The sequence below is a fragment of the Saccostrea cucullata genome, unplaced genomic scaffold (genome assembly GCF_032062105.1).
Source record: "Saccostrea cucullata isolate Sc308-1 unplaced genomic scaffold, CSIRO_AGI_Scuc_v1 ctg486, whole genome shotgun sequence".
NCBI classification, from domain to species: Eukaryota; Metazoa; Mollusca; class Bivalvia; order Ostreida; family Ostreidae; genus Saccostrea; species Saccostrea cuccullata.
In genome coordinates, this window is record NW_026922746.1 from 66,884 (window position 1) to 203,707 (window position 136,824).

The window sequence follows — 136,824 nt, forward strand, 5'->3', positions numbered from 1 at the left end:
CTTATTTCAAGTTGAAGTCCACATTTTGTATTTCATTCAAATATACATAGACTTTTGCTTCCAAACTTTTTACATACATGTACTAGGTTCAAAAACCCCTCTACAGTACCTAGCTATTGTAAGCGTAAATTTCGATCTTGTCCATATTTATGGAACGCCAAATTCACAAAAATGAGCAAAACTTAGTTTCACAGTCGATAAACTAGGTTTATCGGTTGTAAACTATAGTTTACGGACTGTAAACTATAGTTAACAACGTTAATCTATATTTTACATCTGTAAACCATACAACCGTAAACTATACTTAACGCCGAAAACAATCATTTGCGATTGCAAAATATAGATTATCTGATAAATATAGTTTCACGATTTGTTTACTGTGGTTTACAACTCTTAACTATAATTAACGATCGTAAATTATAGTTTACAGACGTGAATCAATGTTTATCAACAAAATCTATTGTTAACGTTTTATTACAGACAGATAAACTTAGATTAGCATTCGTAAACTATAGTTAACAACCGTTAAATATAGTTTTACAGATGAAAACTATAGTTAACGAATTGTAAACTATAGTTCACGGTTTGTAAACTATAGTTTACAGTCGATAAACCAAGTTAATCAATTGTAAAACTATGTTTAGCACGCCAAATTCACAAAAATGAGGTAATTATAGTTTCACAGTCGATAAACTAGGTTTATCGGTTGTAAACTATAATTTACGGACTGTAAATTATAGAACAAGTTAATCTATATTTCATATTTGTAAACCATAGTTAACGCGATAATCTATGTTTCACAACCGTAAACTGTACTTAACACCGAAAACAATCATTTGCGATCGCAAACATAGATTCTTTGATAAATACAGTTTCCCGATTTGTAAACTATGGTTTACAACTCTTTACTATAGTTAACGATCGTAAATTATAGTTTACAGACGTGAATCTATGATTATCAACAAAATCTATTGTTAACGTTTTATTACAGACAGATAAACTTAGATTAGCATTCGTAAACTATAGCTAACAACCGTTAAATATAGTTTTACAGATGAAAACTATAATTAACGAATCGTTAACTGTAGTTAACGGTTTGTAAACTATAGTTTACAGTCGATAAACCTTGTTTTGTAATTTTGAAACTTGGTTTAGCTCATTTTTGTGAATTTGGCGTGCCATACATATTCTACTTCAGCCTCCAACTATTGTCCTACTGGACAAGTCGTTACTGGAGACGTATTGATAAGGACTTCAGCTGGCGTCATTATACCAGGAATATATTTAATTCTACGGCAGATAATGCCAAGAGAATAGTCAATTGATATTAAAATACCTCGACACTTCTTCAGAATGGATTAAAAACTGAAATTGAGGTGCATTATGAATACAATCTTTTCTGCTTTTAATTATTCAGAAGTGAAAAAAAAATTACACGATCAATATGTACTGTTCCCGGTTAACAAAGCAGTTTAACAACATTGTCTTTTAAGGCTAAATTAATTTTTTAGCTTTTGACAAAATAGATAGTTCTTCCTCTTTTTTTCAATAAAATGAGAACATGTAAACTTCCGTACATTACCATTGGTATTTTGTAAAATTATTTTATTGAAATACATTATGATTTTACTAGCAAGTACTCTGAGGTTGATAATAAAAAGATGTTTTCTGACTGACAGTATTTATGAAGTGTCTAGATACCAAGTCTTCCAACAAGAATGTATTTTATAAGAATCCACTTGAGTATCAAACAATCCTCTTATAAGCAGACCTACTTTCCTTTTTATAGGAAGCAAAATTTATTTAAGAAAGCTCTGCATAAATAGAAGGTATCTTGCTGAAATATTGGCCTTTGATTATATACGGTTAAATTACAGTTTAATTTTCTATTCTTTAAGAGAAAATTTACGTTCTGTGTTTGGTTGCAATCCAACAAACAAAACATCTTATTAATGTAACAGGTGAAGATAACGAACAGAGATCGATATAAAAAAATAATACAAATATGTGAAAAGGACATTAAAAAACGGACCCCTGGATATCCCAAGGATTGGATAAGGTGTCGAGGAGAAGTAAGCATTCCCTATTAGTCACACCCGCCATAAACCGTCTGAGTCCATAGGATTTTTTTCTGAAACGGTTTGATTTGAACATATTTTATTGTTTAGATGTTACAACAAAAGGATTGAACACAAGTTCTTAAAACTTAGAAAAAAAACGTTCTCTCCTTTGAAACCTTCTGAACCTAGAAACCTCTCCTTCTGAACTGGTTGACATACATATTCAAATGATCTTTTGAAAATTTATTTTTCAAAAGATTAAGATTATTTTCATAATAAACATGAAAAAGAAACTTTTTTCCAAACATTTCCATTATCATCGTTAAGTTCTTCTGTGGAATAGAAAAATGATTATCACAAGAAATACGAAAGTAAGTTGACAATGCGAACATCAGTCGAGATCTAGGATAGATAGAACATGCATCTGAGCAGTAAGAAACAAATTGTCCGATGATTTGATCAACTTAATCGAATACAATCATGGCATTGACCCTCAATAAAGATAAACATCTTGGGAGGCATCAATAATGAATACGCAGTAGTCCCTCTGTTTTGAAATCGATGATTTAGACCAAAAGCGCGCGAATTCAACATTTTTTAACGAAAAATTCAATAATATCATCAACTGCTACTTAATTTTTGTGCCCCGCCTGCGGATCAGAATAAAACTCAGGGAGCACTTTAACTGACATCTCACTGTCTGTCATACTATATCTCAAGAGCTTCAATGAAATATATGGAGATAACTAACAGAAATTTAAATCTCAAAAGCCCATTAAACAGTACAACTCAGGAGAAAAGCAAACAAAGAGCTCTTTTTAAAAAACATCAGATGTTGGATCAGATGCCATGGAGTAATGAACATTCCCTGGCTGCTGACCCGTCACACATTCCGTGTGCTATTTGATATGAGCGGAAAATCGAGAAAAAAATCCATCGACACATCAGTGTCGTGTCCAAAAAAGGTCTAAGAATTAGTATGCAAATGTCAACCAGCATTTAAACTAGAGGTACTGTGACCAATGAGCTCACTAAATGATACCCCCGCCTCCCATATGATTATAACTGATGACAAAGTCCATGTTTTGCTGTGCCCGGGAAACCCAAAATATGTGTCGGATCAAAAAGTAAAATAGGAGGTGCACAATGGCAATATGTAATAAAGATTCTGTGAAAGTTTCATCAAATTTCATTCAGTGGTATGAGAGGAGTTGCGGATAAGAGATGGGTACCCCAAAGCGTAACAGACGGACGGACAGACAGACGGACGGACGGACAGACGTACAGACGGACGGAATTAACGATTACTATATACCCTCCCGCTTTTCAAGCGGGGGGTATAATGATTGAATGTTGTTTAACGTCCCTCTTGAGAAATTTTCACTCATATGGAGACGCCACTACTTGCCGGTGGAGAGCTACAAATTTTGTCCTATACTCTGCACTTAGGGCCACTGAGCAGTGAGGGATCTTTTCCGTGGAAGCACCTACTGCGACACAGGACCTCGATCCCGGTTTATACGGTCGCATCCGAAAGGCTGGTCTCCACGTCCCACAGTGGGATTCGAACCCGCAACGTAAGGATTAACTCCTTACTTCGCGACGCTAGAGCAGGCGCTAGATAATCACTGCACCAAGCTGGCGACTCACCATTTGACTCAATGATAGATTGTGCTTGCTGACAAGGTCAATGTATTGATCATAGACCTTACAACTTTATTGTCAATAAATTATCTCGTTTCAGAAATTATTCACACGTCGAACATGCACTTGTGTGTGGAATCAACTGAGAGATATAAAGTAATTATGCAGGGGATGAAGGTACTACTATATTGCCGCATAAGTAAGGGAAGTTGACGCTTGAAAAGTTAAAGCCATGAGATTTATCATAAAGTTTGGTTGTTAGATTACCAAATAACGTATTTTTCTTGTAAAATATCCAAATATGAAATAGATATGTCAGACTCTAAGGTATATTTTATTTCAAGTTTCAAGGGATTTTTTGTGCTGATATGAATGGAAGTAACTATTGTTGATTGATAATACGTTGTTAAATATATCGAAAGTTGAGTTGAAGGCCACAGCAAGCATTTTCTTAATCTCATGTAAAAATTTTGAATAAATTCTGCGTCATTTGAATACAAACATCGGTCATATATAATTATATATTCATAAATATGGTATGAAAAAGACCCCTCATTCCTAAGTGGCCCTAAACGTTAGTATATATAGGTGCTCTAAACGGAGACATGTTCTCATCATAAGTTGATATTTCAAGGATTTCAAAACCCTTGTTTAAGGTGTTTTCACCCTCACAATTTTAATGGTTCAAAGTACAAAAACTGCATTCCTTTTCATTCAATATACTTTACATTTTCCAATTATTGCATCAAATGTATAGGTCACCATATTATTTAAGATGCGAAATATAAATACATGTAAACAGAAGTGTATGTCAACATAAAAAAATAGCACATTTTTTGTAAACAGTATTATGAAAAATATGTAAAAACTGGTTAAAATGCATAATTGTGATGCTGAATGTTCCTAAATACATCCTACTTATAAGATACTTTTGAATTGCGAATATCAGAGAAACTATTTTTACATTAGAAGTACAAAAAAGCAAATGCCTGAATGAAGAGACCTTAGGAGTTATTGCCCTTGTCACATTTTTAAAAGATTGAATAATTGATTAAATAAAGAAAATATGCCTTTTTAAAATTCTTTTACTTAAGAAACGAAGTTTCGGGGGTGTATAGTTTTGTCGTGTCCGTCCGTCTGTCTGTCTCTTTGTTTGTTTGTCCGCAAAAACTTTAACCTTACTCATAACTTTTGATTTTGAGGAGCTATGACTTTCATATTTCATATGTGTATTCCTTGTGACAAGACCTTTCTTTGGGTACCAACAATTTTGATATTTTGACCTTGACCTTGGAGATTAACTCACTTTTACACAAAAATTACAAATTTTTACTTTGGCCATATTTTTTGAACAGTAGATACCAGGACATTTATACTTCAAATATATTTTCTTTGTGGCTAGACCTACTAACAACCTTGACATTGGAGATTGTTATACCTATGAAAAAAACTTTATCCTTGGCCATAACTTTTGAACGGTAAGGGTTAGGGCTTTCATACTTCACATATGTAATCCTTGTGAGAAGATGCTTCATTGGATACCAAGAAATTTGACCCTTTGACTTGACTTTTGACCTAATTTTAAAATACAACCTTGACCATATTTTTGAAGGGTTGGGACTAGGGCTGTCATACGTCACATATTTAATTCTTGTGACAAGACCTTTTATTTGATATAAAGAACTTTGACCCTTTGACCTTGACCTTGGAGTTTGACCCATGTTTACACAAAAAATCCAAACTTTTACTTTGGCCTTAATTTTTAAACCGTAGATACTAGGAATTTCATATTTCAAATATCAGTTTTATGTGGCAAGACCTTTTATTTGAAAACAACAATTTTGACCTTTTTACCTTTACCTTGGAGATTTCCATACTTACGAAAAAACTAACCTTGGTCATAACTTTTGAACGGTAAGGGCTAAAGCTTTCATACTTCACATATGTAATCCTTGTGACAAAACCTTTCATTTCATATCAACAACTTTGACCCTTTGACCTTGACCTTAGACTCTGACCTACTTTATACAAACTTTAACCTTGGCCATAACTTTTGAATGGTAAGGACCTGGACTTTCATACTTCTTATATGCAAGGCCTTTCTTTAGAAACCAACAACCTTGATCCTTTGACCTTGACCCCGGAGTTTGTCCTACCTCTAAAAATGTAAACCTTGGTCATAACCTTTGAACAGGTGGTGCTAGTGTTTTATATTTCACATTTGTAATTCTTGTGAAAAGGCCTTACTTTAGGTACAATATATTTGATCTGCATTTGAGAAAGCTTAACCTTTGCTATGTTGCCATACGGGGGCATCAGTGTTTCACAAACACATCTTGTTTCTATACTAGATTTGAGTATATTATGTATCCTTGATTAATACATGGGGTCAAGTGGGTCTGATCGGTCAACAGAGAATGCCAACTCCTTCTAAGGTCCAGGTCCCACCTGGAATTTCCAGGTGTCTGTGATTTATGCTCTCTTCACATACATTTGTATTGTTTATACATTTTTTTTACAACCATTCCCCCCTGATGAATTAAAATCAGACTTTTTGCTATTATACAGACAGCTGCTTTTTCAATTAAAAATGGAACTCATAAATTCATATACTTTGTCAATGGGACTTTGCAAATTCATTTTGTTAAAAAAACATTCTGATTGCACACACCTGAATTGTATTGATATTAAAATGTAGCTTTCAAGAGTTTTTAATTGACAATATCTAAGTAGTTTTTATAGATCTTGGGCAAGAGAAGCTTAGTCCTCCTAGGCTCCTGATCCCACCTCTAGATATTCCAGGGATCCATCTTTCATGCCCTGTTTGCAGATTATTATTGATTGTTGTATTTTTTTTAGATCAATAACTGTTTGTTATCTTCAGTTTCATATGACAAAAACTCTTCATTGCATATTCTCTTGATAACATTCATAGCAGGGCAGAAAATTGTTTGGAATTTAATACATGGTTTATCTTTTTTTGGCTATCAGAATGAGAAGTCAAAACATTTATGATCAATGTTTTCAAGTGGTTGACCACAATAACAGGGTCAGATTCTATATAAGGCTTTCAAGCAAATATCCTTTGTCCTACATGTACTGTAATAATGCCAAGTAGCAACACTTTGAAGTAACTGGGTGATAGTAAATATAATATCTTGACACACATAAAATTTCTTACATCCCACTAGTGAAACATATATATGTACTAAAATAAGTTAAAATTTTCAGTAAAACAAAGATATCACATGTCAGACACATTTATTATGCAACAATAGAATCATTAACAACATACTGCAACAAACTGCATAACAACAAGTAAATGATATTTATAAATAACATAGATACTCATCTGCAGAATGTATGAAGACTATGACAATGCTTAAATTAATTTAACTAGCTTACATGCTGAACTCAGTTAGCTATTGAGAGCATTATATTAAATAGCAGCATATAATGAAACAGAAAACATGGAATGTAAAATGTTAACAGTATTGTACCTATTAGCAAGTCAAACTGCAACAGGTAACATTGGAAAATAAAACAAAAGGTGAAGCCTTACAGAGAAAAGAGGGTACTTGAATTTTTGACATTTGTGAAAAAAAGCAACATTTACTTCTCAAAATACAAAGCATCAGATGAAGCAGCATATAGTTTATCATTATTATTAAAGATATTCCTTTCATTCTAAAAACCCAGAAATCTGGGGAAAACTTCCAACTTAGAAAGCTATTTTTTGTTGATTTCAGGACTTGAACCTGAAATGAGAAAGTCAAATATTGAGGTCCGTGGAATGGCAGTGTAATTATCAACATAGTATCCTATACTGCAGGTGCTATGAGTGAGTCAAAGCTTCAATAGCCAAGCAGTTTGCTTTACCATGAGTGAGCAGTGGGGGGAGGGATTGTTTTCTACTGGTGGGTGTTTTTTTTACTCTTGAGACTGAGTGGTGGGGGTGTTTGACTAGTGAGGCTGAGCGGTGTAGGTAGTGTGTGTGTTTGGGGGGGGGGGGGGGGGGTTACAACTGATGGGTGTTTGACTAGTGGGGCTGGGTGGTGGGGTGGAGTGTAGTGGGATCCCTATAATGGTCATCAATGTCCCCCACGACCCCGCTCTCACAGCTCTCTATCAGGGAGTAGCTGCGGTACACACTGCTGTGGGGACTCATGGGACTGGCCTTCCAGCACTCGTTGGCATTGGACACTAGGTACATGGTGACCTTCGGCAGACGATTCGTCTTCAGGAGATAGAAGAGGATGACCCGGATGAAGACTTGACTGATGAGCATGAGGCAGGCAAATCCAAACAGGATGTAGCAGGTGTTAAACAGGATCTGCTGAAGAGTTACTACCAAGGGGAGCAACTCTGTATGAAGGTACTCCATAAATGTGGCATCTTGAAATTCTACAAAACAGAAAATATTACATATAAATATGGTACATAATTTTTAAATTTACATTGACGTTCAGATGGGAAAACATTTCATTTTTAGAAATATCAAATAAGATTTTTCTTACCTTGAAGATAGTGTGGATAAATTGGCATGAAGTTACAGCTCTGTAGAGATTCTAGGAGAGATAATGATGGTTGTGCTTGTTGACATGGTGAAGCATTTTCTATGGAACAAAGTTCTTGAACAAGATTTTGTACAATGGAGGTCTGAAATAAGACAATGTAATAATAAATACAGGTAAAATAAACATTTAAGTATATTCACATGGTAAGATTACCGGGTACTTGGTAGATATTAAGAGTCCTACTACCTACTGTATACTTACATGTTTCTGTACAGTGTGCCCTAATAAAGAGTTAATATCATTCACTTCCATGAATGTTTTGGTTTGGAAATCTGTCAGCATTTCATTGCTAAACACAGCAAAGTCACTCAGCAGACTGTTAGAGATCTGTATCTGCCTGTGGAGCTGAGGCAGTATGGATTTAGTATCCATCAGAAAAGTAGCTGTCTCTATGGTTACAAGGTTATTTGTTGTCATGGTAATTAGTGAAATAATTAAAATAAAAGCACCTACAAGCACTATTCTCCATAATAATGGAGAAATTAGATGTTTATACACAAATCTAGCCACTTTTTTCACCATTGTGTATGAGTCTACTTTTTCCTGCACTGTAGGCATTGTGGTTCTTTGCTTGGAACGTTTCTGGGAGTAGATCTGCTGCAACATGTGCTCCTTTCCCTTTGAAGAACCTCCCTGGAAATATTGCAGCAGGTCATTTTTCCTCTCATAAATATCTTTACTATCACTGTAACTAAAATGTCTCTCTCTGGGCTTATCTCTCTTTTCAGCATCAATGCCAGTCAAAATGAAATAAATTTTCCCAGCCACAGAATCCATGGCCACTTTTTCCTCTACGCCCATCTTAGCTTTCCTGAACATTTGTCTTAACCAGGTGAAGCGGTACAATAGAAGAAGCACATCCATGAATAGAAACACACAGATGAACACTGGGAACAGAATAGACTTCATTTTCTCTATCAGGGAAGCCGTAGAGGAATAGGAATCTCTCCTGGCCTGGTGAGAAGAGGAAATGTTATGATGGTTCAGTGTGGAAGGGTTAAAGTTCAACTCGTTCTCCAGAATATGGAAGTTGTGTGATGTCAGCTGATTAGTGAGCTCCTCTATGGAATTCACCAGTAAATCATCATCTGATACAGAAAGTTTCAGGTTGGAGTCCAGTGTTGGGAGTGAAGACGACAACCTGCAAAAGAGATTATTTTATAATCATTTTCAGAAATATCTAATTTTTTCCAATATATTTTCAATTTAATAAAACAATTGTTTCTCTTTTCAGAAAAATCCAATTTTTAAACATTAATCTTCAATAAAAATGAAACAGTAATTATTAAATAAACAATCTACATTATGTGGATTATCTCAGTCTTACGTTTTCATGATGCCGTCCGTGACATGAAGCGTCTCCTCTACTTGGTTAATCTCCAGCCACTCCATAAACCCCAGGAGGTGGGCCATGTCCTGCTTACTGTCAATCAATTCCTTCTGACCAATGAAAAGCTGTTCTGGAAATTTCAGCCAATCATTTTTCATAAGACTTTTCAGAAACTGATGGTACTTGGAGAGAACAGTTTTAAATTCACTTTGTAATGTTCTATTATATTCCTTTAAAAATTCTGATAGCTCTTCTTCCAAAATTTTGGATTTTTCTTCTAAAGTGTTGGTAAGAATATTCTCAATTGTTTTGTTTTGTATGTAGAAATGTTTTACAAATACATCTAACTGTTCTTTCATTTGCTTTACAATTTTCTTAATCTCATGCAGGTTGTGGTACGAGCATGCTCTGAGTCGATCTCGAGTCTGGTTGTACATGTGAGATATCTCAGAAATCTCAAATTCCCGCATATTATGAAACCTGAGCTCCACCGCCTGGTGAATTTTAGCACTGGTATTGGACACAATAGTTAAGTTTCCTATGAGAGGTCCTTGCACAATATAAAATACACCTAGCAAAACAGAGAATGTAAACATCAAAGCATACACAACATAGAGAGTCACAAGACAGCAGGTCACGCTGCGCGAGATAGGGGTCTTAACTGGCCTTGACCCATCGTCTTGTTTTGACCTCTCATCGTCTTTCAAGAAAGTGACTCCTGCATATTTGAAAACGTCATTGGTTGTAACTTGTCTAATTTTGGAAATGCAGAATGCAGCAATCACAAATACGGTTACTAGAATTCCAGAAAATATCAGAATGACAATGATTGGCATCCATGGAAATTGGTTAGTGACATGTTCCATGACAACGAGTTCTCTTGTGACAGGGATGTTGGTTGGGTTGATTAACATGGTCAGAAGTATTTTATGTGAGGCCTTTGTGTCGTTAACAAAGACTGCAAACACATTTGGAGTGTCACTTCTGGATCTCGGTAGAAGAAAACTGAAGGAGAACTGTGGAGATGGACATTTCACGAAAATGTCATACTTTCCGAAATAGGATTCCATGAACTGGTCATACACATCCATGGTTAGATAGCCCGGGCATTTCAGTAGTGTACCTGTATAAGAAGATTGACAATGATCAATGAATTGACAATCAAGTTTTCAATCATGTTAAGCAATGAATTTCAATTTTTTGTCTGTAAGGTCTACTGAATTTGCTTTAAATTCATTTGCTCTAAATTAAGCTAGAATCTGTAATAACAGAAAATTACACAACAGTAAGCAGAGGGTCAGTTTTCTAAAACCTTGTGGACTTTTTGCTTTAGCTATTAAGATTTGGGTCCTTCATAGTTTACCATTGACGGTGATGTTCCAACTCCTTGTATAGTGCTGCCATTCCAGACTTCCTGAGAAACTACTGGAGTTGATGACGGTTGGTCCAATGTCGTCCTCAAAACTGGCCAGGATAGACTTATCTCCTGTAAATCAAACAACACAAGATTAATTAAATAAGACAGTACATTTTATATTGTGGTATTTTGTTATCTTTCTTTATCTTACAGAAAAATCATCTTATCTGTACACCACTTGTTCCAAAGAAATTGTGTGGATTTGACAACATTCTGGTTAAGACACATTTAAAACAATTGAATTTATTGCAATCAAGGTTAACACCATATTAGGGAAAATTTTGGATCATAAAAGATCTGGATTATACAATTTTCAGTGTACTAGTATACTGGTGTGAAATTTTACCTTTAATTCCTATTCTAATCTCAGCCTGCTCCTTCAGAGAAATAGCTTGATATTCAAATTTCCCGTCCACCTTACTGATAGTGGGATCAATCACGGTTTTCTCTGCCGTGTGGAGGGGTTGCTGGGGATAAATCTGGGAGAAGTTCTTGGCATCACAGCCTCCTCTGTTCCACGTAATGGCACTATATAGAAAAGGGCGCTCAAACTGCACAGTGGTGGAGTACACATTACTCTGCCACTCTGACCGATATGGACGAACCCCAAAATTCTTTCTGGTGTTGAACTCCTCTGGTTTTTTCATGGGCTGCATGTAGAAGCGGGTGGGTGTGTTATCGTCGAAGTTAGTGCCGGTCAGGATGACCTCATCGTGGATGTTGGAGTAGGTGGAGTGTCTGGTGTGGAGGAAATCCTGGCTGGCTTCTCCACTCTGGTGGAATTCTCGGTCTTTTACCTTGGGTGAGAAGTAACGCGTCTTAAAGGTGTGCTGGATAGAGGGTAGCTTCACGGTGTAGCTGACTTTGTACAGCTTAGGGGGCTTTTTGTACTTCATGTGACAGGAGAATTTCTTTTCTAAGGATTGAAACACTGGTTCAATGCTGTACCTGTATACATCACCTACAAAATAAACACAATCAAGCTTGACGATTTGTAAAAAATAAACTATATTTCTTTTTAATCTGATATTTCTCTGAGAATGCTGGAGAATGGTTTTCTTCAAACAGACCTCTTGCACACTCTATGGGTCTCTGTGGACAGTCCTCACTGAATGCCTTTTTACAGGTTCTCTGACTGAAACACGTCACTCTACAACACGTAACGTCCTCCAGAGACGCTGTAACAAATATTTGTCACAATAAAAGACTTTTCTAAAACTCTGTACTGCAAAATAAATCAAGTTTAGTTGCAAAAAAGGTATGACTTTACAGTACAGTATTCCTTGGTAGTCCTTAAATTATGCATTATTCACTTACAAAAAGAATGTTTATCCCAAATCCTTGCATGCTTCTAATATCAAACATATTATCTTTATTTTACCATTGAATTCAATACACAGTTTGATGTGGATGTGAATCAATCACCTCATATGATATCTAATAGCCGATACAAATTCATAGTATCATACATTTAATTTTATTTTAGCACATATGCTATCTTACATGATTTTTGTTCACACTGCTGCTGGCAATCCTGACAAAGCTCCATGCTCTGTTTACACTCCTGGGTGGGGAAGTTCAGGGTCGTGACCTTTGTTCCTTCCAATCCAAATGTATTTGTCAGAAGGCTGTTAGGAAGGGAACAGTACATCATGTTGGTACTTTGAAACAACTGGGAGAAGTTGGATTCCTGTAAAAGATATCAAACTGAGTGATTTCTACTATGATTTATCAGATTTTATCTCTCTAGAATGTTTAATAAAGCAAACAAATAAATGCACATAGAAAATCTGTATTTTTTTTGCCAAAATTGCCAAGAACATTTTAAAACATAATCAGCTGTACTCTCCGCTCTACACTGACCTTTCCGTCAGAGTATGGACACTTGATGTAGAGTTTCCTGTTGAGGTAGGGGTCCCCCTCCTTCACCCCCTCGGGGCAGGGGTCAGTCTCGGTGGGCTGGCAGGTGTCCATACTGGCCACTGTGTAGTGGTCAGAGAGAATGTTCAGAATAACCTTGTAATGGTCAGGTACCACATCCCTGAAATCAAATGAATGTTTGCTCTTCATTTGCATAACTTAATATATGTACTCCCATACGTACAAATTTTAAATATGTACTTCTACCTCTTTGTAGGGCTAATTTTTCTCCCTAATCACATATGACAGCTAAAGCTCATATCTTCAAAAGTGTTTAACAAAGACCATTTAATCTCAATTCTTAATGATCAATATTTGTGTTGTTATCAATCTACAATTTGTCATTATAAAGTTATATGAAACTTAAAAACATAAATAAATGAAAAAATTTATGACTATTAAGTGTTTTTTAACTTCAGGGGTATATCAAAGATGTAAATCTGTATCATACCTGCAGTAGTTGTCCTGTATAAATGTCATTCTCTTCTTCATGTTGTAGGTACTGAACTTGTTCATGAAGAAGAAGGGGGCGTCGTCCTCGTGATCCAGGTCCACATACTCTGGAATCAGGTAGGTCTGGGAGACTTTGACATTGACCTCCAGGCCTGACCTCCGGATGATGGGGAACTCCATCTGGATCTGGTTAGAGTTGAGGGGGAGGGGGATTTCCTTGTCACGGATGTTCTCCAGGCATTCCATAAAGACGTTGTTTGAAGAGGAAATGGACACAGAAGCTGTCAATTTAGAATAATGTTCCATCCATCACATCTATAATGCTAATGTTTTATTTTTCATGCATTGCCAACAATAATAACACCAAATCTGAATGTATTATTGATAGTGCTAACACAGATAATCAAAGTAATTCTTTTTTGTATCATATTTAAAAGACATTCAGTTTTTGTTTTTATAACTGAGCGGGCTCTACGATGTATGAACAGTAAAAGTTATCTCTCTTAGACCTACTTGAATTATTGGGTTCACGAATGGTAGCTTGCCACCTTACATTGGTCATTGGAAAGTTCACATCTGAAAAACAACAGATTCACATTTAAAATAACAGCAATAATGAGAAATTAATTATAACATATTCTACAATCCATATAAACAATCAAATCACTTACCCATGCATATTGTGTCCTGTGTACTAGAACATTTAGCAGCTTCATAAGTTGAACCTTTACATTTGGTGCACTCTGAAAATACATACAATGAGGGTTTTTTCATCAAACAAATTTTACCAAAATTTATTTTGATTTGTTAAACAAAACCTCCAATTATTTGATGTTAGAAAAAGAAAATTGTACAAGACATATTGACAAACACTAGCATTTACAACTCAGGTGTTTTATTTTACTGACAAGGTCAGAGGTCAAGACCAAGGTAAACCCTAGTACAGTATTTTAGTAGTGATTAAGCAACCTCATCTTGATCTACCAGTGTGTGTGAAGTTAAAACAGACAAAATCATCTTTTAAAATAGGAATAACTTTAAAATGTAATGTCTCCAAAATTGTTGACATAAACACAGATATCGCCTATTCATAGATGGATTTTGCTCGACAATCTGGCCAAAAATTATAAATTAATTGAATTCTAAAGGATTTATTTTCCTCTGTTTAAGTTTAACAGTTAAATCTGTTATGGTGTGAGATACCTCTACAAATGAGATCCTGATGAGCAGAACACTGGTGTGTCATGTAGAAACCATCTGGGCACGATGTCGAGCAGGCTGTGACAAAAACAAAATAATGTCAGTCAATTTCTCTTTTCATTCTTATGATATAAATAACAAAGCTGACAGAATTTTCTTGTCATTTGGATAAAAACAAGTAAACTACCTGAACACTCCCTGTTTTTAACAAAGTAGCCTCTTTTGCATCGACAGTTCAAAGCGCCTTGGAGAGTGTCACAGATCGCATAGGTCTCACATCGTGTTGGGTCAGTCCTGCACATGGCTTTTACATCTAGATGAAACAAATAATCATAAATGTCACGGAATAATTCAAAAAGAAAAAAAATGCAGAACACCTGCAGTGGTTTGGAAATAGTTATGGCTAAGTATCATGAGGTGCTTTTTTTTCAATTTTTTCCTCTAGTAAAAGCCTCTCTAGCAATGATCTATTTGATGTATACATGTATTAATTGTGCAGACCACAGAATGTAAATAAGATCATACAAACCCATGATATGAACTCGGGTAACCAGTGCCATGCTATTACTGTTGATAGAAATAGCAGAAATGGAGGGGTTTTCACTATAGGATCGAATTCTACCTGCAATACAAAATACAAAAATATGTAGACAGGTATTTCCATGCAAACATTCTGGTTAAGCAACAATGCTGGGCTTTGCATAAAGACAGACATTGTGTAAATTAACAAGCCAGACACAAAGCTGAGAGAGAAGTTAGAGATGTGACTCATTAGTTTTGGACTTCTTAGATGTTTACATGAATATTGGTTAGGGCATATGTCACCCTAAAAAATACACATCATAAAATTGCTCCAACTGGGAAGAAGAAAACAAACACGTAATACACTGGTGCTCCATATAAATCAAGATTATGTTAAGCTAACCAAGACAGAGAAGAATGCCTACAGGTATGCAATATTACTGTACATGTAGCGATACATATAACAAATTATCAATGAAATATCTGTAATAGAAGAGATAGCACTGAAAAATTTTTTATATAAAAATTTATTAACAATGATTGATGCACACATCTTCAGATAAAGTTGAAAAAGTCTTTATCAACATATTTTCTGTTTAGCTTCACAACTGACGAAACACATTGATAAACAATGAGCAAATTTTTTTTAAAAAAGCACTTCTTCCCCTTTCTGTCACCATATCATATCAATGGAAACAGTAATTATTTCTGACCAACTGGAACAAAGTAAATCACTTACATGGTGACAGTGTGTGAAATAAATGGTCAGGTAGAAATATTCATTTGGATTTAAAATTATATCAATCATTTTATAAAGCATGTTGTCCTATGATCCTTTTTTACTAATACAGTGATCACACTGCATGGTACAGCAATACATGTGCGTCATTAATTAACTGTTACAGCATAATTACTGCATATAATTAATAAGGACCTGCCCCTATTCCAAATGTTCCTATTCTGCACTGAATAACATAGAAGTGTGCTCATTTCAGTTTCTTGTGTTTAGATTTCATTACGGCAGATCTTATCTTGGTGTTTTTTGTATGCAATATCAAACAAAAACCATTGATTTTTCTATTTGCATAAGTCGAAAATCTCTCCCTTTCTCTCTAAATTGTCTCATCAAAAAATATCTTTGTTTCAATTACTTCAATCAATACATTTTCCCTGCATTTTACAGAAATTAATATCTAAAATTAATAAATAATGAAATTTCTGACAATTCTGTTTAAAATTTACAGGTCATAAAATGCTTAGAGCAAGCCTTCAAATAAACTATTAGAGAAGTTGCATTCTCTTTGTAGTCTTTTTTCTGTGGTTCTTACAGATATGTTAATCTGAGCAACACTAATGTGGATATGTAAATCAAGGGGAGGGGGGGGGATTGCTTAACAGATATGTGAATTTGGTAGGGGGGCATTTGCAAATACACAAATGTAGTAGACACTTATGGATATGTTGGTTGGGGGAGGGGAGATGCTAAATAATGGATATGTGAATATTGGAGGACACTTATGGGTACATTAATGTAGGAGGAGACTTATGTGAATCTGGGGGACACTTATGGGCACATGCATGTATGTTAATCAAGGGAGACAGATATGTGAAATCTAAGGGGGGGGGGGGGGTATGAAGAACACTTATGGATATGTGAATCAGGGGGAAGCGACTGTGACTTACAGATATGTGAATCTGGTGGGAGAGACTTACAGATATGTGAATCTGGGGGCTGGGGGTGAGACTTACGGATATGTGAATCGGTGGGGGGGGGGGGAGAGAGACTTACGGATATGTGATTCTGGGGGGAAGAGACTTACGAATATGTGAACCTAGGGGAAGAGACTTACGGATATGTGAATCTGATGGGATGCGGATCCTGAGGTAGTAATTGTAGGAGAAGGAGGAGAGGGCACACACAGCTGCTGCCATTAGGACGACGCCTACACACACCATTACAGGGCTGGGTAATGGCCTCCATCGTCCCCGGCTGGACTCAGCACCAAACCAAACTCTTAACAGTTTGTCCTGAAATATCAAAGGAAAAAAATCATAATCCAAGCTAGATGAGTAATGTAATATTTTCTTTATCAGTTTCCTCTGCCAAACTGATATTGCCTTATTAATCAGATGTATTCAGGGATGCTAGATATGGTATGTGAATGTTGATTTACCATTAGAAAAATAACTAATTTTTCCTATTGCGCACTTGTACATACTATGTGAATCTTTTCCATGATTTGACAACTCACTGATGAAAACATGATTGAAGCCTCTATCTAGTTCCTTGATTAGTAATGACTGTTATTTTATGTATTATTTCCCCTGTCCTCCCTTGTGGCATGTCAAATCAATACTGCCCCAACACTGCCTTTAATTCATTTAGGATGACTTGTTGTTTGTAATCAAATCAAAATTATTACAAAATGGCATTAGAAATTACTCCAGTGATCTCTACAAACAAGATCCCTACTGCCCTGAGTATACATTAGAGGGAATTCAGTGCTAACTAAAGCCCTTGTTACTCCTGGATGAAAGAAATTTCTGCCCATTGTCAGGGAACTAGAGTAATTTACGGCATGGACTGGTGTGGAGTGATGTGGAGTCAGGGAGTGGAAACTGTAACAGTTCAGAAAGGGTAAACCTCTCCCTATAATGTCATCTTGAATTTGTATATTTGTTATAACCATTTTCACACTAACCAAGTTTTACTCTACAAATCTATATTTTTTTTTACATGCATGCATTATCAATATTTCTCTTAGCAACCTCAATTTTTTTCTTAGCAACCTAAATTTTTTTTCTTAGCAACCTTTAACAATTAAAGGTCTTTATCCCCTAGAAAAAATTTGTGTCACGTATGAATTTACTATTTTCTACATTACAGAAATATTGACAGGACATGAATTTTACAAATTTTAAACATTTTACACATTATAAACTCTTTTGTATACTAAATAGCCCATTTGGCAATGTACGTATTACTTGTATAACTGGATTACCCTTAAGGTTTGCGTCCCTGTCATGGTGGCCGGACTTTCCTCATTGTGTAGACTAGATATGTCTGGTGTCTGTGGCTGATCATGGTTTATCTGTAAAAGAGAGTAGAGTTGTCATTACCAGACCCAAACCAGCACAACTCAATTACCCTAAACAAGAAAGCTTTGATATTGACATATTGGGTGAAAAGTGAACTTAGACTCAAGATATCTTCATAATTCATATCTTCTACTGGTAACAAGTTCACAAGGTTTAATATTCTGATAAAAAAGTTTTATTTGGTTGCTTATTGCAGGTGAGAGATTATCTTTCTTTATAATGTCATAATTAAACATTCCATAGTTTTGCAGACAAATAAAAAAAGCTATAAACAGAACCGAAATTAACCCCTCTTAAATACCATCAGATATAACCACATCGTCTAACGTTTTTGAAATGCTACAAGTACGATCAACGCAATTATTCGTCAAAGATATGCTAGGTGAGTACAATATACCTCACGTACACTATCAAATAAGCAGATAATCACTTGTCATGAAACGCCCAAATATTAATGCTTTCTTTCTTAATTTTATCATAAGAAGAATTTGGAAAGGTGGCAGCTATTACGTGTAAAATCTTCCCAGGTCATCTTTTACAAATCAAACTTGAAATATTCATGCCCTAGACAGATTTTTTTCCTGTGTACCACACACCACCTGCCGGTGCTTTGCCACCATCTCTTCCTTTTTTTGGCCAGACATATAAACACATGACAAAGATCTCAACCCTGAAACGTGTCTCGTAGTCAATCAATTTATAGTCTAATAAACTATTGTACTCGAACACGTCTAACCAGTGTGGTGAAACTCTTCTGTTATAATACAATGCATTTACAAGAAAAACAACCAACAAAGATCATTGTTGCGGGCTCTTGTCTCTTATCCAATCTTTATCCCTTGGAGACACAGTTTGGCTTTTGGTGTCCAGTCTCTCAAAAATAATTCAATTTGGTTCTCGATTCACTGATTGTCCGAATGTTTTCAAAACAAATATATATAAGAACACACCTCAAATCAAACAGACACTTATCCTATTTTCTATGAAATTCTCTCGGTACATTCAAGCAAAACCATAATTTACTGAATTTTATACTGGACAGCTCATACCTTAGAAAGTAGCATAATGGCTAAACCAAAACACATATGGTACTGTACCCCTATATCTAATCAGAGAATAGAAGTACACCTACAGTTTGTAAAGTTAAATCAGCAATAACCATCACTGGGCATCCTACACTTACATATGAATTTGAGGCACAATATGCAAAAAATAATGAGAGAAACATATCATAAACATCTTATTGAAAGACAGTCAACTTCAATTTCATATTCATATTTTTATTAATAAAAATAATTCAAACATTATACTCTGATTTCTGAAAATACATTTATTGTGTCAACCTGTCCACAAAATTAACATAATATTTGGTTTATACACAATTTGATTATTTTTCAAATGCTGAAAACTTGATTTTCTAAAATTGATAAGTGATGCAAATGAGAGCATTTTAATCATGTAACTGAAATTTGTTTTCTGTTTAAATATAAAACATTCAGAAAATGTAAGTATTGTCATTGAGTTGGAATGCAAGGACACTATATTCAGATGGTTTTCCCTTTTTCTTTTGAATTGTCAAACTTCAATTCCTTCCTTTTTTAATCAATTTGCATGATTTGTTAAATTATACATTCAATGTGCCCTCAGAGTCAAAAATTTACTGCGTAAAATTAATTTTGACAGCTACACATTTCATTTCTGTCCTAGACACTATATAGTACAAATTACTAATAAAATTACAGCAGCTCTTTATTTGTTGTCTATAAATATCTATTTTGTAATCCATTTCAATAATTTATAGAGAAAATTAAGATATAAGATCTTCTGAATCCAAATATACATAATTTTATAAATTCGCAATTATCATTCAATAAAAGAAGAACTTTATCTGTCAAAGAAATTTTCAGAAATAGTAAATTTTTACCACAAATCTATTACCAGACAGAAGGAGAATTAATAACACTCTCCAGATACCACAATTCAGATAATACAGCAAAAATATAATAACCCTTTATTATCCTATTTCAAAATATGTAGATATGATCAAGATTTATTTCTATGTAGAGAAAAAAAATATCATGCAGCATTTTGTTTTAAATAGAGACTGCAACCTACTGTTGTGTATGCTGAAGAGAAACTGATTGTTGGTTTAAATATTTTCATACTATTTGATTCCCAAAGACAAACTTAAAAAAAAACAGTCATCTCACATTTTAGAATATTATATTTACTGAAAATTATCATGTATTATCATACTTTTATTCATAGTAAAACTCTTTTTATACATACAAGCTGCATGGATATAGAGAATTTTTTTGGTTAAAGCAACGATTTTGGGGATCACCCTCAAAATTCCAAACAATTTTCGCAAACTTTTAGGTTAGAACTAAAATGAAGATAAAATGAAGCGCAACTTATTTTGTATCTGATTTGTTAAGAATAATGAAATTACTCCTTCCATAGTGAATTTTTAAAGATGTTAAAATTAAAAATCTGTCTTTATATATAAATTTTTAGCTTGTCAGAAAAACTTTAAAAGTACTCCAACAAAAGGTATATGACTGAAGAAATTCATGATTGTCATACTTGATGGTATATAATGTGTATTTTATGAATTATCAATACGCTATATACTTTAACAAATTCATTATTTTATTATAATGAATTAGCGAAGTAAGTTAAACTTTAGTATAATCAATTGAGTCTTGTTATATACTTAATTTTTCAATTTTTTAATTACATACTTAAATTTTCTTTGAGTTCTTGTATTTTCATAATATTACATATAATTTTACAAAAAAGAAATCACTATAAGATCACTACTTTATAATCTTCACCCATTTAATTTTATGAATTATGAAAAATTATTTTCCTACAAATTAAAATCTCTGCAAGGTGAAAAATGTTTGGACAGCCCTGGCCTATTTTATGACATTGCAAATACAGTAAAACTCGGTTATAACGAAGTCACGGGGACCTATGAATTTACTTCGCTATATCCGTAATTCGTTATATCCATATAAGAAATACATTAAATTTATATAGTTGGGGATCCAAAACAACTTCGTTATAACCGTGAATTCGCTATATCCGTGTTCGTATTAAACGAGTTTTGCTGTATAAAGCTAGTTAAAAATCTTACCAATAGCTGTTAGCTAGCAATTATACCCAACTTTTACTACATATTTCTGTTCAATATTACACAAGCTAGAGAATAAAATTTCTTTGATCTTTAAATACTGTAAAATCTAGATGGACCAAGTAGTTCATTCTGGAAGACCATCTTTTTATGACAATCCAATAAAATTGGCAATCAAACCAACAAGTGGAAGGTTGGGTGTGAGACACTGAGGTTTCTGAAGAGGATTTTAATTTCTAGCTTGACCCCTTTACAATCAATCCAAATTTTCCAGTGCGCTGATTCAACATTCAACTAAGATTAACCAAGTAAATAATTCTTAAGCCATATATTTTCTTAATACGAAAGAAAAATTGTCATTAACAGAACTCTTCCTACTGTAACAAATTTGTACTTTAATCACCCTTTCTTGCTAATACTACCAGACCAGACAACCTACTTGAAGAAATTCAAACTACAGCCATATATATATTTTATCTGCACAAGGGATATGTAAGGCATCTGTTGTGAGGTAATCTATGGCACCATGTGCAGCAAAATACAACTTTATTTCTCCCAGAAAAGATGGAGATAATTCTGATAAACAATACTCGCAATTGATTTGCTTTCAATATGCACAACTGAGTAATCCCTTGGACCCAGAATGGCTAAATGATAATCCAGTGCTTGTTGCCTTTAGGCCACCATTTGTGTTTGTTTGCAGGAGTCTGTGCCAACATGCACTTACTAATGAAATATTACAAATCTGCAAGAAAATATTTTGAGTTTATAGTGACAGTTATCTTGACTCATTAAAAACAAAAAAGATTAAAGGTTTTAAAGATACAGTAAAAAGAATTCTTTCAAATAATTGTTTTTAATTCAGTTTTACCTGTAAACAATCACCCATTCCTGTTCAATTTATATTTATTTCATGTATATATGTTAGAAATCTGATAATAATCTGCCAGTAAAGCCATACAATGTTTCTCACACAATACTCTTTTATTGACTTGATTGAAGGAACCCATTCTTTGGCATCCAATGATGGAGTACTCATTAGATGACCTTGGCGTAACATTAGAAGACCAGTCACTGACTTGGGGAAGCTGCCATGTTTATAGTTTGGTCCATCAGGAATCTTTGTCAGGAGACCAATTGACAGGACATTGTACGGCAGAAAAACACACTGAGCACTCCCTATGGCAATAAAATGATGGCACAAACCGAAAAAATAAAACAAATGAAGACAGACTATCGAATCTTAGCCCAAAGTGATGAGGCAATTCTACCAGGACATGCCAGGAGAGAATTGGGTTTCCCTAACTATACATCACAGGGGACTTCCTGTTCCTAGAAAGGTCTATTTCTCCTGAGACTTCCTGACTTAGAAATCTTATGAAAGAATAGGTGAACAAAACCATTCTAAGCAATGGATTGGAACAATTATGCCATAGTGCTCCCTACAATACCCTATAATACTATCAGGACAGAACATGATCTATGATACCAGTTAATTATTGATTTAATTCAGGTGGATTATTTTTTTTTCTATTGAGTAAAAACAATGCTGATAGCTATTAAAGACTGAAATACAAACAGAACATGACATTGGCCTACAGTTGCCTTTGGAATGGTAAGCTGGTCCCAATTGTCCTCGCCAAAGAGGCTGCAGTTCCTATCAGAAATGGAGAGAGCTGGGTCACTTGACAATTATAGGGACCACTTAAACTCTCTTAACAAGGGAAGACTTGATAATATAGAATCAAAGAGACAATACCCTGATCCGATTATTCTACTTTACAATTTATCATATCCAATCAATTGTAAAGGTTTTAGTATCCATATCTGTGACCAACAAAGTACGCTGACTTAGTTCTGTGTATAGAATCCCCTGGGTGTCTGGACCAATCATTGTCCCAGCAGACATACGGCACAATCTACTTCTATATCTGGGCCAGGATTTCCCTCTTAAAGAGCAGTTTAGTCTGGTCAATGGATAATATTGTCCCATTCCTGCTGGGACCATAAAATTTGTTAAATCACCATGGATTTCTGAATTTTTTGCTTCTACGATTGTATACTTTGGTCACTTAGTACTTTTTTGTTCACTACTTGGTGGTGGTTCTTTAAAAAGAATTCTACAGATTTGCTATTTGATTTATAATATAAGGGGTAGCAGCTCTTTCATTAACTCTCAGTTAAAATTATCGTACTTGATGAAAGTAATAAGACAATAATTTTATGCTAATTAAAAATCTTGTTAAAAGCAAACATCTGACTTGTGGAATGTGTTTCATACTTTTATTGGACTTGCAAACTGGCAACGGAATTTTGATGGTGGTATATAAATCTATAATACACCTGCCTTAAAATACTTTGTCTGTCAATTAGCATATACTTGCTAGAATTGTTTATAAACATTATTTATTGCAAAGTTCTTCAAGATATCATAAATTCATAGAGAGGGTTCTGAACTACAGAGCTCATACTTTCAGTTGGTACATGTAAATATAATTAAACATTGGAAGATTTTTTTTTCAGCTGAAAAATCATTCATAATATTACAGAAGTCTTAACTGATATTCAATATGAGGTTTATATCTCTCAATTAGCCAATTATTTTACAAATCATGTGGTTTTACCATTTAAACCAGCCCCTTCATCAAAATAACTCCTTCTTATAGTTAAGGATTCAGACATGATTCATTTCAAGTGTCACTTCAAAAACTTCATCTGTCAATTATATCACCTGACATCATATAGTGTGGTGAAACTGGGAAAAATCAAACGGCCTCAGGCAGACAGTTTGGTTCTTCCAGGGTCCGACAAAATGCATGTTGCCCCGAACTCAGTCACTAAATGTATATTGTTGCATTTGGAATGAACTTGTCATTTTAAGTGACTCATTTGGGTTCAGATTACATAAATTTCACCCACAATGTCGAGTCCATAATAATTAGGCTTGTTCATTAAGCTTTGGATCAATATGCTTTGTTAAAACCATTAAATAACATCTTAAAAATGAATCACCTACAAATCTGAAAGCATCCTGAATCATATTTTGGCAATCACTATTTTCCATATCATAATTTCACGATATTTCATAGAAGCTACATATATTTTCTTCATTTTATCTCAGAAAAAGGTGTGTTTATCTTATGAACATATGCAAAAGTTGACTGATGTATAAAATTTTACAATGTTTACCAGAATATCTGTTACAAGTGTTCTCAAGCTCCATAAAGTTTTCATATATCCTGTTTAACAAAATATTTTTCTTGTATCATCATGTACCCTCAAGAGTATATCCTGAACAATCTGGTGAAGGCATGCAATAAATGTTTGAAAGCAAACATTGAAAGTTTGCAAAGAACTGAAAAACCAAACCAGTGACAAGGAGTGTATATGAGTTGGAACTAAATCATTTTTATTCTGTAAATATTCATTTGACATTGGTAAAATTCCAAATTACATTCTGTTTATTCATAAAAAAGCAAATAATGTAACTTTACACCTGACAAATAATATTAATTGCTCTTGAATATCATTCATATGAGTATGTTGTAAAATACATTTAGGTAAGCAAGATTTTGTAGCTGTCAATTCCGAAGCTTTGACTGCCACTTTAACCCTGTCAGGCTTATACTATTTAAGTGCTAATTATGTTCCCCAAACGAAGTTGGGGAACATATTGTTTTTACTCTGTTTCTTCTTCTTCTTATTATTATTATTATTTTTCTTCTTCCTGGGAAAATTTTGTACTCGAGTGATCTTGTAAATTACACATCTGACTAAGATAAAATGTTTTTAGGGTCAGTAGACATGTTATGTAGATTTGCCGAACGAAGGTCATTTTGCGCGCACGTGCTTGCAAGAGCATGCACGTGCAACACGTGAAATGACCGATTTAATTGATATTGGCGTAACTTTTTACATTTTTGAGGAAATGCTTTGAAACTCATAATATAAGGATATATCAGTGGCATAGACAATATGACATGGTCAAAATAGCAAGATCTCACGTGCATGCACATGCGCTTCGCTCTGATTGGCTGAAACTAAAGTCTCTATATCTTTCTTGTTTTTTGACGAAATCCTATGAAATTTTTAACATAGCCATGCATTAAGATATCCTATAACATGATATATAGCAATTATCATGAAAACATGTGCATGCACGTGTGCTTCAATCTGATTGGCTTAAACTTTAAATAGCTATACCTCCATTGGTTTTCAACCAAACTGGATGGGATTTGAAACATAGATAGATATAATGAACTTCTAGAAGAAGCTTTGGTCAACATGCACATGCATACACGTGCGTGTACGTGCGCTGCAATCTGATTGGCTGAAAATTTAAACAGCTATAACTCCCTTGGTTTTCAACCAAACGGGGTGGGATTTCAAACATAGATAGATGTAATGGACTTCTACAAGAAGATATGGTCACCATGCTCATGTATGCACCTGCGTGCACGTGAAATGAGTTAAATCAAAAATAAACTTGAATGAGCATATTTTTTAATACTTTTTGATTAAATACTTTAATATTTAGTATATTAAAATATACATGGTAGATTATGTAGACAATATGATATGGTCATTACGCACATGCATTCACATGCGCACTCGTGCAATGCTACAAATTGAATGAACTTGGCGTTTTAAAGTCTCAAATTGCATAGATTTTGTCCAATCTAATGAAGCTTACAGGGAATATGGCACCAAAACGGAGTTGGGGAGCATTTGGGGAACATCTGTAACGGTCCCCGTTACAATTAGCACTAGTTCCTATAAAGACTGTAAAGTCTACAGTTCAAAGTAGCATATGAAAGAAATATTTCTAAATTAAAGATGTTGAAATCCATGACATCTGAACTTCAATAAGCAAATGTGCACTTTCAATTATAATTTATTGTCTTCAAATTTGAGATCTTGGGCAATAAAACAAGATGTACTGTTTCTGAACCACTGATACCCATGTATGGCAGCTTATGGTGAAGGTTATGGTTCTAAAATACAAGTCACACTCAAAGTTCAAGTGAAAAATTGTGTTTTGTTACCAAAGATAGCTAGGACTTGTCTCATTTATATTATCACTTGAATATACCTGTGAAATATGAAAGCCAAAGCACCATCCATTTCCAAGATATGGTCAAGGGAAAAGTTTTTTTTAAGTGGGTTAAATGCCAAGGTCAATGCCAAATGTTTAAATTAATGGTATCCAAGGGAAGACCTTATCATAAATACATGGATGAAATATAAAATCCCTAGTGCCAACTGTTCAAATGTTATGGTCAAGGTTAATGTTTGGTAATTTTTTTGCAAAATTGGGTCAGACTCCAAGGTCAAAATCAAAAGAACAAATATGACCCAGAGAAAGGTCTTGTCACAATTAATAGATACACTTCTGAAATTTGAAATTCATAACTCGATCCACCCATTCAAAATTTATATAGGCAAGGTTATAAAGTTTTTGCAGAAAAACAGACATGCAAACATATGGACAGGGCAAAAACTCCATACACCACAGTACCCCTGAATTTTCAATTATGGTGGCAAAACACTGAATCAAGTAATATAAATTGTGTAGGCCTATACTTCAAATTTTCTATCGAATGACTCGGATGTGCATAATATAATGTTGTAGATCTATTATTACATGCTTATAATATAAAATTTTAATACACTTTAAGATTGAGTAATTGCTTGTTCTACATTTGTAACTTTGTAGATAAAGCATAATTATATATTTTTGGCTTTATTTGCTTTCATCTATCAGTACAATCTATCCTTTTGTCAAGTCCACGGCTTTTATAACAACAAAATGAATTGTAAATATTGCATAGACATTCATTAGCAAGTAATTTGCAACTCTTTTTACTGCCGTTTTTGGCAAATAAAGCAAACAAATTAGAGCAATTGGTATTTCATACTCAGCCATAGAAAAAAGAGCACTTCATCAGTGATGGGTTATTGATTGTAAGCTGTACAAACCTGGAGTTAACTAACAAAGTCTTGCTGTACATATAAGAATGTTTTCAATCGAGTAATTAATTCTTATAGTAGCTTATAAAATAAACTATAAATGCTACAAATATCCTCCTTTGAAATGATTCCACAATTCTGAGAAATAATAAAACCATTGAGTGCATGACTATCTGGCAATATATTAAAGTTAACACAATTAATGCAATAGTTATACTCATAAAAATTGAACATTTCTTTTTTTTCTGACAAGTATTACATGAAAAGGTACAATATGAAAAATTATAATTATTTTATTTACCGAGCATTCAGATGAACTTTTGTACTTAAAGTGTAGTATGATTTAATCATCTGTACTTTTACTCCACACCATCAGAAACTATGACAGGTGTGAAATCATAGCTCCAAGCACTTAGAACTTTTAAATGAACAACTAATATATGATTTGAATGCCATTTAAATTGGAGAATCACTGAAGAAAGATTCTGAAAGCACCAAAGAAAAAATCTAAACTAACCATAACAACCATTTACTTTCATCTTCAAACCTTTCACATGAACAAAAAACATGCTACAATACCACTCATTTATTTTAGGTAGGCCTCCTGTATCAATGAAAGTTGTCACATTCATTTTTTCTCCCAAATGAAGTGTCTGGTTTGAGTAAAAACAATTTAATTCTTTTTTAAAAATTATTCTTCCTCTCCATTCTAAGTGTTAAAAATATTACAAACAATCTAATCTCGTTTCTTTAATTCAAACGATTAATTGATAAGCCCAAACTGAATCAATCAAGGTTATAAATATGTCACCGAATTAAAAAAAACAAAACATAAAACAAAAGACAGTCCCGCTGCGACTGAACCTATTGTGTTAGATCTTTTGTTGGGAACCAGTCAAGAGGACTGTTATCTGGGACCAGCCAGATAGTTCAACACCTTTACAGAAAGAGTCTTCTCCAAACTGATGCCAATTTATTTGGGATGTGACTTTAATCATTTTGTGATAGAACAATTGGAGAAGACAAATATTATCTCCAATATTGGACAATAGCATTCTTCGGCCCCTGACTTATCGGCTAACACCTGATAGCTGCTCTAATTTGGGATGAGACACAAAAATCAATTCTGGGTTATCACATGCAATTAAACAACCAACAATCTTGGGATTTGTTGAGCCAATCTTTCTCCAACATGCAGTGAACTATCAAATTTCAAAGTGTTTACCTTAGAACAGATCTTTGCAAATTCTCACCTATCGTAACTCTAAGGCCTTGGCCCTTTTGCACAGATTTAAACCTTTGCATGTTTAAGTATTTGATTTATATTGGAAAATGTGCATTACACCTATTCTAAATCTCTTCATTGAAAGTTTTTAAAAATACCCCACACAGGATTTTATCTCAAGAAACTATCAAATTAATCACATCTGAAAGATCAGTAAACTTGTATAACGTTTTTGAACAAGGTCACTGCATGTTCTATGAATTACATAAAGGATACCCCCCAAAAAAAACCTTACAATCATGACCTTAGATTACTCGGAATTAAAGGATTAAAATTCTGCCACAGTGCCTTGCACTATAAGAAGGACATCAACCTTCTGAGTTCCCAATATTGGAAACCTTTCAGATGCATGTAATACGGAAACAATAGGGACAAATCTCAGAAAATTCACTCCAAACATAATGATGTCTAGCAATAAGTACAAATCTTAAATCTCCTGGATGTTTAGGTTGCTGCTTTAAACTACCAATAAAATCCTCATTTTCAGACTTTCTTAATAATTTTGATATCAATAATTAACCTTCTATGTTGCAACCCTCTCTAAAATGAAGGTCAGCATCTCAAAAAGAATGTATTCGTCATTTTCAAATAAATGTCCAAACTACCTTGTATTAGCTTGTTATTGGGTAGCTGTTTTCTGTTGCAAGTCTGGTAAACACAAGATCTTAGCTTCACATCAAAAACAAAATGGTATTCAATGTCACTGGATCAGGAATATAGAAACAACCATACAGAAATTTATCCTATATCAAGTAGGTGAATGAAAGTGTGTCTTTGATATTCTTTGCATTCTCTGTGATGTGTCTATATATAAATTTACAGCCACTGTGTTCCAAACCAGTGCATCCAAATCAACTAAATCCAACACCTCACAAACAGACAGATAGACAGATTATTCAATATCAAATATGGTCAAACTATTCATAAAATTGCCTTATAACAAAACATTTTTTTTTAAACAAATCACAACTAGATAATGAAGAGACCTTGGAAAAGATGTTTTGATTGTCTCTGAGTTTGATACATTGTGATAATGGAAGTATATTTACAGTGAGTAACAGACATCAGTTTTATGAATCAAAATTATAATAATCTCACCAACACAATCGCCAATTGTGTCATTCTTTCCAAAAACCAATTTAAGCATTTGGCAAGTGAAATTTTGATTGATGAGATAAAATCCCAATACATTACAAATTTCATGTCACCATGTTTCTTAAAGTGGTTCAACAAATGACAATTCAATTAATGTAAGTAAATTTATTATTTATTTACTTCACACAATATTATAAATATGCACATGAAAAATGATCGTCCCCGATAACCACTACTGATTGAACTAACCTGAAACTCTTAAATGTACCGGTAACATCTTTTTAAATTTTTAAAAGATAAGAAATTCAGTGTAGATTTTTATTCTTTGGCCATTAAAGAACTTTGCTGAAAATAAAATGTTTTTATTTCATCTGCAATAAGCAATGGAAGCAAAAAAGGACAGGTTCTATGGAATATTTTTCCTACATGTTGAGATAGATCCTTTGATCCCTGTGTCAGACTACCTAGAGCACACTGAGAGTAAAAGAATCATGCTAGGTGTTGGACAAAATTGTTTGGGTTTCATAAATATTCCCCAAATGAATTTAACGGATATATGAATTTGTGAAAGATTACACAGAATCTAAATAACCTTGGGTGAGTTCATCTTATTCAGCAAATTACTGAAAATGAAAAACATCTCCGTCCAAACATGGAACGCAATTTTTTGTCATTGATTTTTATATCCATATCAATACAAATTTAGTCAGTAAATTTGAATGCTTTAAGAATTTAAATATATTTACTCTTTGAGAAAATTTCCTTTACAAAAGTTACTTTTCTCTTTTTTGTTGCTTCTAAAAGATCAGAAAAGTCATAATGATCTTTCAAAACTGAATACATAAACCCTGGGCATGTATAACCTATGTCCTCAACGAAAAACAAACATGGTTTGACTAAATCAAGCAATACAAATATTTAAAATTAGTTGAAAGTAAATTTTACCCTTAAATATGAAGGAAAGTGTAAACAAATGAGAACTAAATGAGTTTTTGGAAATTGTATTTGAAAATATGATTAACATGGTAAAACATGATCATTATTTACTCTAAATCCACAATTGAAAGACTGAATAAAGAGTTCCTGTACTTTCCACACTTGTATTTTGCACCAGTATTCTTTTTACTCAGTTTAAAAAAAAATATGGTGTTTTAATACCAAAAAAAAATTTCTTTACTCAAACTTTAAGATTATAAAGTAAAATATTGAAACATTTTCAAGTTTTTTTTTTAATTTGATAAAGGTACATTAATGTACAAGTTATACTTATATACACATTGTATACATTTTAAATCCAGCAATCACATATAATTTCAAAAAAAAAAAACAAAAAACCAAGTTAAATGTTTCAAAACATTAACCTAATTCTTCTGAAATCACTACACCTCATACATTTTTAGTCAAAGTCTGCTGGACATTTTTGAAGTAACAGTGAATTATAATAATAATGTGCATTTCAGAGGAAAATTTAGATCTCATATCAAAATTGATAAAAGAAATTTTTTAAACATAACACAACATCCTTTAATTTATGAAAAAGATCTCAATTAGAATTTCATTGTGAGAATTCCTTTTAGAGGACTTACCTGTGAGTTCACATGTTCACACTGGTGTCCTCTGTTTCTTTTTATTCTCCACATGCACCTAGTAAGTCTGGTCCAATATCCCAGCACTAAAACAGAAAATCAGATATTCCATTACCCTGCCTTACGATGTAACAGGCCAGCCCACCAATGTAAAATCAGTCACTGTCGGCACACAATTCACAACTACTGATCACTTTGTTTATTTACTCCACGCCACGGAAAAGCAGACTTTATCACCACAGGTAAGGTACTGGTACAATTATCTCTTTTGATATCACTTTTGTTATTTGAATCCTTTTAACTTCCAAAATTTTTTGAGTCTGTCAGAATTATGTTTTTCTTATCATTTTGAGAAGGGCAGTTTAGCGGTATAATGCCCAGCATTTGTATTAATTAATTAGGAGGTTCCGATCAGAGAATTAAATGTCACGTAAGCTGCAATCAGTTCGTCGTCTATACACAGCTTATCCATGTCTATGAAATACATGTAAAAGTAACGTAGCCTGAAATTTATCAAAGACATGAAAAGCTGCCTAATGTTGGAGAAATTCTCTCCCAAAATACATTAATATGTCTGTCAGTTTGGGGAAACAATACAATCCATAGTGACATATTACATGCTTAATTCCCGGTGTTTGGTACCAACATTTACGCGAGTTGGAATGTATGTAATCTGTAAATAGAAGGTTAATGAAGCAGTCACAGTTTATTTTAACAATTGACTATAGCAGATTTCCACTTCTTTGACTGATAGTATAAGTGGTTATATCATACAGATCATTGAGGTGTGATTTGTGTGGTTCTCACACACTTTCATGTCAAATCATTCTCAACCTATTTCCAAACTCTCATGCAAAATTTATGATTCTATGTTAATTATCAAATATTTATTAAGGGCTTTTTTTTTTGCAATTTAACACCTGAACAGGTGATAAAAACAGCAGTTTAGTAGCAGAAGTGGCTTGTGATTTGTTGAAAAATTAATATTTCCTATTGCCCATATTTCAATTTATTCTTTCTTCATGAAATCAGTGTTAATTCTTGACTGACCCCACTTTCATGTTGAGGCCTACATCAGACAAATATAATTTTTCATCCAAAAATATCCTGACATCTTCACACCAATTTCAATGGCCAAATTGATTCTTACAAAAGATAAATTGTCATTAAAATCCTTTGGTATTTCATCAATTTGTGGCATAAGACATGATCTTAAGCCCAATTCATCAATCTTACTTCACTCTACTAAGGGGAGATAACTTTACTCTGCCGGAGTAAATCTGAATAATATTCTTATCAATATGTTATATAAACTGGGGGATCATTCATCTTGCTGCCGTAATTGACATCCGAATCTTCCAAATCACAGAAAATACATGAAAAACACACAATCTACAAGCCCTTTATCCTGGACATGTTAAGAAATGGAGGCATGAATTAGAGAGACTCCAATCTGTGATTACAAGGCAGAGAATAGGCTCCAAATTCTCTCTAAAAAAGCTTTAATTTTCACAACAACATGAAGCTGGCAGATTTTTGTCAACACAAAAGTATGGAAATTCCTCTCTTTTAAATTTGTGTTTGATTTGATAAAAACATTGAATGAATGAATCCTAATACACAATGAAGAGAAAACTGAACATTTTTGCTAAGATAGATGGTTTTTCCCACATGTTGCAAACATTAAACTGGCATGTTTTTCAAAATTCAAACTCCAAGATCTTACAAAAATCTTCAGAATGCTGAGACTCACTTCACTAAATTAACAAAAATTCTCGACAAAACTTGATTGTCTGTAATTTTTTTTATTTTCAAAGTTTGTGAATGTTTCTCCCCTCTAATGAATAAAGCTGAAATGTTAACCCTTATTGTAACAACAGGAACAAAGAATGTGTTATGTGAATTTGTGATCAGATTTAAGCAAACCAAATGATTCCATGTGAACAGAAACCTCAACAAATGGAGGGAGATGAGTTTCTAGATGTGTTTAGATGAAGTAATGCTAGCATACCGTACAAGGCATTCAGTTCTGGATTAATCAAGCTCTAAATCAAACTTAATCAATGATCCAAACTAGGCACGTAATTCACTACTTTTCTGGCTACATCTAAAGATAAAGGTCCTCTAGAAGAATTGTATCAAATTAATTCAATTTATATATAGCATAAAGATACATAATGATTAGAATTTCTTGGAATTAACAACTTCAAAGCTGTCCTTATGTTAAATATGTAAGGACCAAAAAAGAAATGTTTCGCAGAACATATATTTAATGAAATATTCACAAATATTTCAATTAACATAGCATTGCCAGATGCACTTGTAAAAATTGAGCCTTGTACAAATTGAGCATTCTAGTGAAAGAATAATTAACCTCTCATAAATATCACATGTCTCTATAAACCCGACAGTTGTAGAAAAAGCCTTCCTCTTGATGAAGCAATTTTCCACCCAACCTTCTCCAAAAATACATTTGTTTCTTTGAGCCAGATAAAACACAACATAATTATTTTGACATGATCTACAATGATTAAACTTTCATAAAGGACATTATAATTGCTTAATTGTTCATTTAAGACATGTTTCATCCATGTAACATAAACATTATGTAAATATTTATGTTATAGCATGATTGCCCCCCTAAAGTATAACCTCCCACTGTAAAGAAGTAGTCTGCCCCAAAAAATCTTGCATCCAGAAATAACATAAAAGCAATTATGCTGTAAGCAACCCAGATTCTAATAGGTAATGACTACTGAAACGAGATATGGATTCTTTGAATATATTTGAAATGTAAATACTAGAAAAAATTCTCTTCAGAGACAAGGGGCAAAGCAAAGTGTCAGATTTGTTTAACTTAACAATACATAAAACTGGAAACCTTACAAACCCAGAAAACAAATTCTTCTGCTTAGTTAAAGACAAGATTGTTGCGGGATAAAAATTAGAAGAATCTTTGCTATATAATCAGAATCTGTTCAGTGTAACAGAAGTAATGGTAAATAGTGACGCCTTCTCACCTGTTCAGCCCACCTAGTTGGGACCTCGATTCACACAGTAACCTGAGATACCTTAAAGTTTCCAGTTTTTATATCAAGACTGCTCTATCTTATATCTTGCAGTCATTCTATGTAATTCTGAAACACCTTTATGTATTGACCTTCAAAAGTGAGCAGACCGCTGCATGGGAGCCCCTTAATTCCTGTCCATAGGTTCTATTTTAATCCTATCTGCTAGTGCACAGATCTCTAACTTAATTCTAACAAAAAAAAGAAATTATCCGTGCAAAAATGACATTAAGGAAGACCTCAGTTTTGATGATATCTCGCTATTTTTAATCCCCTGAACTGCTGGAATTAGCTGAACCCCAGCATGCATCTGTACCCAGGGTGACATAGCCAGGTGTAAAGGTATGCCAAATGTGACACAAATGGACAATTAGTCCTTCATTCCCTCCCCACATTGTTTGTCTGTTTGTATGAAATAGAGATTTCCTGCAAAAGTACACAGTTTTCCTACGAAGAAGTCTGTAAGTGTCTTTGTCTGGCAAAGACAGCCCATCCTTTAATGGGGCTAATAACTTGTTAAAAGACCCTTGAAACAAATTGTATGTTTTATTTGACGGAAAGTGTAGCTCCCACTAATTTCTGATTATCCAACTGAAGTGCTTCTTTCGTGAATGGCCCAATGATGAAAGGCAACCTAGTATGTATTCAAAATAATGTAAGAACAATGTACTCTGGCCATCCGAGGCACTCGGAAAAAATATTTCTAGGAGTTTTCAAGTTAAATCTGTCAATGCTCCCTAAAGGTGCAAACTGGAAAATTAATTCAACTACACAGAAATCATTTATTTACTCTGACATTTATTGCTAATAATAAGTTAATAGAGGTTAGTACAGGTTGTTGCTTCCCCTGCAGAAACGTTTATCAATATTACATTGGAAAAACAGCTAAACATGAAGAAAATTCCTTATAACACCACATGAAAAAGCACTCTTGGCCACCAGAGAATTTCCTCACTGCTGATTTAATTTCCCCCACTGAAGAATTCAGGCAGACATACAGCGTTTAACATATCTCTCCTGGTTTTTTAACAAAAGTTAAACCACACACTGGATTTTTCAATAATCGTACACAATATTGATAAATTGATAAGAAAATCCATCAATCGATTTAGTTACGTCCAAACAGGAAGCTATAACCTTGTCAAAGTGGAGGTAGCTTCTGAGGCTATGTGGAAAAGAGATTTTTTTTATTCTGTTTCAAGGTTCAAATAAAAATAAAATCCATAAATAGTGATAAAGAACCACATTTTAAGTCACGCCTCATGGCAATTTTTTTTTTTTTTTGGCCAATTGATTATCTTGACTGATGAAATATTACCAAATTCCTGAATATTAAGAACAAGTGTAAAGAACAGCGGATTCTTATGTTTATAAGTATTAATTAATTTTTTTTTTTTTCTATTAGGGCCTTTTTTGAATTACTTCCCTTGCCAGATTGAAAGAGAATTGATCAAGGGATATAATCCTAGAAACATTCAAAATGAAAAGTTTTGTTTCGAATGGGTCAAACAATTTTTGTGTGTGTGTCTAAAGAAATACAAGTAGAATGATGAAGAATTACGAAAAATACTAAGCTTGTGAATTCAATAGAAAGAAAACATGCACTTTACAATAAGCCACATTGCTCACCTGAGCACTTTGACTAGTGAAAGAAGAAATAGGTTCATAATTGGAAAGTTTTAATACACCTACAACTGGAAGATGTGGTTTGAAGAATATAATTCTACACTTAGATTATTTTTTAAAATTCTTATTTAACTCTCTTTGAACATGTTGAAAGGGGATATATGACACTTCGATATTGAACAAACCTGAATCCCCTTCTTCATTCTGAATAATTATTGCTCTGTTCATGCACAGTTTGGTTACATTTCCTTAGTAGTTTTGGAGAAAATGGCAAAATTGTGATATTTGATTTTAAAACAGTTTTAGAATTGGTTCTTGGTTTTTTTAAATCAAATTTTGCAGCATTCATTCAACTTCAGCAATCCTGATATCAACATCTTTATGTGACTGAAAACTACTCACACAGTTGATGATGAAAATAATCTAGAGGAAAATGATGAATTTGTAGCAGAAGAGCACCTGAATGACTTGTTCTCCTGACACAATCTCATTACTGTTAGGAGTTAATCACAGCTTTAATTACAGCAACTTGATTGCTGACCGACATCGTTACCCATTGATGTGGAATATGACACATACTGCAGCCATGTTTAGACTACAGAAGACTAGAGGTTGAAGCTGTTAATGGCCCTTTAGCAAATACATTAACAGTATCAGTCTAAGACAATAGTCCTGCTTGGAGTATTCCCTGAAAATCTACAACTCTTGTCATGCAACAGGTTTCTTATTTCAGAATTATTTTGATTTGGAACTGATCCCTGGAATTATTTTGTTGGGTTCATAGTCTACAATGGATGGTCCCTACAGGGCTGGAATTACTGACTGCTCCCTTAAGGTTTCCAATATCTGAGAAAGTTTTTCATGCAGAGACCATTTAAGGGTCTCTGGGATTTATTATGATTTATGTCAAATGTTATTTGTGATGGAGTGGATGATATGATTTACATCACAGTCTGCATGCAATGAGAAAAATTTGAGGGCAAAATTGAACGTTTTATGTAATGATATGATGTTTACGTATTTTTTTATTAAATTATTATTATACAGGTACTTGGATTGACTGATATTAAATGATTTTAGCTTATAAGAAAACAATTAAATAATTGTCTTCACCAAATTACATAAAGATTTTACTATAATGACTTTTTATCTCCTCTGCCAATTTTTTTTTTTTTGAAATATGGTCTTTTTAAAATAATCTGTATTACACAAAGATTTAAACTAAAGGCCTATGTGCCACAATGCTTACCTTTTATCTCCTCTGCCAATGATTTTGTTTGAAATAAATAAATGGTCTTTTAAAATTTATAATGTTATAGAAAGATAAAAGTGTTAAGCAGTAATGCATTTTAGATTTTATCAAGCTCAACTGCGTATTTTTGTAATTTCAATTATAGGGTATTTGAAAACGTACTTTTTAGCTACAATCATTTTCTAAAAAAGGCTGCGTGTCATTTAGATTGCCGATATTATTTATGTTTACCGTATTTATTAGAGGTCCATATATCTCTTCTCTTGTCTGAAAAGTCTCACATCCACTGAATTTTCTTTTTTGTTCCAATTTTTTTTTGCTTTAAAAAATACCTTTAATCAGTTAGAGTTGAACACATCACATTTGCAATTGGTTCTTCTTCAATGATTTTTGTAGATATAGTGGTATTTTAGATTTTTTAAGGGGAACTGAATCACATGTGCTGGTAGGAACAACATTACGTGTACCAATACAACACTCTCAGAATGCTTATTTTAATAATCTCCTCCTTTTCAATGCAATTAAGATGGAAAATTTTGAAATTGATTTGTATTCAACAAAACCTACTAGAAGCTATTAAACTTCAAGAGCCTTTTAAAGAACATATATAACATTATACAGGGTTACACCTTAAAAACACATAATATGCAAAAATATAATTTCTTATCTATTTGAATTTCATGGAGAGGAATTCATTTAAATACAATTTAAGTGTTTTACATGTATTTAGAAATCATCAGACACTGTCTCTGAAGTGTCAGATTTGATCAATTTTGTCAAGACTTTACACAGGCCATATCTGCCTCTGTACTTCTCTGCTACCGTCTGAAATGTTAATATTGGTCATATCATAAATCCCAGAATTAAGCCAGGCAGAATTACCCCTATGTTTGCCCAGGCTTCAGATTTCTTTGATAGGCCATTTATAGAAAAATTTGATGAAGAAAAAACAAAAGAAATCAAGTGCACAGCACATATATCATCTCCAATCTATGTTCACTTGGATTTAGCAAACTTTATTATTTGGTCAAATCATTTTTTTCTCAGGGTGCCCTCTCAAACTGATTTCTAGAAACACTGTTAGACTCATTGGTAATACAGTGACTTCAAGTTATAATGAACTCTACAGCAAGACAAAAGTCTGCTTAGTATAATATCAATATAAAAATTAAGTTATGAAGGGAAATGTAACCTTCATAAAAATAGTACAGCTAGCTGTGATGTTGATGCAGTTTAAACATCTTTACCTGGTAACATTAAACAAAAGCTAGAATTCTCTGTATATAGCAAAATAAACATCATTCTTGAGCTAAACAAAATTTAAAAAACAGTTTTGTAGAACTCTACACATCTGTGGGTAAAAAATACTCTAATGCAAGTTCCTGCTCTTGGTTAGAATAAACACTTTTCAATATAACTAAAATTGTAGAGGTCCAAATTTGATAAAAAGTTCAACTGTTCGAGGTAAGGACTCTAAACAGACATACAGACAAAAAACCACTCTTTCATAAAGCATAGAATATGAAAAGAAAATCCTGTGAAAGGAAATTAGACCACACATATATCTTACTTCATAAAATGATGAGATACAGAAAAGACTATCATAAATATAATGGATGTGTTCCAAGACAAAACTGCTTGAGCAAACACAATAATCTTAAACTTCAATCTTTCTTGAAGCCCCCTCTTCTAAATCATAGATAATGAGCTCAGAGGATCAAATATAAATGACACTATCATTTCATCATTGGGAATGCAAATTTTTAACAAGACGTAGGAGGGCGAAGAGATACAAGAGTTACTGCCACTTGCCTGGAAGCGTATTCTGAGTATTTTGGACACTTTGACTGCGATACATATTTCATAATTATTTGACATTGTATAGATATTATATCAACCTGTCTTAATGACCTTTATGGCAAATCTAGTTCTACAGTGAAAGGGAATTAGGATTCTGAGTTCAAAATGTATGCATAAATACGTATTTAATTTCCATTTTTTAATAAAAATGAATCTTACAAAGGAATATGATTTATTTTCAGATGTTATCAGTATTATACCATAAATTGATTTAACCAAGTACGGAATGGTTTGCTGTACTTTATCAAATATAAATGGTGTTAAACTAATTTCCATTTGGAATGAAATAAATAAAGGCTGTGATCCCATCTTACAGCTTTGACATTCCATTTGCATCAGTTAAACTTTCTGGACATGCATTTTGGTATTTTAATGCTGGCGTGATAGCATTTGAAGTATTTATACACCTACTACGAAAGGCCATTCCAACTTCATGGCATCACATGAATATCTATAAATAGCCGATTTCGGTCATAGCTTAGAGTCCAGTAATTACGTAGGAGGTACAATATAAAGGAATGGCCAGCCTTAGGTGAGATGACAAACACTAGTACACAAGGAATTAACTGGCGGCTTTTTTTTCACACAATACTTTGAATAATATGATAAATACTTGTCAAAAAAAAAAAAAAAATCACAATTTAGTCCGAGTTGTCTGTAGGATTTGAGAAGGGTGCTAATGTATGCTGACAGTTCCTCTACAACTAATATCAGAAATTTATTGGATTGCAAGGAAATAGTTTCCAATTAACACTTCCATTCACTAAGGAGATATCAATTCAGTTATTACAGAAGAGAAACGAATATAGGCGAGTATTAAGACACACTTCTGACTGTGGAATGAGTTCAACCGCTGGCCAAGCAAACTGACCAAGACAGATTGTCCGAAATCTATCCTCCTTGAATTTAAACAGGTGGTCTTTCACAGAGAATAGATGGTGTCATACATTCTTTTCTTATTTAGGAAATTTATGATAAATAGCCTTAGGGAAGAAATAATAAGGGAAATCTTAGGGTATTAATTACAGTGCTTTAACAATAGATCACTGCTGCTTGAATTACAAAGAAGAAAAAATTGTGTGAAAAGGGGGATAACTCCTTAAGACTTAATCAGATTTGATGCACTCAAAAACTCTCTTTTGCTTTGATTAAACCTCTTGAAAGATTTTAACACAACAAATATGTTTAGGTGGCTAAGAGACAGAGAAAGATTACTTTTTTCAACTTGACATGCAGTCTCTGTAAACAAAAACATGGTAAGCAAAATGCATAACATGCGGGATCCAGAAATAAAATGTATACCCTAAGTCGATCAAGATATGTTACAGAGAGAAAATCCATAAAATGTTCATAAAATTCTAATAAAGTTCAATAAACAAGAATACTCTTCTAATGAAAACAAAAATATTTCATGATAAAGTCATTGTTATAACCTGACTTTTTTTTTTAATCAGATAATGTAATGTACTGTCATTAAAACCTTGACTGGTGCATATTGTTGTTTTAATACAGGTAAATGCCATATGTAACATTTTAAAATCCTGCAATATTGGAACACACACACTGGCATTCCAATGTCAAAAAAATTCAAGGAATAAAATCTCATTCCAGGCTTTTTCTTTTTTATTGCACAGGGGCATTGGGTAAGATCCCTTGAAACATACAAACTTCAATAATCTTTAAAATTAAAGACATCTACCAAATGTGATACAGAAAGAGGTTAAATTTCTCAAATTTTTTTGTCATTGGTCTAGATTCAATCAAATATGACAATATTGGGTCCTTTTATACTTTCTACAGTGGGTAATCACTTTTTTAACTTTTGACCTGTGCATAAATTTGAGAGATGTAATTTAAGTGAATTTAAAATGCTCACTAAGTAAGCTTTTACAGCTAAAATCCAATTATTTCTTAGAAATCTCAACACCCTTGCTTATAGTGCCAAAATTAAATCCTCACTAAAAATTCTGCTCATATGGTATGACCTTACTTTACATGGTTACTTTCTTGTACAATGGTCATGACTTTAGCTTAATAGATCAAGAAACAAACAGACTGAATGATAGGCATACAATACTTATACCTAATATATCTAATCTTATGAACACCAAAATTTTTTAAAGAAGGATAGCTTTCCTTTCACTGAGATTTTTTAAACTTATTTCTGGCATTTTGAAAACAGTCTTTGCATCACTTAAGGTCAGGTGAATGTGGGGTCACCTGCTTTATATTTATATGCCACTTCCTGAAGTTACACAAGGAAGAAGAGTCAGAAATTGTCAGGAACCGGTCTGTGTCAGACAGTAAATCAAAGACAGCAAAGTTTACCAGGAATCAATAACCGTCCCTTAAATGGAATAAAACAGAACCAGACTTTGGATATTAATATACTGTCACTTTATGTTATGATAATTTGTATCCTCTTTTTATCAAATAGCCTGAACAGACAAATTTCATTTTATTGGGAATTCCCCAAACAGAACATAAAAACATTCTATAAAAACTTAACTTAAAGAATTGTTACATAATTTGCTTGTCAGAAGATGGTCTTCCAGATGTGTAAATGATTGCATGGAATTGTTTTGTTTTATTGAACATCTGCAGTCTATATCTGAGTATATGAGATACTAGGTACAAATATGCACTCTAGTCAAAAAAACTAGGATCCTGTATTTCAAATTTCCATTTTCCACCTGCTTTTCAGTTTTCAGTATTTTATGACCTAAACTTTATCATGCCTTAAAATCTGTGAGTCACGTAATAAAGTAACCAAAATTACATAAAATTCCACTACTGTGTTAGAAGTTATCTCCCTTTGACCACAAAATCTTTCTGCACTGCGTGTGCACTAAAGGAATTTTTTGTGTCAGAGTTGAAGTTATCTTGTCACAGCTTATTTACTGTTCACCCATCCCTCTAATCAAAAAAACACAATCCTTAAATTGTTCTGACCTAAAAGAGCTCTGCTCTCCGACTGAATTTTATATTCTGTGTGTTTACTTGGTTCAGAGAATTTAACTATGTATTATAACATCTCTATAAACCACTCTGATCATAATTTATTATAAATAAATATCTCTCAGACATTCCCAGTCTATTTGCATTTCCTAGAATTTGATAAGGGTACATGTATATTTATGACATAATGCCCACTTATTAAATGGATTGGATAGGTAAAACTTTTTTGAAAGTCATAAACATGATAAAAGTTACAGGAGATTACAACTTCCTCTTTCCAGTGCCCTATTACAGACCTTATAATTAAGAATCAGTTGTCAATTACCTATTTATTGAGGTCACTGAGTGAATATTGAGTATGCTGGGGAATAATAAATTTCAGAATGCTGGCTATACAGTACAAACCTTTATCGTCTGTGGTTTCTGTACAGGACTGCAGCACCACCTGGTACAGACTGATGGTGGTGGCTACCAGGACAGCCACACACAGGGACCACCACACCATCACGGAACCCCAGGGCTGGGGGTCAGACTAAAAAATAAATGTTGCTGATTTCATATGCAACATTTAAACTGAAAGTTAATTTTTAAAACTACACTCTTGCATATATACATTATCCAACAATTAATCAAAACACTGGCAAATTATTGATGTCTGACTACTGTAAATTACTTAATTATTATTTATGACAACTTTTTTTGTTTATTTATGCAAGACTGTATCTCAAAAATAAATGTTTTATTCTTAAGTTTATTTTTATCAGTAAATATATACCGATAAACTACAATAAACAGAATTCATGAAAATTGTGTCTGGCTTATAAATACCAAATACCCATCTCATGAAAATAAGGTGTCAGGAATTTTTGGTGATCTGTATCATGTCTTAGATTATTCATTTTTTTATTCAGTACAAGAATCAAATGGCACTTTCTTTAGTTATCAAATGTTCATTTAGGGAAAAGATACTGTACTTAAGCTAGGCAATCTTAAGGCAAGACTACAATTTCATATTTATTTCATACTGCAAAAAGACAAAGGAAAGTGCACTATCTGCGTCACCATTAAGGTCCTGTTATTCAAATGTGACCATTTATGTGTCATAAGCTGTTTTTGGTAAAAAACAGAACCCTTCTGAGCCAGCACTCCTTGTTTTCATTCACCAGTTTCTCCTGAAATAGTGCTTATGAGAAATTTATGTAAATTATGATATTTCTCTCAAGGTGTGTAGTACTAAACTAATACAATTTTTCAGGAAATTATCAACTTTATTTAGACACCAATGACCTTTTAGCCATAATAAATGAATTATTCAAAAGTTGTAAACCGAAATGAGGTTTTTAGAATGAATTTCCTACAAATGGTCATTTATAATGCATGCCACATTGCCACACATCAGAAATTCATTCAAAGTTTTCCATATGAATTCACTAGAGCTCAAAACATCTACATACTATAAATTACTAAGCCAACTACCCATCCACCTCCTTTCCCTTTTTATAAATGTACTCTACAATTTAATTGATTTCTTGGCATTCTTTTTCTCTATCTTGCAAAAATATGGTGTTGCAAATATTTGGTGATCTCCAAAAAGCCATTTTCTTGCTTAAATGACAAATTTGAAGGTCAAGGGTCAAGGACATGGTCACTTACAATAGTAGTATTTAAAACATCTAAACCTAATGTGTTAATTTGAGATGTGTGACAGATTTCAGTTTATCCTCTATAGCCATTAACATCAAGGCAGAGGTCACTGATGGTTGTATTTGAAGGATCTAATGTAAGATGCAAAGATGACAGAAGATTGTAAATTCACACACCAGGTCTTCTTTGCTATCATCAACTTAATAACCCTTACTCTCTGTTGCTGTATCAAACCTACAGTAACAGTCAATGTATTAAACGTACCAGATGTACAGTAACATTCAGTGTATCAAGCCTACCAGATGTATTATAAGTAACATTCAGTATATCAAACCTACCAGATGTACAGTGATGTTCAGCGTATCAAACCTACCAGATGTACAGAAACATTCAGCGTATCAAACCTACCAGATGTACAGAAACATTCAGCGTATCAAACCTACCAGATGTACAGTAACTTTCAGTGTATCAAACCTACCAGATTCAGTGTATCAAACCTACCAGATGTACAGTAACCTTCAGTGTATCAAACCTACCAGATGTACAGTAACCTTCAGTGTATCAAACCTACCAGATGTACAGTAACCTTCAGTGTATCAAACCTACCAAATGTATTATAAGTAACGTTCAGCATATCAAACCTACCAGATGGACAGTAACCTTCAGTATATCAAACCTACCAGATGGACAGTAACCTTCAGCATATCAAACCTACCAGATGGACAGTAACCTTCAGTATATCAAACCTACCAGATGTATAGGAACATTAAGGGTATCAAACCTACCAGATGTACAGCAACATTAAGGGTATCAAACTTACCAGATGTACAGTAACATTAAGGGTATCCCTGCCGTGGAAGCTACTGGTGTGATACAGTGACAGTGAACCAGTCTGTGGTAACTTAAACTGGTTCTCTTCTGACTCCACAGAAAAAGAGAGAGGGTCACCTGGTTCCCCATCCTCCAAAATAATGGAAACCTACAAAATCAATCAGGACTGAATGTTAAAACTGTATTGCAAAAATTAACAGTTAGTAAAAGCATAGGCATTATTTCCATAGATAAAAGTGTGGCACTGGGGTGGGATGGGGTGGAATTTTTGAGGGAGGGGTGATAGAGGGTAGTTTGTGCTACAATGCATTCAAATGAAGAACATCAAAGGTTTGTGAATTGACCTCTTGTAGTTGAGATCAAACACCAGTAAGTTTTTGTACACATTATTTATAGTAGATTCAGTACTGTAAATTTCTGAAAGGCAAATTTCTTGCAATTACCGGTAATACATCTGAACTGAAAAAGGGATTGAGGGGTCTCCAATTGTGTTTTCTGTCACAACCTAGGTAATTATTTCATCTTTGAACAAAGATTTTTTTTTCTTTAAAAAAGTACACTCTATTACATTGAATACAGAAATGTCCCATATCCAGGACAAATAAACGCAAAGCAAAAGATGTTTACTTGACCTCAATCTACCTGTGACATTCTATAAATAAACAAAAATAGTGACAGGAGAGTAAAGAAACCCCCATTAAGAGGAGACACCAAAGCTGTTCCTGCCCCTGACAACAGTGTTGTAACTCGTCTTTAAGGGTCTTTAATCAAGTCTGTCATTACTGGTATAATAGACAACACTTGGCACACTTTATTATGGACACATTAACTTATCTACCATGCATGTATACCATGTAGATCTATTATCTACATGTCCATGAATTAATATAATGTGTAATTATTAATACAGCTTCCTTTGATGATGCATGCATGACAATCAAACAATTTTTCAATCTAGCTGGTTTTGTTTTTCCTTATTGAGTCAGTTGAATGAGTTTAGAGGAAATCCTTCCCATCCCCTGTCCACCAAACACTGTGACCCCCCCCCTCCCCCCAGAAAAAATGCTCTAGTTTTGAAGGGATCACAGCACAAATGCAAAAAGAATATGTATAAAAACAAAATAAAAATAGGGTAGATTTGACATCATCAAAATGAAATGATCAGGGTTAAGCTTCAGAGATTACTGTAAACGTATTACATTTAGTGGTGTATTCTATTTAGTGATTTTGGTGGAAAGCAGAGTCCGCTAATTCAAGAACATCGCTAAGGCCATAATAAATAAATTGCTAATTCGAATTTTTTTAAAAAGAACTTTTATTTTATATTTTTCAATTTTGCTAAATGTCTTGTACATTAACTTTCATATCTAGCAAATTCAGACAGTGCTAAATCAAATCTATGCTAACTTGTTGAAAATTGAATCTCCACCAAATATCGTACATGCTAAATATGATACATTTACAGTATCATATCTCTAATTAATTCCATAGAATGATATTTAGCTCAGACAAATCTGTAAACATTACCAGTAGATGTATAAAATGTACTCTAGATGGGCCAGTTACTAAATCTAACATTTTTATTCTAATAGCTTCTGGGCAAGATTATCACAATTACTTACATCTTGAGCAAAAGGCTTTAAATGTAAATCAGAAATAAAATAGATATCCTAGTCCTCTACAAACACTTCAAAGAATTTGTGCTGCTGTTTATACAGACACATTGTACTTTTATGATAATTATTTCTTCAACAGATGGTATTTTTACCATTCATATTAAAGAATAGATCAGATCTAGTAATAATATAGACTATACTAGATCCTTATAACCATTGGGGTGCTATATGAATAATAATGACAAGACAATTTTCAACTTGATCATCCTGTTTTTCCTTGAAGTCCCAAAATTATGAGAAAAACCTTTGGCAAAAATAAAAATGGTCCCAGTCAGAACTATGAAACATGAATCAAGTAAAGGGCTTATTTATCAACAGCTTGCTAAGGGGTGGCAAGCCAGGGGTGGCAAGGGCGGGATACATATTTGATGTTTTCCATAGCAAACTAGGACACAGCAATTCTTTCTATAATACTGGTGGTACCCATTTCTTATCCACAACTCCTCCTAAACCATTGAATAAAATTTTATGAGACTTAATTTCATTGAATCTTTATTATGTAGTGCCATTGTGCTTCTCCTATTTGACATTTTGATCTGGTCGATATTTCGGGTTACCCATAGCGAAAACATGGACTGTGTCATAATAGCCGATATAGAGGGTACCCATTTTGATAATGGACTCCTTCCAGACCCCTAAATGAAATTAAAATTCAATCTTTAACAGATTGAGTCTCTTTTTGCGTACAGCCAATTGAAGAATGCACCTCACCATTATACTCATATGGGAGAGAAAAGTTTTTATCCTTTTGACTACACATGTTTTCATTAAACTCTGACATAAGTCTTATACAATAATATTGAAAAGGTTTTAGACAGGATTTTGATTTTCTTAAAATGACTGTTAATTGTTTAAAAGTAATGAGAGATCCATGCTGACTGGGAACTTTTTCTAGCTGCTGTCATGAATAGAAAACTTTTATGTAAACTTGGCAGACAGTCTTCAAAATCTTACAAATGTTCTGTCAGATTTCTATCTGTCAAGTTGTCTTTTTATGAACATAATGGATGCCATCTAACTGTTCTACAAAATGACATCCTGTATGAAATAGTGTAAGGACGCGCATGATACAAATTCATTTCTGATACTACAGGTGTAGAGGACACAAAAACAGCAATAATTATCTCATAGAGAGCTTCTTTTATAAAATCCTGACTTGATAAAAAACCAGGAGCCAAATTTCAATTGATTTTTAATGCATTCAGGTATTGGTACTGTTATATGATTTTTAAATAAAAACTGTGTCTCTGTAAGTTGGATACCATTGCACTTTACTTGTTTTATGATTGCAATGAATGAATCCAAGATAGACCAGAAAAAGTCTCTTGAAATTGAACACTGATACATTATGAATCTTCCTTTGCCAAAAAGAAGCACAGATCTACAGAATGAGAAGCAAAAAGCTTATCGATAATAACATCATGTATTACCAATTCAGCCAACAGCAATCACTGCTTGGGTCGATCTGTAGTATTCTATTAGCCAGAATGTATAAGTTCTACAGCTATTTCTGATCTAAAACAATTTGCTTACAGATTCTGAACATGTAACATCCAATAAAACAAATTAAGATAAGTTCGATAACACAACTTCTAATTCCAACTCCAGCATCTGACTGTTGTTTTTCTTACAGGCCTTTATATTCCTAGGTATTTTTAAAGAGTATGTACATCTCATGATCAAAATATTTTAATACAGTGTATTAGTTGTCAATAAAACCATATCTCCTATTTAGACTGGCAATATACAGTGAAAAATAGGATGGACACAAAACCTTAGTAACTGCTTGTGACAATGCCCCCCCCCCAACTTTTATACTAGCTTTTTTGCAAGTCTCTTTTTTTTTTGGCTTTTTATAATTACCCCTCCCCCTCCTTGGACTCCCTTTGAAAAAAGAAATCAGTATGTCCCTGTACATATAGATGTACAATTGTACATACATATATGGTGAATAAGTCACCAACAGTGTTAGATTACTCTCAGTATGATAAGATATGTCACAACCACACATCCATTCTTGATATTGGAATCCCTAAAAATTAATGCACATTCAGATTGTCTATGGTAAGTACGAAATAAGTAAGTACCGGGTACATGTAATTTCAAAGAAAAAAACCCTTATCATATGAATGAAGAAATTTGAATACAAATGTATGTGCTAAATAGCTTTTTTCTTTACAATTTGCATAATATCAGATGACACCAGACCAGATGGGTCTTTAGTAAAATAATTTTTTTTAAAAAGTTGAAAAATACCTACATGTTATTTCAATTGTGTATCTTTAAAATTAATTTAAGACACCACTTTTACAAAATTGTTAAACACATGTTAAAAGGCAAGTCTCATAAAATTTATTACAATTTGATTTTTTAGCAACTACCATGGATGCTTCTAAGGGTCTATATATTTACATTGCACAGTGCTCAAAAAGTTATATTTAATTTTTTAAAAATGCCTGATTGTTTATATACCATAGCAAGTACTTACAAAGGATCATTATTAATTTATATTCTTTTTAGCAGATTGGAAAAGCTAGAATATATATTTATTAAAGTTTTACAATAAATATTGCCTGATAAATTGAAAACACAATATAAATGGATTAACTTTTGTTAAATGTTGGTTTGTATTAAATGCTTCACATAAATCAACAAAGTGCAGAAATCCTGTGTATAAAATTGTTGTGTGAACAAACCCTGATTAATGAAAGCTTGGATTAATCTCACTGTTGCCCTGTCAGGATTTAACTTTCTTTGCTTTTCATTCATAAGATTATGTTAATTCTCTTACAAAGTATTATAAATATAAATCATAAAACATATTCACACATCGTATTACCACTAAATTAATAAATAGATTTAAATTTTGTTGTTTTTCCATTTCTTAAATATTGAATCTAAATTATGCTCAAGTGCACACAAGACTAGGTTTATTTTCGAGCTCTTTACTTTTATTTATGTGTACATGTATCACCCATGTCAAAACCCAGAAGCCGATATGGTATATATCCATTTAACCAATTATTAATCTGAATAAAAGATTTAGCCTTTGTTGTTCACCATTATAACTTTCAGCATCACTGGCATCAAATTGGGAATAATTGTATTTTTTTCAGTTTTTAAATATCAAAGTCATTAAAATAATTGTAGCTAGCACAATAAGTCGTAGATCAGGTTTTGATAATTTGATCTACTCCATTACCAAAGTAATTTCTTCACCACAGAGAGGAAATTCTATATACTTTACTGATATACCTTTAAATTTACACTTTACACAGATTTTAAACTTTAAACTAAAATTTTCAATACATATATGAGTCTATATTAACTAGGTAATTCATAAAATATCTTTCTGTTACAATTGTTTCCACAATACTTTCTTGAAAATTTTATATTGCTATGATATTCTTTTTTTTAAAATTCTTCATCATCAAAATTCTATTAGCTTGACTCAAAGGGAATTATAACTTAAAGTTTACCCCCCAAAAAATTAAAAACATGATAAAATGTCAATTTATTTCATCGTGTTCATATAAAAAAAGAGGTTAGTTTGCAATCTGCAGGATGCAATGAATACTCTTGATTGTCCCTCTACCTTTTTTTAACTTCAGTGATATACCACCCAGATAAGAAATAAAACTCGTGCAGGAGATGCACGCAGATAGTCTGTCCTGTTTCTATAGCCAGACATTTTCTGTTGGTGGTGTAATTTTTTACCCTTTGGTGTGACCTAATAGAAACATTTGATGCCATAACTGTGTTCCCCCATCCACATAAACCAACAAGAAGCCTACAGACGTAGCTATTTTATGGTCTTTTACCTTTATGGGGATAAAGTGTTTTATACGGAATGATAGGATCTAGTGATATTAATAATGCCCCTAACCACATAATGAGAAGATTGTCTATGACCCCTGGGTTCACAGTCTGACTTTTCACATAACAGCTACATATTACTGCATGCTTTGACTATCTGTACTGAATTTACCCCTTCAATTTGAATTTGAAACCCTCTTTTTTTTTCCTCTCTCTCTCTCACTCATGTTCGTACCAATAAATGAATCTCAGCTCAAAGTACAGGGGTATACATGTATATGATTAGGTATCTTGCCATATACTGGTAAACTTACTAATACAAATGTATCATTTACTTTATTTAGTGTATTAAAATGTCAACTGAAGACTGTATAAAAAAAAAATTTAACTGCCTCAAGTTTTACAGATACAGCTCATAATGGGAAAAGAATCAGAGGGCACATACAATTAACAAAATTAAATCATTTTAAGTTCCCTTAACATGACTATCTTTTATATCTAGTCCTTTGTATATAACATAGCATTCACGTTGGTAACTTGAACAGTAATTTATAAGCCAGCACTGCATACCTACTTAATTACGCATTCAAAAAATGAATGGTTTTTAAGACAGCTCAATTCATTCAAGTTTTATACTGAATTCATTAGTCGTGGGGCAGAGTTACTCAACAAAACTGATAAATTATGTACATACACTTATCAGAAAGCAAACATTTAAGATTTTGCACATTTAATTCATGTGCATGTGTCATACGGATATATATCTAAATACCCACAGAGAAAGAAATATCTGAATCATTTAGAGCCGGTCTTGTCGTAAAAGTTTTGAAATCCAAAAAAAATAGTGTGGACACACCTGAGATAGAGATTAAAACTTGATAGTATGTGCATAAATTAAAATACAAAATTTCAAGTGTCACCATTGCTCTTTCACTGGAGTGCCGAGAGGCCTAGCAGGATGTGTAAGAATCGTCAACAAAAGTTTGATAAAATAAAAATCTTTAGACCACAAAAACAACAAAACACAACGCCAAGTCATTGACTGTTGTTTGGGCTGTTTATAGAGTCGTAGACCAAAAAAAATCAAGTGTATTTCAAATCCTAGTTGACAGATGTGACCTTTCAAAATAAAATTTAAAAGGAGACCTATCTTATCATTTTTTTTATGACTAAATGCGTCCAATTTCAGTCTCGTGTCACTAGGAGAGTAGTCAATAAATTAACATGTCTTCCATCCCTCTCAACTTTCACAATTTTTACCAACATTTAACTTGCTCAAAGCTTCTGATGATAAAATGAGGTTCCGTCTTACACAACACACATCCAATGCTAGATAAGGGCAAGCCATATGTACCAATTACCAATCATCCCCTAATAAGAAACACAGTGGCTGGTCAAGTCCACAAATTGATTTGGGTTTCAGATTTAAAACATTTCTTAAATTAAACTTAGTTTTTACAAGTTTTATTAAGTCCCAAAACTGCACACTAAAATAAAACAAATGTCTTTGTAAAAGTCATCATTTTTCTTCATTGGTAAAGTTTATGGATTTAAATTTAAAAAATAAAGTTACATGTATCTTTAGAGGCCAAGGAGACCGCAAATTTTGCCAAAATCTTTAAAGCTGTACACTGTACATAAGAAAAATTTCACTATATTTAAGATTGTATGATGAAAAGTGGGGTTTGGAACTGAGAAAACCGTGTACTTATTTTTGTTTATCATGCTAGTTATGTCTGTCACCCTTGGTTAAAATAGACAGGACCACTGAGTTTCCCATCAAAAGCATCTGCTTTGCGTGTTATTCAGATCAGCTAGACAAGAGGAAGCGTTCCGATCTTTTTTTATTTTCTCTCTCCGTAATTCCAATTCAATAGGTGCATTTAAAACCATGTTAGCATGATCTATGTGCTTCACTGGGTATATAGACACTGAAATATTATATGTGGATAGAAGATGTTCACCACTGTCTCTCTGCCATGTCTTAAATCACAGCTATATAGTATATTGAACAGAAAAACCACAGCTATATATTCAACAGAAAAACTACAGTTCAATTACTCTGTATTGAATAGGAGTAGAGACCTAGTGCACACAAAAGATGTTCAATTTATATACTGGTACTAAAAAACTTTACTGAAAATCAAGCCTAATCTTTGATATACCCATTTAGGTGTTTTCTGTTAAAATATTTTCCTACTTTAAGGAGCCAGTGTGTTACTGATATGAATGATTCAACTACATAGCAGGTCAAAATATACCCAGTACTCATAAACAGGTACTTTCTACAATAGGATTGTATTAAATGATGAAGGTTATATGGAACAATGGAACACAGGTTATATTATATAAATATTGCATGTAGTTGAGTGTACACTCAACTACATGCAATATTTATTATATTATACTGAATGTTTTATACAAACACATATGAACCGTGGGCGCATAAATTCTGCGCAGTCCCTATTTTTTTTTAATATCACCCATCGTCAAGCAATGTTGACTGTTGCTAGGCTGGAGGGCGTGGCTTCATTATTCAGCAGGTAATAGTGTTTTATAACAAGTGTTTCTCGACCAATCAGATTCAACTAATTTACACGAAAGTATAATACTGAGGTTTAGATTCAATCAATGTACATGTATGTGGTAAAGACTATACATGTGACATTGTAGTCATAATGGCTAATCACCAATAGTTAGTGACCAATATAAGAAATAATATTAAATTTCAGTTTTGTAAATTTAAGGTTATCTAAAAATCTAAAGTATTTACAGTACAAAGAGGACTAAGCATGATTAGTAAACATCGTAATGCTGCCGTTGATGTTCAATAAAAAATCAAGCAACTGATGATGAAATCTCCCTTGAAATAAGGGAATTACAAGCAGTTGGTAGAGAATTTATTCTAGTTGTGGAGTAAGGAGTTGACCCTTATATCGCTGGTTCAAATCCCACAGAAGGACGTGGAGATTGGTCTTTCAGATGAAATGATGTAAACTGACTCAGAGGTTCTTTGTCAACATAGTTACTGGCACGAAAAAGATCCCTCACTGCTTAAAGACTTTAAGTGCCGAGTACAAGACTAAATTTGCCGTCTTCCACCTGCCAGCAAGTGGTGGCATCTCAATGTGGATGAAAAGTTCTCAAAAGGGATATGTTAAACAAACAAAACAAATAAGGGATAATCAATAAGTATACTCTTTAATGATAAGCAAAAAAAAGTTTGTTTTTTTTTAAATTATATTTCGTCTACTAACTTTATACATCTGAGAAGACTGAGATAGACCTCTGACTATAGATTTAAACACTTTCTCTTCTCTATGTGAAATCAAAGAGAACACTCCACTTCATTTAAAAAATCAAAATGATGCTATGTCATCATGAGTTAACTTCTTACCTTAAAATGGTGATAAATGCAAGCTGGAAATTTATCAAACATATCAAAGGGGGGTATTCATCTTGAAATAATCCTTTTAAAAGAAGCAAAAGAAGAATAAAATGACCATTATGGTGTACACATAGTATGTGTAGAAATAGAAGGCAAGTAGGACCAAAACTCTATCCCTTAGCACTCTCAGTGGGCCAAATTTTTCACACCCTACATTTTGGACCTATGGGTGTGTTAACTTTCCTAAGTCAGTCCTGAAAAAATCAAACAATTAGTGTATTTACACCACCTAAATTTCTTGATTAATAAAAGCTGTAGCCTGGCATTAGACATTCATTCCATCCTGTAACCTTGACATTTTCCCCAAATGACCTTGATGACAGTTCTCAGACAACCTTTTTACATGAACTATAAAGTAAATGCTTCTACACTGCTTTAGTTTACATTACTAATCATGCTGATCTCTGCTGCATGGGAAGGAATCAAAGATAGACAGACACACAGACATATTTCAGGTCCTGTGACCTTGACCTTCTATAGATCATTTCATCCTTAACATGTCGGAGTCCTAACTGAGTTAACTTACTCCTCAATGGCATCACATTGTTTCATGAGCCCGGGCTACAAAATGTGAGGATGAACTTGATTTTTCTCTATTAAGTAGAAATGGGCAGTTCTTTTTTAAAGTGAACAAGTCTCTCGTTATTCTTTTTCACAGTATCTTTTTCATGAAAAGAAATTCAAACTTTTCTTTTTTTTATAGTGAATGTTTTTATTTATTTATTCATTCCTTTTTCACAGCTTGCCACTTCTTTTTTTTATTAAAAACAGACTCAGGAGCTCCTTGAATTTCAGATTTTGCGTGCCTATAATTAATAATCGTGGGAAAGTGAAACTTTACACACATACAAAAAAATATTGGCCAATTTGCAGCAAGCTCCAAGACATTAACCAGAATGACAACCTTATCATTACACGTGCAGCCCTATCGAAATGTCAAGAATTTTCACTGACTAAGTCTACATTGCACAGTCAAAATAGCCCTTTCTTACGTTGCTACCTTACTGCTTACCACAACCAATTTATTTTGTAAGTGTACAGGTACATTAATTTCTAAATGTAGAGCTTAATAATCAGAGTCAGCGGTTTACCTTCAAGTTTTACAAAGAAATTGTCATTTTTTCCCCTCCTATTTCTTTAAATATTTGATTTTTTTCTATGTTTAACATGTTTAATATTGCCAGAATGTTGTATGAGGGATGGGTTTCTAAAAACTTAGTTACTTTGTAATAAGTGAAAAAATGGAAATTTTATGTATAATTCCCAGCAAATTTGAAAAAGTAGAACAAATAACAACATAGTGACACGATGTGCACAGCAAGTGCATTTGACAATCTCCACACACCTACAAAGTTCAGTTCATGTCTAAATTACTAAATGTTGCCAATGTAGGGACATGCATTTTTAGCTACCACTAGAGTTTTACGCAAGTGAGTTAAGGCTAAATATGGGTTTTTCTATGCAAATGAGCTAATAAAAATGCATTAAAATTTTTGAAGAAAGTTCAAATTGATTTTCTTATACATACTTAGTACTCAAAATAACAACATAGTGTTCTTTTCCATTCAATGTATTTAAACACATCAACAAAACACCGTCGGCGCAAGGGCATATATCCTATTTAATTTAAAATAAATAAAGTGTAATATTAAGGAGAATATTCCAAATATTAATGCAATTGCTGCACAAATTCGATAAAAATTTTACTAAACACACACCTACAAAGTTAAACAATTGCAGTCGACAGCAATATCTAAATTATTCCTTGTTTCTGTAAAACAAAGTATGGTAGCTGCCCTTGCGCCGAAGCGATTTTGTTGATGTTTCTTATATACTTGTGTAGTAAAGGTTGATGACGTCATAATACGACGTCATAATATGTACTGGCAATCAAATATCGTGGGTACCAAGAATGTATTAGAAAACAAGTCTTAACATTTTCTTTGCGGTATGTATAGCAATTATGAGTCTTAATTAATTATTTTGCATAGAAACCTCCATACGTAGCCTTAACTTACTTGCGTAACCTTTTATTTTCTCAAAGCTGAAAGGGTTATTCTTTCACAACCATATTGCTTGTTGCCTCTTCCATGCTACTCATGCAGGTTTCTGATAGATTTTGTCCCCATCAACTGAACTCTGATGACTTAACAATATAGCTTCTTGATTAAAATAATTTAGACTGGGTTACATTGGTTTTATTGCAATATAGGCAATCTTCATGAAAATCACAAAGTGTTTTGCTTTAGACATTTATAAAAAAGGGAATGATAGGGGGGATGATAGTTTGGGGGGGGGGGGATTATTACGTACTGTTATTGATCATGATGGTAGCTACATTCTGTGTGCATTTTGAACTTAATTCTGTAACTCTGCTTAGCAGCTACACTGATGATTTCACATTGCTAATCTATCAAGGTCCTTATGCTGAGAAATGCTAATGTTTGTCTGTGCACAATGAACAGCACTATCTGTTAGAGTACCTGGCTGTTTTCAGGCAAAGTTCACAATATTTAAAGGTTAACAATCGGATGTATCAATATTTATGTCACCCCTCCGATGGTGGTTTTGCACTGCTTTTGATATTCAAAATCACTTTTTTTAAATGATGGACTACCTATACACACATATATAGGTCTTTAACAATATTTGTACTTACCTGGGAATTAAAAATTAAATCAAGATTAACTAGTCTGTCGTAATGGGGCACTAGAAGGGTTTCTCCAAGACTTTTAAGCCTTTTTCGTTGGTCATCTTCAATATTTCCTTGGTCGTCCTCATTTGAAGCAACAGGTATCTGTCCCAGGTGTCCTGGTAAACGTGTGCCGTATTGGTCGCTGCTCAAGTCACTTTTCAAACAAGCACACACTGTCGCTAAAATTATGATCAAGAGTAAATTCCAAAACTTGACAACTTTTAAAAGCACCATCGTCATCTGGATTCTAGATCAACATTTGTTGATCAGTGGTCCAAAAAGCAAAATTATCTACAAACTTCACTAACTACGGCAGATTGTATTTTCTAAACGGCCCGTGTGTATAGCCATTCACTGCATGTTTAACCAGTGTGAAAAGCGTGTCGTTGACCCAGAGGCTCTATTTTGGCAATGCTGTGCTCAGGATTAACTCCCTCGTCATTATTCAACTTAGGTATAAAGAATTTGAATTTTTTGCCATATTTAAGAAATACCAGTGAAATTAGACTATGAGAAGATAAGAAACAACAAAATTAAAATTTGTTGGTTCATTTTCATGTTATTATTATTTTCAACGGACGCGGCGAAAACAATTTTTAATTTTTTTAAACCGAGGGGAGGTATTCTAAGACAGTGGTAAACACAACAGCCAAAAGTTTTGGAAAAATATGAACAGTGACACATTTTTAAGAAGTTAGAACGAACTTCGAAGACAACATAGATTTGAGAAATGGACAGTCTTTGTGAATCAAAATGAGGATGACATTATGATCGGTGATAAAGGTGAGAGAAAGGTGCAATACTGTTATGTTGTTAACAGGTGCGTGTTTGGGACATTAAAAATACTGTGTTGGGACCTTTAGTGTCAACTTCTGTCGCGTGCTGTGACATCGCAGTTTGAGAGAACCGCGTGTTTTGTTTGATATGATTTGTTTAAGTAAAATACTAATATCTCAAAAAAGCGGTATATATCTCTAGTACTTCGTACTACTGCGGGAATTTAATGCACATGGCGATTTACCGTAATTCTCCTAATGATCGCGCGCGCCTCCTATCTTGCGCTGTGTACATCAGTGTTGTTTTATGTTTTGCGTACCTAAACGGTTGGGTTAGTCTGTCTGTCTGTTCGTTTGTCAAAAAACTTCGTCACAGTTTTTCTGAATATCACAGGTGTAAGGTTATACTTGCTTGGTCAAATTGTCTCTACTTTAATATAAATAAATAAATGTTCTAATATTAAAAAAAATCACTGAGTTCAGTATCTACATTTCTTTTCTCAATCACTTTGATTTGTCACACTACTGTTTTACTACTGGGATAAGAAGAAGGACTGTAATGATTTTAAGGGTCAAGGTCATGATTTCAAAAACTTTGTTCTTACAATAGGAGCATAGACTGGCATATCAAGTAGTTCTTTTTGAGTACAATATACATCTGAATCATGTTAGGGGTTAATTGTTCCAACGACCGAAGGGCCAGGAAATTTCTCTACCATTTATGACATAATTCCCCAGTTATTCTGGTATTCCGTCTCAACCTCCTGTTTGGGAAAGAACCCCCAAAGCCCGGCCTCCTACTTGTGATTGTCCCTTACTAAACATCCAAGAAAACATTAATTCAAGACATTGTCCAAATTTAACATAAGAAAAAATAAGTTGAAATCATTTGCACAAAACTTACATTGTTCATGCATCTAGGGATGTTAGTAGGAGCTGCCATACCCCAATACCTTGGGTTAGTGAATATTTGGGGTGGGCATTTTCATGCCCCCCACCCCCTATGTGTACATGATGGAAGAGGCCAAGGCATATAATCAATGTTGTTATGTCCATCTTCCATCCTTTTGCTCTTATGTCACTCTTTGCATTTAGCTGAGTTTCAAAGATTTCAAGATATATACATATTGGGTATATACATATTGATGAATGCTATTCAAACTGCATCAAAATTTTTTACCTTTCTTTTGACCTTGACCTAACTTTTCTTGAATTAGTGTTTAGATCAGTTTAAGAGAAACCATTCAAGAAATGTGTCACCAAACCTCATTTATTTGAACAAATGTTATGTTGCATTACTATATACTGAACCCTGGATGGAATATTCATGTTCAATGAACATATTTCTTGTTTTTATTTACAACTTGCTCAAAGGCAAGTGACTTTTTTAAATAGGGGGGGGCTGGACCCCCCCCCCCTCCTTAGAATTAGCAGAGTTATTAATTATACATACTATAGCAAACAAAAAGTGACTCTAGAACAACCCACTCCTGATCCCCATCTACAGTGTTGAGATTGAAGTATATTAGTCATATCATTGTTTTGTTCTTCTTTCTGTTAACAAATATCATTTTTACTAACCATATAAGATATTCATCAACTTAAACTTGGAGGCAAAACATGTTTATAAACTTCAACTTAAAATTTTCTTAAAGATAAAACATTTTAGTTTCATATCATGCCACTTTTTTATGAGAACTACTTATTTCATCTTACTATCTGAAGAAAAAAAATAGCTGCAGTGGTAAAGCCAGCCCAAGAATGCCTTGATATAGATTTTTTATGTGCTCTAACAAGTGGTGGTTTGTGAGTGGTGCTATCAGTTAGGTGTGGTGATGTAAGAAAACACCTGGATGATAAGATGGAGGCTAAAGATCACACATGATTACACACAGCTTCTGTGTACTTTGTTTATTTCTGTAGCAAAATGACCCAATGCCCAATAAAATTTGAGTTTTTTTCCCTGCAGCGATGGAAATTTTTATTGACAGTCCACAAAATCATGAATGAAATGAAATTCTTGAAAGTAAATTTAGCATAAACTGAAGTGGCAATATATGTAACACACCAATGGTATTAAAGATGAACTTTTACAAAATCTTTCTGACCATCTCAATTTCATAAACTAATACATATTTGCATAATGCAATTCCATGCTTTGGATAACCCTGCCATATATGGAATATGTAACAATAGTGCATGCTCTATCCTCCCAAATATTGGTGGTTATACCTGTTAAACTGGGGCCCCTTATATTGTGTGGAACTTTCTAATAGAGGAGATTGAGGATACTCTGCACAACACATCGGAAAATATAAAATTACCAAAACAAAATTCAAAAATTTATCAAAAAAATGTTTTGGGGGAAAAATTGATTGGCCCTTAGAGTCTAAACCTTTTCTTTTCTGAATCTCTTAAATATTTACACAAGAACAAGAGTTGGAAGTCATGTTGGTGCCATAAGGGACTGTAAACTTAGGGGCAGGAGGGATGATACCCAAATGTCAATTTGTTGCATATTTTTTGAGTAATATGCATCATAAGCAAAGGGTACAGCATTAAAATCCATAGCTGCATTTATCTAAAAATTATGATTTTTTTTTTTATTTTCTGAGTTTATGCAGAATCTCTGCCTTCTCTGGTCTTTATGTGCTCTATGGAGGGACACCTGTCCTTGACCTTACTGATAAAGTCTGAGTGAATCATTCTCCTTAGTTCACCTGGCCACTGCAGTGAGTGGCATAATGATGAAATTAAGTCATCAATCACCGAGCGTCACAAATACTTATGTACACAGGTAGATTACTGCGGCCACCCTTATCTGGGGTAAAGACAATATTTGTGGTCTGACCCACTGTGTTCCCCCTCTCCCTATGTGTTAAGTGGTGATTATTCCCCGCTTTCAATCTACGGGCCACCTAAGCCTGAGGTTTGAGCCAACATGACAGGTTCACTACATGTAAAGTAGAAATACTATGTATTTTGAGATGGAGTAGATTAGGGGGTTTTCTGTCTTATTATAGTTATTGTAAATGCCCAAGCTGGTATAACACTGACTGGAATTTAAGGCCAAGCAACAGTCTGCTTTGTTTGGACTGCATACAATATAAATATGATTCAGAAATACAGTAAAAAACTAGATTAATTGATGACTTGAAAATGGTTTCTGATCTGATAGGTAGGTAGAACTATATGAAAATGTTTGAAAAAGTAGAAAATTAGCAGGACCATTTAGCAGAGTCTTGGTATCTTCAACTATCTTGTATTCTTTTAAGATCAGAAGTACTGTAGATTCCTTCTTTTTCGCGAGTAGTTATTATCGCGAATGGGCTTTTCAACATCAAATTGCGAGAATAATATTTCGCGAATGGACGTTTGGTGAAGAGATTTTACATAGATTTCAGCACCATAAAAATAAAGGCGAATAATTTTATTTCGTGTGTTGTGCTTCTCGCATTAATTCCACGCGTATATTTAGGAATCTACAGTATCAAGTATGAAGCAAACTGTTATGTTCCCTGCTTGAAACACTGTTGTATGGAGTAGATGTTACCGGCCAGGGGGCCATTGTGAGGACTTCCTTAGTCAGTCTAGGTGGGGTAGAATCAGGTTAAGTCGGGGTACGTGTTTGCTGGCAGTAAAAGTTGAAGCTGGGCTCTGTGGCTTGTCAGTGAAGGATTGAAAGGCTCGTTATCAGACTGGTGGGGGTAAATCCTTCCTAAACACACTGTACACATTGCAGGGACCCTCAGGATCAATCAGGAATTATTTCTCTGCATATACGCATGTAATATGTAAAGCAGCACTTCTGTGTTAAATTGGGAGAAAAGACAGACTGAATTTGCTTTGTTTTGTTCTTTATCATTGATATCCGCACAGCTTATAATCTCATAGTAATTCACAGTCTTAATAGATGGCAACTAGAAAAAAAATTAGGAACTTTTTTACACAGATATTTTGTTACATTTTAATTTGAAAAAAAAATATCTTCTTTTTGTTTTTAGCCTGAAAATCATGCTTAAAACATGAAGTTAGTCAGCACTGTGTTGCTATGGCATGTGATGTGTTGCTATGGAGATGGTATGCAGCACCTTGTGTTACTGGACAACCTTCCTGCTGCCTTCCAGGGGAATGTTACACCCGACCTTATTGTCACCACTAATTTCAGCGTATGTATTAAATTCTAGGAAAAATTTAAAGACTAACAGTAACTGTAAAGTTCTATTGTTGATACTGAGTGATTGAAACCTGTAATAATGCAACAAAAAATGAACAGTCTCAAAGTTGATGGGACTGAGAAAAACTGAGAGATATCTGAGGTTTACATCTTACTGAGATTAAAATTAATGAAGAATTGATATATGAGATATTGATCATAGTTCATATGTAAATGTTGTGAGGGTTTATTATTTGGACAAATAAGGTACTGATATTAATACAGTTAACAGAACAGTAATAGGATTACATGGTTAATTTTCTATTTAGGCTATACTGTACGGTTTCAATCATGCTTATAATAATGTTGTTTGTTTTCAATAAATTGATTTGTGACATAAACTCTCAATTCCAGTAATTATTTGGTTGTTATCACATACAGATCAAAAGATTTATTGGATTGCAAATGTTTAGTGTAATCATAATGAGCAAAGTAATCATTAAAATGATTTTGTAAATCTGCCAGTTATTTACATGCAAGCACTATGACATGGGACCTTGCTAGCTCTGTCAATTTGTCCTCACTTCAGCAAATCATCAACCTACATGTATATGGTGCAATGATGCACACACATATCATCATACATCAACATTGTCCCTTATTTATTCTACCACAGGGCGAGACATAAACAGTGATCAAAGCACGTCTACATAAGTAGGACACAATTTGTGTGGCATAGACACAGATAAGTAATAAGATGTGTGTGTACATTCACACAAAATAAGTCTTCTGTTTAGGGGCATTTTCTTACAAATGACCAATGATTTTAGGGAGAAACCTCCAGCATTTGGTTTGACATCCTCATCAATAAAGATTATGCTTTATAGTAAGAAACTGAATAAGGCTTTAGCACATATATTTCCTGAAATCTTTAAAGCCATATAGCTTGGGCCCGTGGATCACATGAATGCAAAATCTCTCAACAATTTAAAGTTATTCATAAATAATAATATTAAAAAATTAATTTAATAATAATCATCAACTACCGCCATGTTGATTACGAAAATGCTTCGATTTTCAAAACTAAAATGTTGTTTAACTTAGTTACACCATATGTTTTAAAGAAAAACCTTGTAAAGCAAGTTTAACAGCACTGTAAAAAAAATTCTTAAGGAATTCGGAATGAACTTTGGTAGTAATGAAGATTGTTTATTTTTGAATAGATATGGATAGAAAGTAAAATCATTTGTAAAAGAATAATTTAATACTTTCTTGGGTTAAGGGGGTAAGAAACTGAATAAGGCTTTAGCACTTCCATCTTTAAAGCCATATAGGGGATAGAATGCAAAAACTCTCACAGTATTCATAAATAATAATATTAATCCTAATAATAACTTGAATTTCCTCATAAGCTAGTTCTTTTTAACCAAGTTTAACAGCACTGAATTCTTGTCCTAGATCATGTAGATAATTTAGTACTTTCTTGGGTTAAGGGGGATGGGGTTACTGTAAACCAACTATTATTCACGTTATCTTTAATTCGCAAATCGTCAGTTTGAAATCAGTCCGCGGCAATTCATTTTCGCGACCAGGGAAACAGTCTCTACAAATACTTATTAAAATTATTGGTTCATGGCGATTAATATTTGAGAACGAAAGTGAGTCGCTGAACTCGCAAATATTTCTTGCATGGGAATAAAAGTTGGTTTACAGTAATTGATAGCTACCTCCTTTCACACAATTTATGTGAAAAAAAGCAAAATAAAAATTCCCTTCCATTGGGTATTCCAAAAGTTACAGCTCTGGTTCATTTATTTGCATCATATTTAGTACTAAGAGCTACTGCACTAGTAGAAGGAGGTTACAAAAAGTAAATATGGGTTGAGAGGGTTGTTCACAATTTTTTGCTCCATTTTTTTTCTTCCAAGTTGTTTCACAGGTCTACCGGTACCTAACAGGCAAAGTTCTATACATAATATCTTGGACCTTTGGTGGAGTATCTAGCTTTGCTGCATGGGTACATGTTGAAGTGGTCAATAGTTTTATCTTTTAAGATGCTTTTTTCCTGTTGACAATACTGTGAAAGTATTCGAACATCGTAACATGTCTACAGTGTATGAAGACTACCCTGTCACCGAATGTTAATCCTTGAGGAACATCTGTATATGCTAAGACTTACCTTGGGTGGTATATTTTGTCAATATGTGGAATTACGGATTATCATGTAAAACAGACATGTAGATCTTTTTAAAAATGTTAAAAATTCATTAGTTCCTTGAAAGGTATTTATGTGCCAAACTTTAACACTATTGTATGTGTCGATAGAAAAAGAAAACTAGTCTTAGACCAATATTAAGGACCAAGACCAGCACATAACTTTCTTCATATCATTATGCTGATGTTTTATAAGTTTAATTATACACCAATGTCACCTTAGGGTACCTCATGGGAGGGGTGATTTATAATAAAAACAATTTTGTGTTCATGAAATTCATCAAAAAATGGAGAGAGAGAAACAAGTATTTTATTATTAAAATAAAATAGAATGTTCTGTATTTTTTAATATAGATATAAACTTAGAATATTGCTTTATTCAAATATTTGGCAAAAGACATCCATTACAGATTGATTAAGGGAGGGGGAAATTCTGCTTTCATAATGTTTATAAGGATTTTGGTCAGCTTTTTTAATTAAGTGGACTTTGAACAAATTGGTTTACCTAGAAAACACCTGAGTGATTTAGTGTACAAAACCGCAAACGTAAGAAGCTCTTTACTTAAACAAGAACTTGTGTTGACTTAACCGGGCACAATAGATAACTTCAGTCAATATTGGTAGTTCTCCAATGTAAAAGGTGAAATAAATCTGGAAGGCAGTGATATAAAAACCGTTTGTTATTGTAAGTTTACTCATTGCAGGCCCCATGAGAGCGCTTGAAGGACATGTATTAAGAAACAAGACTGTAGATATAAGAGGGGGATTTTTGTGTGTGCATTGTAATAAAATCTGAAAATCAAAAATGAACAGAAAAAAAAAGATTCAGAACATGCCAAGACTTGACAGCAATGCAGTATTAAGAAAGAACAGGTTTATTTTAAAAGCTTCAGTAAATGTAATCGTTTTCTTTGGTACTATTTTATTTTGAACTTCAAAGCACATGCACTACACATAAAAATTTTTGATTGTTTAAAACTAGTTTACTAATAATTTTTTTTAATTTTCCTGAAACTGTGTGTAGGATCAGAGTGTGTACGTGGGTATAGACATGTTATCATGTTGGATGAGCAGTCTATCATTTCACTTCAAATCAATGCTATTGAGGTATTCATAGAATTCTAGGTAAAAATACATTGAATTGAATTCAATCAATTAAAAAATGCAAAGAAATATGAATTTATTTGTAAGTATTTAATATCCACAATGTCCTCCCATGCTATTTATAAAGTATATTATGAATGGACAACATTTTCAGTTGACCTCCTTAAAAGTATTTATTGTTTGAACAGATGGATGTGTGGATATTGATCGGCTATATAATCCCTAAACCTTGGAAAAAACATATCATCATTATGTTTTACCAGCATCTCAAGATGGGTTGGTTTATTTGCTCAAACTGTGAAAATGTTCTTCTCAAATGATAAAACATTGACCATACATGTATTAAAAGTCGATCAGTACAGACCTGCAACTTTAACCTTTGGACAATCCCTAAAAAAAATGAAAATTTCAAATTGGACTTTAATTATTTAAAGAATTATAGTAGGACTGACATGAGGATTGAAATAAAAAAAAAAACATAACCTTGTAAAGAGAGGTCAAGTTTATATGGTTGTTGAAGGGCAATCAAGGAAATGTCACAGGCATTGACCTTACAAGGCCAAGACCATGAATTGTGTTTCATAAGTAAATCATATATTTAAAGAAAGCATTAAATTCAATACTTGTCTTCAAATAATTGTATTTTAATTTTCTTAATTGTTTATACCTAGAGGGAGCATTGTGATTTAAACATGATTTGGTTGATGTCTTTTTAGCCATGTATTTATAATTTCAAGATGCTCATGACCACAGTGCTGGTAATAAGTACCAATTAAGAAAACACAGATTTGGTGTAAAGCAATCAGCGTTGAAAAAATATTGACATAGCAGTCTGTTGACATTAAATAGGAAAATGGAGTCAAATACTTAACAGCAAAATATCCCTGTTGCAACATGTCTGGAAGAAAAATAAGAATATTGTTTGCACTTTGTGTTAGTAGCTGTATGTCTATAAAATAATTTTACCTCTTCTTGTTATATTAGTATTCTTTGCTATTTTTATTTAACAACAACTGGTCCAAATTAAGCACATTTAGCCTTTTAGATATCTTTGTAGGGTAGGTGGGTTTACTCAGGCTGCAAAAAACTGGCAAATTAATATTTCTTAAAATCAGTTTTAGAGAATCAAGGGTTATCATATATATAGGGAAAAAGCCACTGAATTGCTTTGGGAGAAAATAATATATCTATATAGAACTACAAGAGAGTGGTATTGTGGTTTGCATCAAGTATACAGAGCTGAATTTTGCCTTATCATTTGATTTTTTTCATTTTCAAATTTTGATTTTTTTTTTCTATCTACAAATGTCTTTAAATTTTCTATTACATGTATCACCTTTCCCTGGGATTTTATATCAGATTACATTTTAATGCAAAAGTTATGACTAGAAAATCTCAAGCATTAAAGTCTTAACGGTGCATAAAATGAGGAGATATGATGAGTTTTGCTGCAGCCTGCATTAAAAGTCCATCTCTCATACAATTATGATAATATTTGGAGCATGGCTTGGTGACAGTAATATACACGCAGCATCAGGCTCACGAATCCTGAAATAAGAGCAATTTTATGCACAATCTGGTGAAAAAATTGCCCATTTAACTGACTTCATACCTTGTTGAATACGAGGGACCAACTCCCTGTAAAGGAACTGATTGTGAATCAGATAGTGTAATTGACTCGACTACTCTTCTCTACAAATGTTTGTTTGTCACACACTTACACTGTGTAACCTTAGCCATTAGACCATCTTGTCACTGCCAAAATTCAAGGGCACCTGCATAGTTACATCCTATTCTTACACAAATAAATATGCATTTATGAACCTAAAAAAAAAAAACAATATATGCACATTATGTAAACTTGGAATGAAATAATTTTCTTTACAAACTTAATTAGAATGCTTGAACACATGTATTTTTATATTTGTTTATGTTATGTTTTCCTTTTGCAACATTGATATTATACAAAATTAGTTAGAGAATACAGTTTTCTGTAGATACATGTAACAATAATGTACAGATTACAGAAAATAAATATGTAGATATATGAACATGATTGTGATAGAGATTACAATACCGTATATCCCTATTAACCACACCAAGTGCTTAGAAAATTGCAAAAAGGTGGGCAGTTATTTTGGTATTCTTGTAATAAAATTTAATCTCATATTCTAACTTCAAAAAATCTTTAAAAAAAAATAAATTCAGACAACCACTGTAAGATTGTCTAACTTTCCTCCAAGTTAGATAATCCACCCAAAGTAGGCTAAATGCTTCATTTTCCCATAGAGAAATTAAAGAATATAGAGATTGAAGTATTGTTTAGATATGTACATTAGATAGGGATTAATTATTAATTAATTAATTTGTGCTTGTACAGTATTCCTTTACATCTTAGAAAAGTACTTTTTTGCAAAAATTTTTTCACTAAACATATTTAAAGCAAGTCTAATCCAATAATATTAAAAATATTGTGACAGAGGACTTAGATGACATCTTTAATTCAGGTGCTTTTTTCAGCCCCTTGAGGTCCCCCATTTAATTGAATTTAAATCTCGTCAAAGTTGTAGTGTTTATCTTCAGAGCAAAGAAGGCTTCAATGGGATGTTCTAGATCCCAGAGGAAGATAAAAACATGAAAAGACCAGGATATATAATTCCCGAACCTTTTTGAATGCTATATCAGAACTATGAGGACACAGAAATACAATTAATATACGCTCGTACGTTTTGTCTTTTTAAGGAGATACAAGATCTAATCATCTTTTGTTGGGCATTGTCTGTCTGTCTGTGGCTAGCTCTGATGTCATCAGGAAATACATGTGCCTGATATATGCTGGAGTTAACAAATGACTTATAATCTTTAAGATTCAGTTTCTAAATGAAAAAATTACATTGACAGAATACTGTATCCTATGCCAAACAAATATTTTTTTTACTCTGAGTAAGGTTTAATTTAGCACGTACGTACTTTATGTATTGTATTATTTTACTAAAGTGAAGAGAAGTGTTGCATTTATATAGTACTGAAGTAAATTAATATCCAAGTTTTTTTTTTTGCTTATTTTAAGCAGTGTTTTTTTTTTAATGCAAAAAAAATCATTTGATCATGCTTCACATGTACTGCATCTTTGATTTTTTTTCCCCACTAAAAATAAATGAAATCTAAAATTATGATTTTTTTTTCCAAGAAAAAGATACAGTTTAAAAAAAAATAAAGAAAGGACAGAAACCACATTCTCGAGCTTTTATCAGATAACATTGGCAAAAAACAGAGATAAAAAATATTACTGCAATCAACCAATTTAACTTCCCTCTCAGACGGTTATCTGAACTTCTGCAAATTATGTAATCTTGTCTGCGATATTCTGTCCAAATCAAGGTTAAGGTCAAGGGTCACTGGTGTTGTTTTTCTGCTGTCACTTGTCATCTGGTGTCACACAAGCCCGTATGGTAATTGTTCTGTTGTTTTGGTTGATTTGTTTGGCAGTTGTTCAAACTGATCGTAAACTCAATATTTTAAGAGAAAAAAAATCATTCACAAGGTATCCTCTCCGTGTTCCTTACTGCATTGCATAGACAAGTACTGGTGTTTGTAAACAAATACCCCACGATGACTTAGCAGCAGTTTTGTTTCTGTGTTTGAAAGTAATACCTATACAAATAGAGATTTCTGGAGAAAAAAAAACAGAAATTGTTTGTAGAACTAATTTGTAAGCATTGAGAAGACCTGTGATCTAGTAGCGTGCAGATTTATGGCTTGGGGTAAAAAGCTGAGTGGAGTGGAGTGGAGTGGAGTCGTGGAGTCATGGAGTGGAGTCGTGGAGTGGAGTCTGTATTATAACAATACAGGAAGTTTGAGAACAAAACAATTTCTTTTGCATGCAATATCTCCCCTTCATTGTAGTTTTAGATTTGTGTTCACTGTACCAAGAATGAAACAAGAAACAAAAGAAGTCCATGCAATCAAAAACTAACGACCTTTAAATGTTAAACAGAGAATCACTTAGAAATGCTTTATATAAACACTATCTAAACTTAACAAGACTGTTTGACCTTATTGCCTATCCCAAAACAGGCAAACCTAGCAAGAGGTGTTGACAGCTTTAATATCAAACAGAGAAAGAGCACTGCACTGCAGAACTGATGACAGCAATTTAATGAGAGAGGCACATTTTTTTTTCATTTTACTATTAAAGTGCAAGATAGCCCCTTTGTTGGAATTTAAAGATCACATTTTTTTTCTGTATCTCTATCTTCTTAACACGTATCTTCCTTTTCTGGTTAAAGTAGAGGACATGCTACAGAATAGAGTGTTAAGACTCGACTGATAAATACATATCAGCCATTGGATCTGTTGAAGTTTAATAATTTACCAGGATTAATTACTAGACTTAAAATAAATATAATTACGGGAATTGAAAACAATAAAAAGTAAAATATTTATTGAAATGAGCTCAACAACTTGTGTTTTTTTTGGGTTTTTTTTTCATTTTAAAGTAGACATTGTGCATTTTAAACGATGACACACAATTAACTTTAAATAAAATTATTTTACCCTTGTTTTGTGAAAAGGGAGCTGTTTTGATTTATACCTATAATTAGTTTCACCAATATTTGATCAAGCTTGTTTTATAAATGTGACTCATAACAAAATTAATACATATGATAAATAATGTCCCCAAACTAAAACAAATGCTTTCCTTTTATTTTGCTGATCAATGTATAACATGCAGTCTATCAACCAGTATATGTATCATTTAGGCAATTATTTATTATTGATGAAAACATTTTGACAGAATTCATTGGGACTTTAAAAGAATGTTTATCCCTATAGCGATGTGATGAAATGTATTTGGTTACTTCTGATCATAAAAATGTGTTGTAAACTAAGTTATTTATATCTTATTGATTAATTTTTATATATACATGTACTGTAGTTGGAGGGGCAGATATAGTAACACATTTGTTTGTTTTAGTTTGTGTAAGTTAACAGGTGACATCATTTAGATTTTTTGCTGACAAAAGCAATATACCTTTTTCAAGCAAATTTTTATTTACAATCAACAACTGAGTAAGCATTTCAAGCGCAGTAATTAAATCTGTCAACACTTCTCGCCTGTTGGGATGGGAGTGCATATGGGTCACTTGGTCTCTGTTACTCAAAACAAAAAGTTATTCCCATTGATGTGTTGACATTTGAAGGTTATATCCCCCCATTTTCTCATTCATCTACAATATATATGAACTATTATTGTAACAGTCTCTCAATGATCACAGACAGCTATAGCTTGGGCATATAGAGTTGAAAAGGAAAGGAGGGATTGTGTTCGATTACCTGAGTAATTTTTTGAATTTCATAGCTCTACATCTACTATATAGTAACGTTCTGTAGTGTTTCCTACAATTTACCAATACCTGCTAACCTCTACGCCCAAAAGCAGAGTTGTAAATATTTACACAAAATGAGAAATAACAAACAATTAAATAAGATAGTTTTACTTTTAAAAAATAATTTAGATAGAGATTGAAAGCTACCGCATTATATAATACATTAAAATAAAATAAAATTGATTTGAATGTAATGATTTTTTGACAAATCATTGAATATTTTGTACATTGTAGCAAACCATAAAATTTTAAGAACAACACAAAGTTGACAACATCCTGCTTGAACTAGTCATCTTTTTAAAAATAAAATTGAATAACCAAATACATTTCAGCACATCGCTATTGGGATAAACTTTCTTTTAAATTCTCCATTGACTGCATGTTATATATTGACCAGCAGAATACAACGAAAGCACTATTTTTCCCCATTACTTATGATATGTATAATTTTTGTTCTGGTCACATTATAAAAATAAGCTTGATCAAATATTGGTGAAACTAATTTTGTGACTAATTGTATGTTGTTTTACATCCCTCTCTAGAATTTAAACTCATATTTAGACCCCATCACCTGCGGATGGAGATTGAGCTGTAATTTTTGTCCTATACTCGCACTATACTTGATCATTGAGCAGTGAAGGGTATTTTTCGTGCTAGTAACTACTGCGACACAGTACAATGGACATTGATGTTTGCGTTCTCATCTGAAAGACCGGTCTCTATTTAGTCCCACAGTGGAATTCAAACCCATAATGTAAGGATCAGCTCCTTACTGCGCGACTCAGAGCAGACACTCCAATCACTGTGCCACGTGGGTGACAAAACTAATTATAAGAATGAAGTATCACAAGTTCCTCTTCAAGAAACAAAGGTTAAAAATTTGAAAAATAAGTAATGCATCGTCGTTTAAAATGTGTTTCAAAAATCAGACATAGCAACACCAGTTTCTCAGCAAACATTTCAAAAAATATTATCCATTTTATGTTTCACAGCTGTATGATATGTATTTGTCAGTCGAGTCTATTAACACCTATATTCTGAAGCATGTCTCCTAAAAGGGATATATGCATGTAAATATTTAGATATATATGTTTATAAAAAAAGATAGAAATACAGAAAAAAATTGTGACCTTCAAATTCCAACAAAGAGGATATCTTTAATAGTGAAACCTATTTTTTTTTAAATATTATGTAGCTGTCATCAGTTCTGCAGTGCAGTGCTCTTTCTCTGTTTGATATTAAAGCTGTCAACACCTCTTGCTAGGTTTGCCTGTTTTGGGATAGGCGAATAAGGTCAAACAGTCTTGCTAAGTTTAGAGATAGTGTTTATATATTACGTAGTAAAGCATTTCTAGGTGATTCTCTGTTTGACATTTAAAGGTCGTTAGTTTTTGATTGCATGGACTTCTTTTGTTTCTTGTTTCATTCTTGGTACAGTGTACACAAATCCAAAACGACAATGAAGGGGAGATATTGTATGCAAAAGAAATTGTTTTGTTCTCAAACTTCCTGTATTGTTATAATACAGACTCCACTCCACGACTCCACTCCATGACTCCACGACTCCACTCCACTCCACTCCACTCAGCTTTTTACCCCAAGCCCAGATTTATTGAGTAGAGAAAAAAAATCCTTTGACAAATCAACAGATAGCCCGATATCTGTATTATGTAAGGTAGACAAAGAGACAGGGTGGGATCAGTTCCACGTTGGTGACCCCCCTGACCCCGGGAGGGATCCGTTTACCCCCTCTGTCTGGACCAGCGGTGCGTGGAATCACCGTTCTTTGGTTTGTTGACAATAGCAATGAGCAATTTGATGTAATCAGTGAGACAAGCCAAGGTTCTACGAATTCAACGTGAAATAATTCCTTGAACCTTTTTTATCCCACTTCTTGACTTCATTTAGGCTTTTTTTTAAATTCAGAGCAATTACTTCGTGAAGATGTATTCAGATTTAATTAGCTGTTTAATATAAAGGTTTTGTTAGTGGAGATAAGTTGGACGTTTAAAGCCCTTTCTCATTAAAATTTGAGGTTACCCCCCTTCCCTAATTGGCAGTAATTAACTACATGTACTGTCACCATTTTGGTGTAATTTCTGTCATGTGATAGTTTAAAATCTTTGTATTTCTCACTGTAGGGGAATAAAGCTGTTTAGTTTTTCTTTACCTGTATTTCACATGAATAAGTACAACTGAACTTTCATATGGTATGTCAAACAACGATCTCTTGAATACCATGAATATGTCAAAACTTGGATTAGAAGTCCCAAACACTTTCTCTTCATTTACATTTGTACCTCAGTATTTGAAATCCTCAGATATCTCAGACTTTTTTTGGGAGGGGGGTTACTCCTTTGAGATAATGATGTTCACATGTACCTTAATTAAATAACAATCCTTGTATTTCTATGTTTCTAGGGGTCAGTGAGTTTTAAGGAGTCCAGTGATTTCAAGGTTCTGCTGAACATCTCGTCCCCCAGTATAGATGATGCTTATTCCGTTAAATCAGCCATAGAAGACAGCAAGGGCAGGCTACTCATACAAGTGGTAAATGATTAATGAAATCAAAGGAGAGCATATGTGTTGTGTTTTTAATGCAAATTAAAAAAATCATTTACAACAGGTTTGTTCAAAGAACTTTCGTAAAAAAAAAATAATGATTTTTCCAGGAAATACTGTAAACGTATTACATTTGGCTGTGTATTCTATTTAGGGCTTTTGGCGGAGAGAAACTTCCGCTAATTCAAGTACAACGCTAAATGTCTTTCACACACATTCATAACTAAGAATATTGAGAAATGCGCTGAATCAGATTTTTGCTAACTTGTTCAAAAACCAATATCCGCCAAATATTGTACATGCTAAATACAATACATTTACAGTAAATGATAAACTTTATATCATTTGTAAAGAAGGGAGAGGATCTATTCAATATAAAAATTTATTTGTAGTTTGAGGAGAGGATCTCAGGTTCTGTCATCACCCTACCATGGATATTCACTGCAATAGGAGTGGGGGCCTTCATTGTTGCAGGCCTGGCCATTCTGTGGGCGGCCCATTGGTACTGTACCAAACAACACCTAAAACTTCAGCAGGATAACCTGAGTTATGGCAATGTGATGAAGCGATCTCGTCACAGTATTCATCTGTCTTCTACTCACGCTGGGGAGTCTGTAGGACAGGTATGAACAGGAAACACACTGAATTCTGGGGAGATGGGACAATGTGTAATTTTAAACAATTTTAAACAGTTTAAACCAGATAAAGGAAATTTATTTTAAAAACAGTGTTTGAGTGTACAGTTTAACAGTCTGTTTACGTAATTGCAGAATTTTTAAGTAGAATCTGTAGTGTATTGATACTCCTAAAGAAAATCTTTTTAACTCCAAGAATACTGATCATTTGCTTGATAAATGAATGCATCATTATAAAGATTGTATTTCATACAAGTATCATAATGATATTTAATGATTCTTTTGCCTGTCTTACTAGGATGGAGAGGAGACGCTGATGGGGGTACCAGAGGAGCCGGAGGAAGAGGAAGCCGAGAACAGGAAGATGGCCGAGGTCAGGCTGTCCCACCATTTTGAAGACGATGATGACAATGAAGAGAAGGAATTTCTTCCAAAACAGAGGCAGGCCAGCTCTGCCAGGACACACCGTCAGTATGTCAGACAGCACGGTCACAGGAAGAGGCACCCCTCCCTGAATGACCCTCCCTCCTACAACACGGTAATGGACTACCCCAACAGTGACGATTCCGATGGGGAGGGTAACACTCATAAGAGGCAGCTGGAACCTTTGATTGAGGGTAGCCAGGCCAGCATTGACAAGAAATCAGAGAGTTCATTCACATACCAGGAGATGGATGTACGACTATACAGGGGAATCAACCAGCCAGTGCTGCCTGTGGCAAGATCTGATGGTGACATTGAAAATCGCAACTCAGCCAGGCAGAAAGGAAACTATCAGATTCCCCAGTTAGGGAAGTTATCAAGCAGCAAGGCAAGCAGTAGAAGTTCAATCAAAAGAGATGAACCAACTACACCTCAGGAGAACAGCAGAGGTTCAATAAGGAGAGATGAACTACCACCCACACCACAGGAAAACAGCCGAAGTTCACTAAGGAGACATGAACCCATCACTCCTCAGGAAGAGCGAGCTAGGACACCATTGATCGGTGCAGAAGTTTATGATAAGACATCGATGGTTGGGGACAATACTTCTGGTATTGTACAAATGGGGACAGTGAGGGGACCCCCCGTCCAGCCACCCCTGTCACCGGTAGAGCCGGGCACCCCTAAAGTAGACAGTAACCCAATGGATATTCCTCTGACGAGCTTCTCAGGGACTCTACAGAGACAGAAGTCCGGTAGAACCCGTACAACCAGTAAGTTTTTTTTAATTGCCTTACATGTGTACTTTCTATGTGTCATGGATCTCATACAAGTTGACACTTTTTAATGAAAATAAATAAATTCAGATAAAATTCTTTGAAAATGTGTGATTTGTTTCAGGTTTATTCATTGACCCTGAGGCACCAGAAGACAAAGACGTGTTTGAGGTCGAGGACGATGAAGATGATGATGATGATGACATCTTCGCACCTCGTGTTCCCGGCCCCGATGGCAGAAAACGCCATATTTCTGGTGACAGCAGAACCAGGCATCTGTCAGGGGAGAGACACCAGGGGGAGAGGATCAGACACCCATCAGGGGAGGGGATGTATCGGGTCCCCACGGGGAGTAGTCCCGCCCGAGCTCCCCTGGGTAGCAGTCCAGCCAGGAACCCCAATGATGGCAGTCCAGCAAGACAGGGAGCTAAAAGCAGTCCCTCTAGATATCCCGACAACAGATTACGGAATCCCCAGGTGGATAGACATAGACAAAAATCGGGGGATAGGAATAGATATAGTGTAACAAGTGATGGATCCATGTATGATAGCACAGAGATATTTAAAAAGAAAGGTACAGACAATAATTACGAGGATATTGACTCGGACATGGACTTTGAGATTCCTCCCTTGGAGTCAGATGCAGACGTGTTGTCTGATGTGAGTCTTCCATTGCCAAGTCCACCAGCTTTTGTTAAGCAAGCCTCCAAGGAACCCAGATCTCCACTCAGAAGTTTTGCCTATGACGAAGCTCCCACTGCTATGTCACTACCTCTCTCTCCTTTCATGGACTTTAGTATGTATCCTAAAATTTCAAACAGTGCAGATATGTTTGTAATAACAAATATTACTGTAGATTCCTTAATTTTCGCGAGTACTTAATATCGCAAATGGGCTCTTCTGCGTCAAATTGCGAGAATAATAATTCGTGAATGGATGGTTGAAATTTTACATAGATTTCAGCACCATAAAAATAAAGGCGAGAAATTTATTTCACATGTGATGCTTCTCGTGAAATTATGTGATAATTAATTCCACGCGGATATTTAGGAATCTATAGTATTGGATTCTTAGCAAAGAGCTTCTGTATGAATTATATTTTGTTGTTTTATAGGTGGAGGAACATACATCACAATAGCTGCCTCACCTTCTAGTACAGTCAGCAGGACTCAGTTTGTGTTTCCTGACTCTGAGAACCTTCCACCCCCTCCCCCAGACTCACAGCTGAACGGAGGGGAGGCTTCAGGGGAATCCTCTCTTCCTCCCCCTCCAAAGTTATTCCACCCCCCACAGAGGCCCTCCTGGCACAAGACTGTCCCATCCTCAGTCAGAAATGGTGGCCCTGATCATTCCAACTCCAGTAAGAATGGAGGTCCAGAGTATGCCAAGATACAGAGACAGGGAAGTCAGAGAGCGGAACCAGACAACGCTGGACAGAGCGGGGAACCAGCAACAGAGGCTCCAACCAGGAGTGGCAGCGTCAAAAGGAAAAACATTCCAGCAAGGTGGGGTTATTTTCCAGTGTTTTTTTCTTAACTATAGAAAACTAAAAATGCAAATGTAGTATGTAACATTTCTATTTATCGGTACCTTTTGTCTTTATTTCAGACTCCACCTGACCATCGTATGTACCTTGTGTATATTGAGTTTGATTGGAGGAGTGTACAGTAAAGTGAACTCCTCAGGAACCAAGGTCCACATCACGGTGTATGCTCCCAAACATTTCTTCACCCAGAAAATTGAAGTCTTTTTTCATCAAGACAAGCCTGCTTATGTTGTGGACAATCCATACAAAGTTCAGGCTTATGGTCAGTGTCTTTCTAGTTATCATTTTATGTTGATTTGCCTCCTAAAAATTTTTGACAGGACACCATTTATGAAGGAATTAACGGTGTTGGGAACTAGGAAAAGAGACATGTACTGCAATAAAAGTGCACTACAGGTTTTTACAAGAATCACCAGTGAAGAACATTGTATGTTAAAAATCACAAGTTAGATATTAAAAATAGAGAATTCAGTGAAGTAACTAAGTCTTTGCTGAAGTTTTTTTTTTTTTTGTCAGAAACACATGGATGTAATTGAGTGTTTTGTTTGACTTTCAGATGTTAAGGAACCTAAGCTGGAGAACTTGAACTCATCCAAGTGTTACAAATCTCTGTGTCCCCAGGGCTGTGACGAGGATACTGGGCAGTGTATCTGTAAGAAGGGGTACCGACCAGACTCACATAACAAATGTCAAGGTAAATGGGATTAACTGCAGGTCCTTGTTTTCCATTGTCAATATGACACCTATCCAAATTATGAGAGTGTTTATAAAATCATTAATATAGCCATTGAATGGTTCAAAATGAATTTTAATCCTTAAAAATCTGTTTGATGCTAGTGTATCTGTCTGTTTAAAATTTAGATTTTGAATTGTCTAATTCCATCATTGTATACTGAATTTTTATTCCTTCGCCCACAGATGTGAACGAGTGTAGAGATGGTTCCTTCCTGTGTCACGAGGATGCAGGGTGTCTCAATATGATTGGTTCTTATTACTGCATCTGTAGCCCTCCCTTCTATGGAAACGGGAAGTCTTGTGAGGGTTAGTGTCATGGCAACATTTAGCTATTGAGAAAAAAGAAACAACTAAATGTAAATTTTAAATTTTAAATCTTAATTTTCATGTATATCATCCCTTAACCAGATGGATTCCTATATCAAGAAAATTCATATAACTTTTTCTTTCAGAGTGTAATGCCCCTTGCAGACCAGGAACCTATCAGAAGGGATCTTGTGGAAACAATCAGCAAAAACAGTGTATTGGTAAAGTTCTGTTTTTACATTGCAATAGAATACATTTTAGGAAGTTTGTAGATGTATTGCAGTCCAAGTAAACTCAGAAGAGGAACTCAAATGTATGTCCATTGTTTTTGTAGAGTGCACTGATCAGTGTGAGAAAGGATTCTACATGTACAGTAAATGTGGGAAAATGGATGACGCTAGTTGCCGCAGTAAGTTACCTCAGTTTTAACATATATTAAACAATACAACAGTTTGTAAACAAAGCATTCACTCACAGAAACACTAATTCAAAACAAAGAGTTAACAATGTATTGGATAACATCCATTTGTTTTATATTCAGTGTGCCAGGGAGAGTGTTTGGATAATCAGTATGAGTACCAGAGATGTACACAGTCGCAGAACAGAGTCTGTAAAGGTAGGTATCAGAAAACTCCACCTCTGCATCTAGAGTAATCAATCTTTTAGAAATATAAATTAGTTTCAACCATTTCTGCATTACAACTATGACATACAAGTAATAGAACTTTCCTGGTATTTCTAGGCAGGGGGGATCTGAAGCCACCCATGGTCAGTGGAAATGTTATTGTGGAGGACCGAGATGATACCTATAAGAATGACATGACAACGGTCCGTCACAGAGAGAGTGCCCCCGGCCAGAATACCCAGGCCTTCATGTTCTCTAAGGGTAAGTCTCACTGGCCACTAGAGCGAGAAAGAGAGATTTCTAATGACAGAACTCTACCATTGAGCCGCCTTTCTAGTTTCAGTTCAGCTTGAATTATTTTGCTATACCATAACAGTTTTAAATTGAGATTCCCCCAACATGCTTTTAAAAGGAGTTTTATCCTTTATATGTTTAATGTATTGTACATGTTCTCTATTGTTTCAGGGTCTGGATTTTACATTGAGGTGGCCTTGAAGTACCTTCACCCTGCCCCAATGTTTTCTCCTGTCAATCACTCGCGTCAGAACGAGCTGGACAGCTTCAAAGGAGATCAATCTGTGTTGACCAGATATTGTCCTTATCCAATGCCAATAAAACATGAACTGTACTACAAAACCCATAAGGTAGCAGTTATAACCATATCATCAACAAAGAAAAATCATATGCAAATATAACTTTCTTCCTTGCTATTTCCATACTTTAGTTTTATTTCCAATTATTGCTTTTAAAATTCCAAATTTGCAAGTTTCATTGGCATGCTTTATTTATTTCTAAAAATCTTCACATTTATTCTAAGATTCATCATAATAGAACCCTGAAGCTATACATGAAATGCTTTTCATTCTCAGGGAATTTAATCATTCTCACCCTTATTTACAGAACATAACTTACAAGGAGAGACAGAGATACGGACACACCCAGATCAAGCCCTGCACCACCTACACTCAGCATGGACAGTACCCCCCTCAGGACAGCACCACCGAGGGGTCCATCATGTGCTCTGAGCCCGGTCCAGTCAGCAGTGTATTCTCTGTACTAGACTCCCAGTTCACCACCAGCACATCTACATGGGTAGAGAAGTCTGAAAGGTCAGTGTAGGAAAGAAGCTGATTAAAATATAGGGATGTGCGATTTTATCGGTATACCGGTATATCGCGATTTTTTGTTGCGTGATACATATCGTGATACGGAGACCTAAATGCATGTACCGGTCTTTAGGTACATATTATAAAGTCCAGAAATTATTCATTTAATTGTTCAATCTTTCAAATTACAATTACAGAAAGTATAAAAAATGTTGTAAAACGTGAAAAGAACGGCGTCTTACCGTCCAAACATAATTGATTTTATAAATTCAAGAAAGTAAAATTTTGTTTTTCAAGCATATTTTTTAGAAAAATAATGACTTTTCCTATAAAATCATTGTAAAAACTTCTTTTAAAAATATCATGATATTATCGTGATATTGTCGGAAAAAATTGTGATATATGGCGATACGCAAATGTTTGGCGATACCCATCCCTAATGGCCTATTAAAATAGATCTTCTTGTTGTTTAAATTAGTTATCAATTAGTTATCAATTTTGACAATGATGCTCCTTAATGTTTTTACTCTTTTGCACACTTCTTACTCAGTAATGGACTTTTTAGGTGCTTTATATGAAATTGCTATATTTGATCACACATATTCAATGTTCAAGATATCAAAGTATCACTGTTTGTCTTGCATTGTTTTTTTCAGCTGTCTGTTGAGTAATGCTGCCTGTTTGAACTGTACGCGACACTGTGCCAAACAGATGCTGTTACAGAGGGGGGAGTGCTCTATCTCCGGGGGAGATAACGGCCAGTCCCCCCGTCTCCCAGAATGCTTCACATGTTGTACCCAGAGTAACTGTAGCGATGTCTGCAAAACGTATCACGACTACATCTGTCAAACGGAAAGGTTCAGAATGCTAAATCTACCTTGTCTTTTCTACTGTACTATATGCTTATATAGAAGTAATTTTTAACTTCATAGTTTTGCATCAAAACTTTAATTTTCCAATAATAATACTGGAGTGCAATATATATGAAGAAAGGGTTGGCCTTGACACAAAACCAAGAACATGTTGACTGTAGAAGTACAAATTTCCTTAAAACTTTGTGAATGCAGTCTTGTTTAGATCTTGTCGTAATATAAAAAATTTCATGCTAATGCGAATGTTGTATTTTCTCCTTTTTTAGATGCAAACAAGGAGACCTAATTGAGTTTAAACTTAAACCTGTGTACCATCCCAAAGATGACTTTTTGTGTCACATGACACCATTACCCAATCAGAAACTTTTAGAGCTGGAGTATACAATCAAACACTACTATAACACACTAATGACTCAGAGCTTTACCATATATGGAGATGAGATGTGGCAGAAGTTTGGGAAATTGAAATCAGAGTAAGTTTGAAAGAGGTTTTATTTCATACAATTTTATTGCAAAGTTGAATCAGGGATAATCAAGTTAACTTAAGACCTGAGGCAGTGAGTATCCAAATTTTATATAGAATGAAACGAGTGAGGAATTTTTCAAAACAGAATGCAAGTTTTAACATTAAACAAAAACTACCCTTGTCGTCTATCAAGTTTGTCTAAACCAGGATTCCTTAGGATAAATAAAGGTATCCATTCTTACATAGAAATGCATGAATTAGAAAGGATTTACTTGTTTGCAAAACCTTAAGAAATGTTAAATCTTTCACAGCAAACACATTGTTAAAGTGGAGGTAGAGTCTATGTTAGACATCATTCCTGACATTATTGAGGGGTCACCGGGTCAGAGAGATGTCACCGTGGGGAAATACAAAACCTCGGGGGAAAGTGTCAGAAGTTCCTACATACAGGGATCTACAGCTCCAGTGAGGCCAACCAAACCATACATAGAGACTTCAAAGACATTCGGTAAGTTACACTGAGACATCAAGGCATATTGAACAAATCAGAGAGACATTCAATACATTTGGTAAAATATAAATCAAATATTACATTGAGACCTCACAAAGAAACCCAGTAAGAGACATCGAAAACTTTTGGTAATAGATCAGTCAAACCATATCAGGACATTAAAGACATTAGTAGTTTGAGATTATATAGAGACATTAAAGACATTGGTTAGAGATTATAGAGACAGTAAAGACATTTAGTAAGAGACAATTTTAGCCTGACATAGAGACATGTAGGGCCTTAGATATTTGCTAAGAGATTATATGAAGACATTTTATAAGAGATCAATCAAACCATAACTTATGACATTTGGTAAGAGATTATATATAGACATTTGGTTTGAGATTTACATAGAGACATCAAAGACATTTAAAAATCTAAAAATGAAGTAATAGACCAAACAAATCATACATAGAGACATCAAAGACGTTAATTCGAACTGACTTTTTACCTTTATTTATTTGATCAGGTAAGAAGCATTGTGATGATGATGCATTAGAGAACTTGATCTCCATCAACTCTGGAGAACCGTACACACATCTACAGACTCTACAGGGTCGTTACCTAGGGAACTACACCTATGTCATCACTAACAGCACCGCCCAATCACTGGTCAAGATCGGGGTCGCTAAACATGCCTCCATATTGTCCTCCTTGTATCCAGGGGCAACACTGAAAGAAGGCAGTATAAAAGGGAACATTTCCCATAATTCCACACACTGGAATCTCAATGTAACTGGAGAAGTGGTGTCATGCCCAGGTATATAAGAGGGAAAGAAAAGGGAAAAAAAATGCTATTATACATGTTGGTATCATATTTTCCTTGACTTGTTATTGATGGCACCAAAAAAGTTGAAAACCTTTATACATTTCACTATAACTACTACACTATCAAATAAAAAGAAAATTAATAACACTTTGAGAGAAGAAGCAAGAAAAACTACCAGATCCAAAGTTTGTTCTATTATAAATTCTTGTGCAGGTAAAGGCTATTTTCTACTATTGTTTTCTTTCAGGTATTCTGAATGTAAACATCACTGACCCTGATTACCCCAATCGACCTCTGTACCAGTATGACATACAGGTCAAGTGCCCCCCTCACTTCTCCCTAGTGTTTTCTGTCCCCAGCGGTGATGCCTCGAGGTTTAACAAGCAGTTCATCATCTCTGTCAAGGACAACCTTAGGAAATCACAGCTACATGTGTACAGAGCCAGTGCCAGTCAGCTCAGCTCTTGTAAGTTATAGCAACTTCTTTATTTTAATTTATCCATTAGTGTATACAAGAATAACTGAAGCATATTAGAAATGTTTATTTTTAGCTCTACTGGTCAGAGACCAGAAGAGCTTATGCGATAGTAATGCGTCCGTCGTCCGTCCGTCTGTCTGTCTGTCCGTCTGTCTGTCTGTCTGTAAACAATTTTTCAAAATGCTACTCCTCCTACAGTTTTGGTCCGATTTGGCACACAAGTAGACAACACTGAGATACATAATTTTGTGCATCGGTTTTTGATTTCGATGAACGGTGTTGCCGTGGTTACTAAAAATAGAAATTTCTGTGAAATTCTTTCAAAATGCTACTCCTCCTACAGTTTTGGTCTGATTTCAATATAACTTGGCACAAAAGTAGACTACACTAAGATACATAATTCTGTGCATCGGGTTTTGATTTCGATGAATGGTGTTGCCGTGGTTACTAAAAATAGAAATTTCTGTGAAATTCTTTCAAAATGCTACTCCTCCTACAGTTTTGGTCTGATTTCAATATTACTTGGCACACATGTAGACTACACTAAGATACATAATTCTGTGCATCGGTTTTTGATTTCGATAAACGGTGTTGCCGTGGTTACTAAAAATAGAAATTTCTTTGAAATTCTTTCAAAATGCTACTCCTCCTACAGTTTTGGTCTGATTTTGATATAACTTGGCAAATAAGTAGTCTACACTAAGATACATAATTCTGTGCATCGGTTTTTGATTTCAATGAACAATGTTGCCATGGTTACTAAAAATAGAAATTTCTGTGAAATTCTTTCAAAATGCTACTCCTCCTGCAGTTTTGGTCTGATTTCAGTATAACTTGGCACACAAGTAGACTATACTAAGATACATAATTCTGTGCATTGGTTTTTATTTTGATGAGTGGCAAGGATCATTTTTCTATTTATTGCTGATTTAAAGTCTCAAGTCCCAACTGCTACTTTTCTCTTCCTTTGTTTTAAGTATAAACCAGTAGAGCTACAGTCTCGACAGAGACTTCTGGTTTTTCAGCTCTACTGGTCAGAGACCAGAAGAGCTTATGCGATAGTAATGCGTCCGGCGTCCGTCCGTCTGTCTGTCCGTCTGTCTGTAAACAATTTTTCAAAACGCTACTCCTCCTACAGTTTTGGTCTGATTTCAATATAACTTGGCACACAAGTAGACTACACTGAGATACATAGAATAGTGCATCGGTTTTTGATTTCAATGAACGGTGTTGCCATGGTTACTAAAAATAGAATTTTCTGTGAAATTCCTTTAAAACGCTACTCCTTCTACAGTTTTGGTCTGATTTCAATATAACTTGGCACACAAGTAGACTACACTAAGGTACATGGAATAGTGCATGGGTTTTTAATTTCGATGAACGTTGTTGCCATGGTTACTAAAAATAGAATTTCTGTGAAATTCCTTTAAAATGCTACTCCTTCTACAGTTTTGGTCTGATTTCAATATAACTTGGCACACAAGTAGACTACACTAAGATACATAGAATAGTGCATCGGTTTTTGATTTCGATGAACGGTGTTGCCATGGTTACTAAAAATAGAATTTTCTGTGAAATTTCTTAAAAACGCTACTCCTTCTACAGTTTTGGTCTGATTTCAATATAACTTGGCACACAAGTAGACTACACTAAGATACATAGAATAGTGCATCGGTTTTTGATTTCGATGAACGGTGTTGCCATGGTTACTAAAAATAGAATTTTCTGTGAAATTTCTTAAAAACGCTACTCCTTCTACAGTTTTGGTCTGATTTCAATATAACTTGGCACACAAGTAGACTACACTAAGGTACATGGAATAGTGCATTGGTTTTTAATTTCGATGAACGGTGTTGCCATGGTTACTAAAAATAGAATTTTCTGTGAAATTCCTTTAAAACGCTACTCCTTCTACAGTTTTGGTCTGATTTCAATATAACTTGGCACACAAGTAGACTACACTAAGATACATAAAATAGTGCATTGGTTTTCAATTTCGATGAACAGTGTTACCATGATTACTAAAAATAGAATTTTCTGTGAAATTCCTTTAAAACGCTACTCCTTCTACAGTTTTGGTCTGATTTCAATATAACTTGGCACACAAGTAGACTACACTAAGATACATAGAATAGTGCATCGGTTTTTGATTTCGATGAACGGTGTTACCATGGTTACTAAAAATAGAATTTTCTGTGAAATTCCTTTAAAACGCTACTCCTTCTACAGTTTTAGTTTGATTTCAAAATAAGTTGGCACACAAGTCGACTACACAAAGATACATAAAATAGTGCAATGGTTTTTGATAAGTACAAACCAGTAGAGCTACAGTCTCGACAGAGACTTCTGGTTTATATCACCTGAAAAAATTATAAATAAGTTAAAATTGTAATTACTTATAACATGATTTAAATGCCACAAGAACTTGGAAATACATTTATTTTACTTTAGACCTTAGTTATTAATTTATATTTTATTATTTCTGCTCCCTGCAAGGACTTGTGTACAGTATATTAATGATATTCTGTCCTCTATTTACAGTGAGAGGTCGAGAGTCCCAGTCTGTGCACTCTACAGAAGCAGTTGTCCCCCCTCATTTCTCCGTCCCATTCATCGTATCAGTCTGTGGAGGTGTACTTCTACTTATATTTGTCTCCACTGTTGGAATCGTTGTCAAATTTGGTAAGAATATGTCGAAGTAGAAGTCCATTCTACAATTACCATTGTTAGAAAAATTGAGTTGTTTCTCGTTATTTCGGAAAGGGTATAGTGAAGAAACATGTTTCTCTTCTTTACACTACCAGACATTTGAGTCTGCTTGAATATTATCTCTGCATTTAGTTTCTTTCAATGTATAGCTCTCCCCATCTAGGAGAAATTAAAATAGATGTGCAAAAGTGTGAATTCAGTTATGTATGTATTTCCTATATGAAACTTACAGGTCAGCCATTAGGGGACGTGCTCCAGTTCCGCTGGTGTCACCTGGTCCTGATGGTGTTTTACGTGACATTCCAGTTTATATACGCTGCCTGTGTGTCCATCACAGTCTTCTATCTGATCATCATAGCCAGTAACAGGTAAACACCAAAACATTACTGTAATGTATACATAATGAGGTTAATATATTTTGCAATATTGTGTGTAATATGAATGAACAAAAGTTTTTAATATTCACAATAAATTAAATAAATTGGATCATATAATTAGGAGAGTCTAGTTTGCAATTGCAATGTTGTTGCAGATGATGAAAATTTTGAGAAAATTATCTTAAAGCTACAATCTTACTTTACAAGCAAATTAGCATGCATCTCATCGCATTCTTAATCATTTTCTAATCACCTTGCTTACTGAATGTTTTCAGTGACACTACAGCATTTCTTAAGAACTACCAACACCAGCGCTCTGTAAAGACGGCTTTCAGTAACTTGGAGCTGGACCACCTACAGCGCCATCTACAGGTGGAGCTCCAGCGACAAAGGGAGATAGCTGCTGCCTCCAAACACCAGTGTCAAGTCAAGATGAAGAGGGTCGTCAAGCAGTTTAATGATGTAAGTACACCTAATCAAATATCAGAGAACTTTGATGTTTCTTATGTATTTACCTGTGTTTTTACTTGTAGTTAAGTAAATTTTAGATTTTTAAAATGACATTTTGATTCCAGATGAACAGCTTGCTGGAGAAGGAAGTTAAGGACCGGATAATGGTAGAGAATATCAAAAATCTGTTGTCACGACACACAGAGGGCCTTATACAGGACTTCACAAGCAATCTCAACAACTACAAGTAAGTCTCGGGGCTCGCTCTTCTTGTAGGAAACCAGAATCTTTCCCCCATTTTACCAAGTATTCTGAATTGTTCCTAATCTCATTGACATTCTTGCATGACAAGCCAAGCTAAAACCTCTGAAATGAATTTATCAAATCTTCAAAAATATTTGGAAGGTATAAAATATGCATTCTCAACAAATCTTATTTTATTATAGAGCATTTTTTAGCAGCCATGTGAGCTCAAATTCAATTTTCTTATTGTCAATTATTTGTTTTTCAGACATGGCTTTTCATTTTCAAACATGACATTTATATACATGTAGGTCCATGCAATGCTGATGTGATCTAGTAAAAAAATGGGGGATTCTTTATGCTTCACATCAATTTTTCTTTAAATGCTTCAGATTGCCTTTGCATGAAGCACATTTGGTTAACAATCCTCACAATTTAATGCATTTACTAGTATTTCAGCATGTGTAAACTAAAAGAGAAGGGACTAGAGACTTCCAAACATTAAGTAGCGTAGATTTCAGTTGGTTTATATGGTGTTTTAACATTATTCAAAATTTAACATGGGTCTTGGTTTTGGGGACTTACACTTTGGTTAACATTTGAAGAGTACAGAATGATCAAAGTAGAGATGTACATGCAATAAACACTAAATTACATGTTAGAAATTATATGTTTCATTTCTTTTGACAATGTTATAATTAGCAGACATCAGATATTGTGTTGATATTAAATCTTTGATAAGCATTGACAATTAACTCTTTTCCCACTAATGCATTACATCCTTTACCCCCTGATGCCACCATTTGACGCTATGCCCCATTTCCCTGATGCCACCATTTGACACACACACACAACAACCCTAAATTAGCTCTGTGATTTCCCCTGTTTCTAAATAAATTCAGATTTCTAAATGATAGCCAGTCATGTGTATTACACATTAGGTAATGTTACTATAATTAGTGAAGTCACAGCTTGGTGTGAATTCACTTGAGATTTACCTGTGTGAAAACAATGGCACCCAGTCTGTTTACAAGAAGAAATTGGGCCTTGTCACAAGCAAAATTCAGCCTTAATATTGCATTTTATGTAACATACATTGGATTGTATTAGCATTCACAATGTTTTTACATCAGTTCTAAAGTTGAATTTAATAGAAATAAAATTTTACAATGAAAATTAGAGGAAGAACATCATAGACTTTTTAACAAGAACAACAATGGCGGCCACAGATTTCCCATGCGTTTTATGAGTACTAAATAATCTACTTTCAGCATTTTTTTCATCAGGGCATTGATTTAGATAAAAACATGTATTAATTTATTTCCCCAAGACTTTTCAAGAAGTGTCAACTAAATATATAAAATATTTATAACCATACCTGCTTGAACATGATTGTGAAGTTTAGTTGGCTCAAGTCTAAGATAATTACCTATCATTATTAATCTATCTTTTTAATATTAATTAAACAAAAAATAATGAGCCTTTTTAATTGGTTTGGTATTATATTTTAAGTTTACTGGTATATTTTATAGAAACTTTCTCTCATACAAAGGATAATATGAAGATTAGTTGTGAAAAATTCATTTTACCTGGTTTCACCTATATATTGTTAATTGTAGATTAATTATTCTTAGAAAATTATATGACAATACTAAAGTTCAATCCATTCCCCAAACATTGATATATAATATGTGACACTTTGATGATGTTTAGGTATTTAATTAGCATGTTCTAATTGTAATGGTCAGTCATTTCAAGTCAGTCAAAATGCTTCAGGGGGCAGCCAGATAAACACTCTAGGGAAATCGCAAGTGCGTCAAATGGTGGCAACAGGGGGAAAAGAGTTAAGGTATCATTGATTGTAAATTTCCAGAGAGCATTACAAGAGTTATATAAAGCATACAAAGAAGGTGTTTGCTGCCAATATTGAGGAGACGTATCGTAGCGTGGAGAGGAGTAAATGGCTGGCCGGCCCCGACTTCCTCCAGAAGGCCGTCAAGAACTTCCGAGACCTAGATAGTCTGCCTACGAAGCCGTTCATGGAGTGGTTAGGGATTCCTCAGGACCTGACACAGATCTCAGGAGGTAGAGAAAACTGATGTTGATGTGGCCATGTGTTAACTGACTTGAAAATTCTATAAATTATCAGTAAAATGTTAACTGTGTTCTTGATAAATGTATATAACTGATACTTTTTATGTACTTTTTCACAAGCCTCAGGGTTCATAAATTACCATCTCAAGCAATGCCTATTTCAAGTTATGATAACTGTCAAATGAAATGGTAGACTACTAGGTAGTTTATGTATTCATACAGATGATGTCTCCATCCCCCTTCCCCAAACTCCAAGGCTGTCTAAGGTTTTCAACTCTGGCTCCCATTCCTCTGGTCAAGCTGACACGGTTAACTTCAACAAGCCAGAGAGGACTGTCCACAAACACAACATGTGGTTCTTTGCTGATGATCCATTCAAAGCTAAAGAGAACCAGACAAGGTCACAGACAGGTCAAGGTCATGCCACAGAAAAAGAGCCGCGGTCCAGTAATTACACAGGATTCTTTTTCGTGATGGCTGTGATTGACATTATGTGGTTCCTTCACCGGATCCTCAAGTCTCTCGGGGTGGCCAAGCTGCTGTTGTATGGGTATCCTATATTTGTGGGGATCAGGGAGAAGACAAGTGAGTTCCTGAAGATAATAATCACTGGAAAAGACACCCAAGCTTTCACAAAATTAGTCAACAATAAATGGTCAAAATCTTTAGATGTTTAAATCCAACATTAAATTTCTTTCCCATTTTGCTATTTTCCATGTTTCTCTATACTGTGCAATCAGACACCCTGTCTATTCCGACACAGAATTTGTCTCCCAGTGCATGTCAGATTAGACAGATTTCATTGTACAGTGTATTTCTTTCCATTGATATTTTATGGTCAGGGTTCTTGTTGGAATACATCTGAATTATTTTTGATTTACAGATGAGAGAAACCCTGATGGTTCTGCCAGGAGACAGAGTCAAATCTTCCAGTCAGGGGCCTCCAAAACATTCAAAAAATTCTTCATTAAGGTCAGTGTAATTTATATACCAGTACACATGTATTTTACATAAGCAAAAGAAACTCAATAACTCAGTTTCCTTTAAAGATATATCTTTATTATAATTATGTACATATCAACTATATGTTTTACTGATTTTTTTTCAGACACTGTCTAGTATGTTTGTGCCAAAAGTCATTGCCACCATTTTTGTGTGTCTGTTCATCTATCTCATTTCCGTGACAACATTCCATTTCGTAAATAGGGAGACATTTAGCTACCTTGGGTATTATAACAATATGGTAAGTGTCTCAGAATTTTTTCACAGTACAAGTACAAGTTATTGTCACTTTTCTCTGAAAAAACTTCTGTTTACTGACAATAATTTTATCTTTCTCTTCATCAGGATGATCTCCTGAAGCTGAATGAGGACTTTGTGAATCGCCGGATCGAATCTCAGGCCAGCAGAATCAACACTATGGAGTACCCTACCTATCAGGAGTTAATGAATATGTATGTACAGCGCCACCTATACTTACACCGCACCATAGAGAGCCAGTGGCACCACCTACAGGAAGCCCACAGCGGCTTCTACTGCCGATACAAGCAGAGTCTGGAGCCTAACGCCAAATGTAGTGATCCTCTACAATCCAGATTTGGGGACAAGGATATAGAAGTGTGCCATTTTGAACAAATTGAACCCAATTTTTATTCAAAGTAAGGCTTTAGTATTGTCATAAGATTACCAGCTGTCTTGTTATAAATTTTGCTCTAAGAAAGATATTTGGAAATTAATCAAACTAGTTTGATAAGTGCTCATTTCATAATGGGCCTATATTGTAAAGATATTCTAGCTGGTACTCATTTCACTATATGTTGTAGCGGCCATGTCTCTGACTCCTCCGTGGCAGAAATACAAATGGATGCCTTCCTGACCAACATCAGAAAACTGATCTCAGATACCTGCTATATATTACTCATCTACATGTCTGTCATCATCATCAAAGAACTCCTCGGCACCGTCATCTGGCTCTATCTAAAGAGGTGAGTGGCCGATGACTTAAAGTCTATGTTAGTACTTGATTTATAGATTGCAGGTGTTACAAACTTTCATTTTGCAAAACCTTACAAATCACTGATGTATCATTATCAGAAGTATGTACTACATTATTAAGCTTGCAACTAGTCCTTGTGATTTTCCATCTTTAACTATTTTCATTGTAAACAGGTCAGCATTTATAAACCTGAGATTGATCTATGAAGCTGACAAACCCCCGCCCACTGCCACTGGGAGAGAGAGGTGATCTTTGGAGAGGACTTATGATAGATGACCGGAGAGGACTGGTTATAAACGTTTTACGATGACTGGTGATAGATGTTCTGAGATGAATGAGGATGTCAGTTAGATGTGATCATAATTAATGTATGGTTACTCCTTAAAGTACTGAACAATATAAGGTTTTAATTCAATTAAGAAGTAAATATCTGGAAAGAGTAGAAATTCTTTCTATTTGAATTGACTGTTACGTGCTTTTGAAGCATGCATTTTTCTAAAGATTTACATATTACACTGCAACAACATTTGTAAGAGGAGTGCATGCAGTTAGTAATCTTAGTACATATTGTGCATTTAAAGTACAGATGAGTACATTGCAGAATAAAATATGTGTGAGTGAAAGAAAAGTCATGAATAAACAATTCCTTTGTGAGTTATGACATTGATAGCTTTACTGTTTATGTTGATTTGTTTACTGTTGCTTGAGATCTCATATATTGTTTGAAAACCAGAAATGTGTACTTATTTACTTCACACTGAGGGCATAATATTTCATTAGCAGTCTTCATTTTTGTTTGTTTCCACCTTTTACACCATACCAAAATCATGAAGCAGAAGGATAAAATTTGAAGTACCAGAATTAATATTTTAAATTTTGCTTGAAAATTAAACAAAATTGTGTTGTTAATTTCTTATATGTTACCAGAAGGTGCTTGTTATGTTTCAATGTTTATAAACACCACCATAAAGTTATATGTGTCTGTGATATATAATTTTTTACAACAGGTCAGTTAAAAAGTATGTTTTAGTGGAATGTTTCAATGATAATTTTGTTTTTGTTTTTAAATTTTAAATTTGTCATATAAAAGACAATGCTTTAAAAAGATGGTAATATTAAATCTTTGGAAACATTAATGTAGCTGTAAGAAGTAAACCGTAGCAAACTGAATCAATTACTTTGTAAAAGTTTAATCTGCAATGAAATTTTTTTTTAAGATTAATGTAAATTTGTTTTTGTAAGCATGGGAGTGCATTTATTGTGTAACACAGTTCCTAATATGTATTCTTATTTTTATTTTATCACAAAATTAAACATTGGAGTTAATGTTCTTAGTACTTACAATATATTTTTTTTTATTTACCTAAAATAACTTGAAACCATTAATACCTTGCATAGTGTAAGAAATTATTAATTAATGATGCATTACATTAGCAACATAAAGTTAGGTTTGATAACCAGAACTTTTCTGTATAATGAAATAAAGAGGTATATTTTGATGTGTGATAAATTTAAATGGTATACTTAGACTTGTACTTAAAACTAGTCATAATATAAAGCCAAGGAACAAATTAAGCTATATAAGGAGGTACAGTCATACATTTGGTGCATTTTGAAACTTCCAATTTTTACAGTAGTCTAGCTTTACATACAGTGTGTTCATGATGCTATAAATTCTTTCCATAGAAATGGAAGGTGTTCACACATAAAGGTGTTTAAATATTGTTGGGTTTGACCTCATTAACTGTTGAAGGTCAGTTCAATTCACAAGATGTTTTTGAAACAATTTAAATTGACCAGTGAATTTAGAATATAATTTTATAACACTTTGATAAATTTAGTTATAGAGGCACCTTATATATTGCTCATGGAAAGCTTTAATTGCCAGATTTATAATTAGCTTTGTTACTAGTATTATAAATTTTATTCCACCAAAGTTTATTTTTTAATCTTGTAGTAGTGATCTTTTAATGCAGCTTGCCTGGATAAAGTAGAATAGCAGTTATCGTTAATTGTTATTTAGTGTGTGATCACCCACATAATGTGTTTTATTTTTATGTCACTACATCTCAACTATAGAAGCAGAGATTTAGATGATTTTTTTTAATTTTAAAAAATATTGATTTCTAGCATAGTTAGTGCTTTTAAGATATATTTTTATGCATTCAGGAAGAAGCAAATGTTTAATTTTGTTAAATTGTATGATCATTCAAATGGTTGTCCTTTTTTAAAAGATGGATGTTTTACAGATATTGCATTTGTAGTATATTTTTTGTTTTGATACATATGTAAAACGTATATCATGGTCACACTTTATTACCAATGGGTTGTAATTTTGTATCAGATCATGTATTATTATTTTAATTGATTACTGCGGTTGTGTCATGATACATTTGGGACATTTTTAGATGATACCTTGTGTTATTGCTTTATGTAACACTTGTATAACATTTATAATATTTTGCTTAGATTGTGTCCTGATACATTTGTGACATTGTAGATGATACGTTGTGTTATTGTTTTGGGTGACATTGCTGGTTGTGATCTCAGTTTCTATCGGCACAATAAACAAAGAAAATATTAATACAAAGAGTTCGAGTTTACTTTCTTTAGAAGATACATGTACAGGACTTGGTGGAATTTAGACATTTACAACAGCATATGGTATTTTGATGACTACTCAAATGTTGCCAACATAAACGAATCTGAAGCATGTACATGTACATGTATTTCACTTTTGAAGATGTCTATCCCTGGAATTAAAATGATAAGGATGACAATGACAATACAAGCAACTGTAATGGTTTCAGGGGTGAGGGATAATTGACAGGCAGAAATGTTATGAAAGAATTCTGATAAGGAAAGAAAATATGAAATTGGCCACACTCAGTAGAAAGTGCCTGTTGTGACAGAAACTTTTTTCCATGTGTTTCTATATTCACGAGTTGAAAAGTTCCTTCTTTATTTTATTATAACTGAACCACACCCCCATCGCGCGCGTTTGAAAAGTGGGAGGGTATATAGTGATATAGTCCGTCCGTTAGCGTATATCTGTAACACTTTGGGGTACCCATCTATTATCCGCAGTTCTTCTTGTATCATTGAATGAAATTAATGGGACGTTCACAGAATCTTTGTTACATAGGGTGCCATTGTGCACTTCCTATTTTACTTTTTGATCCAGCACATAATTTGAGTTACCATTGGCAAAACATGCATCAACGCTGTCAATCTTTAATATTGAAGGGAATCTTTATCCACAACTCCTTTTTTCCACTGAATAAATTTTAAATTTCACAGATTCTTTATCAAGTTGTGCCATTTAATTACTTTTTGATCTGTAACTTATATTTCGGGTCTCCCATGAGCTATATATGGACTTTGCCATAATAATCACATGGGAGGCAGGAAAGGAAGGGGGGGGGGTTCATTTAGTGAGCTCGGTGCTCACAGTGCCTCTAGTCTCGTATGAGTTGAGAAAAATTTGTATAAATGTGGTTTATACCTGTTACCAATCTCTGTAGCGTGAGTACAAATATATATATATATATATATATATATATATATATATATATATATATATATATATATATATATATATATATATATATATATATATATATATATATATATATATATATATATACTCTGAATATACATGATTCTAAATCTACTAAATCTATCATTAACAAAAAAAGAGTTAAGGAAACAAAAAGAATGCACAGTAAGTTACCACAAGGAAAGGGAAGAAGTTTAAGAAACACAAAAATATTCCTTCTATAGGGAAATTCTTCAAGTTCTTTGATCCGCCCACCCTAACATTATATTGCTTGTACTTGTATTGTTTTAAAGGGAGAAACTGATTGTTTAGAGATATGTGATATCTAGTCCTTCACATTCAGTCGCCAAACAATGAACGTAGTCTTCAGGTGTAACCGTTTTCAGTGGTTACCAGACTTTGAAGTCGCCATTAATGACATTAACAAACTGGTTCGTATGAAATTTATTTTGAATCATATACGCTCACAGAGAAAATTTTTCAGGAAATACATTATTTTAAAAAAGTGCATTTTTAAATATGTTTCCGTGATGTGGTGAAGAACGAACTTCCTGCAAAGAGCTGATACCAGGCGAATTCAATAAATTTATCAGAAAAATAGCAAGATAAACGAAAATTCTAAAATATTCTTGAGGATTTTCATTTTTATTTCTATCAACATTTTTAGAACTTTAAGAATTTTGTATATTGAAAATTTTTGGTAAATTAAACATAGTATTTTTTAATATATAGCAAATAATTTCGGCACATTTCAAATAATGGTGTCCAAACACTTTCCAGTGTACTAAATTGTTTCCTTCAAAGTGAATCGATGAAGGGGGCAAGATTAGCCTCATCCTGTTGGTCTCTCATTTTCTTTACGTTGACGTGTGGGCACACACACTGATACAGGAGAACTGGTTTTTGTTCTAATTTAGAAAGGGGGGAGGGATTTGCCTAGTTTCTCTTTAAAAAGACTTAATGTTTTAATGCATAACAAAAAAGACTTTTACCCTTTCAATGTAAATCAAAGTTCAAGGTAATTTCAAGTTGATGAGATTATCGGTATATAACATCCCCTCGTCATATCCTCATCTCAAATACCAAAATTTTAAACTTTAAAGTAAATGATAAAAAAAAAATATAGAGAAGACTCTTGTTTAATGATAAAATCAAAGTAGAGAGGTAACAAGCAAAATTCGGGGGTAGACACATGTATCAACAAGGCTTTCTTTTACTCTCCTAAACCCCTCGAACCGTATTGAAAATAAAGAGCCATTTTTTAACCACATTTATTAATGATTTCAAACTCTAGTACAGTGTACATAGAAATGGAAATATTCAAAAAATTTGTCTTTGTTCAATTTGATTACTTGCAGACGTATATAGATAGAACGCCCATGGGTAATAGCCCGTCCGTCGAGGTCTACATTACGTCAGCTGACGTTGCCAGCGGTGACGTAGTTGGGTTCTTTTGTGGACACGGAAACCAGGGTCGTCTCAAAAGTAGACCTGTGCCGAACCTTAAAGTTCCAGGCTTCAAGAAGAAAGATATCATCAAAGAGAAGGACCTGAGGAAATTCGAAGAAATAGATAACCATGCTTTACATGTAAGGGATCACTCAGGCTCTGGGTCAGGGATTAGTATACCTTCTACATCTGAATCTATAAAAAGGGATTATTTAACCCCTATGAAAATTGTCCCCCTTAGTTTTGCCAATACAGTGTATACATGTATGTGTCCTCAGTAATGCTACTAGTATTGTCTGAAGACATGAGGGATTGAGTGGGAACGTTCAGAAATCAATACGATGATGCTTTCCAGAGTCAGATTTTAAACAGACGTCTTTAAAAAAGACAAAAAATACTTTATACACTCATAAATTATAACATTGAAGTGTGTCCTTTTTGTTTCATAAATCGTACAAGTAAATTGAGATATCTTATTCATTTAGGCTCCTTCAAGTTCAACGAAATCCGTTAAAAGTCTGATAAAATATCTAGTAGCCATTGCGGAAACGGACGTAGAAAAAGTCCGAGCCTTCTATAGATGGATTACAGCAAACATCAGGTAATAAAAATCAAACAACTGTAAAGACCAATTAATTTACAATCTACACAGCTAAATGTTATATACGTACCCCTCACCTCAACTCTATCAATCTTCAATGATCAATACCTCTGTTCTATTTTTAGTTACGAGATTTCGAACACTATGGGCGGGGGAGTCACTCTCTCAGACCCCAGCACAGTATTGAGGAGAAGAAGTGCCAACTCCGAAGGTTATGCAAACCTCTTTGCAACAATGTGCAAGTATGAAAAATGATTACAATGTTCAAGTTCAAAAGCCTGTCAGTGCACGAATAAATGATAACACAGTATGTTAAAATAAAATTCAAAAGCTAACTGCAATACATGGATTTCAAGTAAACTAGATCGAATATCACGTCAATTTTTTAGCAACCCATTAACGCCATATATATATGGTTTAACACAAAAAGAAAGACCAAATAATCCTAACCAGTTTTTATTTTAAAATAAAATATATTTATGCAGGGGTGCTGGTGTTCCGGTAGTTACACTCTCAGGGTTTGCCAAACGATCTGACTACGACCCGGAAATTCCCTACACACCACGTGACAAACCCGACCATGCATGGAACGCTGTTTTCGTGGAGGATGATTGGCGATTCGTCGATTGTTGTTGGGGTGCAGGATGGGAAGACGAAGAAGGTCGATGGAATCCGAAGTTTGAGGAATTCTGGTTCTTAACAGATCCCGATAAATTCATTAATGATCACTATCCGTGGACGAGCACTGACACCAAGATTAGCAACAACTGGCAGCTGCTGAAACAACCAATCTCTCTGGACGAGTACAACAAAATGGTAAAAATGGAAGAAGTTTGTAAGGAATGGGGGATCGACTTATCTCACAAAGAACCAATCCTAATCTTCAGAAAAGAAATCCATATTACTTTGGGAGCCAGCGTACTCGTGCGCAACATCACTGCAACCATGGAAACAGTGGACCGAGTTAAGATGGACCAATATACGGTGGTGTATCGATTCGACACTCTGACCTTCAGCATACAGTGCAGACCTCCGTCCCCAGGGACGTATGTACTCAGAATATTTGGTCAGCGAGACGAAGCCATCTCACACCCTCCAAAGCTTCTTCTGAGGTACATTTTGAAATGCACGGATTCCAACAACTACGTCAAGTCCCTCCCTTACGTCTATACACATGCGCAGACGTACCAGTGTACATTGCACGAGCCGAATTCGCGAGAGCTTCCCGCCAAATCGAAGGTTAGGATTCGTTTGTCCTCACCCCATCTCAGACAGGTTAATGTTGAGAACATTCCTATGGAGTGTGACGAGAATGGTACGTGGGAGGGGACAGTCCAAACCCCCCAATCCGGAGAAACCATCGTTATTTATGGCAGTACATCTGACAACATCCAAGGACGCTTCCACTCTCTATACAAATTTTATATTGTCTGATATTCTTAAAAAAATATTTCGAGACATACAAGTACACATGTATATATATATATATCTATGGTACCGGGAGGGAAAAATTGAGTGTTATACTAGTATTTGAAATAAGAATAAGATGAAAGGAGTTAGTTGTATTATCATTTGGTACTTCTAACATAGCTGCAGAAGTGTAGCTCTCCGAAAAAAAAAAATATATTGACAGACCGGAGAGCTACAGTGCCACCCATTGAAAAAACTGTTTATTTATTGCGCACAAAAATTTGCGCTTGGTTCTGTATCAATTCTTCCAAATTCTTACCTCAATTGTTAAAAACAAAGTTAAAAAATATTTTTAACATATAGGTCACAGTCAAGGTCACAAGGTCATTGATCTTGGTGTCATTTGAAAGAACTTGATTAGCGAAGTAAGCATACCAAATATGAAGTCTCTATCTCTTATGGTTCAAAACTTATGGTGACGGTTCAAAAAGCTATTTTTAGCATATAGGACACAGTCAAAATCCCAAGGTCATTGACCTTGGTGTCATGTGAAAGGGCTTAATTAGTGGAGTAGGCATGCCAAATTTAAAGTCTCTATCTTTCTTCGTTTAAAAGTTATGGCGAGGGTTAAAATAAGCTGTATTTAGCGTATCGGTCACAGTCAAGGTCACAAGGTCATTGGTGTCATTTAAACAGCTTTATCAGTGGTGTATGCATACAAGATATGAATTCTATCTTTTATGGTTCGAAAGTTATGGCGAAGGTTAAATTTTGCAGAAAAAAACTTTTTTTTTCTCTCTCTCTCATCTTTTGGATTTATTTTATTAAATCAATGTCGAATTCTAGAGTCTTCAAAATTATTTTAAATGATCTAAACTTTTCAAATACTTAGTTGAAAAATCAGATATGATAATTAGATACATTTTATTATATTACTATTTTTAGCATATACATTGCAGGTCACAGTCAAGGTCACAAGGTCATTGACCTTGATGTCATTTAAAAGAGCTTAATTAGTGGAGTATGCATACTAAATATGAAGTCTCTTTCATTCATGGTTCAAAAGTTATGGCGAAGGTTAAAGTTTGCAGATAAACAGACAGACAAGACAAAAACAATCTACGCCTCGGATCTTTCGATCCAGGCGCATAAAAAAGATATAAAGAAGCCAATTGTAGTGCAACAAATAACTTCATTCATGGCCGTAGGAACCGGGTGGGGGTAACCGTATGTGCACATTTACGCACATGCCGTATGTGCCTAATTGTGTCGATATTATAAAATACTATTAGAAAAACATAGCTACAAAATGCTTGTGCCCCCACAATAAAAACGTCTGGTAACATTTTTTTTTTGCCTACCATTCTTTTACTATGTTCTCTGCTGTCAATCCGCCAGAAAGGATCTAGGATTTTCAAGAGAACAAATTTACCGTAACCCATACTTCGAATGCAAGATCCCTTTGCATGTATTGTATATGTCAGGATATTAGCTTGAAAATAGTCAATGTATTTTTCCTATTTTAGCATCGGACTCTTAATGTTTTGAAATTGAATGATTTTGTTTACTGTATTCTGACTGTATGCAATCGAATGTGTTGAACTTATAAAACAGGAAATATTTTAAAGTCTCACTTCTAAAACAGTTTTAAAAATGAAAATTACAGACTGAATGTCATAAAACAAACTGAAACTTGATAAATAAATAAAGTTTTGTCATGATTGTCACTTAACTCCAGATTTTATGAACAAACAAATGAAAGTAAATTTTCATTTCGTTTTCATTATCATTATAAATAATTTTCTGTATTTAGAGTTTTAGAGGGATTTTTTAGAAAGAAAGTATCAAACCACTCCCTTGAAATTGCATCAAAAAATTTTCAGATATACTTAGTATACATGTACCAGTAAGGAACATTGCGAAAACGTGACTTGTAATCTCCATCAGGTCATCACTGCATTTCAAAATACAGTAAAGAAGTTACACTCATCGGCGTGCTGAAGCAAACGAATCATTTGGTACTAATGAAAAAACAGTGTTCATCGTGAATTGCAACATCACGGCTAATGATATGAAATGCAGGCGCGGATCTAGAAATTTTTCAAATGGGGTGTTGAGGGGGGAGGTGTAGAGGAAAAGAGTCATTATAACGTATGTTTTAAATATACATGCAGTTAAACAACTCAATAGGATTTTCTAAAGTGGGAGATTGATCAACCCGAGAAAAAAAATACTTTTATGGATTACCTGAAAGTTAAAAAAAAAAAAAAAAGAAAGGAAAATAAATCTCCGTACCCGAAAATCCTAATTTGTAAAGGGATGGGGTTTCATTTTGTTTTCGCAACCGAATTTCTATATACATGTATATAACATTAGCCTTAATTTCACCGAACATTTGTTAAAGTAAAAACACATAAAAAATTGGAACTATCTTCTTTCTCTCTCTTGTTAGCAAATCCCAAGAGGGGATGCAACCCCCGTTACACCCCCCCCCCTCTGGATCCGCCACTCAAATGCATGAAAATTGCTGAAACTATACCTGTCTTATATTTAGCTGATATTAATAAGAACTAGAATACATAAACATGTCATGGCTGTATCTAACCCCCCTTCTAAAATTTTCAGTAATTACACATTCTAATGTTACGAAAAACTGATCCTGGATATCACCCCCTCCAAAAAACAAGAACGTTATTAAACATATATGGAGAATCGTATATTATAAAAAGAAAAATCTGTCCGAGAAACGCATAATATGTACCGATCTAAAGGGGTGGGTCAGGAAACTCCTTTACAGTGTACAAGTGGCCATGTTTACAAATGATCTAAAAATAGCCATCAGGGGATTTTTCTACGCAAAGAAAATTTTTAGCGTTTATTTATAAAGCTCGCTCTGTGCAGTGTAGATCAATCGCAAACTGTCATTACGATGGCAACAAATCTTGATGTGCTTCTACAGTCAGTGGGGCCTAACAAAAAAGATGAAGTTCTGAAAGTGCACGAAGAAAAAGGTTTTACAGAAGCAGTGTCATATGCATGGGAGAGCATAATATCGGTGGACCCTGCTTTACGTGACGCCGCCGAACAGGCAGTGACAGCCCACGATAAAGACAGCATCTACTATAAATTATTTATTGACGAATACAACATGAAAGAACACTTCAGCCAGGTATGTTCTCATCGCAAATTCGTGAAAAAAGCTTTCCTAAGGGTGCAAAAATATTTAAAGCACATGACACTGGAGGACGCGGAACGTCACGATTTAACCAAGTACACTATGGCCCAGAGCGTGGGCTACACTGCCAGGTGGGTACACGGGAGCGATAACGATTCTTGGAAGAAAGCTTTACAGCACCATTACGACCACGAGCCCCACCACCCCCAGTACTTCAAGGAAGGGCGGATGGAGCCCCGGTACCTAGAGGAGAGTCTGGTGGACATGATAGGGTCGCGCTGGGAGAGAAATCTGAAGGGTGACGAGGACGTATCAAATCACGATCTGGTCGACTTCGACCCCAGGTACCTGTCACGATATAATAAAGAGGATCTAGAGGAAGTTAAACAACTTATTGAAATTATTAAACAGGGGTGAGAGAAAATGTATGAATTAGTTACAGATGTGGACTTTTTTTCCAATTGATAAATCCAATTTCAGCGATTTCTTTGTTATATATATAATAAATATATATGTAATGAATTTCATATTGTTAAAATATTATTTTTTACAGTTTTTAAAAGACTGTTAAAATGTAGACTTTTTAACAACTTTATATACAGTTGTATATATTTTTTACATTGTTATCTCTTATGAATTTATGTTTATAGATTAAAATGTTATGATTATTCATGTGCATTCATAAAAAAAATATTGAACATAGAAATTTACAGAAAATGTTCACTATTTCCGAATTTGATATTTTGAATAAATAAATACATGTGTAACAAACTTTTATAAAACTTAAGAGTACATGTATTATAGCAGCTGCCTTTCCTCTGATCACATTTGCCTGTAAATTCCCACTTTGCCATTTTACAAGAACCTTTATTTCTGCCAATTTTTTTAAAAAAGAAAATATTTATACATTGTTCTAGTCAGTATTGATATGTTTATACAGAAATTTTAGTGATAATTTTTTCTGATAAAAAAAAATATTAAAGTGATTTTATTCCCTTTATCCCATTTTGTGATTTGTGATTTTGTATTTCTATACCAGGAAATAAAACAAGCCATGGAGGAAGGTTAAAGTTTATTAACATCTTGTCCTCTAATTCAAAATTTAAACATTTCTTTTTAAATCCCAAAACAGAATGAAATAAGGAAATAAAGAAAAAACACGAGAACTTGGGAGCACAGCTCTCAAATGCAGATGCATGGTTTTGACAAGAAAAAAAACCCTAACATCTCTGAAAATAACAGTCTTCAAAATCATGGACTAGATACTCTGTACAAAAATGCCCAACAAATACATAAAATCAATTATCTTTCAAAAAAGAAAAAGAAATCTATAGTATATTTTCAACCCATACTCCCCTCCTTGGCCAAAACATTGGTGCTTTTTATGTTCAAGAGGTTCAGCAGAACAAATGAAGATGACTGAGGGATGAAAATAAATTCTGACACTCTTATAGTCACCATACTTGATTTCAAAAGACTTCAGTTACTGCAATTCACAAATCCAAAATTAATGCAATCTAGTTAAATATGACACAATATCGAGAAAATTTCTGATTTTATAATTTGACATCTTAGTTCTTTATACTGGATGGTGTTGGACTCAAAATCTTTTTCTAAATTAACCCATGAAACTGTGGTTGATTTTATTACCAGTTGATGAGGCCCATTCAATAATCAGTCATTAGTTAGACTGGGTGACCATTCAGAGATAAAATTATCAAATGTCAAGGAAGTGTCCTCTCTTCAATTTGCTGTTATCACCCTATCAATCTACACTTGACATTATTTAACGTTTCACTGATAACACTTTTAAACATGCTCTCTCCACTGTTCAATCTCTGTGACCCCTTTATTTCTGTCCCAGCTGGAAGACAAACACTTGATGCTGTAGGAAGTTGGTTACGTAGAGTTTTCCATCCTTTGTTAGGTGTATGTCTGAAGGTCTTTGTATCGGCTCATCAAATCTGATGTCACAGAGGAAAGATCCATTGGGTTTGAAAATCTGGAAAATATCAGTATTGTAAAATATATTATATATATCCTATACTTCATAAAAACATACTGATAGTCATTTACACTATCAAGTTAAGGTAAACACACAATATAAGTGAAAAATTTTTAAATACAGAAATGGATGAATCGAAAATTTCCACAGAATTGAAAAAGAAGTAGTTCTCATCAAGGATGTAAAAGCTGTTAAAAGGAGTGGAGGAAAGGCAAACAAAAACATAAATAACAGCTGATATTTTAAACTTAAAATCAACATTTTTATAAAGATTAAAATAATACATCATTAATCATCCTAGGCACTGATTTTGGGGACATTACTTTTTATGAGTTTTACCAAAATGTTCCTGTGTTGTACTACTACTGAGCCTCAACCTGCCCTTCCTATTTTTTAAATCTTGTTTTTTTTTCTCAGAATTATCCCTATGTAAAACTTACAGTGCCTATTGTTGTCCCAAACTACCCCTGTGGGGTTGATTTGAAGAAATATTTATCTATACATGTAATAAAGCTTTCAAATTTTCAGTTTTAACTTGACTGCTCCTGGTTAATGTTTTTTTTTTTTTTTTTATAGAAACTATTAAAATTTCACTAATTCTTTATGTCTCCTTTAGAGATGGCTTAATGTTGTCTTTCATTTGAATTTCATGCATCCAAAGATGCTTTGTTCCATCAGTGGTTCTTTAGACAATAAAATTACACAAGAGGCCCAAGGGCTTATAGATCACCTGAGTATCATCAGAGCTCCAGATAAAGTGCGTATTTGAAGAAATACGCATTGGATTTTACAAAATACGCATTGAAAATTAAAATAGGGTGTACAGTTATGCATTAGCAATCGTAGATAAGCATTACACCCAGTGGTTCTTGAGATAGAAAATTTTAATGATAGATTTTATCAGTATATATATTTCTATGTAAATTTAAAAGCCATTTAGTGACCCTATAATGTGGCCAACCTCCATTTCCCCGGGATTTAGATTAAAATTAATTTCATAGAAAGACTTTAGGCATAACTTTTTTATTATGGGTTCATAGCCAATTTTTCATCTCTCCCAACTTGCCAAATTAACAAAGATTCTTTTCTCTCAGTTTACTCTAGATATCTTAAATGAAGTTTTCTGTGTCTCTGACTCTATGGTACCTTGACCTACTGTATAATCTTCCTTGTTAAAAAAGAATGCTTCAAAATCTTAGCATAAAGTTGGTTTTACAATATATATATTAAATAAATGTAAAACTTTGAGTTTTTTCCGTCTTCAAAAACACTTGTACTTCGATTACAAGCTCAAAATAAAGGTCAAAACATTTATATATAAACAAAATGCTCTAAAATCATTTTGCTGAAAATCAAAATCTGCATTGATAAAAAAATCAGGGAGTAAATACACTTTGGGGTAAAAAATTATCTGGAGCTCTGATCATGTTACAACTTTCCATCAATTATTTGGTTCCTGTTTTAAACCAAAAGCCATGAAATTCAAATTTTCAGAGGATTTTTCATAATTATATATTTGGTTACTTAATACCCAGAGGTAGATCAGAGTAACAAAAAGAAAATGCATTTCCACTATATAACCACCAGTTGTGCACCCCCCCTCCCCTTGAACCACTAACCCTGGGGCCAAATATTTCAAAATTTTGGAAATTTTACTTCATCTTAAATGCTTAAATGGTTGATTAATACCAAAGAGCATATTTCAAAGCATTAATTTATTTTCAGACATGAAAAATTAACCATTTTGAAACAGACATCTTTCTTCTTCATAAATATGTAATTAGATCACTGGCATACTAACCAGGAGCAAAGGAAAAGGTTTTTAAAGAATTCATGCATTTTCACTATATAATCATTAGAGCCCCACTGACACCATAACCCCTGACCCACGGGACCTGAAATTCACAAAGTGGGAAAACTATGTACATAGTTCATTAATTTCATACCCAGGAGCAGAGGAGAAGACTTTTAAAGAATCAATGTATTTTCACTATATAATCAATAGAGATCCACCCTTACACCAGAACCCCTGACCCAGGGGCCATGAAATTCACAAATTTGGTAGAGGACTCAATGCTGATTACAATCATGCCAGCAGTTTGACTGCTTGATGTCCAGGAGTAAAGAAGAAGATTTTGAAAATGTACAAAGTTTAGTGGTTTAGGCCCCACAGACAGGAGGGCAGGGACGGAAACGGACAACGGGTTTCTCTTTTCCCAGAAATGCTTTGTCAAACTTGAGCTTTCAGCTCAGGTGAGCTAAAAATTTTCGAATGTTAACACACGACGGACGAAAATAGCAATAGGTCACCTGAGCTGACCTAAAAACAATTATGATAACCACAACAACAACTATGTACACCTTTTGATCAGAAAAACTCAGTTGACCCTTTGGCTCAAGCGAGCAAAAAAAAAAATCCTTTACCTGGATTCTGTTGTTTTTGCTGTCCCCTATAAGCATGTGCCCCTGCTGATCTGTTGTTACACCAGAGGGTTCCTTGAATTGCCCACTATGCACTCCATACTCCCCAAACTTAAACAATACCTCTCCACAATTATCTGTTATGTACACACAGTTGCAACCTTAAACAAGAAAAAGAACTATGTTGTGCTACTTGTAGTACATGTAAGTCATACTGAAACAACCTTCCACCTCAACTTTTTTTCTGACATTTGAACCATAAATGAGAAGACTATTACCCAAGGTCTTAATATTATCTCTGTAAAAAGTTTGTGACTGAAATTTGTTCACATTCTCTTCTCTTCTCTTACTTAAGTTACTTTGACCTTGACCTTTGACTTTTCCCCCTTAAATGTATATATGCAATAAGTAATTGTATATTAAATAAAGTCATGCACGTTTTGATCATATTTGACAGGTAATTTATAGTGAAAACTAAATAAAACAAATAAAGCTACAGTATTTATTTGTATTTCATGATTACTGAAACCCGAGTAGCAAGTGTCGGTTTGGCTATTCCGCGGAAGACCTTCACCAGTGTTCACCAGATTTTTCTTAATCGGTATTGTCCTTGAGAAAGGAATTTTCTTGTGCAATATTTGCTATGCTGGATTTATTTAGACTCTATTTAATCATAATAAAAGTTCATAGTCTATGGGAACTTACTGAAACGAACAACTATAAATTAAATTTCTAAAAATTATCGTCTCAGTTTCAATTCGAAATAAGTTGTGAATTTGTTTATAATGTACCCTGTAATTACTGTATAGGGGGAAAATAACTCGCGGTTTTAATATTTGCTATATTCACGGTGTTAATGAATCCGTGAATTCAAAAAACAGTGAATAAGTTTTCAATAGGTATAGATAAGGGAGAAAACTTTTAATATATACCAATTCCGCGAATTCAAGCAACCGTGATTGTGCCAAAAACGAGAAAAACGTGAAAATTACAACCCATTAAATTTATTCCCTATACAGTAACCAATTAATTATATACTGGATAAATCACTTTTTATTGTTTCACGAGCATCAAATTTATGGCATGTATAAACGTGCAATCAAAACTTCGAGAGATAGAGAGTAAAATTCAATGAAATATGTGTAACAGGACCAAGATTTTGGCGAGAGATAGAGAACTTCGAGAGATAGAGTTCGAGAGATCAGGAGTAAATTTGCTTAATTATATCGGAGGTTTACTTCGAGAGATCGAGAACTTTGAGAGATCGGAGTTCGGGCCATCGAGAGTCACCTGTATGCCTCTTCAATGACCAAATGCGACTGTGGCATTATATTAAGGTCAGATGACACGTTCCTCAAAAATATATATTTTTTCTTAAGAATTTGTCATTGATGTATAGGTACTTAAACAAGTTTCCTCACAAAAAATTAGGGTATCTTGCCAAACATTTGGACAAGATACCACAGGGTCATATCTCATATATAACCCTTATGAGTAATCTTCTGAATGGCCTGTGTCACAACTTTTTGATGTACTTATATTTAAAAACCTTTTGAAAACAATGTAGAAAACAGAATAAAATGACAAATATGAATAAGTTTTGATAATACCAAGAGATACAAAACAAATATTTGAGGAACATGTCGTATGACCTTAAGATGATTAGCACTTTGAAATGGAATTTTGTTGTAAAAACAGGTTGGCGGATGGCTGTATGTGAAATAAGCATTATAAGTGTTATGTAACAGGAAAGTCTTTCCTGAAAAATCATGGAGTTATTGCTAGAATGGCAGTGACTCAAATGTTGATAGTTTGAGTATTGACTGTATTTTCCTAATGTACATACCTAGGTCACTGACAATCAGCCTCTCCTTGTTTATTGCCAGAAACCGACATTTGGAGGTTGGTGGTGTCTTGGGATGAAGAAGCGGTAGAAAAGGAAATGCATTCCGTGAACTTCCATCCGCGGCCAAGACTATAATTCTTGGGTTGTTCCACTGTGTATCCAAAGTCACCAACTGTCCATCTGGGGTTAAATCCAAACCTACAAGAGACAAAGTGTCAGGTCCAAAATTTAAACAAGGTCAAAAAACCAAAATACTTACCCGGTAATTCAGTCCAGGATTTCAACATTTTAATGTGTAACATGAGGTCTGAGGTTGCATAAATGAGAGGCCTATGGACCACAATGCTCACCTGGTTACTTTGGACCTGCTTAACCTGTTCTTCCCCAGACTTTCCCCCTCATAATACCTATCTATCCCCTCTACCCTTGGCGGTCATGATTTTAAAAATTTAGAATGTACATTACCTAAAGATAAGTTTCAGCTTTTCTGGCCCAGAGGTTCTTGGGAAGATCTTTAAAAGTTTTCCTTATATATTTTAATGTTAAACTTGGAATTCCTATTATGGTTCTGCTCTATGGCTGGAGTTCATGATTTTAACAATTTAGAATGATAGAATCTACCCTTCTTAAGATGTTCCACACAACTTTCAGCTTTTCTAGCCCTAGTGGTTTTTGAGAAGAAGATATTTTTTATATATTTCAATGTAAAACTTGGATTCCTATTTTGGGCCTGGGTGTCTTGATTTTAACAATTTAGAATCAATGCTTCCACATAACTTTCAGTTTATCAGGCCCAATGGGTCCTGAGAAGATTTTGAAATGAAACTTGAAACTTTTTATTTCATTAATGCCCTCACATGGGGTATGTTAGTACAATAAGATATTACCAATTGAACAAATCAATTAACATATGAACAGATAATACAGGAAAACTTGTTGAGTACGAACACAGATACTGCGAATTTACGGATATAGCGAAGTCATCTTGGATTCCCAACTACACAAATTTAATGAATTCCTTATATGGATATAACAAATTACGGATATAGCGAAGTAATTTTCCAGGTCCCAGTGACTTCGTTATAACCTAGTTTTACTGTATAACAAGGGTACCGTTAAGCGGACCATCCCCTCGCGACAGGAACTTCACTGTTAATGGCAATACAAGAGATAAATTCTCTAGAGGGAGGTTAAACATGTTAAAGATTGATAGTACAACGTATTTTGTTTAATGTCCCTCAGAAATTTTTTGCTCCACTGAAGGCTTGCCGGTGGAGAGCTGCACATTTTTTCCTATAATAGGCACTGATGGCCAGAGCAGTGAGGGATCTTTTTGCGCCAGCATCTATTGAGACATGGGCCCTTGGTTTACACGGTCTCATTCGAAGGACCAGTCTCCACATCCCACAGTGGGATTCAAACCCACAACGTAAGGATCAACTCTCTTACTTTTGACAAAATTATTGTGGGGGGTGGGGGGAGGGAGGGGGGTGATGTTGTTGATCCATGTTTTACAAAAATGCAAAGTGCATAGCATTTTGGTTATGGGGGCATAACATGGATACCTAATTTGAGGTAGTAAAGTTTAATGTAAAAGGAAGAAAGTAATATTTTTTTAACAAAATTATCGGGGATGGGGGTGTCTATTTTTAACATAAATCAAATTGCATGGCATTTTGAAAGGGAGGGGGCATAACATGCATACGGGCAGTTTCCCTTATACCTAGCAGAAACATATCACGTATGCTACATGTACAAGTTTCAGTAATTTACCTACCGGTACTTAAGTATATCTCACAGTTCCAGGTAATATGCATTTTTTTCGTAATGAAAAATTATAATGTACATCAAGAGGTCAATTGAACTTGTGGATTATATTTACATCTTTCAGGAATAACGTGCACCCCAAATTCCCAGACACCTATTGAAATTTGGTAATGAAACCGCGACCTTTTTCAACTTATTTCAATTACTTAGCGTCCGAGTTGACATGTTAATTCATACAGACTGTCTCAAAATACGCACAATTAAATGACAATGCGCAAATAAACTTACTGAGCCAGTCTATCGAAGCCACCCAAATTTACCAGGTTGATTAAACGGCAGTGGTATTTGTCAAGTCGTACATAAAACTTCAGTTTATTGAAGCAACACGAATAAGTGGAAAAGAGCATTGATACATAAAATTTGAAAATTAAAAAATAGAAATATTCCATAGATCTTTAGGTCCTTTTCTAATGCCACACAAATATGTAAAGGCTGAGAGTAGTTAATGCAAAGGTTCTCTGTAAATCTTGCCCACAAGCTGTAACGGACACACTAACACACACACATACGCACATTCGAGATGCTATATTACCTCCGTAACTAGTTGCACAAGGGGATAACAATCTTTGATATGGACAGTACTGACAGTTGTCAAAAAATTAATATAATGTTTACTTTGTAGGAAGTGACCCCACCCTATTTTTGTCTTTCATTGACCATCTCCCTTTGTAAGAGGATTTGATCCTTCATTTTAAAAATCAACTTTTCTTTATCCAAGGATGTTTTGTACCCAATTATGATTAAAACTGACCCAGTGGTTCTTTATAAGAAGTTGAAAATGTGAAAGTTTACACTGTGTTTCAGTGTCTTTTGGCAAAGTAGAGGACACACATAAGCCAGTTCTAAGACACCATCACTTGAGGCTTTGGCTTAGGTCAGCTGAAAACAAAACCAATGACAAAACATACCAAATGGGCAACCAAGTGCATTCGCTCCTAAAGCTTTCATGAACTTTCCGTCAGCCTTGAAAGCAAATACAGCGATGTCATCTTTAACAAACACCTCGTCTTTGGAGTTTACCACGATTGCTGAGGGTCTTTTCATTTTAACCTACAAAATTCAATTTCCATAAATTGTAAGTATTTTATAATACAAAATGTGGTCCATGAGCCACACAGCTTACTTAAGTCACTGTGACCCTGTAGTTCTGACTCTAAAATGGTCCCGCTTTTCTTCATCATCATTTTTTCCTTCTATTCTTAGGTAAAAATTTAATCATGTATTCACTATTATTGTGGCCCAACCTAACCTAAGGGGGTGGGGGTGGGCAGGTTGTTATAATTTGAAAACTTAAAATTATACAACCTGAGAAAGCTAAATGCTATAACCAGAAGTCTCTGTCGAGACTGTAGCTCTACTGGTTTATACCTAAAACAAAGGAAGAGAAAAGTAGCAGTTGGGACTTAGACTTTTAAAAAAAATGATCCTTGCCACCTCATCAAAATAAAAACCTATGCACAGAATTATGTATCTTAGTATAGTCTACTTGTGTGCCAAGTTATATTGAAATTGGACCAAAAGTGTAGGAGGAGTAGCATTTTGAAAGAATTTCACAGAAATTTTTATTTTTAGTAACCATGGCAACACCGTTCATCAAAATCAAAAACCAATGCACAGAATTATGTATCTTAGTGTAGTCTACTTATGTGCCAAGTTATATTGAAATCGGACCAAAACTGTAGGAGGAGTAGCATTTTCAAAGAATTTCACAGAAATTTCTATTTTTAGTAACCATGGCAACACCATTCATCGAAATCAAAAACCGATGCACAGAATTATGTATCTTAGTGTAGTCTACTTGTGTGCAAAGTTATATTGAAATCCGACCAAAATTGTAGGAGGAGTAGCATTTTGAAAGACTTTCACAGAAATGTCTATTTTTAGTAACCACGGCAACACCGTTCATCGAAATCAAAAACCAATGCACAGAATTATGTATCTTAGTGTAGGCTACTTGTGTGCCAAGTTATATTGAAATCAGACCAAAACTGTAGGAGGAGTAGCATTTTGAATAATTGTTTACAGACAGACAGACAACGGATTTTTACGGACACATTACTATCGCATAAGCTCTTCTGGTCTCTGACCAGTAGAGCTAAAAATGACTTATCACAGCAAAGAGTAAAAGTTTTCTTACATATTCCTGAGAATCTTTGACTGACCATTGTGTTCCCACCATACCCCAAGAGATGATTCGAACAAACTTGAATCTACATTACTTGAGGATGTTTCATTATTATCGTGACTAATAATGGCATCGATCAAGATATTTGCTATATATTCCTAAGTAAAACATTGACCAGCTGTTGTGTCCCAGCCCTACCACCGAGGATCCATTTTTATATGTTTTCTCTATGATAACTTAGTTGATTTTCTGATTATTCTATCGTAATATTAATTTTCCAAAAAATAGGTCAGGAGCCAAGGAGGCCTATAATGTGCATGTAATTTGCATGCTTCTATCCTTCTGTCTCATGCTAAGGAGGCCTAATATGCTTGTAAATCTCATGTGGCTGTCTTTGTGTTTCACGTGAAATGGAAATATAAGGAATCACTGTCTTGTTAGTAGAGTATACAAGGGACATCAATGATAGCTGGAAAGGTGGGATAATTTGTGCATATCAGGTGAAGCCCATTATGCAAATTATCCCACATTTCCAACTACCATTGATGCCCTGGCATATTCTACTAACTAAAAAGTGAATCCTTAAATAGATACTGACATTAATCCATGTACTTACCTGTGTTGATTTCCCAATTTCTCGTACAGGTTTTCCCTCCTTACTGTACACCTTTATAGTATTATTGCCTGTATCAGCTACAAAGATTTCTCCAATGCTATTCGTAGTTACACCTATAGGAAATTTCATGTTGTGTCCAGTACCACATTTAAACAGAAGCTTTGCAGGAATGGGAGAAAAAGAAACTCTTTTTCCTGAAAGAAAAATACAAAGGTATTCAGTAGACCTAACATGTCAAGATCTTAAAAATATTTTGGAATTAGGCCAAAAAAAATAATAGTCTTGTTTCCTGCTACCAGCCTAAAAAAAAATAGGGTAGGTAGGTAGGAAAATTATTTTATTTTTATTTTTTATTATATTTTGTGTGCATTTTTTGGACATGAACTGAATACATGATTAATATAAACTTATCACAAGTCACTCAATATAATCTTTTACAATTAAATTTCAATTAAACTTGATGCACAACAACTCAAGTGTTATTTTATAATATACAGTACACTGTGTAGAAAGCTCCTTTAGTTTTCTCAGTATTTTTTTTCAGTTATGGAACATGAAGGCATTTGTCAAATAGATAACCAAACAAGCATTCCTTTAAAAACTCAGCCAAGGACCATTTGTGTTACAGAAACCACGAACTTTGTCAGATTACACTGTTTTTGATTTCTGAGCAGGTTAATTTTATCGTTGTTTACTATTTGTATATACGCACTGTCTATAGAGGATTTTCCAACCACGAAACATTCAGTGCATTTATTCTTCGATTCATGATACCTGGCAAAGATATCATTAAAAGTGGTAGTACTCGAAAAAGTTGTTTTTACGCTTGCAGGGGTGTGCAATTAGAAAAATCAATAACTAGCCCACGGGCTAGTGGCAGCTATAAAGTTACTAGCCCAAATATAGGTGCAAAAATTAAAATAAAAAAAACTATTTGTTGAAAAGAAATTAATTGTTGAAAAAGTCAGGGTACTGGAGTCATTCTTTTTAAAATTAAAGTTTAAGTCTCACTATAAAATTAAATCATGTATAAATTATAATGAAAGAAGATTAAAATGAATTCAAATAAATTATCTTCCCTTTTTCTGCATTGCACTAGCTCATTTAGAATGAAATTAAATTCATTTAGTTTTCATTTTAAATCATTAAATACACTATAAATATATTTTATGTGAGTCATAAAACACTTATCTTTCAGTTGATTGAGTGGTCATATATAATTTAATGAGATATCTGCATGTATTTACCATAAACAAAAGAATAGAGGAAATTTGGATTAGGAAAAAACGAAAGAATAGAGGAAATTTGGATTAGGAAAAAACGAAAGAATAGAGGAAATTTGGATTAGGAAAAAACGATCGTTTTTGGAAGTAAATAAGTCAGGCAGTGCTGCAAAACAGATAAGATTATGGAGATTTATTGAGAGTAGGAGCATGATGTCAGAAAAATTTTCACTGGTTGGGAATTTAATAGCAAAAACGAGTGAAAATACAGGTTGTGCTTTTCATGTAATGCGTGTGTAGTTATAATTTTCACTAGCCCGACGGGCTACCTCCATGCAGAAAATCAATAGCCCGACCCCAAAAAGTGGTAGCCCGGGCGTCGGGCGATGCTAATTGCACACCCCTGGCTTGTTTTTATGTCGTTGTGGCGGCACCGTACCAAAATAACAGAGAGAACATGACTCATGAGCCTGGCCTCTTCCAATGGCCGCCGCCATTTTTTTTGGTATAAATTAATTTATAACACGGGTACTGAAAACGGTAACAGAACGACAAATTCCGGATATATTTCGTTTTTTTTTTCTTAATCGAAAACAAACTTTATGGTTGGCCCCCAAAAATAGGGTCGGTCGGGTAGCAGGAAACAAGACTATTTTTTTTTTTGGCCTTAACATTTTATTTTCAAGAATAAAAATGCCAATGAAATATTTGTTCACTACAGAGAGTTGGTGGAGAATTGCCACAAATTTGAAAAGGTGTAGATTTAAATACCACATTCTTAATTCACTATCTTTTTTTATTACCGTATAAGTGGAAATTTTAGCGCGACGCAAATTTAGCGATTTGTCCTTTAGAACTGGTATTTTATTTTTAGCGAAATGCAATTTTAGCGATTTTAAAATGTTCATTAAAGAACCTATTGCAAACAAGAGGCCCATGGGCCACATCGCTCACCTGAGCACTGTGGCTGGGAAAGAGTAGAAATTAGTTTATTATTGAATAGTTTATATTCAAAAGTAGTCCCATGACCAATCATGGCTTTACTATTCTTAATAAGATGATTTTTAAAGAATTTTCTTATATATGTCTATGTAAAACTTTGATTGGCCATTGTGGCCCCGCCCTACCCATGGGGGTCATGATTTGAACAAACTTGAATCTACACTACCTGAGGATGCTTCAATAAATATGATCAATTATGGCTTTGTTATTCTTGGGAAGAAGATTTTTAAAGAATTTTCCTACATATTTCTATGTAAAACTTTGGTCAGCCATTTTGGCCCTGCCCTACCCCCAGGGGTCATGATTTGAACAAACTTGAATCTACACTACCTGAGGATGTTTCCCCATAAGTTTCATCTATCCTGGCACAGTGGTTCTTAAGAAGAAGATTTTTAAAAGATACCACCAAATTTTCATTAATTCCTAATTATCTCCCCTTGAATGAGGGCGTGGCCCTTCTTTGAACAAACTTGAATCTCCTTCACCCAAGGATGCTTTGTGGCAAGTTTGGTTGAAATTGGCCCAGCGGTTCTTGAGAAGAAGTCGAAAATGTGAAAAGTTTACAACGACGACGACAACAATGACAGGCAACGGACAAATTGTGATCAGAAAAGCTCACTTGAGCCTTTGGCTCAGGTGAGCTAATAAAATGCAATAAATTTTTAGCGTCATGTAATTTTAGCAATCTCATCACCCTCGCTAACAATGCCAAAATTAAATCCTCGCTAAAATTTCTACTTATACGGTATATTGTATTATTATTTTTATCACATATTTTTTTAAAGTAAACAAACCTTTATTTAGCTCTTCCCTGATATGCTGTGTAATGACACTATCTTTGTAGTTCACAAATCGAGTGGAACTTTTCTTCGGTACCTCTGGAGTTTTGGGAAGTGGGATATCGGAGACACTGCAGTCTAATTTATTTTCTACACTCCTAGAAGTGAGAACATTTTGATTTCCATTTACTACATCTTTGTCAGTACTGTTTGATACTGGTACTTCATTGTTATTTGATTCCAATTTCTCTGTGGAGTTTGGTTCATTGGGAGGCAAAGGGGGAGCACCTGTGTCAGATGGAATAGGAGCACCTGTGTCAGATGGAATAGGAGCACTTGTGTAAGATGGAGGGGGAGCATCTGTTCCAGATTGAGAAGGAGCATCTGTTTCAGATTGAGGGGGAGTACTTGTAGTTAACAGTGAAGGTGGTTGAACTGGGGGAGGTGGCACTGGTTCAGTTTCCATCACATTACAGTTCACATCTTTCTGGGGGGACATTTTTTCTGTTTGATTTTCTTGTGGTTGAATTCTGTCTGACATTACATCTTCTTTTGTGCTATTCTTTTCTGCAATCTTTCCTCTGATCTCTTCATCGCATTCCCAGGTCTCTGTTTCCGACACAGAGGGCCTTTTTTTAATCAAAGGTCCTGGAATTCTCTGTTGGACATTAAACACAGACTGATTATTGTTAAGATCAGTAGGAGTAATTGGTTCTTGTTTGATTTTCACCTCAGTTGGTGTGATAGGTTCAGATTTTACTGTAACATTTCCAGTTGGAGCAGGAGTGTTGGTAGTGTTTAGATTAGAGAAGACCTTCTTGTCTGTGGGAGTTTGCTTTGCCGACTCTGATTTCTGGGTATCATTTTCTTTTGGCCTGGTCAAGTTAGACTGTTGACCTGAGTAAGATTTGTTTTCTGTGACATTTTGATTAACTTCACCATTACTTGAACTATGAATGCCTTCTGAAGCACTTTTAGTAGGTGGGGTTTGTTTTGGATTTGAGGAATCTTTATCATTACTTGTTCCAATTTTGTCGCCTTTTGGCATCTTTTCTACCTCTTTACACAACTGTGATCCTTCAGGTGGCAAGTTCATAGTTCTTGGATTGTGGAAACCTTCCTTAGTTTTCAAATGGTCATTTGCTTGCATATTGTCATTCAAATCTTTGTTCCTGTATGTATTCTTTCTGTAAGAAGTTCCATGGGCAGGTGATCTAGTGCATACATTGATATCATCTTTTGAATTTTTGTTTGCAATGTCTCTGGTCCAGTCCTCTTTCTTTGAGGTAAGCTTTTGAGTTGACTGGTTGCGGTCTGATTTGAGAGATGAAGATCTGACAACTGGTCTCCTTCGTGACTTATCCTGACTGTTATCAACAGAGGCAACAGAATCTACAGAAGAATTAGAGGGACTTCTTGTTCTGTTTTTGCTGATTCCACCTTTCTCTAGCTGACTTATGATAAACCTCTGATTCTCTTGTGCAAAAAATGACTTTGGCCCATTTGATCTGCTCTTCTTGCTTTGAATGGTGCTCGACTCTACATTTCCTTCTTTTTCAGGCATAACAAAATCTGTTTGGGTGGACGTTGATGTAAGAGCACATTTTTCTTTGATACTTTTATTTTCTGAAGATCTTACTTCTGTTGTTGAGGTATTTGATGAGAGATTTCCAACCAGCTCATCTGGTTTGATTTTATCAGGTGAGTAATTTGTGATCAATTCTCCTAAAGCTGGCAAATTTTCACATTCAAACTGAGTGGACAGTTTTAAACAGGAGAGATTCTCATCTACATCTCGGGTTTCCAGAAGACCTGTTGTTTTCATCATCCTGTAAGGAAACATGAATTAAATTAGAGACCCAATGAGTAGCATTGGCCCAATTTCTTCAGAAAAGTTTTTATAAAAATTCTTTCTCTCTGTGCTAAACTCCTATTAAATATCTTTAACCCAAAGTGTGGTCAAATCCTACTAAATAGAGCCATAAACTGAATAAAGAACAAAATTTCTATTTGAGGATGCTTGTATACCAAGATCAATAACAATGACTCTCCTATTCTTTAAGAAAATTTAATTTTTTCACCTTCAAAAATTACCTACCATATTGAACCTTTATTTGAGACCCATCCTGCAAATTGGAGTTAAAGATTTGGACAAACCTGAATCTTTGCTTGCATATCTATATCAATCATTATGGATATGCTGTTCTTGAGAAAAAGGATTTTAACAGTTTGAGGATGGGGGAGTATTTCAATATAACATTTCAGTCTCTTTTATAGCCTCTAGCTGTAGAACTGTCGCTCTCTGTTTGAGAAAATTTGGACAGATAAAGCAGAGCTACAAATCAAATGCTGAAAAAACCGACGATCTACACCACCATTTTTTTTGTCACTCACTTCAAGTGTTATTTCAAATACCGGTACTGTATGTTTTCACAAGCTTTAAAAATGACATCTGATAATTAACCATACATTTAAGCTCCTACTCCTAAATGTTTATTTACTTTTTAATGGTGCAAGGAGGGACATTTTTGGTTCTGCACATAGAAATGGGAAAATATGCTGGGGAAAACATACAAGACAAGACAATTAATACCTGAAGTGAGCAACAAAAAAGTGGCAGCATAAATCGAAGGTTTTTACAACACTTGGATCTGTAGCTCTCAGCTTTATCTGTCCAAATTTTCTCAAGCAGCGAGCTACAGTTCTGCAGCTATGTAGCCTCCTACCCCTAACGATTTTGATTTGGACAAACTTGATTGTGCACAACCAAAGAATGCTTATAAAACTTTAATCTTCTCTGGTGATCCCATCTTACCCATGGGGCCTATGCTTTAAACAAATATAAATGTATGCTTTCACGAAGGTTTTATTTTTTTCTTGCCTTGTGATTCCTGGAAAGATTTTTAAGAGATGAACAAATTTGTTCTTTACTCTTGATTACAGTAAAAAGAGGGTTTGACTCTTCATTTGAATAACTTAATTTGAATCTCTAGGCCTCACCCAAGGATGCTTTATTGCAATATTGGTTAATATTGGTCTGGTGGATCTTGAGAGATTTTTAATAAAAACTCTCTTCAGCTTTCATCTAAAAATTGAAAATAGACCAAAAAAAATTCACAAACTGAGTTTACTCACTTTAGAGCAGTGACAAGAGTTTTTCCATGTTTGTTCTGGGTGGCATTAAAGCTTGGAGATGCCATGAGAAGTTTTTCAGACTCCCTTAAAAGAACACCAAGGGTAGACAACTCCTCCTCCACTTCTTCCCTGTATGCTCTAACGATTGCAGCTTTCTCTAACAAAGGAATCAAATCATGTGAAAAATTCATAAGTATATGTTTTTTTTTCCTTACTTCTAGACTCATTTTCATGAATTCATTTCAAATTTGTTTGATTATGATAAAATATTAATATATCCACTACTGGTAGTTTATTTCTAACTTATCTGTATCAAATATTACTTTTTATGTCATTGAATTTCCTCTCTTGTAAAATTCAATAAATTTCAAAAGCTGTATATATCAAACCTAGCTAACAATTACACATTTGTGAGCCAACTGTTGTAACAATTGAAAATGCTAACTGGTAGAACAGGTACATGTGAAAAGTTCTACTGAAATCAAGGAAATTAACATTTTGCATCAAAATAATACCTGAGAAAGCTAACTGGATTGCAGATCTCATTTTTTCATCAAAATCATCCACCCAGCTCCTTAGGATCTTGGTGTATTTGTCAAGGTCTGATAAAGCAGAGTCCCTTCTCATCAGTAGCAAGGTCGTCACGGCCTTGAATCGCCTGATCAGCCCTGCCAGCTTAGGAGACAGACTCCTACAACTGGCCAGCATTGTCTGCAGAACGTCTCTCACATCCTCGTCTTCCATTGTGGTAACTAAGGAATAAAAACAGTCGATCTCTAAGAGCAATACAACGATGAATCTAACTTGGACTATCTGCAAAATATGTGGCAATTTAAAATTATTCTCACATTCATACAAATTTTAATTTATTAAGCAAAGAAAAACTTGAGACCAACACCTTGCGGTTAAAATTGCGGAAGATTCTCACATGTGGATACCAAAAGGTATTCAATAGGTGAATATCTAAAGTTGTAAACTTAAAAGTATTTACAGATTACCAACACTTTGTGAGAATGCAGCAGCAAATTGGATATGATTTTATCCAACTTACTCGTTTTTTTAAATGCACTCACCAAGGCTTGGGAATAATTAACACCCAAATTGGATAAAAATTAAAAATCATATCCAACCACAAATCATAAGCGATCCAATATTATTATCTGGTATGGCTCGTTAATTTTCTCTTCATGTCTAAAATTATTGTTCAAGAACTAGTTATCTGATATTAAATTCTTTAATTCTTTACGAGTTTATGTAAAGAAAACCACACTCACTCACAACAATTTTGAACTGTACATACAAAATCCTTAAAAATACGAGTATGCACTATTTGTAGGTCTAGATGGGCGGCAAAAATGGCCTGGTGCAACAAGTGTCCCGTTGTCAACACTTCACAGTCGCTCCTCAACCTTGCTCACCAATTCTTTTTTCCCCAACCCTTTGATAATATCAAATGGCATATACCCAAACTGTACATAAGACTTAATGCAACTGAGTATCAACTATCTTGAAATACCAACATACCTTATTCCGTTTCAAGATTTAATGTTCCATTTCGTTTTCATTCCTCTCCATGCGTCAAAAGAGCAACTGAGCAGACGAGTTCATTGTTGGTAGAAGGGGTGATTTCTGCTTGAGAGAATTTCAAAAATTTATTAAACCAAAATGACAGAAGTAAAGGATAAAAAAAATTTTTGTTGTTGTTGAAGATATATGAAAGATAAAAACGAAAGCTTTTAAAGTTAAAATGAACATATTTTTAACGATTTCTGAGATTACACGCCCCTAAAAATGGACTATTCCATTCTCTCTGCATCTTTTTTTCGCGGGAATGTTTATGATTGCTCGTCTGCACTTCCGGTATGTCGTAAGTTTTTGAGAGAGGGACCTTTCGATTTAGGCAAAACATTGAAAATAAAGAACCAAAGAATGACAGACATTTCAAAGACTATCATAAATCCAAGGTAAACTATCTCCATCATTTAAGTACATGGTTCATTTGATTTTAGGCCTATCAATATGCAGATATGCCCTGTTCTAGACACCCCCCCCCATTTGTGTAACTGTGTTGAAAAAGTAGCTATGTGTTGTATATAGTGAGACCACGCACCTACTAGCACTAGCTAGATTACCCTTTAGCTCACTGACAGTTCGGTAGAGTGTTGGACTTTAAATCTGAGGGTTGTACTTCGCTACTTGTAGGTTCGAGCCACAGTGTGTAGGTTTGGACACCCCCTAGCTAATCAGTCATACATGATTTACTAGCCTATTTGCCAGTAGACCGTAGACTATGCCTGAGTGATTATCAGTATTATTAGCATATTAGTAGAACAGCTGCATGGGTAATACCTTGATTACCTATGTGCAACTCTGTGAGTACTGTGCATGTCCTGGTCTCTGGATTTCTGCAAAAGCCCAAGGGCATTGTTTGAAATAACAGTGCGTCCGACTGCCTGAGACGTACAAATTTTGTTTGCCATGGCCGAACAGATTTACACAAATCAACGCCTAGCAGTCCTTAAAGGACTTTATTTGTTAATGACCCAGGCACGTAGCATCGTTTTTGAAAGTGGGGGGGCCAACCTGAGAAATTTTTTTTTTACTTACCTGAAAAAGTTGACAAGCAAAAAACAAAAAAAAAAAAAAAAAAAAAAAAAAAGGAAAAATTAAAAGTTGCCCAAAGTCCAAAATCCCCAACTTTTTTCAAGACCAACTATCTTTCAATTCAAACTTTTTGGGGTAAATTTTCTTTATAACACTACACTGTGCTCAAATGTGGGGGGGGGGGCAACCTTCCTTTCAGTAAACATTTTCTATAGTAAAGGTAATGTTAATCTATAACAGGCCTGTGACCAATATTTCAATATTTCAAATCAAATTTTGATGGAGAAATAATTATAATCTATAACAGGGGCATATCTACCGACTTCATCTTGATCTTTTTTAATTTTACAGCTTTGAGGAGCATACAGATGATAAGATGAAAACAGAGGATTATTCTCATCAAAATGCCATTAAACAGATAGACAATATGCAAAGTCAGCTGGAAAATCTAAAGGAATCCCTCATGAAAAGTAGAGGTATTTAAACCATGTAAAATAACACTGAAATTCTTCTCTGTGAATTTGGAAGATGTCTGTTGTTGAATGTGACATCTTTTTTCCCCCTAAATGATTCCTTAATTAGGCTCTGCTTTTCTGGTTATGCCATTTTACCCGCAAGTTTCACTCTTGAGAACTATAAAAGATGTTTTGATCCTATATTGCTTCACATAAAGACTGTAACGTAAAATACAAGGGATATTAACCTCTTAACCTGAAATTTGACATGCACCGTCACTCACTTACCTTTGACCAGTCAGAATACATGTACTCTGAACCATTTAATTTGAGATGTGTGCTTGATTAAAGCATATTTGAATTCTTTTTTGTGAAAAAAAGTGTTATAGGTTAAAGTAAAAACCATTAGAGATTCGACTTTTCATTTGTTCAACAAACATACCCGGTATATGTATTTGAATTTCTTGAGAATCCAATCTAATTAAAATTAGATGTTAGATCCGCTGGCATACTCACTACACTAACATCTAACAACATCCCATGGAGGGTCACATCAGAGGTCAATTTCTATCAGCCAATCAAATCGTCACCTGCAAAATCATTGTATATAATTTTATGTGTTGTCAAGTGAACAAGTCTAGAGTTGTTCCGAATTTGACCTCTAATGTGACCCTCTATGGGATGTTGTTAGATGTGTGGCGAGTAGGCAAGCGGATCTAACATCTAATTTTAATTAGATTTTTGAGTATCCAAACATCTTTAATGCCTGTTTTGTTTTATTCAGTGCGCTGTCACATTTTAGAGGTTGACCTTGCGACTCAGTTTAGTCCATACATGATGGAGGCCATACAAAATACAGAGCAGAGCTGTCAGAAGTGCATCCAATCCCTGAATGGAACAAGTCATTAAACTTCTCAAGACATTTCAACATTCTGAAAATATCTCTGTAATGTTGACATATTATGTATATCTATAGACTTTGGATTCTTGTATTCCCTTGTATTCAAAGTAAATTTGATGTCTACTTGAATTTAAATGTTTTCCTATCTTTCACATTTTATTAATAAATTATCAGGAAAAAGAAAAAATATCTGATTTATCTGAAGATTTGTAATATATTGATACTGACATTAGTCAACACCCAGAGAAGACTGACGGCATAATTTGGTAGAGATTAGGCCATTCCAAGTTTTTTTCTATGTTTAGCGTCCACGTTCGCCTTGGTTTCTGACACCCCATGTCAGGAAAAACAAACAGAATCAGTTGTCTGAAAATTGATTATTCTGGTCGAAATTTGTGATTTCTGTCAATGTCTCTAAATATTTGTATATTAAATATAATAAAGTCATATTTGGAATATAAGTACAGTGTATTCAATTAAATACCTTGAATTCGCTGATGAAAATATCTTTCTACATGAAAAAATAGATTAAATAAAATCATATCCCTTGAATTATGTAATTTTGAATACATAAAATCTGTGTTTTAATGTTTTGATTTGTGTGTTTTTTGCTAAAAGGTAGCTAGGTTTTTGAAAGATGGGTGGTCACTAAACAGAGAAAAAACTTGGATTGGCCTTATATTCTTTATAATGATTACTGTCTATTTTACAAAATATTTAAATATACATTTATGGATTAGCGCATATGTTCTTTGTGTGCACCACTACCCCCTGATTATTTTACTGATACAACGTAAATAGAACACTAGAGAAAAGATATAGCTACATGTACCTACCAATACACTTGTGTCCTCTCAATAATAATGTCTCTGATGACCCAACTCCATGGCAACAAAAACAACTCTTGAATTTTAAAGTACAGTTAATCTTGTTTGCACTGAAACTAGTACTCTTCTTATAAAAGTAATATTTTGTGCTGCAAAATGGATTGCATTAATTAAAGTTAAATAACAATTAAGATGATTCTTTTCCTACTTCAATTAAGCTCCATTTATAATCGGAATGTATTTAACATGGTGACTATTAATGTAACAAAAAAGTTCTTATTGATTTAACTACAGCACTGCAAAAAAATGTAACCACAAAACAACATTACTGTTTGGCATGATTATAAAAATGTTTCCAATATTTTTACTTTAGCTGCAAGAACTTTGCTAGTGTAGAAGTTGGGGCTTTACAGACCGTGGATATCGGCCTGGATAGCTCAGTGATTAGAGCACCTGACTAGTAATGAAGTAGTCCAGGGTTCCATTCCTGGTCCAGCCAACCATTTTGTTCATGCATTTCTCCTTTCCTACTACATTTGGTGGCCAGTGTGAGGGCATTGTTCAGGTAACAGTTTATTTGTAAATTTGTGATTCCTAGCAGGACCCTAGAACTTGTCTTCGAAGTCGAAGAATGTTTAAGGAGGGAGGAATGTAGAAGTTGGGGCTTTATGGACCCATGATATTGGCCTGGATAGCTCAGTTGTTACAACACCTGACTAGTAAAACAGGGATCCCGGGTTTGATTCCCGGTCCAGACAACTGTTTTCTTCATGTATTTCTCCTTTCCTACTACACTAGTATATCAGCACTAAAAGAAACATATTGCACTCAAACAATTTTTTGGTCAACAATTTGCAATACATTGGAATAGCAACGTTATTGTATAGCACTCTAATGTTAATAATTCAATACATACTCCAGTATACAAGATATTCATTGATCAACAGGGTATTATAAAGCAATTCTATTTGTCCTGTAGCATTCAGTATTTTTTAAAACATGTTTCTGTACAGGGAAAAAAACAAATACATGTATGTAAGAAAAAATACTTTATTTTTTTTAATTTTGCCCCATTGCAAAATTACAAAAAAATTTCAACACAACAAATGATAACAATTTTTTCCTAGAGAATTCTCCTACACATACTCTCTAATTCATAAATATTATGACTTTCAAGCAAACACTTATACATTATGGCTTTTCTTTGTGTGGAAAATTATAACAAAAATTTGTTAACTGTTTTAATGCAAGATTTAAATTTCTGAAAGCTCTTTGGTAAAACAGTAACTACATATGCACTGCACATCACAATCACTACATATATAAATCAATTTTAACAAAATAAATTCCTATTACATAGTATGAAAAAAATTATCTACATGATTTCATTTTTATCTCGGCAATTTAAAGCAAGCACTTGACATTTGTTAAATACATGTACACTCGAGATTCTGAGGAAACATTCACTATGCCCTGATTATTAACATCAATAAATAAGGCAAAAATATTCACAAGGATTGCCCAATCTACCTTTTACAAGTTTCCCAGCAGAGAACAATGATATATTTGTTAAATTCATGAGGTGATTTTGACTGTAAACTTACTGTATTCCATTGTAACTTATCGATAATACTGGTTTTAACTGATTCAGATTTTAAAAAAAACAGAGGCCTATGGACCACCTGAATACCTATGACCCTCCTTTTTTCAAGATTGTTTTTTACTGTTTAATTCCCTGAATAAAATTTAGATAACATATTGTGGCCCCACCGTGCACCTATATGTCATGATTTGCACAATCTTAAATCAACATTAACTGAAGATGCTTCCATATAGAAGTGGGGGATCATCCCTTTACTGTTTTTCAGAACATTTTTATCCTGTTATTACTATGTAAAAATTTGTTCCCTAATTGTGGCCCCACCCAGAGGTTCTTGAGAAGATTTGTTAATGATTTTACCGAATTCTAACTTTTTTTTAATTATCTCGCTTTAGAAGAGGGTTGGATACTTCATTTCAATCACTTAAACAAAATTGAATTCCTTTTACCCATGGATACTCTGTATTGGTTTTGGTTGAAATCAGCCAAGTGATTTGGGAGAAAAAGATGAAAATGTGAAAAGTTGATACAACAATGGACTATGACAACTGTGGAAAATTTCAATCAGAAAAGCTCAAATCTTCCATGCAGATGAGCTAAAATTTGTACATTAAATAACCTTTGTTGCATAAATGACTATGTCACAATATTAATTGTACCGACATAAAAATAAATTTTATACAATTTTGATGCCATTTTCGAGGACAATACTTCTTACATGTATTTTCTAAACTAAGGAATCAATTTACTATTTACTCAACATTTAAAATCTCAGTTGGAACAGTCGATCTATATACACAGCTTCATATTATAAATGCCCCAACCCAAGTTGCACCCAAACAACTTTTAATTTCTTTCCTTAAATAATAATGAATGATGGGGAAGCACTCACTGAAATTTCAAAAGAAAAATTAAGGACAAAGTACATGGAGATATACACTACACTTCTGAAGTCATGTGCACCTTCAAAACTTAATTAAGGTCTAAGAAGTCCTGATTCTGAGAACACATGTACAAAGTGAAAGATGAAGAATTCTGTGAACACAAGCCTTCAGTCAAAGGCTAGCGATCCACTACTGCTGGATGATATGGAGCGATCTCTGTGTATTTTGGGTGGATGCTGAGAGCGGAATTTCTCCAGCAGTTTACTGTTCATGATTTCTGTAGCACTGGGTCTTTGGGCAGGTTCAAAAGAAAGCAACCAATCCACAAATTTATACTGAAATAATTTTTAAAATAAACTTGATAATGATAAGCATGCCTGGATAAGAACAAAAGCATTCATTGAATTATTCTGATGTATAAATTATCACTAGAATTGTAAGGTTGTTGGAGAGAAAAAATAGTTACGAACCTCTTCCTCATTTTTCTTGAATTCTTCTGGAAAAACCCTCTTTTTGATTTCCATTAACGTTCGAACTCTCTCCATTTGAGTGTTGAAGGAATAGAGCATTTCAAAGAGGATCATTCCTAAGGAGAAAATGTCAACTTTTGGACCATAGGGCTTTCCTTCCATCTAGAAAACAATCAATTTCATTTAAACCGTTTTCGCCATTAAAGGTATCCATTTCATATAAAGTTCAAAGAAGTTTACCATTTTTAAAATAAAGGGTCTTGCCTAATATGCATACCCAGTACATGTATAAAATGCACTTGCAAAATAACCTTCTTTCATTACAACATTCTTTTACAAGTAATTTTATCCTGCATCCATTTATATAATACTGTGAACAAACTTTTATTCGCGTGCAACAAATTTTCGCGAAGTTCGCGACAGCCCCGTCATCACAAATATTTCTCCCCGCGAACCAGTCCTTAAAGTTGCTGTTTCTATCAAGAAAAGGTCCGAGAAAGGCTTGGTCGCAAAAATTAATTGTTGCGAACTAGTTTACCCCCAGAAAACCGCGAAATAAGGTCGTCGCAAATAAAAGTTGGTTTACAGTACCGTAGATGAAGCTTAGATGTGTGAGAAAATGTTTTTGATATGCTTGTTATATAGAGGACTTTGTAACAAAGCACTACCTGTTCTGGGCTCATATACAGAGTTGTCCCCACTTGAGCAGTGTGTTTATGGAAGGGATTGGAATCGGTCGAGCAGTCCTCGATTTCTCCTGTGAGGTCAGTGGCTAGTCCAAAGTCCCCTATCTTAATCACTTCATCATAAGTGAAGAATATGTTGGAGGGCTATAAATATACAACGTACAAGTGAAAATGACTGATTCCAATACATGTACAATTTCTTAATGCTTTTCAAAATAAAATAAGTATGTTAAACCAATATTTAACAGAATTGAAGAACATGCAAGGAAAGCATCTCATACAGAAAATATTTTTTCAAATTAATCTATTAGTTTTTAAAACAAATTCTACCTTGAGATCTCTGTGCATAAGTCCACTGTTATGCACATATTCAACTGCACTAACAATCTGACCAAAAATGTCCCAGATGACCTCTGAACTTCGAGGTTCACAGGTGCTGGCACAAAGCCAATCTTTCAGTGTCTCTCGACGACAGAGTTGCATCTGTATATACAGGTAAGACCTCTGGGTAGGGGTCACATTTGACTTGTCCAGGGGCAAAATCCTGGCCGAGTGTGATCTTTGTTCCGATAGAGACAGAGTTTTTGGTCGACTACTACCTGAGTCAGTTGGAATGTCCACAATGTATTTGTTACTATGGCTACTGTCATCTTGAAAGACTATTCCACCACTACTACTACTTCTGCTACTCTTTCCACTTTTGTCTGCACAACCTGAATCTTCAAACACAATACTGAAAGAATCGTTTTCATTCTCTGCATACTGTTTTGTTGACTTGGAGAAAGGCACCGTGGTGTTAGCGAAGCTTCCGCTATCATCACTGTCATCACTGACTTCCAAATTAAACTCCACGTCCAATGAAGAAGATTCCTCTTGAATCCCCCCAAACAGACGTCTGGAATCTTCGCTTTTATCCCAAGAAATGCTCTTCGATGATACACTGAATTCCTGACTTCCTCCAGCACGTTCATCAGAGGTAATGATGTAGCGGTCATCATTAATGCCACCTCCAAACTGGTTAATGGCACTCTTCTCTTGTATGCTTTCATTTAATTCCAGGTGAATACCGTCACGGGTGTTTGGATCCTTTGGCATAAAATGAGTCGTTGAATTGCATGGTGTTGGCATACTGATGCATTCACTGCGTTAAAGAAAATTTTTAATTTTCGTTTTCAACATCAATTATATATTATTATATTATTATGGTTAAAATGAAACCAGTGATCAATAATTCCAAAATTTCAAATTTCTACCTCTCAAACATTTCCTGATCTTTACTCTCCTGCCAGCCTACGGGAGGTGTTTCTTCCCAGGCCTGGAAATATCTAACTATTCCAGGATGATCAAGCTTAGCCAAGGCAAAAACTTCCCTCTTCATTTTCATTCTCGATATTTCACTGCAAAGCAATGACAAACAACATCTTGAAGTCTGTAGTATTAACAGTAAGCTGTATTTCTGAATGTGTCTGAATTTGACAATGTATGCCTGCAGATAGTGATCAGATTTTTGTGCTGTTAAATGCTGATAATGAGGATGATTTTAATTTTTAGTCAAATTTATCTAATTCTTACAGAATTATGTCCATTGACAACATTTTGTGGTCGCTAAACTACAACTTTTTGACAAAGATTTGGCAAACAAACAGCAATTTGAAAGAACTGGAATAAAGTTGACTTCAATAAAAGCTTGCGTCCGATGTAGCTTACTTGAAAACAACAAACGACAGATGAAACATGCTTGCGAGTGCAGAAATAACGAAACTGTATATGATAAAAGACTTTTAGAGTATCAAACAAACAATAAAAAGGTCAGTAAATCTTTTTAGAAGTAGCGAGGAGTTTGAAAGCTATCTAAACGTGAACGTAAGATGATCGACAATTTTTTTTTGCTGACTTAATTTAAGAAGAAATTCCTGGAGGGTAACAGTTGAAATTGCCATTTTTGACTCGGATGACAATCAAAACTGTTACCCTCCAAAACAGGCACCATTTATATAATAACATTTAAGACTGAATCCTTAAGTATTTTTGACTTCATAAAGGCATTAACCTTCAAATGACAACACAAACTACTTTTTCTGATCACAGACTTACTTGATGGGTATTGTAACAGAATACAAACTTGATGGGTAGTGTAACAGAATACAAACTTGATGGGTAGTGTGACAGATCACAGACTTACTTGATAGGGAGTGTGATCCTCTTGATAGCATAACAACACTCATCCACTTTGTTCCTGGCCTCAAACACAATACCAAATCCACCTTTACCAAGCACCTGCAGCTGGTCAAAGTCTGATTTATATCTAAAATGGACAAGGTATAACAATTTATTACATTTTCAACAGCCTAAGTTCCTCCAAATATGTTGTTGAAATCCATGTTTAAATATTTTCAATCTCAAATCACTAATAGCTATGACGCCTCTAATGCTCAACTATGGCGTCATGTAGCCAATGACACTGTATTATAGGAAGACAGAGACCAAGGAAAAAAATCAAAGAAAATGAAATGAGCAGAGAATTCAATGTTTTGTAACTGAATATGAAATATATTTCAAAATTGCAAATCTCAAATATGTAGAGAGAGAAAGGCTAAAACAGAATTTCTTCTGACAATGTTCAGGATTTTACCTTGATTCATATTCATCAGCTTTTTTCTCTGAAGTATCCAATTCTTCAATGGAACGAGTCCCAGAAATAACTACACTATCTTCTTTTTCAAGACCCTTAAAAGAAAATATCAATTTATATCAGACAATCTTTCAGTTCCTTAGACACAATTGCAAATATTTCATTTCAAAGAATTGCAGAAATACATACACAGTCAAATCTCATCATCAAGAACTCTATATAACAAGATTAAACTCGAGATATCTTATAAAGTGAGATAACCAGCCTGGGCAAAAAAAGTGGTTCAGTCAACATATCCCTTGTATTTAAAATATAGATGTTCAAGAAAATGAAGTCCAACTGTACATCTCTATATAATATATCTATTTAACTAACCATGCATTTCTTTTTGTAGACCTTCCTTAACTTCAAGATTGTCAAATTCAGACAAACAGATGTCAGAATACTGATGGCTAACACCTCTTTCCTGAAAATCAAACCAAAAAAATGTTAATCCCTCACAGTACAGTCAAGATCAAATACAAAATTCTAATCTTTTATATAAAATTATGATTAAACACTGCAGGACAAAAAACATACCAATAGTTCCACAAAGACATGTAAATCACGTGTGGCATACTCTCTTCTGTTTTGTTAATAGCTTCACAGATATTTGCAGGTAGAATGATATCTGGGTACAGGTAATAACCATTATCTGAAATGTTACAAAATCATACCAAGTTGCATTTTTACTCAATCGTTTCACATTTCATAAATTTTGTTTTAGCGTGTTGTAACAGAGACATGTTTGTGACTCTGAATGGATTTGAACCTGAACCTTCTAGCATTCCAGTCCAGTGCTCCATCAGACAAACTAAAGGGTTAGTCTAAATGCCAGCACCTTTGGTGTGGGGTTCTGGGGGCAGTCATTGAATAAATACCATTATCATCATCTTACCAAATGGGTAATTTTCATGCCACACAGAGAGACCGGTTTCTCTGTTTGCTGCTTGCCCATTGGCTATCATCGGAGGAATGCTGGGATCTTGTCTGTTTCCACGGAAGATGGGGGTCCTTGAGGGAGCTGAAATTTTTTTTAATTTCACTTTCAATTTTAGTTATTTTAAAATTAAACTTAATTCAAAGTTTTAACTATTTCAGTTTAGTTTTAAAACTTTTTTGAAGAATTCAAAAATAAATGCTCAGTTTATTTACACTGAAAAAGGGTGATAAATTATCTTGTCTCCTTCAAATGATTTTTTTTAATGACAAAACTTAGATATATTTTCTCATTTTGTCACTAACCAGTACTGATAAGTGGTTTCCAGGTCACTTTAGGTACACTCATGGCATTGTTGTGGGAATGGCGAGCTGCATTAGCAACATTCTCCTGCATGGGAACCGAGGGTTGTACATATAGCTGGTTCTGGTGCATTCCTGAGATAACCAATATAATATTTTTTTTCAAATTTTGTTCTAAAATACATATCTTATGCTATAATCTTAAAATGACAATGATTTAAATTATGAGAAATAATTCAAAATGAACTGAATTGAATATGAGTTTAGAATTTGTTAATCCTGCTAATTCAAATGAAAAAATTCAAAACAAATTTACAGAAAAGACCTAATGTAATTTATTTGAATTACTAATATAGACTCTTCATTTTTGTTTTCACTGGCATTAAAATAAGGGGGTAAAGGCACTCTGTATGACTTACCCACGTAGAGTAGAGGCTGACTTCCTGTAGGGTCCTTTATATCCTTAGTGTCCTCAAATCCAGACAGAGCCGGGATGTGTTTATTGTCAAACACACTGATTGATTTCAACACACCATTCCTCAGTATCCAGGCTTTAGCCACGGGACTCTCAAACTGAAATGTTATTGAGCTTTAAAAGAAATGCCATTCCTATAGTACATATATAATTATTGTTTCAAAAAGGTGAGGAGAAGGGGACAATTAAGAAAATGTATTAAGGTTGATAATGGGTAATAATGAAGAGATGGATTAAAATCCATGCAGCAAATTTCACTCAATCTCTTTTCTAAAAGTTGCCAATCATATAATTTTTTAACTCCTGGGTATAGACTCAGGGTAGCTTTTCTTCTACTTGTACATGTATGAATGCTGTACTATTAATGCCATATCTAAGCCTTATTACACGTAGTACATGTTATAAACAATAAGCTGTCTAACTTTGTGTTTCCAGTCCACCACGTCAGGATTTTCTGGACTGAGGGCGACCACCATTCCTTCTGGTACAATGATCTTGATGGAATCCTCTGTGTCCAACACATCATGTGTCTCCTCATCTGGAAAGTTAAATTCAAATAAATAAATAAATTTATATTCCTTTAAATGATGTTAACGTTTGTTTTTCTAATTTCTCCAATATTGAGAAATTGTGAAAATAAGAAGTTTCATTTAAGAAAATATTAACATTTACTTCATATTAAATATGTATTTTTCCTGAATTACTGTAAACAGGAAAATTTTGGCCCCCGTTTTATTTTCGCCCCTTTCGCCCTACTAACATTTGGGCGAATTTAAAACGGGGCGAATTCAAAGAATACAGTATATTTTCTTAAACAAACTGTGACTGGGCGAATTGAAAACGGGGTTAAATTCTTTGCATGTGTGAAAGGGCGAAAATAAGACGGGGCGAAAATAACCCTGTATACAGTAATTATTGTAAAAATAAAAATATTTTAATATTAAGGTATAAAGTATCTTATGAACACGTCTTACTTGGACAAGTTTGAATACAAATGTCATCCTCTTCCTCCAGCGGTGTTGCATCATGGGATTTATCTCCTGGGATCATTTCTATTTGATGGCTTCCGACACTGAAGTTCCACCTATCAAATTGTAAGTACATGTTATTGATGTATATATACAATGTAACTGGGCTTCATGAAGAAATACAGCTATTGCTCATAAGAAACTCAATCACAAGGGATTATGTCTATAAGGAATGTTCCTCACGAAAGTGTTCAATGAAAACTAAAATTTATTTGCAACAAATCCAATTTTAATTTGATTGTGTTCCTTAAATTAATTATTAAGTTGTAGATCCTTACTTTTCAATTCCATTCCTAGGATCCACTGATCGGACAGTCTGCATACTCTTGGTCACCACCAGTATGTCTCGGTCACCTTGGTCAGCCGTGTCCAGCACCTTACAACCCTCAGAAGTGCAGAAATAACTCAACTGAAAAAAAACAACATTCTAATACTGTGTGTTTCTCTAAATACTAAAAATTTCCATACTGAAGCATTATTGCTATTATAAGCACTGAAATATACTACTGTGCATTGAAAAATATCTCTCTGTTTCCATCTCTGCACATACTGAAACTGATCTTAAATTCAAGAAAGATAAATTTTTATCGTATTTACCACATAAAGGGCTTAAGCAATTCATACATGTTAACCCCTATTAACTGCTTAAGATTTTATGCTTTTTTTACCTTCTAAATAAATCTATAAATGATGAGTCAGAATTTTACCTTTCCAGAGACCGGATCAATCCCAAATGAGCTGATGTCTTTACCCCCCACCATCATCGTCCTGTCTGACAGTTTGAAGGAAGAGCTGAGAAGAGCCTCCGCTGTCATTGGAATGGCCTCAATGCTGTCCCCGTCATACTGGTACAGAGTGCCGTCCAGGGAGGGGATCAATCTCTTCCTCACCCCATTCTGGTTTATCTGACCAAACAAACACCTTTGCTTAAAAAAGTGTGAACACTTTTATTGCTTATTATTTAAAAAAAAAAACTAAATCTATCATCCCGATAGATCAATCTATCATCATTTTTTCAATACATTAAAGAAACACACAATACAATATGTTCTATAACAAAAGTATGTCTAAAATTAACCCCACCCCACCCCCAAAAAGTGTCATTCTTACATGTAGCATACTACTACCATGTACAGTATTTCTTTTAATTTTCATTTGAAAATATACTTACATAGTGCTAAAAGAAACTATTATCATTTTTTTTTATTGAAAAGTGATAAATGAATCATACATCGAGGTTACTGATGCTGGAGGACAAAAGAGGTCGGGGGTCAGTTGATACGGTCCAGTGAATTCTTCCATGAACTGCTGCATCCAGGGCAGAAAGCTTCCCATCCAATGTACTGACCACAATCAGGAATCTGTTGTGGAAGATTAGTTATTTACTTACATACAAAATACTGTCTTTAAAATCAAGTTGTTAATGAAAAGTAAAAACCTTAACAGAAACATCTCCTTGAAGTATTAATAAAGCACTAGTCAGTGGTCAGGAACACAGACTTTAAGCTAAAATCAAAAGTATTTCTTCAGTGACATAATGGTCAGGCAGCTCAAAATGAGAAATCAATCGATATAACATTTGATTTCTACATATAGAGAGACTTCAAGTGAAGAAGAATCCAGAAAACCTTGCTCTCATACCAAATTGTAGAACAGTGTGTTCTTAGTCATGACATTGTCCCGAGGGATAGTAAAAGAACATTCTATTCAGTGGTTCATCACATGTTGAACTTTAACATTAGAAGGTTACAACATACTGAACATGTTTATGGAAGCACCTGGAATTCTACAGGGTTGTTCATTTCTATTTATAAGTACAAGTTATCTCTAATATTTTGCACAAATCATAATAATAATACAGATGCAATCTCTAAAGCTGGTTGCATTATTTTGCCTGAAATGTTGATAAATTAAAAGGTATAAAATATAATGAACCAGACTCACTTTTGTTTAGGTGGTCTGTCTTTGCAGGACCCACTCTCTGGTCGGGTGACATGGCTTTTAAACTCATCACCAGGAATGTGGTTTTGTTCACTACTGTACAAGGAGTCACTTGCTGCATTGCTGCATTTTATCGAGTAAAACAGCGCTCCAAGTGAAGTTACAAAAAACCAAGCGAATGCCTTCCATCTTCGACTCCTTCTTCTACCCATAAAGACCATCAGACCACAAATGAGTCATCAAATATTTAATTTATCTGATGAAATCTTTTCTGAAATGGAATGTTTACAAACTTGCTATCTGCGGAAATGATGTCAGGGCTACGTGGTCTTTCGATTCAACACTTCCGGTCAGGTGATAGGGATTCCCTAAATCTATAAATATCGATAAAATGAGTTACTCCCCTTTGTGAAACCGAAAGTAGGTTTTTTTTTTTTTATTTTTCGTCATTTTTTTTAATAATGAATGAACCAGATTTTCGTATACTTGATGGTGGTGCAGGATCAGAGCTACAAGACCTAGGATATAACATAACTGTAAGTTTGGCATTTTATTTTTATGAACATTATTTTTAGCGTGGAACATCGGAGCATCCGACAAGGGGATTGCATTGCAACGCAAATAGTTGCAACAAGAATATGTAAGTCCTCAGATTGACTAATATTTTCAAAAAAGTTTTAATAATGCAATTTTTTAAAAAAAAAATTCTGTAGATTGGCTCAATATTTCTGCAAAAAAGGATAAATATTAAATTTTATCTCCACTGCACAACGGCTCCATAGCTCAGTTGGTTAGAGCGCCTGTCTAGTAAACAGGAGGTCGAGGGTTCGACTCCCCCTGGAGCCTTTTTGCTTCCCTCACATTTTTTGTATTTTCCCTTTTTTCCCTATTTCTTTCTCCAAGTTCATTATCATAGATGTATATGGTGTTAATTTATATATCAATATAATTTTAAATGAAATTGTCAATTTTAAAACTTACGAGCTTTGAATGAGATGTGAAATTCGTAGCTGCAGTTCTGTAGCTCACTGGTCTGAAAAAATGGGATGGACGACAATGTTTTAGTTCAGCGACCTACAGATCTGCAGCTAGGAAATGCGTGGCATCGATAACCGTTATATTTTTTTTTTTGTAATTTTTAATTTATTTCAAATTTAGGGAGATCCTTTATGGTCGGCCAGATTGCTAGATACTAACCCAGATGCGATCAAAAAACTTCACAAAAGGTATTTGATTATAGATGATATAATCATGTAACACAGTCTTCATAATATTTTTCACTTTAACTCAGAATTTAATACACTTACTTCTTTCGATATCATTTTAAAAGATTGAATGTTTTACTATTTTGTATAGTTATTTAGAGGCGGGGGCGGACACAGTAATAACCGTAACTTACCAAGCCACTGTGGAGGGACTTAAGAAATATCTGGGGATAACGACAGAGAAGGCTGTAGAACTGATTAAATCAGGAGTGAAGCTTGCCAGAGAAGCTTGTCAGGAGATGCCAAACACAGGCAAGGGAATAATTGTCTTACCCTCTAGCTGGTGCCTTAAAATGAAGCTATTAAACTAATACCAGGGAATTATGTATCTTTAAGACAGTCACTTATCCAAGACCTGACCGATTTATAACAATTTCTTATGTTTATACGTTTATATCATTTTTAATTCTAGTTTAAGCATCCGCATTGACACCCAATATCAGGGGAGGGGGGGGGGGGGGGCAAAATCAGGAGAGATGATACGAGTTTTCTATTCAAAATCTTGTCATTTTCTTTAATGATCTTTCTGCACTATGTCATATTAGGTATATTTTAAGCATTTAAAATACCTTTTTCTGCTTAAGTATAATTTTTTCTACAAGACAAATAAATTGAAATAAAATCCTTTGCATGGCGTTTTTTGATATTTTAAAGTCTGTGATTTACCTAACGTTTTTTTTTTCTTTTCTTTTTTTTTTTTTTTTTTTTTTTGGACTGTGTGTTTTTTGCGAATACATGTAGGTAGATGAAAGATGGGTCAACGCTAAATTCAGAGGAACTTGGAATAGCCTAAAGTGACAAAGAAACTTCAAAGAAACATATGCCTATTATCAAGGATTAAACGAAGGGGGGTGTTAAATTAACAGGAATGAGAAACTATAACGAAGAATTGAACAACATGCCCGTACTTTCTTTAGAAAGTATGGACACACTGAGATTGGATTATTATTGCTATTAATCAATCTTTTTTTTAAAAAGTGATTCAATGATAATTTATTCAATTTTTTTAATAAAAAAAAATATGAATGTATTTATGTTATTTAGGAAAAGACAGACGAGTGGCGGGTTCTGTAGGTCCGTACGGTGTCTTTTTACATGATGGTTCTGAATACAGCGGGAATTATGTAGATAATATGACCCAACAGGTATATCACATGTGTATCTGTCTAAAGTTATAATAACTTCGATTTGTTTTCCAGTTAATCATTAACTTCTTTTAATTTTATCCAAGTCTTCAGGTCTTTGTAGATTATTAGTACCATGTGGTTAAAATCAAAATATATATTTTATTAAAAAGTTGTCTATAGAAAAATTTCTACATATACCTGCATTGAAATGTTATGAACACTTTCACAGATAGTTTTAGGCAAACAATATGTCGTAATTTTTACCATTTAAAATTGTATTGACATTTGACGAATGTCAGTAAAATCTATAGAGCTATGACTTTTGGGAATTTTAAATTTTAGTATACTAATCAAGACCACCATTTGAAAGAATGAAAAAAAAAATCATGGGGCTGCTAGATTTTTTTTTATTGGAACATAATGTAAAGTTAAAAACTTTATACAATGTATTACTTCAAGAATTTCCCCTTGTTCCAAATATTAGAGCATAAAATATATTAGGTATACTTAATATATTTTGATGCATATCAAGATGACATTGCGGTTTTTTTATTGGAATATAAGGCCGGTAAAGTTAGAAACTATATCACTTCAAGAAATTCCCCCTTTTCAAAATTTTAGAGCATAAAATGAAGGTATATATACTAAATATATTTTGATTGATATTAAGATGGTATTGCAGTAGTATTCTTAATACCTCAAGTGATCGTCCTACAGGAATTAATGGACTGGCACAGGCCCCAGGTGGCAGCACTGTTGGACGGCGGGGTGGATATGTTAGCCGTGGAAACCATCCCTGCTCTGAAGGAAGGGGAGGCAATTCTGACACTGCTGAGAGAATTTCCTGCCGCAAAAGCATACATAACATTCTCATGCAAGGTAGAATTTTTTATGATATGGTCATACATGTATATACTACTATACGTGTTTATATAAATGTTTGTACATTTTAAAGATTAAAGTAATGTACAAAACGTATTTCAGGCCATATTTTGATTTGTCAACATTTACAATTCAAAACGTTGGTGAAATATCTTTCCTTAATATAAACAGTAACTTATAAAGCATGTAGTCTGACTATCACTTCGTTCGTAGCGTCTCTATCAACGAAATGAAATAGTAATACATGTAGTTGGCTTTAGTCAGACTGTGTAACATGGTACAGTGTACCTAGAATATAGTAAAGGATACACGCAGTTCATGATTTATATTTAATGTTAATACAGGGAGTGTCCATGACTTAGCAATTATGTCCAGATTAACACAGAATTATCCAAAGCAAGCTAAATACATACGTTTCTCTGGCTTATACGTGCATTAGCCTCTCCTGTATCAAAGAAATGGCTTACAAAATGAAAACAATAAACATATTTAAGTTGTGATTAAGATTGTTTTATCAAAACAGTAAGCATTGATTCTTTAAATCTTGGAGAAAAATCGACCCAGTTCCAGGTAGTTTACACCTGGGAAAGAGTTTGTTTTTACTAAGAATGATCGAAATGGGCCAAAAATAGGAATAAACACCCATACTTTGTTTGGTGAAGGAAACGTTGATGACGTGAATGAAGTCAACAGAAGGACATTCCATTGTTAAGACTAATCTGTTTATTCATTGTTACTCAAAGTGATTTGGGCCATCATTTTACGTATTTTTGAAAATGCGGTGTTTAAAATGAAAATGTCTAATTGATTTTTGAGAATTTTCGAGAAACCATGCATTTTTACAAGTATACTAAGGTTTTTTCATGATTATTTGTGATGCATTTTCTTTTTTTTTTCTGCGGTTGTCCTCGATTTTGATACCAGAAAGAACAAGCTCAATCAAAAACCATAGTCAGGATTGATCATTATAAAATCTGTCGCCATGTAGAGCGTTTGCTCTAGAATCGCAGAGTAAGGAGTTGATTCTTGCGTCGCGGGTTCGAATCCCGGACGTGCACGTCCTT

At 34.2% G+C, this 136,824-nt stretch overlaps 6 protein-coding genes and 1 non-coding gene across 8 annotated transcripts; 4 read left to right on the forward strand and 3 right to left on the reverse strand.

Moving 5' to 3' along the window:
* Window positions 1–6,948: 6,948 nt before the first annotated feature.
* Window positions 6,949–56,562, reverse strand: LOC134262322 (uncharacterized). The gene is made up of 21 exons (XM_062744702.1): window positions 56,136–56,562; window positions 44,526–44,684; window positions 42,467–42,593; window positions 31,298–31,383; window positions 18,126–18,215; window positions 16,974–17,151; window positions 15,131–15,223; window positions 14,789–14,914; window positions 14,605–14,679; window positions 14,073–14,144; window positions 13,915–13,977; window positions 13,400–13,682; window positions 12,892–13,069; window positions 12,532–12,718; window positions 12,099–12,206; window positions 11,375–11,989; window positions 10,975–11,097; window positions 9,609–10,734; window positions 8,483–9,422; window positions 8,222–8,363; window positions 6,949–8,108 (listed from the first exon to the last, which is right to left on the reverse strand). The coding sequence occupies exons 1-21, from the start codon at window positions 56,409–56,411 to the stop codon at window positions 7,744–7,746; spliced, it is 5,412 nt and encodes a 1,803-aa protein (XP_062600686.1). The 5' UTR covers window positions 56,412–56,562; the 3' UTR covers window positions 6,949–7,743.
* LOC134262321 (uncharacterized) lies at window positions 31,469–91,991 on the forward strand. 2 transcript variants are annotated; one of them, XM_062744701.1, is made up of 32 exons: window positions 31,469–31,539; window positions 60,952–61,116; window positions 72,233–72,361; window positions 72,766–72,996; window positions 73,307–74,204; window positions 74,332–75,003; window positions 75,322–75,712; window positions 75,816–76,015; window positions 76,310–76,447; window positions 76,672–76,794; window positions 76,941–77,015; window positions 77,129–77,203; window positions 77,336–77,410; window positions 77,537–77,680; window positions 77,885–78,063; window positions 78,320–78,528; window positions 79,182–79,382; window positions 79,664–79,870; window positions 80,175–80,371; window positions 80,883–81,173; window positions 81,430–81,648; window positions 84,202–84,342; window positions 84,602–84,737; window positions 85,022–85,208; window positions 85,322–85,443; window positions 87,313–87,524; window positions 87,756–88,118; window positions 88,417–88,505; window positions 88,642–88,776; window positions 88,881–89,191; window positions 89,357–89,518; window positions 89,703–91,991. In XM_062744701.1, exons 2-32 carry the CDS (start codon window positions 60,973–60,975, stop codon window positions 89,776–89,778), a joined length of 6,732 nt encoding a protein of 2,243 aa, XP_062600685.1. In that variant the 5' UTR covers window positions 31,469–31,539; window positions 60,952–60,972; the 3' UTR covers window positions 89,779–91,991. The 2 variants fall into 2 exon arrangements, with proteins under 2 accessions (XP_062600685.1, XP_062600684.1); XM_062744700.1 differs by lacking the exon at window positions 31,469–31,539 and adding an exon at window positions 56,608–56,954.
* Window positions 91,992–94,459: 2,468 nt separating this feature from the next.
* Window positions 94,460–96,572, forward strand: LOC134262314 (kyphoscoliosis peptidase-like). Its single transcript, XM_062744686.1, has 4 exons — window positions 94,460–94,677; window positions 95,023–95,138; window positions 95,264–95,380; window positions 95,624–96,572. Exons 1-4 carry the CDS (start codon window positions 94,468–94,470, stop codon window positions 96,570–96,572), a joined length of 1,392 nt encoding a protein of 463 aa, XP_062600670.1. The 5' UTR covers window positions 94,460–94,467.
* Window positions 96,573–100,782: 4,210 nt separating this feature from the next.
* LOC134262320 (uncharacterized) lies at window positions 100,783–118,266 on the reverse strand. The gene is made up of 9 exons (XM_062744699.1): window positions 118,227–118,266; window positions 117,218–117,454; window positions 116,703–116,859; window positions 113,583–115,396; window positions 110,564–110,757; window positions 108,731–108,872; window positions 105,996–106,193; window positions 104,153–104,310; window positions 100,783–101,725 (listed from the first exon to the last, which is right to left on the reverse strand). The coding sequence occupies exons 2-9, from the start codon at window positions 117,444–117,446 to the stop codon at window positions 101,573–101,575; spliced, it is 3,045 nt and encodes a 1,014-aa protein (XP_062600683.1). The 5' UTR covers window positions 117,447–117,454; window positions 118,227–118,266; the 3' UTR covers window positions 100,783–101,572.
* A 4,272-nt stretch (window positions 118,267–122,538) lies between these two features.
* LOC134262323 (eukaryotic translation initiation factor 2-alpha kinase 3-like) lies at window positions 122,539–132,815 on the reverse strand. Its single transcript, XM_062744703.1, has 18 exons — window positions 132,490–132,815; window positions 131,777–131,906; window positions 131,253–131,450; window positions 130,824–130,954; window positions 130,492–130,601; window positions 129,940–130,055; window positions 129,462–129,615; window positions 129,046–129,177; window positions 128,699–128,824; window positions 128,341–128,455; window positions 128,137–128,227; window positions 127,762–127,856; window positions 127,312–127,434; window positions 126,383–126,526; window positions 125,460–126,270; window positions 125,112–125,273; window positions 124,444–124,605; window positions 122,539–124,308 (listed from the first exon to the last, which is right to left on the reverse strand). Exons 1-18 carry the CDS (start codon window positions 132,705–132,707, stop codon window positions 124,141–124,143), a joined length of 3,186 nt encoding a protein of 1,061 aa, XP_062600687.1. The 5' UTR covers window positions 132,708–132,815; the 3' UTR covers window positions 122,539–124,140.
* Window positions 132,816–132,852: 37 nt separating this feature from the next.
* On the forward strand, window positions 132,853–135,777 carry LOC134262316 (homocysteine S-methyltransferase YbgG-like; the record flags this gene model as incomplete). The annotated part of the gene is made up of 5 exons (XM_062744688.1): window positions 132,853–133,022; window positions 133,645–133,712; window positions 133,843–134,003; window positions 134,796–134,896; window positions 135,596–135,777. Coding segments are annotated over exons 1-5 (587 nt in total), but the record flags the coding sequence as incomplete, so codon positions are not given.
* Window positions 133,259–133,332, forward strand: Trnat-agu (transfer RNA threonine (anticodon AGU)). Its single transcript has one exon. It is a non-coding gene; the product is annotated as a tRNA-Thr (tRNA).
* Window positions 135,778–136,824: the final 1,047 nt, after the last annotated feature.

Excerpts from the sequence above, each read along its gene's own strand:
- LOC134262322 (XM_062744702.1), bottom strand. The coding sequence starts at position 56,411 with ATGACGATGGTGCTTTTAAAAGTTGTCAAGTTTTGGAATTTACTCTTG. Across the intron at positions 14,145-14,604 it reads TCAGGATCTCATTTGTAGAG|AGTGCACCAAATGTAAAGGT; the intron begins GTATCTCACACC and ends ATGTATTTTCAG. Across the intron at positions 9,423-9,608 it reads ACGGACGGCATCATGAAAAC|GTTGTCGTCTTCACTCCCAA; the intron begins GTAAGACTGAGA and ends TCTCTTTTGCAG.
- LOC134262321 (XM_062744701.1), top strand. The coding sequence starts at position 60,973 with ATGAAGTTAGTCAGCACTGTGTTGCTATGGCATGTGATGTGTTGCTAT. Across the intron at positions 79,383-79,663 it reads TACATCTGTCAAACGGAAAG|ATGCAAACAAGGAGACCTAA; the intron begins GTTCAGAATGCT and ends CTCCTTTTTTAG. Across the intron at positions 84,738-85,021 it reads ATCATCATAGCCAGTAACAG|TGACACTACAGCATTTCTTA; the intron begins GTAAACACCAAA and ends GAATGTTTTCAG.
- LOC134262314 (XM_062744686.1), top strand. The coding sequence starts at position 94,468 with ATGGGTAATAGCCCGTCCGTCGAGGTCTACATTACGTCAGCTGACGTT. Across the intron at positions 94,678-95,022 it reads TAGATAACCATGCTTTACAT|GCTCCTTCAAGTTCAACGAA; the intron begins GTAAGGGATCAC and ends TTATTCATTTAG. Across the intron at positions 95,139-95,263 it reads TGGATTACAGCAAACATCAG|TTACGAGATTTCGAACACTA; the intron begins GTAATAAAAATC and ends TTCTATTTTTAG.
- LOC134262320 (XM_062744699.1), bottom strand. The coding sequence starts at position 117,446 with ATGGAAGACGAGGATGTGAGAGACGTTCTGCAGACAATGCTGGCCAGT. Across the intron at positions 106,194-108,730 it reads TGCACTTGGTTGCCCATTTG|GTTTGGATTTAACCCCAGAT; the intron begins GTATGTTTTGTC and ends TGTCTCTTGTAG. Across the intron at positions 101,726-104,152 it reads GCAAAAACAACAGAATCCAG|ATTTTCAAACCCAATGGATC; the intron begins GTAAAGGATTTT and ends GATATTTTCCAG.
- LOC134262323 (XM_062744703.1), bottom strand. The coding sequence starts at position 132,707 with ATGGTCTTTATGGGTAGAAGAAGGAGTCGAAGATGGAAGGCATTCGCT. Across the intron at positions 125,274-125,459 it reads TTATGCACAGAGATCTCAAG|CCCTCCAACATATTCTTCAC; the intron begins GTAGAATTTGTT and ends GTATATTTATAG. Across the intron at positions 124,606-125,111 it reads TGTATATGAGCCCAGAACAG|ATGGAAGGAAAGCCCTATGG; the intron begins GTAGTGCTTTGT and ends ATTGTTTTCTAG.